General features: G+C 40.3%; 8 protein-coding genes across 13 annotated transcripts; 4 read left to right on the plus strand and 4 right to left on the minus strand.

Moving 5' to 3' along the window:
- Positions 1 to 7,911: 7,911 nt before the first annotated feature.
- Positions 7,912 to 13,416, minus strand: slc25a47 (solute carrier family 25 member 47). Its single transcript, XM_004083774.4, has 6 exons — positions 13,045 to 13,416; positions 12,672 to 12,715; positions 12,527 to 12,598; positions 10,064 to 10,243; positions 9,156 to 9,420; positions 7,912 to 8,729 (listed from the first exon to the last, which is right to left on the minus strand). The coding sequence occupies exons 1-6, from the start codon at positions 13,079 to 13,081 to the stop codon at positions 8,416 to 8,418; spliced, it is 912 nt and encodes a 303-aa protein (XP_004083822.1). The 5' UTR covers positions 13,082 to 13,416; the 3' UTR covers positions 7,912 to 8,415.
- A 2,264-nt stretch (positions 13,417 to 15,680) lies between these two features.
- Positions 15,681 to 21,511, plus strand: LOC101155318 (mitochondrial basic amino acids transporter). 3 transcript variants are annotated; one of them, XM_004083876.4, is made up of 4 exons: positions 15,681 to 15,984; positions 18,304 to 18,347; positions 18,474 to 18,557; positions 19,711 to 21,511. In XM_004083876.4, the coding sequence occupies exons 1-4, from the start codon at positions 15,957 to 15,959 to the stop codon at positions 20,431 to 20,433; spliced, it is 879 nt and encodes a 292-aa protein (XP_004083924.1). In that variant the 5' UTR covers positions 15,681 to 15,956; the 3' UTR covers positions 20,434 to 21,511. The 3 variants fall into 3 exon arrangements, with proteins under 3 accessions (XP_004083924.1, XP_023808899.1, XP_023808900.1); XM_023953131.1 differs by having other exon boundaries at positions 15,879 to 15,988; XM_023953132.1 differs by lacking the exon at positions 15,681 to 15,984 and adding an exon at positions 17,511 to 17,547.
- An 8,853-nt stretch (positions 21,512 to 30,364) lies between these two features.
- vrtn (vertebrae development associated) lies at positions 30,365 to 34,616 on the plus strand. Of its 2 annotated transcripts, none has more exons than XM_011491967.3 (3): positions 30,365 to 30,504; positions 31,074 to 31,417; positions 31,889 to 34,616. In XM_011491967.3, exons 1-3 carry the CDS (start codon positions 30,483 to 30,485, stop codon positions 33,638 to 33,640), a joined length of 2,118 nt encoding a protein of 705 aa, XP_011490269.1. In that variant the 5' UTR covers positions 30,365 to 30,482; the 3' UTR covers positions 33,641 to 34,616. The 2 variants fall into 2 exon arrangements, with proteins under 2 accessions (XP_011490269.1, XP_011490270.1); XM_011491968.3 differs by having other exon boundaries at positions 31,077 to 31,417.
- Positions 34,617 to 36,400: 1,784 nt separating this feature from the next.
- gnpat (glyceronephosphate O-acyltransferase) lies at positions 36,401 to 47,973 on the minus strand. The gene is made up of 17 exons (XM_023952767.1): positions 47,789 to 47,973; positions 46,477 to 46,668; positions 44,814 to 44,990; positions 44,611 to 44,740; positions 44,411 to 44,538; positions 44,256 to 44,331; positions 42,099 to 42,250; positions 41,878 to 42,008; positions 41,568 to 41,806; positions 40,964 to 41,062; positions 40,658 to 40,810; positions 40,493 to 40,572; positions 40,280 to 40,420; positions 39,266 to 39,365; positions 39,102 to 39,195; positions 37,706 to 37,770; positions 36,401 to 37,431 (listed from the first exon to the last, which is right to left on the minus strand). The coding sequence occupies exons 1-17, from the start codon at positions 47,810 to 47,812 to the stop codon at positions 37,388 to 37,390; spliced, it is 2,025 nt and encodes a 674-aa protein (XP_023808535.1). The 5' UTR covers positions 47,813 to 47,973; the 3' UTR covers positions 36,401 to 37,387.
- A 7-nt stretch (positions 47,974 to 47,980) lies between these two features.
- Positions 47,981 to 52,311, plus strand: c24h1orf131 (chromosome 24 C1orf131 homolog). Of its 2 annotated transcripts, none has more exons than XM_020714443.2 (9): positions 47,981 to 48,160; positions 49,811 to 49,963; positions 50,043 to 50,143; positions 51,216 to 51,278; positions 51,357 to 51,452; positions 51,531 to 51,617; positions 51,686 to 51,717; positions 51,791 to 51,930; positions 52,013 to 52,311. In XM_020714443.2, the coding sequence occupies exons 1-8, from the start codon at positions 48,082 to 48,084 to the stop codon at positions 51,918 to 51,920; spliced, it is 741 nt and encodes a 246-aa protein (XP_020570102.2). In that variant the 5' UTR covers positions 47,981 to 48,081; the 3' UTR covers positions 51,921 to 51,930; positions 52,013 to 52,311. The 2 variants fall into 2 exon arrangements, with proteins under 2 accessions (XP_020570102.2, XP_020570103.2); XM_020714444.2 differs by having other exon boundaries at positions 51,222 to 51,278.
- trim67 (tripartite motif containing 67) lies at positions 52,089 to 99,400 on the minus strand. Of its 2 annotated transcripts, XM_023952765.1 has the most exons (12): positions 98,518 to 99,400; positions 74,723 to 74,818; positions 72,902 to 73,024; positions 71,278 to 71,388; positions 69,038 to 69,191; positions 65,913 to 65,993; positions 63,530 to 63,693; positions 61,912 to 62,050; positions 58,445 to 58,569; positions 58,156 to 58,331; positions 56,852 to 57,014; positions 52,089 to 56,075 (listed from the first exon to the last, which is right to left on the minus strand). In XM_023952765.1, exons 1-12 carry the CDS (start codon positions 99,322 to 99,324, stop codon positions 56,028 to 56,030), a joined length of 2,187 nt encoding a protein of 728 aa, XP_023808533.1. In that variant the 5' UTR covers positions 99,325 to 99,400; the 3' UTR covers positions 52,089 to 56,027. The 2 variants fall into 2 exon arrangements, with proteins under 2 accessions (XP_023808533.1, XP_023808534.1); XM_023952766.1 differs by lacking the exon at positions 65,913 to 65,993.
- A 2,274-nt stretch (positions 99,401 to 101,674) lies between these two features.
- On the minus strand, positions 101,675 to 107,889 carry exoc8 (exocyst complex component 8). Its single transcript, XM_004083776.4, has 4 exons — positions 106,613 to 107,889; positions 104,336 to 104,589; positions 103,696 to 103,944; positions 101,675 to 102,865 (listed from the first exon to the last, which is right to left on the minus strand). The coding sequence occupies exons 1-4, from the start codon at positions 107,760 to 107,762 to the stop codon at positions 102,461 to 102,463; spliced, it is 2,058 nt and encodes a 685-aa protein (XP_004083824.1). The 5' UTR covers positions 107,763 to 107,889; the 3' UTR covers positions 101,675 to 102,460.
- A 724-nt stretch (positions 107,890 to 108,613) lies between these two features.
- On the plus strand, positions 108,614 to 115,640 carry sprtn (SprT-like N-terminal domain). Its single transcript, XM_004083879.4, has 5 exons — positions 108,614 to 109,155; positions 109,597 to 109,696; positions 112,306 to 112,434; positions 112,514 to 112,784; positions 114,386 to 115,640. The coding sequence occupies exons 1-5, from the start codon at positions 108,836 to 108,838 to the stop codon at positions 115,213 to 115,215; spliced, it is 1,650 nt and encodes a 549-aa protein (XP_004083927.1). The 5' UTR covers positions 108,614 to 108,835; the 3' UTR covers positions 115,216 to 115,640.
- Positions 115,641 to 121,896: the final 6,256 nt, after the last annotated feature.

The raw sequence follows: 121,896 nt of genomic DNA on the forward strand, positions 1-121,896 counted from the left end.
GCTTCTTACTGTGGGCATTCATTTGGTCTGAAAAAAGGTTGCTTTCACATTGCATCTGAACTGAGTGACATCTTGTTTTGAGTTAAGCTAAATTTTGGACAAACGGCACCAATGTTGTGGACCAAACGACCCCAGCTTAAATCTATTTCCCTCTGGTTTCACTTTATCATCGGGGTTCACCATCTTGACATGGATACACAAAGCAACTTCTGCATAAACATTTGCTTTTTGTTAGGAAAGTGCACAACAGCCTATTGGCAGAACAACAACCCCAATACAGAAGGCCAAACTGACTAATCTCATTGTGCGTGCAGCTTTGTGCTTTTTTTGACAAATGGTAATTGGGTAAAAATTCCCTTCGATGTCATTTTCTTTTGGAAAAAAATGTTTGCACGGGTGGTCTCCAAATGTAATAAGAAAAAAAAACTTAGAGTCATGTTGTTGCAATACAAAGCATTGCATGTGAAAATGGAGCAGCCAGATAAACAGAGCATTTCTGCTGAGGTTATATGGGGTCATGGAGACGAAGCTTCATTGAGCGAGTCTAATGCAAAGTGGGGCTGACCCCTAAAACAAATTAATTCAGTCAGAGTCAATTAGCGTTAATATTTGTGTTTAGCAATCCCAACACGAAATGACGACAACAATTAGGAATAATAATGGCCCCACTTTTGTTCTCACATTCCTATAAATGGAAGGACAGAAGGAAACTAGAATGTATTTTTTCAGGAAACAAAAGCAGCTGAGCCCAAAGCGTCATTGGAGTGGGACTTGAAAGCCTTAACTGGGACAGAGGAGAGTTTGGGGCAATTCTAGCTTGTTGCTGACATCCAAAAAGCAGCATCTTGTGACGACAGTGAGTTTTGGTTTAGTACAACTATGTCAGAATGGAAATCAAACAGTTAAAGGTCATAAAGGTCATCTTCTAGAATCTAGAGTTTCCCAAACGGTCCAAAACCCAGAGTTTGTGGAGAAATCGGCATTTTGTTTTATTTGTTTCTGTTTCTTTTGTGGAAAAAAAAAACAACTAAGCTTTTGGAAGCAGAGGACAAATTTTGAAAGTTTTCAGCAGACAAACGACTGATCAAGTAAAAAAAAAAGGACTCCTGAAAACGTTGTTGGGGAGCAGCGGTCTGACTAACAAACCAACCTCTGTCTTCCTCTGCTGACAGCAGCGCTGAGCTTCTGCTCTACCTGTTCTGGTCTGCCGGCCCACTTCTACCTGACGGTTCTGGAGTTCGTCCTGCCCATGCTAGCCGTGGGCTTCACCGTCCGCCTCACCTTTCCTGTGACAGGTGCTGGTCTACTTCCAGGCAGTGGGGGGCAGTGGCGTGGGGTGGAGCCGGTGCTGCTCGCTGGGGGAGTTAGATATGCATTGTGCAATGAGTTATATCTATACAGGAGACATCACGTGGTTCTTCATGGAAAGAGAGCACCGCCATCTTCGTGAGGTCAAGTCACTGCTGCAGTGCATGCATGTGAACACATTTTTTGCAAAATGCCAGTTCATAGTGCCTGTTTCAACTGCCAAAATTGGATAAATGAGTCCATGAAGGAGGAAGGCATAACATTTCACAGGTAGGTACTATAATTCTATTGTTTTAAAGCTGCAGGGGCTTCATTAATAGTACACATGTGACATGTATGATGCTGCAGTGCTATTATCAACATGCTGCATGATGTACGTATAATTTGCTGTCGACATAAATGTAAACTTTATTTTGTTAAACCTATATACAGTATACTATGACTAGGCTATTATAGTAATAAAGATTTATAAATTTCTGACTCAGTGACTGAACTTTTCTTGCAGGTTTCAAATGGATTCAGACTTCAGGAAAAAGTGGGCCTTAGCAATAAAAAGAGTTAACCCAGATGGATCACTGTGGTTACCAACTAACAATACAGTCTGGCTATGTTCAAAACATGATGTGGAAACAGATTTTGATAAGAGGCCAGATTGTTCGCTTGAAACCCGGCACCATACCATCTGTGTTACACAAATTGATCAATCACATGAATCGGTAAATCTATTGTTTTTCTTTGTTTTTTTCAGGTCTAAATCTATTGTTGACTTTTGGACTTTCTGTTGACTTATTATTAATTTATTTATTATTATTTATTTATTTATTTACTATTACTATTTATTGACTTATAATCGATTTATTATTAGTATTTATTATTATTATTATTATTGACTTGTTGTTGGGCTTTTCTCAATAATTTCAATTACATGTCAAAGAGGTCTGAAACTTCTAAATGTTTAGAAATTATTTTTTAAAATGCCAGCCGTCGTCTAGCTTCAAGGGCATGGTGTAACTGAAGGTAATTACTTTGGTCTTACTTTGACAGGCACCGGTACTCGCTCTGATCCACCGGTGAACGTTTTGGTCATCTTAGACCTGAGTAGTCAATTGGAGACAAAGGCATTGCAATGAATGATGGCAATTACGGCGTTCAGCAACACAAGACAGGTCTTGTCTTCTTGGGGTCTGCAGGACACGGGATGCATGTGGTGCTGCAGGAAGGCGGAGATTGTAAATGCATGAAAGAAGCAAGGATGAGTTGGTTGTTCTTTATAAACAACAACATGTTTATTTATTTAACATCTCTAATCTGTACTGCAGTAAATAAGGAATTGAAAAAACCCACCAAACGTTTGCTCTGTCAATTTCCATCACGTGTGACCGGAGTTCATCATCAAGGACTCTCTTGATGTGTCCATTTCGGACCTAGCAACACACGAAAATGAATGAAACTGCGATAATGTTTACAGGAAGCCGCTATGAATCTATCCCCACATTAAAATTGTCGCAGAACAAAAACTTTTAAGAAGATTGAACCTTTTTATCATTAGATCTACAGAGAATATTTATATTATATCTATTACGAAACCAAATGTTTCATTAACCCTTGTGCTATCTTAGTTGACCCCACCCTTATATTGACGTGTTCTCCCTACCATGACAAAGGTGGATAAAGGTGGAAAGATTTCATGTAATCCATGGACACCAGTGAAGATCACAAATCATTGAAGAAAAAAGGTTTAAAGTAGAAAAACGAATAATAGGCAGAATTACACCAAACTGATTACTCACATTAACCCTTGTGCTATCCTAGGCACTTTAACATAGGGAGTTGGGTCATCTAGACCCCACTAGACAGTGCTCTGAACCTTTTTTCTTCAATGATTTGTGATCTTCACTGGTGTCCATGGATTACATGAAATCTTTCCACCTTTATCCACCTTTGTCATGGTAGGGAGAACACGTCAATGCAAGGGTGGGGTCAACTATGATGGCACAAGGGTTAAATCTTAATATATACAATTCTTCATAGAATTTTAACATGTTTTGTAATTTCTGTGGGGTCAGTCCAAATACCATTATCAATTTTCAACTTGGTAATTGAATTTCTTTTATAAATTCATTTTTCTAAAGCAAACGAGTAGCTAGTATTTTTTCAACATTTTCAAGCCATTTTGTTGTAGATCGCATGACGGCGCCCTATGCAGCATTTTTTTTTCTTTTTTTTGAGTTTTACTACATTTAGTTGCTATCAATCTAACTTTAAATTTTTTAAAAATTCCCATTCCTGCGTAGCACTCATCTTTTTATTTCCAAATGTGTCTTGCTTCTTGTCCAAGTGAATTTTCAAAAGGTTCATCTTCAAGTAATTTATTATTCAATTTCAGATATCCTCTTAATTTGATGTTAGTTTTGTGTTTTAAACCATTTAGTTGAATAGATATCATTTTGTGATCAGAAAAGGGGGCATAACCATGTGAAATATTAGTTAAATATTGTAGACAATTACAGGATGTTAACCATAAATCTACTCTTGATTGTAGAGTTTTATGAGAGTTACTCCAGGTAAACTCTTTGCTATGCGGATTGAAAAAACGCAATTGTTCAATAAGGGAAAGTAATTAATTAAGAAAGCAGACGATTTAAAATGTGAGTTTTGAGCTCTTTCTGGAAACCTGTCCACACGATTATTTTGACCGTTATTAAAATCTCCCCCAATAATCAAATATGCATGTTTCCTTTTTTTTATGAAAACCTGCATAGTGCTGTAAATATCTGCAGCTAATTGCTTTGCTTGTTCTATAATATTCTGACCATATTAAAGATCATAAAAATTGAATCATCCAGCTTTACAATACTATTCATCTAGCATCTTCAGAGCTTTTTTTTCTAAGATTTGTTAAAGGGAACTGAAGCACCTGCAGAATGATGAGACTTCAACTTCTCCCTCGTACTCAGCACGCCATGCTTTATTTCTTATTAAAACAGGTTTGTAAAAAATTTGACATTAATTACCCTGTTTTTATCAAAGACCTAAATTTACATTTTCTGTCCCTGTGAACAATTGCTAATTCATTTAACGTCGGTTTCTTTACATTACCTTTTCTTCCTTACCCCTTTTATTCTTTTTTTTTCTTTTCAGATTGATGTTATCTGAGGCTGCAGGCCCAGGCTGCCGGAGCTGCAGATTTACCCAGCAGCACACGTCAGCAACAGGGGAGTGCAGAGCTCCTGAAATAGCCCAAATGACAGTTGGTAAGAGGATCTCAGTGGTTGTTACCAAGCACCGCTTTTCGACAACAAAATGAAGCTTTCCAGAGGTTTTGGGAAACAGTCAGTGTTTTATGATTCACAAACTGAACAGTGAGGATTCTTTCAAAATTTGTATTTTTTTTAATGTGCGTTTCAAATTAAACACTTAAAGCAAATGTTGTCATTCTACATAAGACTGAACACCTCTTTCAAAATTCAAAAATCCCATATCAACCACAGCATATAGTACATTTAGAACTGAAGAATGTATTTCTACCACATTTTTATGATGCTTCGTCAAACTACATTTCACGATTTTCCATAGCAACTAGTAACTGCACAGTGTTTTTGGTGTTTTCATTCAGTATCAAACAGTTTAAATGAGGAATGCAAGACTTAGAATCAGTTTTCTAAAAGTAAACGTTCTGTCATTGATCCAAACTCTTTTGTTGAGCTGCAGGTGGTTGAACCCCTAACACTACCACAGCTGTTGCTCATGAACTAGATGTCCATAACTCTACCACAAGCTGTCTCCAGAGGCGTTTTGGAGGATTTGGCAGCACATCTATCCAGCCTCACAGACCATGTGTAACCACACCGGCCCAGGACCTCCACGTCCAGCAGGGTCACCTCTAAGATGATCTGAGAAACTATCCATTTGCATAACAAAGAATTTCTGCACAAACTGTCAGAAACCGTCTCAGAGAAGCTCATCTGCATGCACGTTGTCCTCTTCGGGGTATTGACCAGATTTCCCTTCGTCGATGGCGTCTGGCACGTTGGAGAGGTGTTCTCCTCACAGGGGAATCCGGGTTTACACCGTTCAGGGCTGATGGCAGACAGCATGTTGGTTTTCAGATGTTGTAGATGTGCATGGTGGTGGTGGGATTATGATATGGGCAGTTCATCCAGAGGAGTGGTTCAGGGAGAGCAAATTTCACACTCAGGTGTTAATCAACTACTAGGACTTTAACTATTTTTTGCAACAACAATTAAAAAAAAAATGTTGCTAAAGTCGAAAACCTAAAGGCAAACTTCAAATCTTTCTAAGTTCATCCAAAACCTTTGTTTCATTCTGTCCCAAGCTTGTGTTCTCAGGGGGACAAAACCAAAACCGCCAACTGCTGAAACAACCAGATCCTAAAAGCTTTTTCAGGAAAAGATGTGAAGAACCACCAAGCAGCTCACAGATTTTCCAACAGCAGGACGCCTCTGCATTCGGGAACTCTGTGAGTGAACCGAATCCACATCAAATATGTGTCGAGGTTGTAATAATTACATCTGTCGTACATGTGTAATTGGCTCAAGATTATTCCCGCTGTGAAAGCAATAAAGATCTTTTATAAACAACTCAGCTGAAATGATTTAATTTAAGGCAGGATTTAGTGAGCGTCTGAGGTGAGGTCATGTTCGATGAGACCCCATGGGTGCGAAGCCTTTGGAGTAAGCGTTGTAAACAAGAACAACAAAAAAACAGCAGTGTTTTTAGACATAGTTCTGGTTTGTTGTTGTGCATCTGCGAATCCACTCTCACACGTGCACAGCTCATTAGACTGGATGTTGCAGTTAATTAAAAGTGATCCAACAGAGCAATTATGAGAAGTTATGTGGAGTTCACAGCATTCAAGCTGCACGGGTTAACAGTTTGGCCAAACATAGAGCGGAGTGGAGTTTGCCAAGCCTTTTAATGCAGTTCCAAGCCGGCACTGAGGTTGATGAATTGAGCTCCTCCACAATGGCATACTTGCTAAAATTCTAGGAATTGTGCCGCACGCTGGGAAACAACACCACCATTGAATGTTGCCTTTGTTCACTGCTTTTAATTAAAGCCCCATATCTGTTCCCCGTTATTCAACAACAAGTCACAATTTTGTAGCCATTGACGTCACCAGATCCCATGCCACTATAAAAAAAACTGTCATATTTTCAGATATTTACACAGGAGTTAGCTTGAAACTTTACCGGAGGGTTTGTGTAATTTTACATCACATTCAACCGTTTACTACGACAGACTGGTTCCTTGCGATTTAGTTTAATGGACATTATGATTCATAATTACAATAAACACAATTATAATGCAATAGAAGAGATTTGGGACGGCTTTTGTTGCATGAGGTTACCACACAGCCAGGACTAATATTTCCAGCAGGTGAAGAAAGCATTTTTTTTTCATCTCAGAGGAATAAACAGCTTTAAATCAACAAAAATCCCTGTGAATTTTGCATATTTCATTTTTGAGGTTTACATTTTTTCTTATCTTCAGTAACCCTCTTTTGTGCGAATTTAAACCAAGATTTTTTTAGCTGTTTTAGCTATATTTGGTTTTGAATGTTTAGTTTTTGACATCTTAATTTTTACAGTTTTTAAATGAAAAATATATATTTTTTGGATATGTGCCATAAATATCCCACAATAGGTGAAATCTGTGAAGTAGAATTACAGATGTTTTAACCCGTTAAAACCCTTCACTACACACTTTATACATTTTAAACCCTGAAAATTCCAACATTTGTAGAAAAATTTGTCCATATTAAGGAATGAGATCAAAGATCTGATTGTGATCTAAGATTTGTCTAAATTCGGTAAACTGAACACATTCTGAAAGCAACAGAAGACATGGCTTGGAGGAGATTGATTGAAAAAGTCAACTTGTTTTCCAGAAATCCTTCCTCTACCTGCTGTTGAAAACCTGGATCAGGTGTGGTCACTGAGTCGGGATCTAGAATCACCTGAACCATCCAATCCGCAGGACAAAGTTTCTCTTGAAAAAAGCACAGGTGGTAAATCTCAAGGAGCTGGTTGGGCGTAGACAAACCGAAGTCTGATGGGTGATTTCCTGTGACGCTGCTTTTTGAAAGTGGTTTCACACTAAGCTGTTCGGTAATCTGTTTGATTCTGACAGGTGTTAAAGCTTACCTGATCCTTTCTCCAGAAAACAATAGTCTCAGTTTTTCTTTGGTGCTAGATTCAGGCAGTTGAGAAATGTGTTAAGAATTCCTGCCAAATCAAAATTGAGTCAAAAATGTAAAAAAGAAAAAAACACCCTGAGGTTATAAACTGTTGACCTCTTGCTATCTAGTTGTTTAAGATTAAAAAAAAGTGCATGTTTAACTAATTTTTTGTTCATCTCTTGACACCTGAATGAAATAAAATAAAAATCACATATATTGCTTTCAAGTAGATGCTACAGTAAATTAAGCTAATTTTGGAGCTGGGGCAGTTTAAAGCATCCATTGGCCTGAACGGGTTAAAGTTTTTCTCCCCCACACCAGTAAATTATGCTTTAATATTTTAAATGTCCTAAAACTCATCTGCTTCTTCCTCTTTCTCTTTCACTCCATTAAAATAACTATTTAAAAAACAAAACTTTTATTTTGGAAGGCACAACAGAGATTTCAAGCTAAATCCTTTTTAAAATAAATTACACAAAAAATGACATTCAGACACACAGTATACACAAAAATTCTGAATCCAGAGTTTTCTATTTTCCTAAAGCCTTTGAAAGCAAACCCAGGACAGCAGAATCAGTCCACAGACAGCAAATACATAAACTCTTATTTTGATAATCTTTTTCTCCTTAATGTAACTCCTGTTTTTAATGCAACACTATGTTTGCATCAAACTGGCCATAACATTCATCCATTGGGACACATAAACTGTAGAATTTTTGTGTCTTTAGAAAATGTACTTTAAAGGTTGGTCAGGTCTGCCACCTAGTGGTCAGATTGATCCTCATACAGTCTGGTAACGCCAGAGCTCAAATTTCTCCTGAATGATTATGTCACATCTCTTATAACATTTGTGCAAACAAACATGTCAGAAGTCCTTGCAGAGTGAAGAAGACTCCCTGCTGGTATTATTCTAACCCCAAAGGAGGCGAGCCCACGTTTTCAGAAGGAGACGTGAGGAACCCGGTCAGAACCTCGTAGGTGAAGAACACCACCATGTTGACAGGAAAGGCGCGCAGACAGTTGATGCCTAAGCTTCTGAAGAAGACTCCAGCTCCCTCGGTTCTCAGGGTCTCGGTGATGCAGTGGACAAAGCCTTTGTAGCGCTGCGTCCCATGCATGCCGTCAATCTGCAGGCGAGCTTTGACCACATCCATCGGCGTTGCCACAGTCCAACCCGCCATTCCTGCTATCCCACCGGCCAGCATCACACCTGTCCAGTCTGGAAGCGAGAACATGGCAAAAATAAGACGTGGACATTGATCATCACCACCTGCTGCATATGCTTTAGTCGTATACACCCATAAGGACACTGAGCCGTACAGGTGCGGTAGGTTTTTGGGTTGACCCGGCCCGTGGAGGATCGCAGAGAGGAGTGGCTGGACCTTAAGAGGAGTGCAGGTCTGTCTTGGGCACTCCCCACTCCCTAACTACTAAAAAACTATAATGTGCGGGACTATGCAATCTTCATATTTTGTGTGGCCCACCCGTGTCCCCCGTACAGGTTTGCCCACGTATCTACCTGTAAGGGCAGCTGTGACTAAGGCAGAAGACTTGGAGGTCTGAATCCTCTGAAATGTCTGCTTCAGGTTTGCAGCTGATGATGGAGCGTCTTTACTGAAAAGGAGGATGCTGGTTCTCCACTCACGTGGTTTTTTCTTGCTGCTGCCTGACAGCCAGTCGTAGAGGGTGGTGTAAGTCAAAAAGTAGGTGGCGTAGGAAGGACCGTCTCTCAGCGTGAGTGGCAGGGCTCCTCTGTAGAGCCCCCTGAGGCCGTCCTCTCTGATGATGTGCAGAAGACAGTGCACTGGACCCAGGTACTTTGGACCAGGCTTTTGGAGTCCTCGCTGCCTGGACTCTGTTTGACACTGCAGGCGCACTTTGACGATGTCCCCAGGTGACATGACTGACACCTGAGAGGGAGGAAGAAAGATTATGTGCACACCTTTCTATGATGGGGCCATTGACCGTGAGAGAAATGAACTGAGTGGGTGTGACGTCATCCATTGAAGATGATTTACTTCTGGCTCCAACGAAATTAGGTACATTCAGTTTCTATTTTTTCACAACACGGAAATCGCCATGTTGGAGCCAGACGACGCCAGTAAGCAGTAAATGGTCCAAAATTTGTATTAACTATTCTTTTAATGACAACCACTGTCATCAATCAGGAGGAAGCTTGTTGGAAGTCCACACCCCTACCAGTTGAAGGAGACTCTGTCAATCAAAAGTTTTAAATATCTGATGTGGAGGCTAGTGGTCACCACCTACGTTTATTGAAGAATCCAATTGGTCAGTTTAAAACTTGAGTAACTTGCACTACAGAAAATCATTTTAAAAACGAGGATTATCAAGAAGAAGTAACTGTATCAGATCAAGAATGGTTATTCTGATGGAGTATTTGCTGTTTAGTTCTCTTTAGAAGTCTATGGGATTTTGGCTTCTTGGAGCCAGCAGGTACTTCCTGTTTGGAATGCCAGTGGATGTGGTTGCTCAGTCCAGTTATCATATACAGTCAACAGTTGGGGGTTTGAGGGGAACAGCACATACTCTTACCTGAGCCACGCCCCCTGCCAGTCCAGACAGGAAGACCTCCCTTTTTGTGTTTGTGCCCCTGTTGCCCCCGCGGGCCTGTCTCAGGCACTGCAGGCAGTTCCTGTATGTGCCGAAGACCACCGAGGAGGTCATGGAGACTGTAGTCATGGGGAGAAGCATCCCCTTGAAGAAGCCATGGACCTGAAATTAAACAAAAGGCAAAATTAATAATAATAAGGCACCAAAAAAACAAGTAAAATTAAAAAAAAAAAAAAAATAGCTTAAATTTAAAGAAATTGCACATGATGTTAAGTTTAACAAAAGTACATGCAATCCTTTACTAAGTAAAGACAAAAAAAACAAAGCCTTTAATGTCCAACTTTTAGAAATAGTGACATCATTTCTGTTCCGAAAATATGAGGAAGTGATCGTGTTAGTGTTTGATTACTATGTACAGAAAAGTTTTGTTGTAAATATTTTACTAAATTTGAACTATTCACGTTTTTATTATAGTTTATTAGCATCACAATTTACATCAAAATTTCACAATTTTACAGAATTTGTTGGAAAAACTTACAAGGAAAACTTTAAGACTCAGAAAGGGTTTTATTTTCCTGTAACATTTTGTGATTAAAAAATCTGTCACAGACACTAAAGGAATAAATAAAAAATAAAAAAGTGATCATGTTAGCACCTAAAGCAATCAATAAAGTTAGCATTTTAGAGATTTTAACCCTAGTTTTAACCACCAATATACATTTTTTTAGAACATTCTTCCTCTTTATTTTTTCCACGTAGATGTATTAGCTGTTTAGCTAGCATGTAACCTCTACTGACCTTATAGCAGCGCCTTCTGGGAAAGTTTTCTTCTTAAATTGAGTTAAATGTGTTGACAGACATGAAGGAAATTCCCTTTGAGCTTTAGACACTTATTTTTTAAGACCTCATTTGGTTCAAATACATTTAGGCATTTTTAGCTTTACTTTAAGGATTTGCAACTACAGATACATTTGGTGTGAAGAGGCTGGTCTGAACCAAACACTGTTCTAGATGAACTGATCATGTGATGTTGTCTGCTTTACATTGGTTACCTGTCAAATTTCTACTTTTAGTTTATAGAGCCTTGCATGGTCAAGCTCCCACGTACCTATCTGACCTTTTAACCCCATACTCTTCGGGCCTCTTTTAAGCACTCCAAAAACCCGTTTTAAGACCAGAGGAGATCTGTCATTTCAAGCCGTTGCTCCTCGTCTTTGGAACTCCCTCCCATTGTCGTTGCGTCAGATTGACTCCGTGTGAGTGTTTTAAATCTCAGGTCAAGACGTTTTTATTTAGAAGAGCTTTTAGTTGATTTAGTCCTAGTTTTGCCATGTTTTACTGTGTTTTGTTTTACTATTATTATTATTGTATTTTATTGCGTTTTTTCGTGTGTTGATTTGATTTTATGCTCTTTGTAAAGCACTTTGTGACTCGCTCTGGGAAAAGTGCTATAGAAATAAAGATATTCTATTCTATTCTATTCTATTCTATTCTATTCTATTCTATTCTATTCTATTCTATTCTATCCATTCATCTGGTGAAATCAGCCCCTGGTTTGTATTGAGCTGGTTTGCATTCGTCTTTATGAGCTCTAAAGTTGCCAAATATCTTTTCTTCTTATTGTGTTCCAAACAGGAAGTCCCTGCTGGTCCCAAAAAACAAAAATCCCATAGACTTCTATTGAGAAATAAACAGCGAACACTCAGTTATATTTGTCAGAATTAAACGCGTTCAGTCGCAGCATATATTGTAAGTAGAGCTGAAAAACTAAAAACTTGGGTAGTAACACGTGAACGTTGAACCCAGAAGCCCAAAACGAGTATTTTGTGCGTTTACATAGGCTTTTTATTGAAAGCGGTCCGAGCCCGGTGTGGACGTAGCATTCTGTGCTTAGTGCTAAGGGTCGCTTTATGCAAAATACGAGTATAAATCTGTACAACAGCTTGTTAAATCCACTTTTTGAGCCCATTTCTGCGTTTTTGTGTAAAAAATAGGCCATGATGATTTTATTTTCTGTTAAAATCTATTCAGAAATGCCAATTGGAAAATCATCCGAGCAACGTAACTACAAAAAAAAAAAATTTGTAACGTACATATTGTTCTTTTTTTGCTGTTATGTTGTTTATGTTGTCGCTGCAAAGAATTGTGGGATTAAACCATCTTCTTTAGCATTTCAAAAGGTAGTTGTGGGTTTATTTCTGTTAAAAAAGATAAAATAGAAAGAATTTTTAGTCTCTTTCTATTTCCATAAGAATCTTTCATTTAAATAAAAAAAGGATATTGGTAGAGAACTGATTGTTGTGCATGTTGTAAATCCACAGCATACTCCCTGGAACAGTTTGTTCTTGTCCTTCAAACAAAGTTTTGACTCCACGCTATAGTGCTCCCCAAACTGATTCCCCAAAATAACTTGGTGCAGCACAGTAGGTCTATAGATCTCCATACCCCTTCCTTTGACAGTGTCTCCACTATACAGTGATAGAATCCCGTGAACTGCTTCTGGGTTTGGATCCGGACCTGAGGGGAGGAAAGGCATCATGTTAGGGAATATACTTCAGTGCTGGCCTGTGCAGACAGAACAGATCTGAACCTTTACAGTGTCCAGAGGGTAGCCCACGGCAACGCCACATGCTCCTGCAGGAGAGAACAGAGAAGAGCATCAGCCAGGACAGCAAAACAGACTGAAAAATATAATCATTTAAAGGCAAGACTGGAGGTTTTTATTTAACTGAGTTTCTAAATTGAAAGAAAGTTTTACACTAAAATAATCTGAATAAACTACATAGAAAATGATTCAATTTAAATCTTTTTATTGTATAATTCTATGAGTCAAATCCGTGCTGGTGTATGGCTGTGAGTACCGCGAGTGCTTATCTGACCTCTTCTGTCATAAGCAGCTGGCAGTTTTGCGACAGAACCAGACCAGTTTTCGGCTGAAGGAAAGAATGCCAGGAGTCTTTTACCTGCTACCGACCCAGACAAGAAATCCGCAATGTGCATGCTGTCCGCCGGCCAGATTCCACGCGAGGTGCGCCGTGTAGTGAACACACGGCGTTGGCGTTTGATAACCTTCAATGCATCGCTGTTACGTGACAGTGTAGTGAAGCGTCACAGAAAACCGACCGCGTCAACGGTGGCTCCGGATAAACCCGAACTTCGAAGTTGGCCGAACGACAGCCGAAGAAGAAGCCGAGTGCTGCACGCGACTGTTTTATATACTTCTCTAAATAAAAAAATAAAGAGTTCATAAACTTTGAATAACAATCTTTACATCAATTGTCCAAAGTCATTCTTAGCCTTTTTTTTAATCAACTTGCATCTTGACGTCACGTTCTTTTAAATGCGGTCGACCAATAAGCGACGTTTACTTTGTGCTTCCTTAAAAGAAATGTAAAATGCTGTGCTTCCTGGGCTGCATTTTTTTAAAGAAAATTGGATAACATTATTAATCGCACAATAAAGAAATTTACATGATTAGCAGCCCAAAAAAAAGAAAAAATGCTTAAAACACAAAAAAATGTTTAAACGTTTTTTTAGAGTTGGCTAATGTCTATATTAAGATACACTCTGATGAAAATGGTGTTTTGGACCTTTTTTCATGGAGAACATGTATAAAGAAAATTAAGCTTAAAATTGTATTTTGAATATTTCTTTATACAAATCATTGTGAATCAGTAGCAGATGAAAAAAATGCCGTCTGAAAAAACCTGTACCCCTGTGACGCAGGAGCTACAGTCGGCCGGTCACAAGCTCCCTGCTCCGCTCCATTCCGATGCACTCACTGTCAGACCAATAGATCCGCGTGCGTCTTTGTATTCCTGGTCTGAGCTGGAATCTGGATCAAAACTCTACGGCTGGATAGCTCCATCATTGCTCACCATTTTTGTTGCACCAGTAATGTTAGATTGGGGTATGAGAGGCTGTAAGGTAGCAGGAGAGAATGTAAACAGAGAGCTCTCAGCATCGGGGAGAGGAAAGTGTGTGTGTGTGTGGGGGGGGGGGGGGGGGGGGTCATCAAAAGATGATCAGAGTATGTCTTTAACGCACTCTGAGCCCTTTACAGCCATAGTGATCATCAAGCTTCCAACACTTCTTTTTGTCTCTCAGCTTCAGTAAAACTCCACGAATAGACGTTTTAATTTAATGTTCGAAGTAGGTAAGTAGCTACTACGAATAACTATAACCTTGGGGGTAGTTCAGGTGGTTTTAAAATCACAAATTTAAACAAATTTCCCAAAAATATTGTCATAAATTTAATTTAATATTCTTATTTTTTGTTATTATGTCATGCCTTGTGTGCAGGTTATCTTCTGTTGAGTTTCTGTTGTGTTTGCCCTCCAGTCACATCAGGTTTCCATGGTAATCATCCATAATTGTTTCAGTTTTAGTTAGTTAGTGAGTTATGACTTATTGTAGTTAAATGAATGGTTTTCCTTAGTTGGTACCAGATCGTCTTGTCTTTAGCTCTTTGGAACATTGTAATATCAGTTTTTCACAGAATTTTTAGTTTTTGATTACCAGTGGTTTTTGTTCTTGTTTATTTATTAAATGGCATCTATTCCATCAAGATAGTTTAATGCATTTGGCTCCTCTAAAAATTACCATTTGTTGGAACGGTTCTCTATTCAAAAACTCAAAAAAAATATAGTTTTATAAACATGTATTTATTATGCCAAAATAATGAAAGTCTTGGAACCTAAACAATGAAATCATATTTTTTTAATCATTTTGATACATGGTAGTCTTTTATTTTTATTTTTACTTAAAAAAATGCTGCTATGTTTTTTTAACAAATGCTTTGTTTTCTTTTCTTTAAAAAGCTATCTTTTACTGATGACTACTTCTTTTGAAAAAGACTACAAACCAATGGTGTTTGGGTTTTTTTACGTTTTAAATTTTGTAGGGAAAAAATAATGACCTGAAAATTTGTAATAATAATTCAAAATAATTTTTTATTCAATTAAAAAAAACATTGGGAGTAACAGGCAATAACCCGGAACAATATCAAAGTGAATAAATTATAATAAGTTCACAAGAATAACTGCACAATAACTTCTTTTTTTCTAACCATAGTTCACCTTTCTGACATATCTTTGTAAGAGGTTAAGGGTTATTGACTTTCTACTAAAATGTGATTAAAATCAGTTTAAACTTCAAATCAAATTATCAGAATTTTGTAACCAAATCTTGCTTTACAATCATCAATACTCACAACTTCAGTCCAAAAACTTCAACAATGTGAAACAGTCTCAAACTGATGGGTAAATATTTCTGCAGATCATTTTTGCTCTTTTTTGCATTTTGATTTTCATGCCTGCAGCTTGGTCTTTTTTCCAGTATTTAATTTTTAGAGATTATAGTTGTTTTATAGTTTGTGACCATATGTTTTCTGACTTTGAACAAGTACATTGAAAAAATGTAATATAATATAATATAATATAATATAATATAATATAATATAATATAATATAATATAATATAATATAATATAATATAATATAACATAATATAATAGACGTTTCTTTGTTTACGTCTTTCTGCCACTAGGTGGCGGTACTGCTTCTGAAACACGCTTCCAAAATTAGTTAACCGAGGAAGAAGAAACGTCCAAAACACAGGGGTGTCTGCCTCGACTGTCATCCCATCGGCGGTTCTGGCAGCCTTGAAGGTTAGCGGAAGAGCGCACCGACAAACGGAGGATAAACAACACACTCTACTCTGTTAATGACAGGGGGGAAATCACAGCGTTTTAGTCCGACACAACTGAGGTGGTCGGGTTGAAGTAAGAGTCGTAGTGCTACGGCGGGAAACGAAAACTCGGGTCTGCCGGTTGTGTTATACTCGACTCGCCCGCTAGAGGCGCTCGACCGCGAGGATGGACTTCTTGGCTGGATGCTTTGGAGGTAGGTAGGTTTCATCCACTGACGGCAAAAGAGAACTTCAATGGTTTCATCCACTCTTTCCTTTCATTCACTAACCTTAAGAAATTCCTGTTAGTGATACAAAAAATAAAACTCAGACTCAGCCGCCTGAGAGAGACGGTGAGAAACAGCAACAGTATATTATGAAATATTATTACTTTCAGCATTATGGAGAGGAAAGTTGTCGGATGTCTGTGTTTAAACTATTACCATTTGTATTAAATTTGATTCAGGTTGACTATGCAGTAAATTGTGCCAAAATAAATAGTATCCAGTGTTTTATTGCTTAGATGTCTCCTTGTCTATGATAAAGTGAATAAACTCATGTAAACAATAATTTATTTACATAAAAAATGACAATTTCACCTTTACAGGTCTAATAGCAGAGTAGTTATCTATTAGTACTTTTTTTTAAAGTGTACTAAATTTCTCTATTGTTTAAAGGACAAAAAAAGCAGAGCGTGTTTTTTCTACTGTCCTTTTCTGACTTTGAGCCCCTCCCCCTCTAAAACCCAGTTTCCCTGTCGTTCACTCATTTATTGTTGCAGGTAAGTTTGCCAGTGAGGAGTTTGTATCATCATCAAATGTGATGTTTTTCACCACTAAGAAGCGCAGGGTTGGTTACGACATTTTATGAAGTAAATGTTTGGGGCATTGACTGTAAGAGAACTGGACTGAGCGATGCCTTCCCTCGTGTTTCAAACAGGAAGTACCTGCTGGCTCCAAGAAGCCAAAATCCCGTAGACTTCTATAGAGAAATAAACAGCTGTTACTCATTCTATTTGTCAGAATAACCATTCTTGCTCTGATACATTTTATTAACACGTTCCCGATAATCTAAATATTTTTGACGATATTATTTCTCTATTGAAGTTATTCAAGTTAAAAACTGGCCATTAGATGCTTCAATAACAGCATGTGGTGCCCGCTGGCCCCCCCACCTTAAACATTTGAGATGTTTGATTGACAGATTCTCCTCAGCTAGATGTAGTGACTGATCTTTATTAATAAAACATAAAATTGGTTTTACTTTGATTGACATTTTGGTGTCTAGTAATCCTTATTGCCTTACCAATGACTGGATTTAAACCAGAAGTTTGTGGGAATTTCACTATTTGCTTTGTTTTTTTTTTGAGGATTTAAAGCTAGTTATTGTTTATTTTATTTTATTTTTAACTTAAAGTGTTGTTTTCAGCAAAATAAAGTTTCATAACTTGACCTAACTAGTCTTTGATGAAACCCACTCCTTCAAAACTGAATACTTGACTGAATACCTGTCAATCAAAAGACCCCACCCCTTTGAGAAAACGCTTAGGATGTCAAATATGAAAAAAAGAAAAGAAAAAAAACTTAAAGCTTCTCCTAAAATGTAACTCAAATTAAAAAAAAATTAAACAACTGCAAAAAAATGTTTTATAAACTGAGTGTCTTCTCTTAGTGTGAATGGAAACTCCTGTTTGAAGCAAGTTTGAAAATGAAACTGAAGCTGTCGGTTCGTGGGGGTCCTGGTTGCAGGAGGGGGCGTGATCTTCTGGTTGCCCGCAGGTGATGAACAGGTCTATCTCATTTTTAGAATAATTGTCAAAATAAAACTTTTGGATTTTCGTGACAGTGGAGGTTTTTTGTCAACTGTGCCCAGACTCTTAAAATGTTCATATTATGTCACCTGGTTGTGTTCAGCTTGAGCCAGGAAGGTATGTATTGAATTTTAACAATATTCCGATTAAAAAAATATCTGCACAACAAGGAAAAGCTTAATTTGCAAGCTCGCCACGCTGACACGGTTCAAAATCTACAACTTCTCAAACCAACATCTTTTCCTCGGTAGAGGATGCTGAAGGAGTTAGGAGGAGATGGGTTTGTAACAGCTGGTACTAGAGACGCTTTTTTTTGTTGAAAATCCAAGATGGTGGCCTCTTCCCAAGGTCAAAGATCAACAAAACATTGCCTGTTGCTATAGGCTTAACATGGTGGTGTGTGGGTGAAATCTTGTGAAGCTCAAACAAAACGTTTCTTTTCCCAAATTGTGTGAAAATCTGAAGATGGACAAATTTCACACTTTACAACTAAATGGCTGCCAACCCGTATGTCATGTGACCATCCCAAAAAGAAGAATTCCAAAAGGTCCCTAAAGTCCAGGACTGCAGAGGGACATGACAGAAAAGAAGGGGGCTCACATAGGACACGTTTGCATAACAGCAATCGAGGACGTGCTCTTAAAGTTTGATGGCGTCGGCGTGGAGTTGGCTTTGGATGTGGCAGAGACAATTAATATCAGACCCTGATTCCTCTGGTCATCAGGTGCTGCTGGCGTTTTAGTCGGACACCCGTTCGACACAGTGAAGGTGAGCAGGAACTTCTTACCTGTTTATTTCTTCACCTTGACTGTCATTGTGCTGCTAACCTTCTTACCAACCCATGAAGCTGCTGGCTGAGTCCTCCGGCTGAAAAGTGTGTTTGCTTGGCTCCAGGTGAGACTGCAGGTCCAGCCTGTTGATAAGCCGCTGTACCGGGGGACCTACCACTGCTTCCAGAGCATCATCAGACAGGAGTCGGTATGCAGCTTTTTTTCCCTAATTAACCAAAAACGATTGTTTTCTAATCATTTTCTAATTATTTTAACATTTCTAATCCAAGTCATTTAGATTTATTACATTTCAATATTTATCGACATTTGTACGTTGATAAAGCTTTACCTCTTGCCCATATTTAACGTTTTTATGTCTTCTCTAGCTTTTAGGTCTCATTTTCTTCACAGGACATTACTGACTTATAAAAAATCCTATTGTAAGTTAACTTCAGCATAAACACGTCACACTGACTGTCATGTGAATAAAAAACTCTTTAATAGTAGTTTTATTTTGGTAAAAAATGTTGTTTAATTAGCCTTCTCTCCGCCATGTTTGTTATTTTTAGTCACACTCAGAAATGTAGCAGCCAGACGACAGGAAAACTTCCACAAAGATGAAAGGATTGTGGTCTCCTAGCAACACAGTCAAGTTTAGCAGGGTTTTAGCAAAGCTGACCTTCTTTTTCTCACGCTGTGAATTAATAAAGGCTAGTTTTTTTTCATGTAGAGCATTGACTGTATCGGGGAACTTGACTGAGTGAGTTTGATGTCACTCATAGAAAACGACTCACTTCCTGTTCCAACCACATGAAGTCAATTCAGTCGTCATTTTACCACGATATGTCCATTGCCATGTTGGACCAGAGGTTCTCCGTGTTGGTCTGAGGCTACGTTGCTATGGCAACCACTCTCAATTTAGGAGTGATCATAGTAGAAGGCCACGTCCCTTTCAATAGAAGTGGGCTGGAGAGAATCTGTTAAACTCTTCGAATGTTCGATGCGAGGCTACCTACTCTTATTGAGGCACCTGATTGGTCAGTTTGTAGCTTGAATAACTTGCACCACAGCAAAAAACATCATGAAAAGATATTAGGGTTATCAGAAACAAGTTAAAAAGATCACCAGGAATGGTTGTTCTGACAAATAGAATACTGTTAACTTCTTTTTTTATTGCTTCTCATCTGCTTCTCAATAGACTTTTTGGCTTTTTGGAGCCAGCAGGTACTTTCTGTTTGGAACGCCATGGGTAGGGATCACTCAGTCCAGTCCTCACATACAGTCAATGCCGCAGACAGGTGGAGGTAGGGCCTAGGCGGGGACACGTGTGGTTTTGTTAGTGACGCCATGTTTCACTGCAGGTTCTGGGTTTGTATAAGGGCATCGGATCTCCTATGATGGGGCTCACCGTCATCAACGCCATAGTGTTTGGCGTGCACGGGAACACCATGCGCTTCCTCGAAGAGGACACGCCCACAAACCAGTTCTTTGCCGGGGCAGCAGCGGGGGCCATCCAGTGCGTGGTGTGCTGCCCTGTGGAACTAGCCAAAACCCGCATGCAGATGCAGGGCATAGGGGAGAAGAAGGCCTCCAGGAAGACCTACAGGAGCTCGCTGGACTGTCTGGTGCACATCTACAGACAGGAGGGTGTGCGGGGGGTCAACAGGGGCATGGTCACCACACTGATCCGGGAGACCCCCGGCTTCGGGGCGTATTTCTGGTCGTACGACGTGCTGACTCGCAGCTTGGGCTGTGAGCCCGATAGCCGCTTCATCATCCCCAAACTGCTTTTCGCCGGCGGTATGGCCGGCATCGCCTCCTGGATCGTCACCTACCCCGCAGACGTCATCAAATCACGGCTGCAGATGGACGGGGCAGGCGGGGTCCAGCGCTACAGCAGCATCATGGACTGCGTACGACAAAGCATCGGGAAAGAGGGCTACATGGTGTTTACGCGGGGGCTCACCTCCACCCTGCTGAGGGCTTTTCCAGTCAACGCCACCACCTTCGCCACCGTCACACTCTTCCTCATGTACGTGCGGGGGGCAGAGGAGGCGCCTCAGAACCAGCAGTCCGGACTGTGAAGGCACAGGAAGAACCCAGAACCAGCACTCCAAAATGTAACGGCAGCTGAAACCTTTTGCACTTTAGACCTGCATGACCCGTCTGTGTTCTGCTGACCAGTCCAGCTGGGAAGCAGCAAACGTCTCATTCCTTACTTTGTCTTTAAGTAACAATTAAAGTTATAAGTTTCCAAGTATTAAATGTTTTTGAAGGCGTGGAACCTTAAGGCTATAGTTAACCCTTTATTGTGTATCGACGCTGGAAAGTATTCTCTTCCATACCCTTTCGACTGTATACCCTAAAGAAGAAAAGTGTGCAATATGTCTCCATAAAATGACCAATCTAAGTAACATACCTGTTCTTTATAATTCCATTTTGGTGTGAAGAAGATGAAGTGATGTGTTAGCAGAGGAAAAATGCCAAATCTCCAATCAAAACATGTAGCTCTTCATCACTGAGGAGTGAGCGAGCTCCGCCCACACAGAACTTCAGCTTCTCCACCTTTGCTGTATTGCATTTTAGGAATAAGAAGATTGTTGTGGTTCTGATTTTCCAACCAGACTAACGGTTATTTTACTGTTTTTTGTGTTTGGGGATATCTGGTTAAAAGTTGTAAAGTATAACATTTAAGGTTATTTAAGTGTTTTTAGACTTCAATAAGGTCAAAGATTGAAGATATTTATGAAATGGAACGGTCCATTGTTGTGTATTGATGCACTGTTTCTAAATGATTTTCCACTTAACTTTAATTTAAAAATCTTCTTTAGTTCATACCTAAAGGAACTGATGTTATTTACAAGTGTCATTGTCTGAAGTCCAACCAGCTACTTTGAATGTAAGCGGTTCTGAAAGCCCAAAGACCTGTTTAGTTCTGCTGGATCTCTGTCTCAACACTGGCTGGTATCCCCAGTTAAGAAGCAGAGTTCATTATGAAAGATGCAATTTGTACAGGAGTGAACAGAACATATAATTTCTATATTTAAAGACCATATTTTTCATTGAACTGTAATTGTTAAAAAGCTATTCCATTAAAGTCTATATATCTGAAAATCTTTCTCTATTAATCTGTTGAAAATAAACAAAAAATTGAATTCTTGAGCAGATTGTGATTTTAAAAAAAGGACTATTGATTGTTTTTATAATGCATTTGCATATAAATATTTGGATGAAAGAATGTCGGGAAATATCCCACATTCACGTGTTTGCATTCACATTGCACCCGTAAGACTGGACCCACAATGAAAGTGGACCAAATCATCAGGTCTGTGGGGTTTTTAGAAAAACAGATCTGTCTGCAGTTTTAGAGGATTATATATAAACTATGCAGTTTTGGAAAAGTTATCACACAAGGATTTTAGAAACCAATGCCAACATTTTCAAGGTCTTTTTGGCAGCCGTCTTGGTTCCCAAATGTGGCACATTTTGACATTCCTATTTCTCACTGAGAATACACTCACTTGATTTAATTCAATTGAAATTCTGATTTAAGTGAGTGAATACACTTTGATTTATAATTAGAATTTCCTGGTCAGTGGTGGAAAATCCAAATCTCAAATGAGTTAAAATCACACGAAATACTTGTAAAGCTGAAAGTTCTGTCTAGATGTTAAGTACTAGTATGTTCAGAAGAAACCGGTGGATTCTTCTTTTTTTTGGTATTGCCAAAGTCCGCTGGTGCTTCAAACGACATTCTGAAAGCGCGCATGAGATTTCTGAGTCCTGTCAACTGACTGAAGAGCAGAAGTCCACTTTGGAAAGATTTGTTTGTACTGCCTAAAAATCAAAGAAGATGGAAATTCCAATGTCATTCCCAAACTCTTCTGGCACATCATGATAACGTCTTCCTGAGGAACTTTTTGATTGAAAAAACCAGAGCTGAAAAAGAATCCATCAGTATCTGCAGTGAAAAGTTATTTTGATACGTTTTTTTTACACTTAATAGGTTTTTCAATATGCAGATTTTTATTGAATTTTGTTGTATTAATATAAGCTTTTTTTTCTTTAAATTTATTTAGTTTAGGGTTTGATACTTTCTTGGTCGTCAGTCAATAAGCCAATGACTTCCTGTTTGAAGCCTGTTAAAAAAACAAATATAGCTGGTGTCATGTCAGTTTACCTGATAATCACTAGGTGGTTTGCTACATAAGTCAGCCCCTATTCACTTCAATATAAAACAGTCTGACATCACAAGTACATAATCTGATACTTTTCATATTTGTTGTTAGATTTAATATCCACAGTAACTTTGTTGTAAACTGTTATTTAGTGAACTACTCATTTTTATTGCACACAAATCTGGGCGTGGTCATTTGATTGCCTGGTTATATGATGGAATAAAAAGAAATGGAGCTGCACAAGTGTAGAATTGAACCCACAGCCTAACTCTGTCCATTTCTATGAAAGTGTGTCAATTAATTCTATAAAAAATGAATCTCTTGTTATGATCTAGTCACGTCATTCACTGAGGTTGGTTTCACATTAGGATAGTTCTGCAGACTACGTGGTGCTAAACTCCATATGGTTTAGTTTGCTTCCACAGATTAGACTCTCATGAGTGAACCAAATAGATTAACAGACCAAACTAACTAGAAAATCCTGCAGTTACAACAACTGCTCACCAGGGGACAGCACTGCTCATCAAAAAGGAAGAAAGGAGAAGCTTAGAGACCCACTCCAAAAAAAATCATGGGTATGTCCGAATTCCCACCCTAACTCCTGTATAGTGCACTATGTAGTGCGTTCATCATTTTGTATTGCTGTCTGAATCTACAATTCCAAAATCGAGTGCCCTGGAAATTTCCCAGAAGTCTCTGCCTCACTTGATCGGCAAAAATAGACCACAATGCATTGCACGATACATATTTAACCACAAAAAATTTGTTTAAAAGTATTTTTTTGATAAACCATCAACGTTTTTATCTTCAGAAGACAGTGGACTCATAAATAATTGTCGTAAAACGCTCATATTAATTAGATTTTAACTTTGTGAAATCAATGACGTCATATCCACCGTTAAAATAAAAAAGTGGTGAGCATGATGTCCGAATTGCTTTTAAAAGTCACGGCACTACATATTGCCACACATTATACTACAGTTTTTATTAGTTAGGGGTTAGGGTGGGAATTCGGACACAACCCATGTTTCTAATATGTTCTTGTAGCCTTTTTCTCATGATGGAGGACAATTGTAAATTAATTTAGGCTTAAAATTGCACCACTGAATATTTCTTTATTATATCGAGATGGATCAGGAGCAGATGAAAAAATGTGGTTAGAAAAATCTCTGCTTTGTGACGCAGTAATTCAAATAGAAGAGCCAAAGCCTCCTTGCTCTGCTTCCTTTTGATGCATCCACTTGCAGACAAATAGATCCATATATGTCTTTTTTTCCTCGTCTGAACTGGCATCTGGATCTGAACTGCACGTCTGGATAACTCTGATATTGCTCACCATTTTTGTTGCTCTGGTAATGTTAACGTGGGGTTGTGAGGGGCTGTAAGCTAGCCGGAGAGAGTGTAAACAAAGGGATGATGGGAAATCAGCTAGGTATCACCCATAACTCAGAGGTGGATTTCTAATGAACTACTGCTGCTCTGCAGAAAATATGTCCTAGAAAACGACACAGGCTTTTGGATATTGTCTATATTTGTTTACATTTTGGTTTCAGGCATAATCTTAAATAAAATACCACCAAAATACCCCCAGTCCCCTGACAGTTGTGTATTTCTATCACTTGCACTTCCTCAATTCAACACACCTTCAAACTTCTGTGTTGTGTACAGTACACACTTTCAGATTTACACCATCTACTCTTCGCATAAAAAGTTTCAAATAAAACGTTTCTGCTGCAGGCAGATTGTTTCTGTGGGAGACGTTTTATCAGAGGGGCACTTCATATCCAAACTGAGATCAGGTGAATATTCACACAGATTTTATAGGAACAAGGTAAACATCACCTAGGAGATGGACTCCTGAACTGTGAAATGATTTCATTTCTTTGTTGTTAGATGCCTTACTGCATTTTGTTTTTGTTCACCTTTCGGCATATCCCGTCAGGGATCGCCACAGTGATACAATACAAATGGTTGATAAAGCGATGATGCACACTTATCTTACACCTAGTAGATTAAATCAAATATTACCTGATATTCTAGACATAGGGAACTTTAATGCATTGCTTATGGGAATGTGGAAAAATACTAATACTTGAGACTGGACTAAAACTCCTATAATATTTAGTTAACTATAACTAGACTAAGACTAAATATTTCAGATTGTCAAAATTAGGCTAAATGGTGTTATTTAAAAGATAAAGACCTAATCCGAATTTGCTGATTACATTTCTGATGCTTTTATATGATTAATGGAAAGCATTACACACGCATTTAATTCTAACTCTTAAAAAAAAAACAAGTACACATCAAAACCATCACATGCAAGATTCTGCCATCAAAAACATGCTCTTTGTGCAGCAGAAGACACTTTTCTGGGGGACAAACCCAACCTTCTGTGTGTGAAGGAAGCTGAAACATCATTGTTTCCCTCCAGCAGCGCTCCTACGCACACACACATGTGCAAACACACACGCAGCAGCAGCAGCAGGTAACAGACAGCCGGAGCCGGTGCCAGTGTTGACCTATTTGCATTTAAAATGCTTACAGGAGGCCCACTACTGTGTTCACATTGCAGTGCAGCACAGCTAATCTACACACCTTAGGTGTGTAGATTAGCTGAAGACAAGAGTCTGTGGGGGTTGAGAAAATGGGAAAGCTGCAAACATTGCTGCTGCAGGTGTTGAACTGTCTGATGCTGGTGGTTGGGGTGGTCCTCAACAGTCTCAACGGTGGGGAGAATTTGGAAAATAGAAGAAGAAAAAGAAAGTACAACCATGTCAGAATGGAAATCAAACAGTTAAAGGTCATAAAGTTAATGTTCTTGAATCTAAAGTTTCCCAAACTGGACCAAAAAGCAGAGTTTGTGGGGAAATCTGCTTTTTTCCCCCATTTGTTTCTGTTTCTTTTCAAGAAAAACAGCTTTTGGAAGCAGAGGATGATCTAACTTTATTTTAAAAGTTTTCAGCATTAGTGTCGTAAAAATTCAATATGCTGCTCCCTGGCCCAAGCTGAACAAAATGATACATGACAGGTTATGACAATGTTAAAACCAGCAGGGGTCTTGGTGTGGGGATGGCTAGACACTCTCCCTCCTTCTTTTCACATTCCATCATCCATTTCAGAAGAACATAAACACTCACTTGAGCACAGGTGTTAGCTCACCTTTGCACAAATACTTTGTGTGATTGAATGAAATGTTTCACACTAATTTGAATGCATAATCATGCGTGTGAGAACAATATTTGTATTGTGTACATGTTGACATGTGAACATTTTTGGAGTCAACAGGTATGTTTGTAACAGTTGAGTGTGTGTGTAGACAGGCCCCGCCCCTTCTAGATTTGTATTACATCTGAACCGTACCGTAATGATAAACATTCAGCAACTTTTTGTTTTATGCTGCTTCATGGTTTAACACCCCCCCCCCCCCCCCCGTATAATCACCTTCCTACCCCCCCCCCCCCTCTCTAACATCCCTCTCTTTTCTTCCCTCATTTCCTTTTCCGTCCAGTCCAACACAAAAGATCTTCAAATATGATTAAAATGGATAAATTTTGGCCTCGATTACAAAAGGGGTTTATTCAGACATACCTCTGTTGCTAAGGACATCCAAAAGTTACTTTTGCCGATTCTTCTGAAACTTTTGTCGATCTGTTAGGTACCCCTAGGCGACCGAAACATAAAATAGTTGCTATGGAGATAAAACGAACAGAAAAGCCGCCATTTTGAAAAATGTTTTTTTTTTACACCAATTAGTCACATGCAGCTTTGACTGGCTTCGATCAAAGGTGGACGTTGAGGATAGAGTGGCGGATAGAGGCGGGCAGATAGAGGCGGGCGACGTCGGCGGGTAGCGCTCCCGTCTTTAGTTGGAACCTTTCTTACTTATTTCCTAATAATTCAAAACCATAAGCAGCAAAGCATCTTTTAAAAAGAGCAAGTATGAGCTTGAATGGCTGCATTTGGTTTGGGATGCAGGAATATTAAAGATAAGAAGAATTAATGATGGTTAAAAGAAAACAGAGAGCTTTAGGCGCTTCATGAAGAAAACATCAACCCAATAAAAAAAACGGAACATTATTACATGTATTTGATCCAGGTCATTTCAATGCTTTTGTCCAATTCCTATCAAGTTGGAGTCTCAATAAACATCCTCCTTCCCTCTGGCCATCACTTCCAGATCTTTCTAGGAGGACATTTAGGAATTCCCAGGCTAACAGAGATTTAATCTCTCCAGCTTCTCCTGGGTTTGCTGTGGGGCGTCCTCTGAGCTGGACATGCCTGAAACATCTCACACAAAGGCTGAGGGACAGTCCAAATGAAGGGGTGTTCACACAACTAGAAAAATTGAAATGCTGAAAAAATTTCATGAATTCAGAGAGGGAGGGTCTAAGTGCAGGGATGTCCAGTTTAGCCTAGTCTGTTTAGGTCAGTTTAGCCGTTACCTATGACTTCATGCTCTTTATGATTTCAGGTTTATTACACAATTGTTGCCCATTCAGACACCCGTTGTTGTAATATTTTATTTTATATAAATAAAATTGAATTGAATTCAGTGACCCTTGCTTTTCAGGTGTAAGGAGAACAGTGTTGGACCGTGCATTACACACCTGGACCTTCAGTTCTTTGTCTGAATCCCTCAACCCCTCATTGAGCATTTTACGATGCAGAAACCAGCTTTGAATTGCAGATTGGAAATTCCTGTAGCCACAATAAATGTCGCTAAATCAACTCAACAAACAAAACAGTAAACAAATCTTTTCATGCAACAACAGCCAGCAAAAAATATTGAAAATAACCACATACATTTATTTGGAATATTATTTATTGTGATATCTATCATTTCACTCACCTTCACAGCTGTGCAGCATTACTCGCATCTGTTGTCTCATCACCATCACAGAGACAAACTGTGCTTCTATTAATTCAGCAATTGCACTGATCAGTTTGTTTTGTATTTTACCTGAAGTCCCACTAAACACTTTATTAGTAGACGGGCCGTAATGCAAATCCCTGTTGCTCTCAACAATGAGAGAAAGGAGCTCCAAGTAGTTTCCTATCTTGCTGGATCCAGCCCTTTCATCGTGTCCCCGAAATGAAAGTTCTAGCTTCAGTCTTTTTAAGATTTCTCTGTTTTTCTTCACCTTTTTTGTTATGGAGCTTGTTTCCCTGCCCACCTGCTCGTTCAGCTGTAGATCCACTCTGCTTTCCCCAAAAGTTTTTGAGAGCACGTCCCATCAGAAGGGTCTGAATACTTAACGTTGCCGAAGCCTGTTAAGAGGGCCCTGCTGACACCAACTCAAAATCTGGAAATGAATGTCCAACATTGATTTCGCATTAGAGGGCCTTCAGAATTGACAGTGAAGGCTTCTTTAACTCTGACTCTGTCTAGCAACAAAGGACAGCTGAAATGCGATTGGTTAAATGCTCCAATGTGAAACTACCTCTGTCTGGAAGCAGCATAACCATCATAAACACAATAAAATGGAATGGACAGACCATTTGGAATGATTTCATGAGTATGCATGGACACAATATAATGAACATATGATTCATATGTCTTTTAGGCCTTCAGAGAAGGCCTTGGAGGCCCTGACGGCTCACCACAGGAAAGAGATGGGAGTTACAATTTAAGAAATCAGCTGAACTTCAAAAAGCAACTATATATTTATTCATTTTCAATATGAAAAGCTGAAATATCTCCTGCAGCACTTACAGTGAAACAGGAATAACGTGAAGAGAAAACCAGTTTTAGGTCACAGAGGACAGAAAATAGACAAAAACACACAAACGTCTGCTTTAAGACCAAGGAACACACTCATCAACCCCACTCACAATCTTAACTTTAAGTTTTCAAGCCAATATTAAAAGACAACAAAAGAAATTAAGGAAACAAACATAGGATCCAACTTTTTCTACGTATCTAAGTAAATATATCGAGGCTAACACGCCATATTTGTTTCAAGAAGATGTTTTTTCAAGAAATGTTTAGCTACTCTGGTGTTTTTGACAAGATCTTCCACCATTTTTCTGATGATGGATGAAGATGAAGATAACTTAAGCTCAAAAATGAATTTCTGAGAATGTATTCATTCAAATAATGTGTAAAAAGGTGTAAAAAGGAGCAAAGAAATGCCGTTGGAAACAGCTTGCAGTTGTGACATTGAAGCTACTCCCTGATCTGCCCCACTCTCCATCCACTCTCAGACAAATAGATCCGTGCACGTCCTCATCTGAGCTGGCATCTGGCTCAAAACAGCTGGATAGCTCCAATATTGTGCAACATTTTTATTGCACTGCTAATGTTAGGTTGGGGGTGTGAGGGGCTGTAGGCTGTAGAGAGCTCTCAGTTATGGATGTCAACTTACTTAGTGGGAACAGTCCACAAGTCAGAGGCAAATGTCTAATGATCTGCAGAAACTGTCCTTCTTTCACTTCTGGCTTCTCCCATCAAGGGTCGCCACAGCGACACAACCCTCCCTTGAGGATGAGTCACATGGTTAACTTGGCAATGTTTTACGCCGGATGCCCTTCCTGACACAACCCTCTCAATCCAACTGGGCTTGGGACTGGCACAGCAGCAGAGAAGGGAATAGGGAGCGGCCCGGAATCGAACCCTAGTTTCAAGGACGGAAAGCGCTGCAAACCAGCACGAGCTAAACCGGCCCCGCAGAAACTGTCCTACAGAATTAAATGTTAAAATTTCTTTTTAGCCAAATCCTCACAGTCTAAACATAGTTAAAAGACCATTGGGAATGCTTGAAAATACTGTAGATCCAAATGTGATCAGAGGGGGTCTTTTAACCCTTGTGCTATCATAGGCACTTTAACGTTGGGAGTTGGGTCATCTAGACCCACTAGACAGTGCACTGAACCTTTTTTCTTCAATGATTTGTGATCTTCACTGGTGTCCATGGATTACATGAAATCTTTCCACCTTTATCCACCTTTGTCATGGTAGGGAGAACACGTCAAAGTAAGGGTGGAGTTATCTAAGATAGCACAAGGGTTAAGGTGTTCACCTAACAATTCATGATAAAATTGTTGAAGTTTTGAAAATAAAAAAACAGTTCTAATTAGGAACAAACTGACTTCATGAGATAAAGGAAGAAAAAAAAGAGCCTCGTCATGTTTGTGTTATGGATCTGTTTTTACTTGAACTCCAGTGAACTCAGGCACCAGATTGTCTGCAGAGTGTTTGCAGAGCAGTCATCACCGGGGGCCAAATGCTGCCGTCCTCAGTGTGTGAATGTGTGTCAGGGGTCCATGCTACAGCCATGCTGTGGGGGGTTGGAGGACACTCATTGAGGGGGGGGGGGGGTGCTGTTGTGCATGCTCAGAACAAAAGGCCTTGATTACTGAAATCCTGCAAAAGGTAGAGAAGGAGGTGTCAAAAGGGGGATACAATGCAGAGCTGCAGCTCAGGGGCCCTTCATCTGGTCTCATGAAGCTCATGTCCACACCCTGTCTGAACACATCGCCCCCAATCCACAAACTCCAGAGAGCCCGGGAGCTCCGCTCTACATGAACCGTGGCCTTTCTGTGCACATTGATCTCCATGTTCAATCCTTCAGAGGTTTATTTTAAAACAACAAAATCATTCATAACATTGACAGTGAACTGCTGCACACAAAAAGCTCAGCAGCCCCCCCCCCCCCCCCCCCCCCCCCCCCCCCCAATGTGGCTCCGTGGCCCCTGACTGGTTAACTTTTGTTAACACTTCACATTGAAATTGACCCTGGCTGTTTGAAGGAAGAGGAGGGTTCAAGATGGAGGTGTTTCTCAAACTGAGGGATGAGGGGGGTGGAGGGGGGGCAAACCCACGCAGCGGATCACCGATTTCCTTATGGGAGGCGCCGCTCATCTTCCCCAAACCTGCCGCGCGCCGCGGAGGACGACACAACCCGGACAGCAGCCGGGAGAGACCGTGCCGGTGAAAGCTTCCGCCGACGCCCATGTTTACCTGCGGACGCCCAGGTAAGACGCGCGTGCCCCCCAAAACAGCCCCGCCGCGACTCGTTTCATTTAAAGACATTTTTTTTGTCCTTTTCTTACATTTAAGCGGATGCTTTTGGGATGTTTGACTTCATTTTATAAATTTGGTCTAAGAAAAGTAGACTGTATTCCTCCGCGCAGTCACATTGCTGCATACCTGTACACAAAACAAAATTACCGTTTATATATATGTATAAATATATATTTTTAAAATTGTATTAGTTTATGTAGTTAGGGTGAGTGGACTGTTCGAAATTGAAGCCTTGTGGTCACAGTTGCCCTGCTTTGGGGCCTGTAAAGGTGTGCAGGCCAAAGGGCCCGGGGTCCCTCAGCCTGAAAGGGCCCTCATTTAACAAAAGAGGATAGTTTTATTTCACTGATGTTAATAGCTGATGTTCAAGTTCCTCATTAACATTTGATGTGAAAAAAAGTGTCACTTTTATTCTCTGTTTTGATGCTAAATGGTATTCTGCTAAAATCCTTTTTTTATTATATATATATTTTTTACAGATCTTATGAGTCTTTGTTTCATGTTGTTTTGTTTGTACCAGCAGTGCCCAAAGGTCTGACCAGACCTGCAGGAATGGTCCAGAGGAACGATGTGGTGCTGTCCGTCCTGCTGCAGCTCCAGGAGGCCACAGAGAGCTCCGGCCTGGATGCCGTGACCGGACTCGCTCTGGAGGTCCAGCAACTCCTTGCTCCCTTCCAGCTCCCAGCAGCCCCCTGTCAGGAGCTGCCAGAGTGGGTCAGCGTGGACGAAAAGGCCCAGGGGTTGTACCCTGCTGATGCACCCAAGGGTCTCCTGCCGCTGAATTGCAATGGGGAAGGCAACTTGCTGTTTGATGCTGTGAGCATGTTGCTTGTGGGTTCCACTGCACTAAGCTTGGAGCTACAGGTAAGCAGAAAGTGATTCACACTTAGACATAATTCAACCTTTAAACAGTTCATCTGATGGATGTATTTATTATTTTTCTGTAATGTGCAACATTATATTTACATTTTCCCCTTTTTCTTAATATGTATTTGGGTCAGAATTGACTCAGCCGTTCTTTAAATCAATCCACATGTTTTGCTACAGTTTTTCAGTTTTTTTTTAAATCAAACGGTGGCATCTGGCATTTTTTCTTTAAGTTCAAAACACAACACAAACAGATTCAGTATGGGAAAGCATGAATTATTTGGGAAATCGTAGAAGATAAATTATGTAAATGTTAAAAAATAAAGTTATTCTAACACTGAGCCTTATGGTTCTCCCAAAAATATTATCTTTTTCGGTTTTGTGATCCTTCTGAACATTTTTTTGTCCCAAATTATGTCTTTAAAGGTGTTTTCAGCTCTGGAATATGTTGGGTTTTTTTTTTGCCAGGTGCGGACCGTGGTGGAAATGGTGCTTTGGAAGAGTTACTACTTGTCTGGGATGATCGATTCAAAGATGATGCTCCAGGCTGTTCGCTTCAGTTTAAGTGCAGAAGAGTCTGAAGACATGGTCAACTTGCCGGCGGCCGTCCTGGAGGCCATCTTTGACGCGGATGTCAAGGCCTCCTGCTTCCCTGGCTCTTATGCTAACATGTGGCACGTGTACGCCCTGTCGTCGGTTCTTCAGTTCAACATCTACTCCATCTACCCTATGTTCAACCTCAAGATCAGACCCTATTTCAACAGACTCATACGCCCTAGAGCCAGACCTGAACGCTCGGAACCTCAAACCATACATGTCATGTGGTCCGGCGAGCTGCAGGCAGAGTCATTGTTCCGGCCAAATTACTTTGTGGCTTTAGTTCAGCTGAGTTCCCACATGTCTGTCACCCTTGACCTACAACACAGGGCGACTCAGATTAACAGCAAGGAGCAGGCGAGCCGTGACCAGCCGCTGTCCTACCCGAACCTCAAGGACAAGTATAACATCACCAAGAGGACCTTTTACCGCTGGAAGAGGCAGACGCAGGAACACTGTAAGAAGTCAGCAGCCCGGTACGAGGCAAAGTACTTTCTACAGGCTTGTTACTTGGAGGGCAAATTCATTCCTTTGCACCAGTTTAAGAAGTTTTTCCCAGAGATTTCCAGGTCATCTTACTATAACTGGAAGCAAGAGCTGCTGAAAACCGGAGGGAACTTCACGTCTTCTTCAGCTGGAGAGATCAGCCCCGGAGAGAGCACGGAGCAGGAGGCCTGGTCATCGCCCGAAGCCAACCAGGACGAAGCCGAGCACCACGACAACGTTGCCAGGATGTTCGGCCTCAACCTCGGCAAGCTGGACGTAGAGCGAGCTCACAATGTGGCGCACATGCAGGAAGCCAAGCGCTGCTTGCAGAACTACATCACCATGAACACCTCCTTCCCTTTCCGAATATTCAAGAGAAACTTTCCAGGAATCTCCAGGTCAACCTACTACAACTGGAGAAGAGAAGCCATGCTTTTCAACAAGGGCTACAAAGGAACTGTTGGCAGCAGCGAGGACAGCTCGGACGCCGACAAAAGCGAGAGTCCTAAAAGCGGGGCAACAGCAATATCCAGCGAGACCCAGACCCTTGTGCCCAAAGCTCGGATTTTCAGGAGAAAACACAGGAGCTTCAGGTTGGCGTACCTGAGCAAAAAGCAGCTCCGAGAATTGGCAAAGTTACACGTTCAGAAGTCCAAATGGTCTCTGACAAAGTTCAAGCTCAAGTTCCCGTCCATGTCCTCTTGTTTCTATTGGCTTTGGCGCAGCAGCGAAAACCACAAGGCCAAAGGGAGGATTGGCCAAAGTGTGGAGACCAGTGCTCCAGAGAGTCTGGAGAGCTCGTCCAAGGAAAATCTCATATTGGAGAATCCCGTTCATCTCCCAGTCGCCATGGCCCACAAACACCCGGAGACTTCTTCGCTCCCCTCTTTTGATGTTGCGCATTCAAAGCAAATCTTTCAAAGAAATGCACCAGTGGATGAGCATGTGTATGGCATGGATGTTGTGGCGCTGGCCAACTTCAAGGCCAAGGCGAAGCTCTTCCTGCAGCAACGCTTCGAGGAGAAGTCCTTCCCCACCTTTAAGGAATTCCGTTCATACTTCCCGTTCACTGCACGCTCCACCTACTACATGTGGAAGCGAGCGCTGCACCACGGCGTGTCACTGGTCCATGGGTGAGCCAAGCTTCTGGTGCACTAGAAACCTGCCCCAGCCAGGTGTAATTGTAATAATTTGCCCCAATATTGAAAAAAACTACCTACTAGCCCATGAAAAACAGCAGCAATGTGTCCCCCTCCTCTACCCCCTCCACCCCAGACCATTCCTCCCTCCTGAACATTTGCACGTGTTTGAAAAGACGCTGAGTCGGGGCCATTGAAACCCTGCATGCTGCCCCCCCCAAGGCGAAAAGCAGTTCAAAGCAGTCTTTTAAAGAGGGGGGGGGGGTTAGTCTGAAGCTGCTTCTCCGTTCTTTCAGTCCAGGCCTTTCTCGTTCATTGGAATTCCTTTTTACAGTATATCATCCCCAACTGGAACAAACCAGTTTCACCCCAGACCAAGCAGGGTTTCCATCACTTTGTAGGTTCTTCATCTCGGGGATCTTCTGGTTTAAAGAGCAGGTTTTATCCGATGCAAACGCTGATGGACGTGTTTCCAAGCTCCTGTCCAACTGAATGTAGATCAGATTTATTTTTTGTACCCTCTTTCATTTAATTTCCAAACTACCTATTCTAGCTTTGAGCTGCTTTTGTTTCACATGTATTTATTCTTTTAACCGCAGGTTGTAAATGGGCGCTGCTAACACTTGATCGTCTCAACGACATTTGGTATTTAGTCCCTAGAGACCCGAGGGATCTTCTGAGTTATGAAAAATGAAACTGATTTGTTTGGAACAGGTCAAACTCGCCAGGGGAATGAAAGAACAGCGCTTTTTTTTCCAGCTATTGTGCTCATGCTAATGATCAAGAGGGGGGAAGGGGTAATTTTATGTATGCAAGGGAACAGAGGTGAGATAAGGACAGGAACACTCAGGAGTATGGAGGGTGGGGGGTTCTGGTCTTCACAGTCTGGAGACGATCAATCATAACCCTTTTCCTTTGAACAAATGAGTTTCTGTAAACTGCTGAATGTACAAATAAAGGAAACCAAAAACAGAGGCTCGTCTTTGTTTCATTTGGTTTGCAGTGTTTAGAAAAAGTTCTGCGTTCTTCAGAAGTTTAGCTTGTGATGATTTAAAATAATGAAAATGCAGCAAAGTAAGTGGAACCTCTTGAGGAAAAACTCATCTTAAATTTTCATGAAAAATGAAATTATACATTTGTAAAATAATTACATTCCTCCAATTGTTTTGCTAAACATTTATGTAACCCTTGTGCTATCCTGGATACTTTAACATTGGGAGTTGGGCCATCTAGACCCACTAGACAGTGCTCTGAACCTTTTTTCTTCAATGATTTGTGATCTTCACTGGTGTCCATGGATTACATGAAATCTTTCCACCTTTATCCACCTTTGTCACGGTAGGGAGAACACGTCAATGTAAGGGTGGGGTCATCTAAGATAGCACAAGGGTTAAAACTGATGCTTTGCATGACAAGGTGAAGTGCTCCATATTAGAAGTGTACTTTGCCTCTACTAAAGGGGCCCAGTATACTTGAAGCTCATGAATACTGAAACTTAAAATGAGAAATCTCAACTATTTAGTTAGTAAATGTACTTCACTACACATCCATGGTCTATAAACGGTATACTTGTCATAGTCTACTTGTTCTCTACATAATAAAATAAACTACATGTATATCCCTTTTTACTAAAGGAGTAGACAAACACTTCCTTCTGAAAGACTCACTCAAATGAAAATTGGGTTTTTGATGTTTTTAAAGTGTTTTTGTGGCATTTTTCTCACGATGGAGGAAATGTATAAAATAATTGAAGATTACAACAGCATTTCTGAGTATTTCTTTATTCAAACCGGGATAATTCAGGAGCAGATGGAAAAAATGCTGTTGGAAAAAGTTCACTTGTGATGCGGCGACTGAAGTGAGCGAGCCAAAGTCTTGTTGCTCCTCCATTCTGATTCACTGCTTTCAGACAAATAGATCCATGCACATTTTTGTTTTCCTCATCTGAGCTGGAATTTGGATCCAAATACGGCTGGATAGCTCAGAATTGCTTGCCATTTTTGTTGCACCGGTAATGTTAAGTATGGGTTGTAAAGGGCTGGATACAAGCAAGAGAGTCTGTAAACAAAGAGATAATGGGATATCAGCTGAGCAGCTGCATCCAAGCCACACATCACTGAGAGCAATGCAAAGCGTCGGATGTAGTGGTGTAAAGCACGCCGCCACTGGACTCTAGACTAGTGGAGACTCCCTCTCTGGAGTGATGAATCACACCTTTTGGGGATACCAAATACCTTTTTTCCACCATAATTTCTAAATAAATTCTTAAAAAATCAGACAATGTAATTTTCTGGATTTTTTTTCTTTTCATTTTGTCTCTCATAATTAAGGTAAACCTGTGATAAAAATTACAGGCCTCTCTAGTCTTTTTAAGTGGGAGAACTTGCCCAATCGGTGGATGAATACTTTTTTGTTTGTTGAAAATAAGAAAAAATACAAAACAGTAAACAGAAAATAGATCATTATTATTTCCCCAACAAAGAAATTCAGCTTACGTTCCCATAGGATAAGTAAAAAAAAAGAAATTGACAAATGTACATTTTAAGACTGTTTTACAACCCCTGCACCTTGAAATACGAGGTACCAATTTATGTTTGGTAATTTCTTTTTTTATGTCCTTTGCAAAAACCATGCTTTTTTTCTCCTTTGTGTATGTTTCAATGAAGAAATGTCAAAGAAGTTGTCATTGCTATTTAGAAAAAAAAAAATCAATTATGGTATTCTGTGGAAGAAAGAAGAAATTTCTGGCACTTGAAAAATTATTGCAAACCATTTTTATTAACACACATTTGCTTTTCTCCAAATTAAACATAAAAAGGCCTCAGAACCTGAACAATTAAAGGCACACATTCACACACAAAAACAAGTCAAAGCAAACCTGAACACTGGCCATGCGTTCACCAGTAGATCTGTGCATTCTGGAACATTTAATACCGCTTTCTTTACAAATATCTCCATCGGAATTTATGAGGTTTTAGTTCATTTTCAATGATCAGGAATCAAAATCAGATGTGATATTCAGCCCATATTTATGCAAATAAAGTACCATGAAGGGAACCTGTTCCGTCTCCTACGTCTGAATAAATGTTAAGAAACATTATAAAGTCATCAACATAAAGTTGAATAGGTTTACATTTTTTGGGATTCATAAAAATTGCTTTTTGCAGGAATTTCTTTGGAAAAATTGTTCTTTCTCCAAGCCATTTGCTTCAGAACACTTCCATCTGTTCAGTTAACAGCAAAAATCCTCAGAAAAATAACCTCCATTTACACGTTTTAAACAAATTCTGGAAACTTCACTGAGAAAACCTGAGTGTTAAAATCCCTCATTCAGAGACATTTGATCAGTCACAGAAATGCTGCACAATATACTTCCTGTGAGTACAAAATAAGTATAAACAATATCAATGTTAACTTCTTACAATATGAGAAACAGATTTGCAAAGAAATATATCAGTTTGGCATTTAGGCGGTAACTGTTCCTCCAGTGTATTCCATTCATCTGCAGTTTGTTGGCAACAGACCTCAATTATTTGCCTCAAACCGAGAAACAAGCAGCGAGTTAAAAGAATAAAGTGCAAAAAACCACAAACCAAAGTCAGACAGAGAAGTAAAAGAGTAAACCAGCATTTCTGAAGAAAGCTCTTAGTTTTAGAAAATTCTGCTTTAGGTTAAAAAAAGTATTTGAAAAAAAGGGAAGAAGCAAAGATTTGAGTGGCGTTCTCCTCGGCCTGTGAGGTGGCAGCTACAGGTGAGCTCGCAGAGCCTTCTGCGTGGAGAGTCTTCCTCCTGAGAAGACAAAAGTGACATTTGTTAGAAAACTGCAGCTGGCCTCCCGGGGGTCGACGTTGCATTCACAGCAGGGGTTAAGGGGCTCACTTGGGTGGGTTTAATTTATTTTATCATTGTTATTTTATTTTATTTTTTTATTATTATATTATTATTATTTTTCTTATTTATTTATTTATTTATTTTTTAATTTATTTTTTTTTTATTATTTAAAAAAAAAAAGAAAAAGAAAACTGCAGCTGAAGATGATGCTTATGGGCATCTCATTTCATACCCAGAGTGTCCTCCAGGGAGTTCAGCATTATGCGGTTGACCTTCAGAGTGCCAGACTCCTCCCCCCTGTAAAGACAAATAAACTGATAAAAAATATTTTATTTTCAGAGTTAAACTGGACAATCCCACCAAAGGAAAGACAGACGGGCCTCATTCATAAAGTCTGGATGGATTTTGAGCTGAAAAATGACGTTTGTCCAAATCTGAAGATATTCAAATGCAAGAAAATGTTCAAAATTTCCAAAAGCTTTCATGCACAAACAGCAACCTGGAGTCTGCTGTGCACCTGAAATCATGTCCCCCCCCCAAACCCCGCCCCTCAATCATCCAGAAGGTCTACGTGAAAGAGAAATGACTAACCAAACGTTCACAACCAGCTCGGGAAGACGACAGTTGAGAAACTAAATTCTTTGTTAGGGAGCTTCAGCTCAGCAACAACCACTAACAACAGCTGCAGAAAGAAGAGTCAAACCGCTCCGACTGGACAGACAAGACAATAGACGGTTTCTGCAGCGTCTTTCAGCACCGAGGGGACTGTGGAGGTGAGGGGTCTCAGTGAAACTGAGTCGATTCGAACCATCAGGGTTAAAAGCAGCAAACAGGAGGACACAAAGGTTTCAGGTGGGAAATATTAAAGAAATTTGAAACGGAAATCATTCACAGCAGACACCACCTTCAGATGTGATCAATGACTGTACATGAGAACTGGACTGAGTGACCCCTCCCCCCCTAACGTGCAAACAGGAAGTATCTGCTGGCTCCAAGGAGCCAAAATCCCATAGCCTTATATAGAGAAATAAACAGCTGTTACTCAGTCATTCTATTGGTCAGAAAAATCCTCATTTCTTTCTTCTGCAAGTTATTCAAAATATAAACTGACCAGCCAGGTGCCTGTTTTCAAGTGGTGGGGGTGTGGACTTCTAACAGGATCCCTCCAAGAGTGGTCACCATAGAAACCATGAATCAATGTTTACTGATGACGTCTGGATCCAACATGGCGACGTCCATATTGTGAAAAAATGGTTACTGAATACACTTGGAACCAGATGTAATCCATTTTCTATGAGTGATGTCACACTTGCTCAGTCCACCTCTCTTCTACAGTCAATGGATGGGATGAATTAAAGCTTTATAACTGACAGAGTTTGTAGTTTCTCATTCCATCAGTCCAAAAGTTAAAATATTCAGTGGTAAACATCACAGAGGGGGGGGGGGGCAGTTTTCATTTCCTAAAAACAATTTGCGTTACAGCATTTTCACCTAGATTCTTTCTAATTCAGTTATTTAGAAAGAGAAAAAAACCATCTGTGAGCAGAGAAGCCATCTTTTTTCCCCAAAGAAAGTCAACGCATCCATATTTAAAAATCAAACACACAGGTGAAGGGAAAAAAACGCACCCTTGAACTTTTTGCACCGCTCCAAGTCTCAGCAAAGCTGCCAGAGCGTTCCTCTGCAGGTCTGACGATAACACCTCAGGGTACCTCAGTCTGCCTGAAGACACTAAGGATTAACTTTCAAAAACACACAAAGACTCACAATGACAAAAAGAAAAGTAAAAAACCTTTGAGAAGATGTTTGATGATAAACGCCTGGACAGCTGGAACAAACCGTCTTTCAGTCAGAGCTTGTGTGGCGTCTTCACACAGGAAGCTGCAGACCATCTGAGACCACAAACACCAGCAGCACAAACCACAATCAACTAACAACTTTTAAAAACATTGAGGTCAAAACTTTTATTTAGAACTTAAAAGGGGGAAATTTAAGGTAAAAAATTTACCCATTTGGATTTTTTGAATAAACGGCAACACTTTATAAGAAAAGTGCACTTCATTATTTCTTTGTTAAGCATCAAGTAATGTAATAATAACTTTATATAGAACAATAATGCAAAGTAATGCATACAAGTGTCGGATACTTTTTAAAAAAGCATCTACAAAAAACAGAGATTATAAAAATGCTTTTTTTTTTAAAGGTTTTGCTTTAGTCAAAAATACTGAATTTAATATAAAATTAAATAAAATACTATCAAAGATATATCTAAAGATAAAACAAGAAAGTTAGAGGGAAAAAACACCCTAAAAACTACAGCGGTGTTGTTTAAAACCTCATTTTGATGATGCTTAAACACACTGAGCTTAATGCTTAACTAATGTTAGACAACAGCTAACATGATAATCATAAATACTTTTATTTAAAAAAAAAAGTTAAATTTGAAAAAAGCTGAACCATTATATCAATAAATAAGGATGTGCTAAAAAGACTTAAATGTTATGATGAATAAACACTCTGCTTCTAAACAAGCTAAAGAATATTTAATAATAGGAAATTCCTTTAGAGATGATCCAACAGAAAATCTGAGAAAAAATCTACTAAAATGAGGAGATTTTGTAAGAACCAAAAACTTCTAAATGGATCAAAAATTCAAATGTGATTCTGGACCCGAGAAGAAAAACATTTTTGTAGGATTTAAGTTTTCAAAATGGAAAATTAAAGCGTTAAAACTCAGAGCCTTAACTTCCTGAACTAAGTGATCGTTTCGAAACTGAATTTGTTTAAATGGTGCGTTGATCCGGACCTGGTACCCCTGCAGAAATGGATCCAAAATGCTGGTGAGGAAGGCCAGGGTTCTGTGTCCTCTCTCCGCCGTCAGAACCTTGTGCTGGTTTATGTGAAGAGCGCCGACTTTGGTCAGAAGGTAACACGCCTCCTCAAAGTCCTGAAACATGTGAACGGCTTCAGATGAAAGCGGCTCTTTAGCTCCTCTTTTAAGCTCCTCCCACCACCTCACCTGCACTGCGGCACCGGGACAGAGGATGAACTCGTTGGAGAACATGTTTCTCAGAAACAGGAAGCTGCTGTAGACCTCCTCTGGAAACACAAATGCTCGTGAGCAAACGGCTTTCCCTGAAGTGGCGAACACGCCGATGGGCGGAGCAGCAAGGCGGGGACCTACGTTTCTGCGAGGAAGACGCCGTGTGGATGGCTGCCGCCAGCAGCGCCGGTCGCAAGAAAACGTGCAGCACCTGGTTCCTGTAGGAGGCGCAGGAGAGCACCACTACTGCCTGGCTCAAGAGCTCCTCCTCCGCTGTGAGGCTGCAGTGAGGTTCTGCAAGATTCACATCAGGGCTTCTGCTTCACTTCTACTCCAGAACTTAGTTTAGAGGCCGTTTGAAAACAAAAATCTCCATTATTGAATGAAAAAAGGAAACAAAGGTGATGTGTAGGTGTAGCACTGATCTAGACCAAGACCTAAACAAACCTTGTTCCAAAGCCAGGTAGACTCTGTCCTCAGAGACCCTCACAAGACCCCCATGGAGGGAAAGACTGGAGGAGACCACCTCAGAGGAAGGAATGTGGTCTAAAGGAAGACCAAAAAAAAAACTAAGATTAACTTTGTTAGTTTGTTTTTACTGGTTCAGATGTATTCCAGTTGACCAAAGAGCAGGAAAAGATCAAACGTAGGAAACAATTGAATTACTGTGAGGTTTGAGGAACACAAAAAAAAAAACTCAAAGGAAACAGAACAAGTCAAAAAAGTCAAATGAGGTTTTTAACATTATTTAACTTATTTGCTTATTTTCTGTTTCTTTTAAAAAATGTATTTTTCAATCTTATTAATTTTAATAAAAACGTTCCCTAAGTCTTATTTTTTTAACAAACTGTAGTTGTTTTTGTGCTAATCTAAAAAGCTCTGAGTGGGATTTTAAAAGTGTAGCAGACAGATCCCAGCACTCACATCCTGACCTCCAGAACCGTCTGTTTGATGCTCTAACCAGACTAAAAGAATCAGATTAGGGGGCGGTGGTGGTCTAAGCAGGATCCTACAGCAGGGACTTGAACCCGGCTCTCTATATGTGCCATACCTGGCCAGTGTAGGAAGGCTCCAAACTGCCGACACAGATCCCGGAGCCACACAGCTTGTTGGATCAGCTCGTCCAGAGGAACCCCCCGGTTCTGCCCCGCAGCCTGGTTCTGGAGCAGCAGGGAGGCCAGGAGGACCCAGGGCTTCAGGACCATGTTCTCCTCCTGCGCTCGAACCAGCCTGTAGGCGGCATCGTTGACAAAGCTGTGAACGTCCTCACTGGGCCTCCGGGGGATGTGCCTGGAGACACAGAACTGGCGTCAACATTCTGCAGACGGGTTCTTTGGGTTCCCGGTTGAAGTGAGCTGCACCTCGGGGTCAGGCTGAACTGACTGCGGTTCACTCGGCCCTCGGCCAGAGACCGGACGGACACAGGCGGGCCGAAGTAGACGTGGATGCTGCCGTAGTCCTCGCTGAGGACTCTCCTGGCTTTGAACAGACCCTGGAGAAGGAAACGAGGATCCTTCATGTTAGCTTCACCAAAAACACAAACATGTTTTGTTCTGCAGCTTATCACTGATAAAAGGCTCACTGAGGTGGACTCTTTGGGTTTGGGGACACCCAGCAGCTCTCTGGCGTACAGCGTCTCCTCCAGGACCCTCTCATAGCTGATGCTGACAGGAACCAGGCTCACGTCGAACACTTCGCCCTTCAGAAATGGATCCATGGCTATATTCAACAGGCCTGGAGGGAACAGACGATGAAAGGGAAACGGGTCGTCCGTTTTCACCGCGACAAAAACACACAGCGCTGTGGGAGAGCGGATGCTGGTCTGCGATCTCCAGGTAAAGGTCTGGAGGCATCAAGCCGGGAGCTGGAGGTTAAACGTTAATAACAGACGTATCTGTGTTTCAAAAATGGTATCTAGCCATATAGCGCTGTTCTTTATACCTGCAGTAGAATATACTAAAAATTAGAGATGTAATGATTTGTTTCAACAACGATTTGATTCATATCTTAATTTGTGGTTAAAAGTGGATCCAGGACATCTTTAGCCAAAACTTACACCAGAGAAATTCCTGCTACTGAACAGTGAAGTTTTCTAGATTCGTTGTTTTTCTTCAAGATAATCAAGTTTAAATTAGTTATGTGGGCGGCCGTGGTGCAGCGGTAGGGCGGTCGTCCCATGATCGTAAGGTTGCAGGTTCGATTCCCGCCTTGCACGCCCATGAGTCGAAGTGTCCTTGGGCAAGACACTGAACCCCACCTTGCCTCTGGTGGTAGGCGGGCGCCTGTGTTTGGCAGCGGAGCGACCACCAGTGTGTGACTGTGTGAGTGACTGGGTGAATGGGTCTGTGACTGTAAAGCGCTTTGTCCTTGTAGGAAGAAAGGCGCTATATAAGTATACGCCATGTGTCCAAACAAACAAGTAAACTAGATTGAATGTCAAATCCATTCACATTTTAGTTTCCTAAAGTTCAGTCCACTGTTGTTTTTTCACATCCAAAGAATCCAAAGGGAGCATGGTAGACACTGTATGGTCACATGACTTTACTAAACTCAAAGTGTTTCCACACATTAGACTGGAATGACGGTTGATCAGTTTTGATGACATCACATGTATGTTCGTTGTCCGCTGTGATGCACTTTTTGGTTTTTATGGTATGACAAAATAAACCTACTGTGTCTCAGTCCAATGGGATTTTCCATTATCATTAATTATGGATTTATTTAATTTAGAAACTTTTTTTTTTTAAGTGGTATAGGTGAATTTGATTTGATTTAATTAAAAATTACTTGCAGACAGTTAAATCTGGTTGGATTAATCCCTTTATCAATTCATCGTCACAGCCCTACCACAAATGCACTTTATGTAGTAAATTGCTCTAAAATTGCAGAATACAGTGGTGCCTTGCTGTATCACGGCTCACCTTCTGCAGCATCACAGATTTTTTTCCGTGAAATTTTGCATGTTTAGGTTTTTCCACTAAAAGTGAAAAAAGTCTGTTTATAAATGTCGTCTGTTGGAAACACCGTCGTCAGTTTAGATTAAAGGACTGAGAGTTCTCTAGTTAACTTTGAGGACGGAAAAACTGTGGAGAACATTTTCAGGATTTGTTGTTCCATGATAGAAAACATCAGCGATGTTTATGGTTTGTTCACTGCTGAAGTTAACCAGGAAGTTGACAGAATGTTTTTTTAAATGGGACATTGCGATAAATATCATTTTATTGTTTCTAAATCTTTGGGTCTTTTATCTGTTATGTTTGGCTGATTTTGATCTAATGTTTTAAATAAAAAAGGTATAAATGATGGTGATTAAATACATAATATTTACATTTTCAAACATCCAGTAAAGACACACATAGCAACCATTCAACAATATATTAAAAAGTAAGAATCACAGTTTGATCTGTGAATCATTGATCTGGATTTGTGAATTGGATCACCACCTGATCAATGATCGACAGTCCTAGCTATCGTGAGGAATAAAAAGGTGCAAACTTTCGGCCATGCAGAAATAACTGTTTTTAAGTAAAAACAGTTGCAGAAAAATTCCTGAAATCATGTTCTTAAAGCAGCTTTTACGTTTCGGAAAAATGATGAGGTGTTTTTTAAGAGACCGTGTAGTCTGAGCAGCACCCAACAACAGAACTGGATTTCTGTGGATGTCTCTGAGTCCGCAGACGCTCGCTTCTTCATATCAGACCAGGAGATGGAACAAAAACAGGAATTTCCCAGCTCTTACCCAACTTTGGAGTCAAAGACTTTGACGTTCGGCTTCTGGTTCCCTCCAGAAAAAACTCTAGTGGTGCAAATCCGTTCTAGAGCAGCAGAAGTGGAAGTGAATAAACGCCCGTGGGGGGAAGACGGGACACAGACGGGGACGTGTGAGATCTTTACCCTCAGCATGGTTTTGACATACTCGCTGAAGACGGCCCAGTAGAGCTTATCCCCGCCGAATGAGCGGCGAATGAAGAAGGCTCCGGACATTCGCAGCATCTCGCCAACGACCTTCATCCCCATGAAGTCTGGAGGAGAGGAAACGCATGACAGCTGCTGGCGGGAACACCTCAAAGTTTCTCAGAGAGAAGGTTTCTCACCCATGCCAGCAGCAATGGCTGGCAGAGGCAGGTCGTAGGTGTACATGAGGTACGACATCAACAGGAAGTCCATGTAGCTGCGGTGACTCGGCAACAGAACCACCGGGTGTTCCTGTACGACCTGTTGAAGCTAAACGCAACACGAAGATAGATCAGAAAGCGCACCTTCTAGACTGTGAGCGTGTGACATGGTGGCAGCTCACCCTCTGCACGCCCTCCTCGTTGACGCAGATGCTCCTGAATATCGCCTTGAAGACTTTACTGAGGGTGAAGGCGAAGAAGCGGACGGTGCTGAGCTGCAGGCGGTGGGCCATCTCCTCCAGGATGACCGATGCCTCCGCCTGGACGTCATCCAGAGGAACGCCCGACTCTCTGGAAACCTGGACGAGAAGTGCCCAGTGTTTTGGAACAATAAAGTTACTTTGGAAAAAAAAAAAGGAAGGATGTGTTGAAACTCAGTTACAAATCCATAAATCCATTTGTTGTGCATTAAGTCAAATGTTTGTTGGTTTCTAAAATATGACGTTATTTTAGATAAGAGCCACCTTTGTTTAAATTATTGATTATTTAAAAACATTTCCATAATCAAACTACAACTAGTTTTGAAAAGAAAATTTGACTAATAATGATTTTTAGTCAACTGTATTAAAAAAATCAAATCCAATAGCCTCAAATCCTTGGCAGTAATTAAATACTAAAAATGTAATTTCATTAAAGAGCCTTTTTAGGCACCAAGAGACACTTCAGGTTAGGATTTCAAAGAATAAATGCTTCATATAAAAAAAAAAAGAAGAAAAGTCGACTTGATTATGCAACAAGCCGCACAGTAGTTCGCTGTGGAAATCAAAAGGCTCCGATTATTTATCAAACCAGCCTTAGAGTCGCTGAAAAGCTTCATTCAGTCGGGTCAAACGCATGAAAAGCAGCACATCTTAAAATGAGGGTTCAGTCTTTGTAACATCGTTTCATTTTCTTCATCATCCACTTCAAATTCATGTTTCTCTGTCATGGAAAGGTGATTTATTGCTGGATTTTTTTTGGGGGGGGGGGGGGGGGAACACATGTAAAATACAAAGAAAAACCCCAAAATACTACAAACAGTGAATTATATGAATGTTACATATGTTACATATTTTGCAAATGATCTTGTAAATCAGAGGAAATGGATGGAAAGTTAAAAGCAGACCTTGAAGCACTATTGATGCAGTTCCTGAAATGACCACAGGAGGCTGGTTTGAAAATGACCCAATTTTTCATCATTTCCATGTTAAAGGGTCGAAGTTAAACACTGTTAGTAAATTGCTTCAGAATGGGGACAACCCCCCTTTTCCCATCACCCATTGCTGAGAGCTCTCTGTTTTTACTCTCTCCCACTAGCCTACAGCCCCTCACACACAAACCTAACATTAACAGTGCAACAAAAATGGTGAGCAATCATGGAGCCATCCAGTCGTACAGTTTTGACGAAAACCAAGATGTACATGTCTACAAGAGGATCCATCAGAATGGAGCAGAGCAGGGAGCTTGTGGTCCACCAAAAACACAATTTTCATCGGAAAATCTCATGTTGTTTTTTCCCGTTGCTAAGTTTAGCTAAGAAAACATGGCTGTACCACTTCTGGCTTCATTTTCTCTGTCCACAATCAAATGTGTGACGTTAGAGATGATTTGTCGAATTCATATTAACGTATGCGATTATTCAAACTTTGCTTTTTATGTTTTTTCTGCCAATTTATACTAAAAGAAAATCTGACATGGTGGAAAGGTAAACACTAGACATTCCCCACTTTGTTTGCACATCTGAACCCAATTTTCAGTAAATACATACATGCCTTCAAGTCATTAATTAGGTGAAACAAAATGTACCTGATTGACAACATAATGCAGCTGATCGGACTGCAGCACCATCGTCTTCAGCTCACTGGCTTTGCTGGTAGTCGGTCCTTTGTACAGAACCGGGGAGTAACATCTGAGGGCATATCTCAGGTCGCTGGAACGCCTCCTTTCCTCCAAAACGTCCACAAAGTCGTCTCGTTTCTTCAGCATGGGATCTCTGGGCTGCTCAGGAAAAAACAACAGTGAAGTCAACGACTGCATGTTTCTGTAGTTTCATCTAAAACAACCTTTGCTGTCTGGGATCACAGCGTAAAGATAATGATTTATGCTTTCTGACGTTAAATTGTAATTTTAGGTTAAGAGCTTCGGTTTCCTAACATCTAAAATGACATGAGGACTCAATCTGGACCTCCCTAAAATCTGCAAAGATCTGGGGAAAAAAACTGTAAAAATGATCAAATCCAGCAGCTAATACCACGTCATATAGTATGACTTAATCACAAATTAACCCCGATAACAGCCAGTCAAACTTTATTCATAAAATTCCAACCCAAATCGTTAACAATTAAAAATAGAATCAGACAATAAATAAATCAATAAAAAAAGAGAGAAATCCAGTCCAGCCTTTCCCCCTCCATTAACACACACAATCAATGATTACTTATAGACGTAGCTTCTAAATGAAACTTAAGGCTCTCTGCTGTCAGGAAACTGTATTTAGGGAATATCTTCCTACCAGGAACCAGCTCGGCCAAAGCAACATCCCCACATGACAGAGCCCACCCAGACCGGGACAGCAATGGGGGTCTACTCCACAGCCGTGAGGCTGCAAAGCCGGACCCCAACCACCCCCACAAAGGGCAACAACCCCAGACGGAAGCGACAACCCCTGGCACAAAGGATCCCCAGAAGAAAACCTGCAACAGCCTTTACACCAGCAGTTACACTTAAGTGAAAATTAAAGTAAAAGCACGTTTGAATAAAAAAAAACTATACTTGTGTAATCCAGTTCTACCTGACAACAAATCTTCCTTGATAATAACACAGGAGTTCTGAAAGTGCACTGTAAATAGATCCAATCAGATATAGGAGCCAGAAAAGCTGAAATCATTAACTATTCGAGAAAAACTTAAGCTGTTGATTGAAACTAGTTACGCTGATTTAGTTGCTTTAACGGCCAGTTTGAAACAAAACGACCCTTAACAGCAGTTCAGACTAAATACAAACTATCACGTACAAAAAAAGATAATGTAATACTTAGTATCAATGAAACGTCAATTATTGATCGTCAGAGGGAGGGAAGCTAGCTAAAGCTAGTAGCAAGACAGCACAACACACTCACCGAATAAACAACTTTTGACGCCATTCTGTGTCACACTAAAGCGCTAAAATTTAGCATCCAGTGAGGTTTAACGCCCACCGACAATTCCTCAGTTTCAAGTTGGTGACTTGGTTGCTAAATGAGCTTTGATAACTTTTCACAAACCCGAGTGCAAACCTAATAAGTGACATCTCCTTCTACGGTCGCCGAAGAGGGTCAAAAATACATATCACACAGACTCCCTCGCGTGCGCCCATGCATCACAACAAGAACACATTTTTTTCTGTAAAACAATTGACTTTGTGCTCGTAGAAATGAGCTCGGGTTCAGGGGAAAGAGGGGACCCGCATTCGTGGTGTCTTGAACGTCTGCTGGATGCTGTTTACGACTTCGGTAAGCGACTTTAGCTAGTTAATCGATGTTAGCTCAGCTAGTCAGCTAGTAGATGATGTAGATGATGGGCGTTTGTGTTTTGTTTTTAACAATGTTGACAGTAAAAACTGTGATAATAGCCTAATAAATTGTTCTTAATCAGCTAATAAAGTAAATTCTTTAAAATATGTATAATAAACACAGGCAAATCTTTTTAGATAGTTTGTTTTTAGTTTTACTACGCTCTCTGAGGAAATATGAACTATTTTTGAAACGCAAATATTAAAATGTATTTAAATGACGAGTTCTTCAAATAAAACGTTTTCAAGACATCAGTCTATTAAGAAAAGAGTCTATATAAATAAGTTTGACATTTTAAATCAAACGCTTGTGTACGTGGCGCCCCCTAGTGTTATAACTAGGAACTGTAGGAATGACTCCAACATTCAGGGAACTGTTATTAATTCGATAACAGCAATAATTAGATCCATTAATAAATCTGAGCATCAAAAATCACCACTTTTTAGTCTATTTCTAGATTCGTTTCAGGGTTTGTTTGTACTTTTTTTGTCTTTTTCCTTCACAGCAGATCTTGTTGTGTTAACACTAACTAGGAGCATTTGCTGTGATCACTTTAAAACATTTTCAGATGTAAAAAAACAAAGTAAATCAGAGAAATTGAAAGATATGCAGGAAAAATAATTTAATTATATTGGATACATCTGGGTTTAGGAATCAGATTTTTCTAAGTGAGATGAATGAAACTATCTTAATGTTTTTCAGATGCTCATCTTTATCAGTTAAACTGTCTGATTATTTAAGATATCTGAAAGTGATCAGATTGTTGTTGTACAATATTAGTGTAGCTGTAAAATGTGCGTCATTTTAAAAAAATATATAAATAGTAAAATTGACTGAAATGGTCCTTATTAGGACATGTTAGTTAATGGTATACTGAAGTTCATGAGCAATATTATTTTTTGTTGTTGTTATTTACAAAATTTGTGCTCTTGCTAAATAATTCTGTACTTTTGTGAAATCTGCTCGGTGCAGTGGTTAGCCCTCATGCCTCATAGCAAGAAGGCCCCGGTTCAAGTCCCGGCTGGGGGACCTGAAACAGAACACTGATGGGGGACCTTTCTGTGTGGAGTTTGCATGTTCTCCCCGTATATGTGTGGGGTTTCTTTCTGTAGAGTTTCTTGATTTGTTAGACGGGTAACAGATATCACCTGGTGGGGGGGAAAAGAAACATGAGCCGCTAGTGTTGAACTAACGATGGAGCTCAGAGATTTGTTTACTAACCAGAAAAGTGAAGGGGGCCCAGGACACAACCCAGGGGAACACCAGTGGATTGGCAGTGAGAGCTGGTTTTGTTGCTGGTCCGCATAATTTAAAAGTTTAGCTAAATATTATTGATGTTTATAAAAACATTTTACTCCAGCATACAGCTCCAGTTGCAAAGACTTTCCCTGATTTTAGGCTAATTTATTGCTAGTTGCTAACGTTATCTTGAAAAGTTGGTGTTTTTATGTGTTTTTTTTTCTGGTTAAATAAAATTTAGATTGGATCAACTTTAGGGTTTAATGTGAAATAATTTAACACAAAAGCCAATGATTTTATTTTGAAGTAGATCACAGATTGTATATGTGATCTTGTTGTTTTATCATGCAGGGCCAGCTGAGAAAAAGAAACCCAAGAAGAAGAAGAAACGAAAAAGGTGTGAAGAAGAAGAGGAGGAGGAGTTAACAGGATTGCAGGAGAATTTAAATAAGTGCACAGAAATTGGAGCAGAAGATGGACAGAAACACAAAATGAATGAACCAGGTAGTGAATGTCAGAGTCTGCAGGTTGATCTGAAGGACTGTCTCATCGCTCAGATCTTCCTCTTCTGTCAAATCTTCAGGTCCAAACGTCCAGCAGGAGAAGCAGGTGGAGGTGGTGACCTTCCAGGACCCAACGAAGAAACGGAAGAGCCGTCAGGCTCTCGCTCAGGGAAAACCAGCAGTAAGCAGCTTTAGCTCTGCTAACACTCACTGTTTTCACCCGAACAGGAGCAGCTGAGGGATTCAGACGAGAGATGCAGATGAAAATGTTTAAACGTGAACAGTTAATTAGACATTTTAAACTATAAAATACATTTGTTGAAGGTAAATTGCATTTTGGAATAAATGTTTGAATAAAGAAAATTTGTAGGAAAATAATTTAAGACATCTGAATTACAGTACAGACCAAAAGTTTGGACACAGACACCACAAAAGAACTTCAGTTGCTTTGAGTGATGATAAATATGGTAGTCTTTTAGGTGTCCGCCAGATGGCGCCACTTCCCAAATTTTACTTCTGCTGCAAAATTCGACACAAACATTGGCAGCTTTGGAGACCAAAGCAGCTGAGGGGGAGGAGTTTTACTTGCCAATAAGTAACCTGTTACTAAATAATAACTTAACTGCCATTAGACAAGCATTTTAATGTCTTTTAAGGCAAAGTAATTATGGCTGAAGCCTGAAAGGTGTTGCAGAAATCTGCGCCATCACGCTAGAACGCAATGACATCACATGGGGGCGGTGCTTCAGCCCTGCTGTTCATAATTGAAATAGTTTTACCGCAGCTGTCTTAAAAATGAAGCACTTCTACGCACATTTTAAGAAATAATTTTATTCCATGGAGTACAGTTAGTAGAATTTCTGAAACTGCATCCACTGTTGCCTGTTGTTCGGGGACCATAAATGACTTAAAGAACCTTGATGAATCCTAGAATGCAGCGTTTCTTCCTCTAAGCAGCACAGCAGACGCACTTTGGATTTTCACCAAGTTAAAGCTGGGTCATCACCCTGCAGCCTAATGTCTCACCTCCATCTGTGGTTTGCTTCACCCTCAAGTCTGACATTTCCTGACATTAAGGGTTCCGAATGGCTTTTAGAATGAGTCCCAACGAGGAACGGGTTCAAAAACAAGCTCAGGTGTTTTCAGAGAATTAAGCTACAAAAAAAGATGGTAAAAGATAAAGGGATCAGATATTTAGAAGTGGATCTGTTGTGAACGTGTCCTCTGGTTTTCTTCTGATTCTATCTTGTTAGCTTCAGGCTCCTCAGGTCGTAGAGAAGAGAGAATCGTCACCCGTGGAGCTCAGCTTGGAAAAGGTCTACCATCTCCCAGTCTTCACGGTTCCTCTCGGTGTGCAGGAACCGTGGGTTTGATCCCTGTCCTTGTGTCTGCAGGCTCGCCTGGAGGTCCACCGCTTCGGAATCACGGGCTACAAGAAGGAGCAGCAGCGGGTTTTCGAGCAGGACCGGGCGGTGATGCTGGGAGCCAAGGTGAGGACACTCGCTCCACCTGCATCTCAACCGAATGTGTCTGACCCCGCCCCCCACCAATAACTGATGTTGAACCAGCCTCCAAAGAGGGAATACGTGAACTACAAAACCCTGCAGCAGCAAATCCAGGAGAAGAAGCAGAAGGCAAAGGAGGAGCCTCAGCCGGTAAGTGCTGGATTCACAGACCCTTCTAGAAAAAAACAGACTTCTTACCGTTTTCTTCTGATGTGAAGGACACCAAGAAAAAGAAAAAGCTAAGTCAAAGGTGGGTAAGGCCCCATTTAAGTCTCTAAAAACAGATCTTTGTAGGGATCCTAAACTCTGACCGCTTCTTTCAGAGATAACAAGAAGAAGAAAAAAGGAGCCGCTGGTTCTGCTGCTTCAGCATCGGGTCAGGTCGGCCGCTTCAAGAACGGCATGTTGATCCTGAGCTCCAAGGAGATCCAGAAAATCAAAGGCCGGAGATAAAGGAAAAGAGGTGCATTCCAGAGCCTTTAGACATTATTTTGTAAACTTAAATTGAAAAAATAGAAACTGTTTTTTTTTTGTTTTGTTTGTAGGTTAGAGGATTAATCCAGTAAAACTGCAGCTGCATTCGCACCAACAACCCGAAATGGAACCCAAGACTTTTTCATGTTTTTCTCCAAATGGACCCTGAATGCAACGCTCCACAAAAAAACAACATTTTTAATTTTATCACAGTTAATTTATTGGCTTCATTATAAATGACAAAAAAAGACATTTTTGTTTTGACACTCGTTTTTTTCCTGCATTCTTGATGTACAAACCATGTATTTATACAAAACTTCTACATCAGGGGATTGAAATGAATAAAGGTTTTTATGTAAAAGACTTTAAAGGGAAACATTTGTGGATTTGATAAAGGTTTTCTGCAGTTTTCTTTACCCAAAACAGGAAGTTAAACTTACAAAACAAAGAGAAAACAGTTTTTCTTCAATGTCTTTAGGTAAATATCTTTTTTTCTAAAGAAAAAGGCAATGACATACATGCTTTAAATCAGCACCATATTTTGGAGATGGATCAGGAAAATGTCACATTCATGTACTCGTATGTCAGGAAGAAGTGGGCGTGTCTTATAACCACGAATAGAGCCATATTAATCCTAAAATAAGTCAATTTTCTACTGTGCTTTTTTGACCATCCACACACACAAGTTTGGATGGAGGTTTGACCTGTTTGACTAATGTCAGGTCACATTGGGGTCAACGACAGCAAGGACGTGACCATAAGAACGCCACAGGAGGAAATGCCCCCCGATTCATCTTTAGGGTCAAGATGGACCTCCTTCCTGACTCCTGCTTTAATATAAGGGTTGTGTCACATGTTAAACATGCATGAAGAGGGAAAAAAAAGGGAATGAAAACCGCAAATGTTGAAAAAAAAAGGGCGTCTACTGCTCGAGAGAAACCTGCAGGTTCTCCTTTTGACCACCTGAGGGCAGCAAAACATTTCCCCTCAACCTTGAATTCTTTTAATTTCATTTTTCCATATATGTACATTTTATTACTGTACAAATTAAGAGATGCCAAAATAAAAAGTTACATTTCAAACATGCAATAAATATTTTTTATAATAAATTATATATACATTAATAACTGAACAAATACATAAACTTGTTATATCTATGAAGTTCACATTTGTTTCGGTTTTATTTTCTCAGCTTTTAGAAGTTTCAGCAGGAAATGTGAACAAAAATAAAAAAATAATCAAATGTTTTGTAAGAAAATACCTGGAATATGATTTGAGTTAAAACAGTAAGAAATCGAAAGAAAACATTGGATTTTCGCCTAATTCCACATTCAAAACACAACTTTATTACACAAGAACAATTTTTTCCTCCTTTAGCCATCTTTAAAAATGTTCAGTATTTGTTCTTTCCATGCAGGGGTGGGCAGCTCCAGACCCTGAGGGAACCACCACCCCTATTTTTGCTGCTTCAGGTAACCAGCAGAGTGAAGAGGAGGGGAGAGGAACCAAACACTAACTAAAATAACCACTCAACTACGTAGTTACAGGTTAGAGGTAGAATCAAATCTTCTAGAACCTCATATTTGTAAAAACACATTTAGAAAATTGTCTTTTTCAAATCAATAATCAAAAATGTGGAAATAATAATAATAAAAAAGTCGTTAATAAATTTGACGTCAGCTGCATTCATTATTTTTTCAGAGCTTGTCAGAATTCCTGGAGAATAAATGATCATTCAATTTGATCACTTTTTTTTCACTTTAAATACAATCAAAGCAGCAAAAGACCCTTATTGGAGTTAAAAAGGCCAAAAATAAAACTTTTTTTTCCAGTTTATTCCTATTCTTTATTACCAATAAATGTATTCAAGAATTATTTGATCCATGGGGGAAAGTCCTTAGCAGATTACTGTACATAAATATATACATTTATGAGTCAAAGTATTAAAAGAAGCTTTCAATACTTCTGGGGAATGAAGGGAATGCTGTGTGATGTTTTACAGAACTGATACTTTTTACTCTGACTGTAGAAAATATCTAGAAAAATAGGAGAGGAGTCCTCAAGGTCTGAAGCTAAACCCTTAATTTAGGGACTTTTATTTTGAAAAAACCCTGGAACTTGTAGAAGTAATCAATACTTTTCATGTTTCCCTTCTATGTTTTGTTCAAAATTCCTAAAATCAAGATTTAAAAACTAAAATAATAATAATAATAATAACTTTATTTTCCTGATTATAAGTTTAGAAATTGGGTTATTGGCATCATTTAAAAAAATATTCCATAGAAAACCAATTACTAAACGGTTGCAATTTTCCTTTTTATATCAGGTTTGGTAAATCTGTCAAAATCCATGGCTGAACAGCAGGGAGAGCTAATCTCTCTTGTTCACATCACTTATTAGAAAAACAGTCAATATTTAAAACACAAACAGTTTGTAAACTCTTTTCTATGCCTAGTCCATGCGTAACATTTGACATCATGATCCACATGTCAGTATTTACACCACACTCACACTCATGCTTTGTGCGGGACAGAAACACATCACAGACCACCTTCAGCAAAACTCATTAAGTCTAAACATTTCTGTCTTTGCCTCATGAAAGCGAGACAGGACGTACTTTATATAAACGGTGTGTTTCTAATGGCCTTGCAGTCACAGTGTTGTGGTTGTTAGCCCCTCCCACCCGTAGCAGCAGTTTAACCTGATGAGGCCTCCAGAAATCTTCGTTTCAGCTCGTCAAAGGTGCCAAAACTGTGAGATGTTTCAGAGAAATGAACACAGTTTTCATTCATTTGGATGCATCACTGTAGCTGTCAGTCTCTCAAAGAACATAAAAAAAGGCCAGTATTTGATTTTCCAGAATCCTGCAGAGCAAAAAAAACCTAACAATTATTTCTATTTGTTCCCTAAAAAGATCAAACTTTGCTTTTTACATTTACATTTAAAAAAAAAAAACTGGCGAGGTTAAACGCAGTGAAACTGTAGGAAATATAAAGTCTATGTATTCACTGAATTTGAGTCGTGTTGCCATGGTAATCAAAAATTGAGAAAATCTTTATTTCTTCTTTTACTTGTCCTGTGTGCTCACAAAGAGGAATTTATCGTTAATACTTTGCCATCACATAAACATTGTTGGTTTGGCTAACCTTTCCGTTGGAATGTGACATTTTCCTACATCTTGGAGAATTTTGGGGAACCTTTAAGAAAAAGAATCAGATGTTCTGCAGGAGCTCAATTCCCAGGTTTTGTAGGTTTGTCAAAGTGATAAAAAAGAATTCAGCTCCAACGTTCTCTGAAGATTTTTGACAAGAACAGCAAGCGGTCTTCATACTTGACTTTTTGTTGTACGGAGGAAGCTTTGGATGGCAACAAGATTCCAATGAAAAGCAGAGAGAATTCCATTCATTGTGCTTAAACAAACCCGACAATGACACACAACCAGAACCAATGTTGTCGAATCATTTCTCTAACTGCAAAAACTGTTGTGTCACGTTACTGCACAGTGAGCATGTCTGCTGTCAGTTTGGTCTCAGACATTCTTCTACAAGAACCGGAATGTCACAAGCTGGAAAAATAGGAAAACCAGCACTCATCCAGGAGCTGTTGGGGCAAAAATCTTACAAATTCCCCAAATTATGTCACTTATCTGTGCGGACATGTTCACCAAATAAAAACCTCAGCGCACACCCAAATATTTAGGATTCATAAAATTAAATTCCTCATTTTGCTAGCTCCTGGGTTTTATTCTAGTGGTAACTTATCACATGACCAAGAAGAGCGCCAACAGTAACATAGACCGATGGAACAGAGGATCGGGCAATTTTTCAAAATAAAACATCTTTCAGGTTCCAAAATAAATAAAACTGAAGTAATGTAGGTTATTTATTCTTTCTGTACGGCCCAGTACCAATTGACTCACAGACCGGTACCGGTCCCCGGCACGGGGGTTGGGGACCGCTGTTCTAGATGACATAAGATGCAGCCCATCGTTCTGGGAAAAGCCCCATGTGGGGCTGAACCGAGGCTAAACTTGATGGTTGGTGTCAAAGGGTCACCTGGGGGGGGGGGGGGGGGGGGGGGGGGCTTTCACTGGTTGAGATTCTTTGGTACCTCAAGGCCCGTCACAAGGGTGACCTGGAGAAAGGGAAGAGAACATATGTTTGCTTATTGAAGACCCATTCCAATCATATTTTAGACTAGATTTCAAAGCGTCGTCTTTTAATTATGATTCTACAGTTCTTAGGCCAAATCAAAAGCCTGTCATTTTCTTGGACATAGTTTCTGAAGAGCGGCAGGAGTTCATTAGAAATTTGTCTCTGAGTTGTGGGCGGGACACCCTTTTCCCTTCCTTTCTCGCTACATTTAGCGACTTTTCAAAGTTTCTGCAACAACTTTAAAAAAAAAAAACACCTAGTGACAAATTTTGATTGTACTTAGTGACTCAAATTTGAAACTTGTGTTGTTCAGCCATTTCTGTTCTTACTGTGCAGGAGCTACCATGAGGCTCCACCCACTCGCAGATGCTCGGTGTGACAGTAGCTGGGGTATAGCTGAGCGAGTGTCATACCTCTTTTACATTTTACCTTCAAATGTATAAGCACGCACAGTGTTGCAGTCCTTCCTGCTTTTGAAATGCATCATGGGATGGGTCTACACCACATTCTCAGTCTGAACTGTCGAGAGAATTTTTTTGCATAGATTTTAAAAAGTCCAGTAAAACATTACATGTCCATCCTTGCATTCATCTTCCAAACGCGCTAAATCCTTTTGGAGGTCATGGGGTTGCTGGAGCCTATCCCAGCTACTGTTGGCGGAAGGCAGAGTACAGCCTGGACAGGTTGCCAGTCTGTCGCAGGGCCACACCAAACTTGACAGGTTAAATTTGGTCTCTCCTACTCAGTATTACAGACCTGCACGTTCCTGTTGAGGCTGACTGCCGGCACGAAGACGCCGTCCAGGCTATCGAAGGCGGTCGGTCCGTGCTGCTTCTGGTTGATGTAGAACGTTAGCGTGCGTTTGACCAGATCCAGCAAGATTCCCACCGTCGAGCCCTTGTTGATGCCTCCCTCTGCCCTGAACGCAAAGGCAGACAGTTTGTGAGGAAACATTCAAAACATCAAACCAGAAGTTTGGACAGATGGTTTATGACCACAAAGAAATGTGTTTTTTGTGTTTTTCGGCCCCAATCAGACTTTTCTTCTGCAACGATAGCTCTATCCGTCATTTTTGACATTCTTCATACATAAAAGCTCAATGATATGTCCCATATATGCTGATGTGGGTTTAATGCCTCGTGGAGTCGACCTCTGCTGCTCTCTGGGGCTCGGTGTGTTTGAACACACAGGTCCTAGTGTCATCCATGTCAGGAGATTCTTCTGTGATTTAGATTGAATCCAAAAGCCACAAAGATGGATGGAGAAACACACAGTCGCTTGTTTCTGGCAGGTTTAAGGAAAAAAGCAGCCTAAAAAAACCTATACAAAATGTAGTTTCTATCATGGAAAATACACTTCAAAAGTTCTATGTTGTGGGTTTTAAAAATGTTAAAAATGTTTCTTGAAGAGAAATTAAACAATGATGGAAGATTTTTAAAATGCTACAAACTTGCCATGCGTGTGGACAGTGTATCGTGAAGTTAACGCAAACGAATATCGCACTTATGGCACACAGGTGACGCTGTCGTACGGTGCCCTTACCCACAAGCCGGTCGTTGGTAAAATATTAGCCCTCACTGCTAGATACAGGCTGTCAGTGGGATAAAAAACCTGTATAGTCTACCCAAAGAGCCCCCACTTATCACATGAACAGCGCAGTGCGCAGTATTTGGTGGGGGCTGACAAAAGGACAAATTTGAACGACACGCCTGTGTCTCACCTGCTTCACCCTTACCTACCCCTGTGCGTTAAGTGTTAGGTATGACTTGTTGTCCGCAGCATGCCCATAGTAAAAGTTGGCATAAATATTTTGGACAAAAACCTTGATATTTCCTGCGGGCCACCTGTGTGGTACAGGTTTGACCATTTTATAACTGCAGACGACCTGTATCCACCCATGAGGGCAGCTGTGACTCAGGCTTAACCGTGTGTTTTATTATTTAAAATAAATGCCACAGACTTATTCCCTACTTGGGTTTTAATCAACAACAAGATATGGCAGCACACTAAAGAAGTCTGTTTACCGGAGTGGACTCTTTAATGGCCTCTCAAAGACCTACCTGTTGGTGTGGGAGTTGTGCATGAACCAGGAGCGGTTGTTGTCCACATACATGGCCCAAGCTTTATCGTCCTTCCCCAGCATCATGTCTTTCATGGTGTTGATCCTCGCCACCCCAAAGGCGGGATCTGGGTGGTTGTCATAGCGATCGATCCTGACCTCCCAGTAGTGAACACCCTGAGATGAAAGAGAACATTGGCTATCTTAACTCAAACTCAAACTGAGTGAGTCACTTTTATACAAAACGAGCCATTTAACCCAGTTTAAGTCGTACAAAACAGACGGGTAACCTTGGAAAAGGCGGCGGTGCCCAACACCACGCGGTCATCGTAGCTGTTACAGGAGACTGTCAGGTTTTCATTGGACAGAACAATGTCCCTGTGAGCGGAGGAGGGGTCAAAGGTGAACCACGCCACTGCAAAATAAAAACACCCGTCAGCATTTTGTAAGAAAGAAAAACATATATTAAGCAAACTTCTCTCATTAATTGTTATTTGTTTTTTGATTTACGTATTCTTTTTCATGCTCTCTAAATGTACAAGCTGAATTATTATTATTAGTTGTTTTTTAAATATATATATTTAAATATATTTATTTTTTAAATATATATATATATATATATATATGTATATATATAAATATACTTCTCTTTTTAAAAATTATGTTTGATTTTCAGTAAAACAAAATTTTAAAGTTTTATTACAATAAGAATTTTTTTTTAAAAAAATGTTATTCTAATTCTTAAGATCATTTTTTTACAGGGAGTCAAGCTGGTCATCCCTTTCTGTAGTCATACCACCAAACACTAGATGGCAGTATTTTTTCTGTGTGTAAAGGCCCGTACACACCGGGACGAATTTCGCCTGCGATTTTCGCCGACGTTTAACGCCTCGTGACTAAACAAAGGGCACCAACGTGAGTGTGTACGGAGCCCGTGTCCTGACATTAAGATATAAAAATATATCTTGTTCCCACAGATTAATATCTTGTTCCCACAGATTATTATCTCGTTCACATGAAATACTATTCCGTTCCCACAAGATACAATTGCGTTCCCTCAAAATACTATTCCGTTCCCTCGAAATGATTAACTCGTGCGAACGCAATAATTATGTCGTTCGAACGCAATGATTAATCCGTTCGAACGCAATAATTATTCATTCAATCATTGGTCTTGTTGTTTAACCTTGGTCACAGGGACACGGTGATTGGCCAATGATTGGCACCAAAGGATGCTGGGAAACGTGACGTACTGCTATTGTTGTTATGCTACGAGCTAAAGGTAAGTGCTTTTTAGGCGAAGCAGCCAGCTTAATATGATATTTTTCCGATTTTCATCGAGACAATAACAGATCGACCATTCTTGCTTTTATTTTTACCCCTATTGAATGCTCACAGAGACACGGAAGTAGCGGCAGGAAGCGGCTTTTGCAGCAAGATGACCGGAGGGCGTACCAGATCATCATCATGTGAATGAACGTGAATACGATGGATGCTTTTGTGCTTTTGAAAATAAATAAATCTGTTCTCTTAACATCTTCCGTGTCTTCAATGCAATGTAATGAGACACACACAGACAGAAATGTGAAGGTATCTGCTGTAAATCTATGACGTAAATTAATAACAGGATATGATCGGCTAGTCAGTTAGCATGTAGCCTAATAGCCTTCGAATGTAAAGCGACTGACTGCTAAAGTTAATAAAAGACAAGTCCTGAATATTAATATTCCTATTCGACCCTAAACTACAATATCAGCTGTCTGTCAACAGACCAGCCAGTTGCCCAAATGCCGGCATACATCAAAGAGCTCTGCGGCGGCACTAGTAGTAGCCTAGCAGGAGCTATCGTATGACAAAGCAGCCTAGTTATCATAAATCTTTTGATATTTTTCTTATATTCATTGAGACAGTAATAAAGTGATCATTTTTGTTTTTCATGTTCCTTTTTTGAACGAATATGGGTCACAGAGACACGGAAGTTACCGCTGAAAGCGGCTTAGATTTGCCGGCGTACAGAGAGCATATCTGCCTGAATGACTTATGACGTGAATAATTATTGCGTTCGAACGACATAATTATTGCGTTCGCACGAGTTAATCATTTCGAGGGAACGGAATAGTATTTTGAGGGAACGCAATAGTATCTTGTGGGAACGCAATAGTATCTGGTGGGAACGGAATAGTATTTCGTGTGAACGAGATAATAATCTGTGGGAACAAGATATTAATCTGTGGGTACAAGATATATTTTTATATCTTAATGTCAGGACACGGGCTCCGTAAGTGTGCACACCGACGCGAAAAAACGCCACGCGCCACTATACGACAAATGAGAATGGCGCTTTTGCACACGTGTCTGGAGCTTCTGGAGTTACAGTCAAACACAACTTGGGGGCGCTCAAACACAAAACTGTCTTTCTGAGCACATATACCAGCGAAGAAGATAGACGCCAAGTAGCGTCTACACTGCTGCGAAGAAATAATGACGGAAATTCTCAAATATACCCCGAACCAAGCACTAGTTGGAGCAACTGGTGCTTGAAATATTCATGTTTTCTTTGTTTGATTCTGACAAGCGTGTAAATACTTTCTCTCTCCTTCTGAGTGAAAAGCGACTTTAAGAAGCGTAAAGTTGCGCAGCGCCACCTTGTGTACAGGAGCATTTCTGTTTTACATCTAATGTAAGGGAATGAAATTGCATGTTCGGTCGGCTCATCGTCAGCGAAAATCGCCTGGGTGTCAACACAAAAAACGTGGCGAATAACGCCTGGCGAATATTCGTCCCGGTGTGTACGGGCCTTAAATCAAATAAAATAGTCCACTGGTTTAAAAGCTAGCATGAACATTTTTGACCTTTCAACAGTAATAAGCATTAACAACAAAACCGTACTACTGTCACTGTGACTGAAAATACAGAACAAGCTATACCGCAAAAAGTACAAACACATTTACTATTTTTCACTAAAATGTATTTGCAGGCTAAGTCTTTTTCGTTTGAATACATTTTTCTCAAATATGAGGCAAACCAGGAAGTTCTAAATGTTGCAGTTCCTCAAAAGGCCACTAGAGGCTGGTTGAAGACTGGAGAGAGAAGTCAATGGAAAACCTCAGATTGACTTCTATGCTTCTGTGCTAAGATGTCTGATTGTACACCAAAGATAAACATACTGGTTTCAAAAATTGAATCTTTTTTTCCTTCTTTTATTCTTGATCATTGTAGGGGAGGTCAACAGCTTTTTTTTTTTTTTTTAAATTACCTGTTTAGACTTTATCAAAGCTCCAGTCTGTTCATTATTCTGGGTGTGAATATTGACACAAAACTCTTCCCACTGAACTCTGTCCCGCCCACTAGCCTGTTTGTCAAATTAGACAAAGTAAACTACAGTCAATAAGCCGGGCACTGTTCACTATCCTGTGTATAATGTTTGGACACATTAATACACGTCTGTAGGTTTACCAAGTTATCTCACTGAACTATTTCAATACCAATCATGAAATGGTATTCCCATTTTAAAAGGCAGAAATACAAATATTGCCCCATTTGTAGTCCCAAAAGTTTTTTAAAAAGGGCTCATCTGGACTTAGTTTTTGGCGTTTTCCCTCTTTTACAAGAGACTGTCAGTTTCTGAATTAAAACTTACGACCAGATGAACATTTTCAAAACTTTATATGATAAGGAACCATCCTGGATGAATGACAGTCGTCACAGATATATTGTCTCCTTTGGTTCAGTAAAAGCTTCCTTTGCACCAACTTACCATCCGACGTCTTGAGAACTACCGTCTTGCTGTATGGACCCACACCAATGGTATTGTAGGCTTTCACTCTGGCATTGTAGGAGCTGTTAAAATGCAACCCATCAACTGTGCACACCGTCTCCCTTCCAACATACACCTCCTGGAGGAGAAGATTAAAGTATTATTACAAATAAAATAAAACTTAACACTATTTTCTTTTAATGAGAAATTACAACTCTTGCACACCTTACGACGGACAGACCTAATCCAGATAGTTAGCAATATGTCCGCCAACAATACACTATATTACCAGAAGTATTGGCTCATCTGCTTGAATCACATATGAACTGAAGTGCCATCCCATTCTTAACCCATAGAGTTCAATATGATGTTGGTCCACCTTTTGCTGCTACAGCTTCAACTCTTCTGGGAAGGCTGTCCATAAGGTTGAGGAATGTGTTTCTAGGAAATTTTTACCATTCTCCCAAAAGTGTATTTGTGAGGTCACACACTGATGTTGGTGAAAGGCCTGGCTCTCAGTCTCTGCTCTAATTCATCCCAAAGGTGTTCTATGGGGTTCAGGTCAGGACTCTGTGCAGACCAGAAGTCCATCCATACCAGACTCTGTCATCCATGTCTTTATGGTTCTTGCTTTGTGCTCTGGTGCACAGTCATGTTGAAAGAGGAAGGGACCGTTCTAAACTGTTTCCTCAAGGTTGGGAGGTTGGAATTGTCCAAAATGTTTTGAAGCATTCAGAGTTCCTTTCACTGGAACTAAGGGGTCAAGCCAAAGTCCAGAAAAACAAACCCACACCATAATTCCTCCTCCACCAACTTTCACACCCGGACAATGCAGTCCCAAAAGTACCGTTGTTCCGGCAACCTCCAAACCCAGACTCATCCATAAGATTTCCAGATGGAAAAGTGTGATTCATCACTCCAGAGAAGGCGTCTCCAGTGCTCTAGAGTTCAGTGGCGGTGGGCTTTCCACCACTGCATCGACGCTTTGCATTGCACTTGGTGATGTGTGGCTTGGATGCAGATGCTCGGCCATGGAAACTCATTCCATGAAGCTCTCTGCGTTCTGTACTTGAGCTAATCTGAAGGTCACATGATGTTTGGAGCTCTGTAGCAAGTGACTGTGCAGAAAGTCTTTGACCTCTTTACACTATGTGCTTCAGCATCCGCTGACCTTTCTGTCAGTTTACATGGTCTACCACTTCATGGCTGAGTTGCTGTTGTTGCCAAACTCCTCTATTTTGTTCTGATAGAGTTGACAGTTGACTGTGGAATATTTAGGATGAGGACATTTCAACACTGGATTTGTTGCACAGGTGGCGTCCTATGACAGTTCCACACTGGAATTCACTGAACTTCTGAGAGCGACCCATTCATTCATGAATGTTAGTGAAAAATTCTGCATGACTGAGGGCTTGATTTTATAAATCTGTGGCCAGACCAAGTGATTAGAACACCTGATTCTGATCATTTGGATGGGTGAGCCAATACTGTTGGTAATATAGTGCATCTAAAAACCATTCAGGACAAAAACCATGTGGAGGTCTGAAGTTCCCCAACAACACGGGTCTAGATGGATGAAACGATGAAACTCAAGTAAAGATGATGCACTTCCACCAACCCTGTATTGTCCTCCATTGCCATCGTCCAGTTCCAGGATGTATCCATCAATAGGGTTGCTGGTCGGCACAGTAACCCTCCAAGCCAGTGTGGCACTATTGTTTCTGGTGCAGCACTTTTCCAGCTGAAGAAGGGGAGCTGCCGGCACTGAAGGTCCGGGCTCCACTGTGCAGACAGAGGTTTGATGGAAATGTTACAAAGCACAGAAGAATGGCAATGAACATAAAGACGAGGAAGGGGCTAGTAAACACTGGATGTGGAGAAAGGAAGGACAAACATGGATGCCGTCATTTCCTTGGGGACTTTACAGTTCAAGGGATAGAAATAGAAGCTGCAATGACAATCTACTGGGAGATTTAAAAAAAGCACAAGAGCAAATAACTCCAGGTTCAATTTGAGGGCAACAGCTGGGAATTAGAGGAAGGCTTAAACATGACTACGTGAGGATGTGCAATGCTCTGCTGGGTGGAGGTGCAGAAGGTGCACGGGGCTAGACGGATATGACCTTTGCCGACTGACTTTTAGCTGAAATCATTGAGTTCTCCGAAGGCCAGGTTCATTACAAATACTGTCAGAAGCAGCATATCTGTCTAACCCTGTGGTGTGAGATGAATGAATTTCTCTGCTCAATAGACACATGAATAGAGGGCAAACACAAACACCAGGTTCGTTTCTATCAGAGACTTTTCTGATTCTTAGAAGAAAAACACGCTCATGTGGAGAAGTTCAAGTCAGTACAAACATCAAAACTAAAATGTAGTCAATCTGGAACTTTTACATTAAACTGTCAAACTATTTTTATACAATTTTGTCAATGCTAATAGTCCCATTCTGATCTCTCCACTAGCAGACAAATAAATACATTAATGTCTTTCTTATCCTCGTCTGAGCTGGAATCTGGCTCAAAACTGTATGGCTGGATAGCTCTGATGTTGCTCGCCGTTTTTGTTGCACCCCAAATTTTATGTTTGGGGTGTAAGCTAGTGGGAGAGCATGTAAAAAAAGGGATGATGGGAAATGAAGGAAGGCTCACTCTGTGCCAACAGTCACACCCACCACTAAGAGGTGAATTTCCAAAGAACTCCTGCTGCTCTGCAGAAACTACCGGTATGTACTAGACAACGACACAGCTTTTCCGATTCAGGCTAAAAATGGCATAATCATAATTAAAAGACTACTAGGGACACTTTAAAAATAGATAACTATGATTGGAGTGAGACTTCATCTTAGGTCATGTGAAACTTTAGGAACTGCACATGTAATTTAGCTGAAAAAATTTAACCCTTTAACACCAAAGCTTTAGTTCCAATGTTCCTGTTCTTTGAACTAATCTTTTACATAATTGACGTAATTCCAGCAAGCAGAAAAAAGCAGCTTAGCGCTGATGTGCAACACTTTCCACCAGTGACGTCTCTACGCAATCGACGTAAATCAACTGATTCTGACCCAGAGAAAAGCGGCTTTGGACCGATATGCAACACTTCACTTGCAAATCATACTAAGCCGCTTTTCTCTGTATCAGAACCCTTTAGATTTACAATAATTGCTAAAAAAAGGTTGAAAAGAGTAGTTCAAAAAGAGTGCGTTATTTTGCCGTCGCCCACATTAGCTGTGGTGTTAAAAACCTTTAGAGTTAAGTCAAAGATAATTAAATAGTAGGCAATACAAACTACTGTTTTTTGTTTATTCACATTTAATTATAATTTGTTCATTTTTTTATCTTTTAAAAAGTTATGTTTGCTGTTGAACGATAACACCACGACGTCTGAAGATCAAACAGTAAATCACAGTAAAAACACAAAAAAACCCTCATCACTAAATATGATGGGTCACTTTTTTCACCTCATTTCGGAAAACTTTAATAAAAAACAACTTAAACAAAACAACACAGACTATTTCTGCTGTTGCCTTTAAAGAAAAACACATTGTTTTATTTTTAGCACCAAAAAAGTTATTAGATGCTATCATAGCAATAATTTTATACACTTTAGATTAGATCAAGTTTAGGCAGAAATAAACACTTTTATGTAAGAAAACAAACGTTAATTTTCTTGTGATAATTCTAGATTATGTAGAAATCATAAAAAATATATACATAATTAGTACAGAAGTACTAATTTGAATATAAGCGTTGTCTATAAGAATGCATGAAACATGGTGACCACAGAAGAAATGGAAACAAATACCTCAGGAAGGGAAAAATAGTCATTCTGCTTTGGGGTCATTTATTGAGGTAAATACAAAGCATAACCATGCAGAGGAAACCACAGACTCTTAGAACAAAAGGACCACTGAGTTTTAGGCTAGAATGACTGTGAGGCTTTTTAGGAGTGGGGGAGTGAGGGGGTGGGGGTGGGACAAAAGGCATTCAAGGAAGGGAATACCTCCTGGGCTCTCAGTCTCCATCTCAGCCTCATAACTGTCTGCCGCCTGCATTTGTTTCAATAATGGCTTCTCTTGCACATCTGAAAGCATGATTGAGTTTGAATGTTTTAATACACATGGATGGCGGCACAGAGCGACTGACAAGGAGCTTCAGGTTTAACACACAAAGGACTTCCTGTGTCCACATTTTCATCACTTTGGATCAAGCAGTAGGTTAGTTTGGACTAACTTTTACCCATGAGATGAGATTTTCCTTAAAGTCATGACTTATATTGAAACTGCTTTGCTGTTTTTTTTTTGATGGATGTTATAATAAAACATTCATTCTGTAAAACAAATTTTCCTCTCCAAGCTTTCTTTTTCTTCCTGTCCTTTAGAGCTCTACATCAAAATTAAAACTTCGCATAAGTTTGATTCCCAAACTTTCCATTCCTGCAGGGATACTGGTGAGCTCCTTTTTAGATTTGACATAATTCTATTTTCAAACATAAAATGAAATAGTCAAATAAACATGACAAACACTAAGTGAGAAAATTATTGAAAAAGGAGAAGAAAAATCAAAATAATTCACCCCCCCCCCCAATATTATTGTGACTAATACATACATTTTTACACCTTTCACAAACAATCATTTTTTATATAAACTCAAAAGCATTAAATAAAACATGTAAAATATAAAATACCAAATAGCATTAAGGTACCAAAACAACTTCACAAGTTGTGATTGTCCATACATCGTCCTGTTTGGTTTATCATTTTATAATGTATAGTTTGATTTGTTTTAAATTGTGTAACATTTTTACTTCTTTTGATACTTTCCTCCATATTATTCCACAACCTCACCCCACAGACATCTCTCCTTTAAAGATTTCCATCACCACTTTTGCAAAATAGACTATGGGATTATCTTTACCTTCTCAAAACCACAGTGACTATTCTTGTTTAGTTTACATTTTCACAAGAAGCAACACTCATGTAGATCATCCAAAAAAAGGTCATTTTCTCTAAAGGCCGTGTCACTCTGCCACCATGTACAATTTGCACACATTGCACGATAAAAAAAATGGTCATTCGTGAATTTATCTGGAAAAAGTGAGAAAAGTTGTCTTCTTTACATGAAATTTTGATAGATGTATCACAAATGAACCACGCCAATCACGTATATTAAATTTCTCCACCTTGACATTCTGAGCTGAGAGCAGAGATCACATAGCATCAGCACCATGGTCAGCGCCCGCTGCCAAGACTTTGTTTTAATTAAACAGCTGGATTCCCCTGATCCCCACCAGTTCTGAGGCAGCTGCTAGGCGTTAGCTGATGGGGGGGGTCCAGAGTTGCATCCGCACCCGTCGTACTTGGCTAACTCCAGCGACCTGACTTCTTGGTGGCTTACATATTTAAGCCTTGTGCTATCTTAGATGACCCCACCCTTACATTGACGTGTTATTTCTACCATGACAAAGGTGGATAAAGGTGGAAAGATTTCATGTAATCCATGGACACCAGTGAAGATCACAAATCATTGAAGAAAAAAGGTTCAGAGCACTGTCTAGTGGGTCTAGATGACCCAACTCCCAATGTTAAAGTGCCTAGGATAGCACAAGGGATAAAGAACATAGTTTCAATATTGCTCGCTATTTTCCTTGTACCATTAACATTAGGTTGGGGTATGTGAGGGTCTGTAAGAGAGCAAGAGACAATGTAAACAAAGAAGTCTCAGTTATGGGGGCCGGGAAGGGGGGCAAGGTTGCTCAATGCCAACGGTCCAGCCCACAACTCGAGAGGCAAATTACTACTGCAGCTCTGCTGTGACTATGTTTGCTATACAAATAAACTTGCCTTGCCTTGCCTATGTCCAAGAAAACAACACAGGTTTTTTGGATTTTGTCTAAAAACAGCATAATCATGATAAGAGACCACTGCAAACACTTTGAAAATAGATCACAGGATCATCAGAGTGGGGCTTTAAAGCACATAACTACATTTCACATATAGATATTTGTCCTATAATTATATTCATGTTTATATTGTTTATGCGTTGTCGTGTTTATATATGATAATAAAAGGAGACAAAGTAGGAGAATGCCATGATAATAGAATATCATGTTTACCTTTATTGAATATTTAATTCACGTAAATCTGCTCATATTTGACAGAGGCTGCATTTTATTTTGAAAGGAACTTGCATATGCCGTCAAAAGTAAAAAAAAGTTAATGTAGAAAATTATTATAGAAAATTATAAAACTGTTACATTTCAATTACTATAAAGCTAAATTTAATAAATGAATAGCTAAATGACCAGAAAAACAAAAATAAAATCTAATTTTTTAAGTGGGAATTTGCGGCTCTCGCTGGGTTTTGGTCAGTATGAAATTAGACCAATAGGCTCTTTTGGCGTTAAAGGTTACAGACCTCTGAACTAGACTGAATCCCTCAGACAACATACTGAAGCTGAGCATTGTGCCCATTTTTATGACAAATCTCCGTTTCATTGGACCAGACTGCCTGCTGCATCATGGTGCTGCTCAGGATGCAAAACAGTAAATCAGCAGAGACGCCGTTAGCCTTTCAACTCTGTTGCTTTGTTCTGTGGGATGTGAGAGGTGAGGAAATGAGTTTCATGTCACCAGCCTGGGTGAACAAAGGCCGGATGATCAAAGCCACATTTCTTCCTTACAAAGCTGACTGCAACTCAGATTACAGAGAGGCTCACTGAAGTGCATGCTGACCTGACAGACGGCCAGCAGGTGTTCTTGCCTCACAGCCACATGTCCTCAGGGCTGAAGAATTCTACTTCCTGTTATTTCAAACATACTATATGTTTTCTTTTCTGTAATTAGATCTGGTAATCAATTTGACACACAAATAAAGAGATCATTAGAGAGCTCTGCTGACTGCTCATCTACAAGAAAAACAACCTCTTTCTGCTGCTGGAGCAGCATGAAATGCATGAAATATGCATCATGTTGATTACACATCAAAACAAACATGGATTCATGAGCGTAACACTGGGACTGCAGCAGAAGGAGTTTTTTTTTAATGTTGCATGAGCAGAACATGAGAAGCAAAGGAGATGCTTGAAAGTGAAAGTCAGGACGCTTTGGTTGTTGCGATGGAGCTCACCTTTGCCGTGGCAGAAGTCCAGCTGCAGGATGGTTTGGAGGAGCGAGTCCGTGTTGAGGACAAGGTCAAAGTCAGAGCTGACCTTGGGCTCCAGCGCCCCCTTGACCCACTGGTCCTGTGAGGACGTGACACGCTTGATCAGGGCATCTGAGATCTGTGGACACACAAAGCCGAAGGAGGTGAAGCTCCGCCCCCCTCATCCTCTACATAACTGAACTTACTGATACGAAAGAGCCTGACTCTGGAAATGCTGTTATAACTTTATAATATGAGCAATATCCATTTTTATAATAATTCCATATACAGGTAACAGGATAGCCGATATTGCATACTTTTGCATCATTTCTTTAATTAAATGCAATTACACAGGTTACACTCTTGGCGGTGCTGATGAGAATGGAAGACAAACCATTTAACCAGCCATCACCAACTTATGAAATATTCAAATTTGAAGCTACTATTTCTGCTAATATTTTTTCAACTCATTTTCTCGAGATGACAACTTAATATCTTTGTTCTCTCAAAAAAACCTAAATGTTTTCTTGAGATAATAGATCTCAATCATCGCTTTTTTTCTCAAGAAGATCACTTAATATCTCCTTATCTTGAGAAAATTGTATTTCAGTCAGACAACTCTTGCAGTAGTAATATTAATTTTCTCATCTTTTAGTTTTGCTTTCACATTCCTTTAACTTTGCATTTCACATTCCTCGAGTTGGCATTTCACATTCCTTTAACTTTGAGTTTCACATTCCTCTAGTCAGTATTTCACATTCCTTTAGTTTGGCATAAGACTCCGTGCAATTCCATGAGAAAAGTTTCCATAAATTTTTGGGTAATAACTACTCTAACGGAGCTCACAGGTGGAAGCCGGGTGGGAGGGTGGGGCGACAAATGTAGGCGCTTCAGTAAAGAAGGATGAACAGCTTACACACCTGGACTTAAATAGGACGCTGCACAGGTGAGTTGATTAACTGAACCGCCCTGGCGGAGTAACCGAAGTAAAACCTGCCAGAGTTGCCTGCCCCGAAATGCTCCCAAGGTCGCATATTTCTTGTGATAACGGAATAAAATCATCACGTGTTTTCTCAGGATAATGACATATTATTTTGTTATTTTAAGAAAACCAATCTTTTCTTCAGATAATGAAATAAAGTTTTTTTTCTAGATAACCACTTAAGATCTTATTATCTGAGGGAAAGGAATTTTGTTTTCTTGAGAAAACGAGCTGAAGAAAGTATTTTTCCATATGGATATTCTTGTCTTTCATAGCTGCATATAAAACAAGTTGAAAATCATTCTAGAAAATTAGTTTTTTAAAAAAGCTTTAAAAAACGTGTAAATAATTTAGAGTCACAAAAATTTAGCGTCACTGGCTCAAGCGGTTAAGCAGGTCGTCCAATGATGGGTCAGCGGTTCGATCCCCGCTCCGGCCCCAGTCAACTGTTGTTGTATCCAGTGGTCCACTGGTGTGTGAATGTGTATGAATGTCCCGGTGATGGTGAGAGGAGCCGTAGGCGCGAACTGGCAGCCACGCCTCTGTCAGTCTGCCCCAGGGCAGCTGAGGCTGCATCAGTAGTTACCATCACCAAGTATGAATGAGGAGTGAATGAATAAAGGACACATTGTACGCGCTTTTAGTGTCTGGAAAAGCGCAGATAAATCTAATCCATTATTATTATTATTTTTGTCTGCGACAGACTGGCGACCGGTCCTTTGCCCACGATTGGCCGAGATAGGCTCCGGCGGCCCCGAGACCCCGAAAGGGACAAATCGGGTTTAGAAGATGAATGAATGAATGAAATACTTTGGTCATAACAGTTAAATTATTAATGATTTATATATTTATTTAGTGGTGTAATGTCATCCTGGACACTAAGGTCTTATTTAAGTTTTAGCAGAGATGTATTGTACTTTAGAAACAAGTCTAATAAATTTCTAAACTGTTTCCACGGAGGGAATTCCATTAGCGCTATATAAATTGTCCGAAAAGAAGTCCAATACAAAAGTGAACCACAAGTTTTTTTTAAATGAAAAGAGTTTTTGGGAAAAAAAGCTTTTACAAATAAAACCACACCAAAGCCTGAACATTTTCTGCCAAAGGTAGTGCAACACAAAATGTTCAAATGTTTAGGCAAGATCCATTCATTGTTGTATTCGCTTGACGGGACGTGTGTGAAAATGCTGAACATATTCTGTGAACGTGTGCTCCTTTAAGTGGGCTATAGTGGGTCATAAACCTGCAGATATCCACTGGGATCGTTCTCCTTAAGGACCTCTAAGCAGTACTCCATCATGCCGGTGGTCTGCCGCAGCTTCATGGTACAGTGTGTGATCTGATCACGCACCACCTGTAGAAGACACAAACCACATGTTGAGGTTGTTGACTGATTTCAAATGAACGTCATCTATTAATAAGTAGATCAAAATAAACAGTTAAAAAAACAGGCTCAGACGATGTCTAATGTCTCAAATAGAGCCTAATAGAGACTGTTAGTTGATGGTTACAGTCCAACATTTTGCATTTTAGAGCACAAAATTGAAACAAACCTTTTTAGAAGCAGAAAACGTAGAAAAAATGTTTGACTAAAAGGTTTTCTAAATTCAGTGAATCTTAGATACATTTCCCAGGAGGCAGGGGTTTTAATGAATCTGAGAGATAATTAACCACAGTTTTTGGTGATTACCATCCTTTTCTGATTAGATTACAATCAAATATTCACCTGACAAGTGCTGCCTAAACTAAAACTGAAGACCATGAAGCGTTTGCTGAATCCCTGTCTAACCATGAAACGACCATGGAGGAAATTAATTAAAAACACTTTCATTATTTGCTGATGGAAAATTTCTTGCAGATCACGTTATACCTACCCCCCCCCCCCCCCTCCATCCCACCACCCTGTGTAAACATAATGACATACGAGGAGAAGCCGTTTAGTAAATCTTGCATTTATTTTCTGTTCTCCTGACATTTGCGGAGCTCATTTATGCACATTGAAAAACTTGCTCCACATGTCTGTGAAAAAGACGCTGGTCCCCCTTACCAAACAGCCGCCATCTCTATAACAACCTGAGCCAGATTCTTCCTTGTTTTCATGGATACATATGTTTGTAATTTTGAAACAAATTATCATGAAAAAGGAAACGTGCAAATAAAAAACAGAAAGACAGACCACAAAAAAACTTGTTTTTCTAACTTAACTTAAAAAATGTTGTTTCATAGTTTAATTAAAAAGTATTTGAACTTTCCTCCTAATAATTCATTTTAGTTTCCCTACTATTATTTTCCCACATCACTTTCATTGTTAGTCACTTTCAAAGTTTACACCCACACAGGTTTTTCACATCTATTTGATTATAATTTGCCTCTCTAGCATGTTAGGAAGGTTATGGTTAAGTATAACACCATTAATCTAAATAAAAAAAGCCTTTGTTAACCTGTTGAAACTCTAAATTTCTGCTAATAGCTATAAAAAGGATCACTGTTCAAAAATAAAAAAAATAAAAAAGATTTTTGATCTAAACTATCAAAACAAAAGAGAGAAATGGAAAAGAAGTTGGGCTACCAATAAATGCTTCACATAGGCTACTAAATTACTAAATGAAACCATCATTGTAGAAATTATGCTAAAATAGGTCAAGCAGAACTAAACTTAACTTTGACATAAATTATAAGCTTTTTCTAGATGGTAATATGGTGTTTAATAAAAACAAACACTTTGCATTTTCTCTTTTTTTGCATTTTAGTCAACATTACAAATATAACAAAGATGACCTTGTTAGATTGTGTTAGATGTGTTAGATTAGATGGTGAAGCGTAATTCAGTTTCTAAAACTCCGTGGACAAACATCTCACAATCGTACCTTCAGTTTGTACTCCTTCTCCTTTGTGACTTTGGTGAGGAGTTTAGCCTTCTGTCTGGTCAGCGCCTCAATCAGAGAATCGCACTGTGCCACAAAGCAAGCTTCAAACTCCACTCCATTCTCCTACGAAGAAAAACAACACCGTTGATGTGAATATCAACATGACACTAAAAATGTTTTTGTTTCAGCATATCCCATCATGAGTCGCCTCAACAAATCAGTTTTCACTGATTCACAGGTGGTTTAGCAGAGATTGTTACACCACATGCCCTTCCTGACACAACCCTGTATTTTATCTGGGCTGGGGACCGGCACAGGAAGAAATGGGCCCCCTTGTGGCTACATAGGTGAGCAGTGGCGTGGAGGGTCTTGCCCAAGGACTCACACTGGATAGTTCTCACCCTGGGAATCAGACCCTTATTTCCTGCGTGCCAGTGCCGCACTTAACCAACTGTGACGTCTAGAGTTGTTTTTGTTGGTGTGTCACAATCTAAAAAAAGCAGCATGTTAACTTTAACACAAGAATGTTACTTTATTTAAGTTTTTTTTTAAAGAAGTTCCATGCTTACTTTAGGATTACAGTCCTTTTTTTTATATTTACAAATATTTTAACAGAGCTAACAAGCTAAATTTACCATTAGCAAACTTACTTTATTGGGATATTTCAAAGTAGTAGACCAACCTATATCATGCTATTCTGAAGCCTTTCAGAGTAAATCTACGTTTATGATAATATATTACCTTTGCCACACCGCTCTGTGGAGAAAACATGTGTGTTAGCCTGGGGGCGGAGCTGGCAGTGCAGACTCTTCCTGGAAGGGGCTGTTCTCACGTATCTACGTCACAATGTGAGGACCCGAACGTTTTAATGGGTTGGGAGGGGCTGCTGCTCAGAGAGCAGGTTTTTAGAGGAAGACTCAGAAATGTGTGAATGGATTAAAATTCTGCTTTAGAGTTGTTTTTTGTAAGGAATCAACATTATAATACACTTAAAAGATCACAATGTTGATTTTTCATGGCCCCATAACTTTGCCACTAATTTTGCAATACTTGCTAAATATGGCATTTCAATACTTCTGGGTGCTAACGTTGCATCAACATGTGCCATCAACCCCCAACATTTAAAAATAATTGGCACACAATATTTTCAATAAGAAAGAGATACTTTTTATAATAAAAAAAAGTATTATTTTCTTGCTAACTTTGGTTCTATGCAACTTAATTTAATTGGTGAAAATTCTGAAGCTGTTAAACTTTATTCACGTGCTAGTTTGTTTATCACTGAGTGTGTTTGCGAGTGTTTGTGTGTAATAAATTTATTTAGTTTTGACCACATCATTATACCATTTAGATCACAAAAGATCTAATTTCTTTATTCACAGACAGCATTCAGGTTTATTTTGGATTGTTTTTGTGGCAATAAAGTAGAATTTTTAGGCAGACTGCACAGAGGACCAAGTGTTAGATTGAGAGGTTTGTAGTCTTTCCTCGTCCCCTCAGGGAAACTGCAAATCTTTCCCCGACTCTGCTCTCATTTTTTTCTCTTTATCCATCAATCTCCCCAGCTGTCAGACAGAGTAAGGCTCCATTTTTGTTAAAGAGCCTTTATCCCTCAACAGTCTGCACGTGCTGCTGAAAAATAAATCAATCTTCCAAACAGACTTTAATCTGTACTTCAGCAAAGACTACAGGGAAAAAATACACACAAGGGCATCAGAATGTGGAGTTTTTGTTGACTTATCCTCCTGATCCCAAGTGTAAAGGCCAGTTTTGCTTTGTTTGATATATATATAAATATAACATGGTGAGTAGACTTCATACCTGTATCTGCTGAAGCATGTTCTTGAGCTGAACCAGGAACTCCTTGGCATCTTTAGCTTTGTCTGAGACCCCATTCAGAGCCTGGGAAAGCTGGCACTGCAACACCCAAAGAGAAGCAGGCTATAAATATAAATTCAATTGAAATGTATTATTTAGATTCTGTTTAACAAGAAGACCTGCAAGAGATCAGTCACCACAACATGATCTTTCAGAGTTACAGTGCTTACTTAGTTTAGTTCTAAAGCTCTCGAACTGAGAAAGAAGAAGATTAAAACTAATGCATCCAGCACATCCATTGAGGCACGGAAGCTTTCCTAAAGAGGATGCTTATGTAATCTGACCGTTCTCCATGCTCCGATTGCTTCTCATCCTGCCTGAAGCAACCTAGATGGGAACCAGCTCTAAAAGCCAAAATTCTGGATAGCTTTTTTTATTTTTTTTTATTTTAAAAAGGATCAGTTTTGCCATCTCTATCACAGTGTTTTTTAACCTTTTTTGAGCCACGGCACACTTTAACCTTGATAAAAATCCTGCGGCACACCAGCACAGAAACATAAAATAAAAAAATAATAAACAGAAATTCATAGTCTGTATTGATCTACAGTCCCTCCACAATCTCACATGCATTTGATAATTGTGGCAGAAAAAGCTGGAAACTGCAGCTGTTTTTTCTAAAAGATGTAATAAAAGTTCAGTTAGAAGATTTAAAAACTGCTTGATGTGTGTTCGTTGTGGTTTCAAGATTTCAAAGGAAGAGTCATTGTGTGCTGAGATGCTGTCACTTTAACCCAATGCATCATGCAAACCGCCGCCGAACGCCAGGCAGACTCGGGTCTCTGAGCTTCATTGTTTTGTTCACTTGTTCCACGGTCTGACACCTGATCCCACGCAAAGCTTCACTGCTAAAGACGAGCTTTAGCTGGTCTTTATGTTGGAACTAAGCAACTTTAGGAGCAGAATCGAAACAAGGAAGTGAAGACTTTGACCACTTCTGATTGGTCAGACTGATGATATGTGATTAAGCATCCAAGAATGATTGGTGGAGACAGTTAAAGGGGCGGGACCTTTACAAAAACAGCTGACGCTACGGCTAAATCACGGTACCGTCTTTCTTATCAAAATTTAATCAAATAAACACAAAGAAAAAAATATTTTTTGATCTTTCATATTTCTAACTACCCAGTGTTTTATCAGGGCCTGTTTGGATGAACAAAGAGCTGGTATCCTGGAGATGGGAAATGTTTTTAGATCAGTTAATGAGGGCAATTTCCCACGGCACGCTTGGCCATCTCCCACGGCACACTAGTGTTCCACGGCACACTGCTCTATCAGATATCAAATGAGATTATAAAAGAGAAAATTAATAAAACGGCATTTGCCATTTTATTTTGAAAATCACCAATGCATTGATACAAATGTAGGTAAATACAACTACAACAGAACAGATCTGGTTACAACAGCTTCCATAACTGCAGTCTTAGATCAAATTAGCTTTAGGTGTTTAACCATCATAATAGGTAAACATTTATGAACAATTTGTACTTTTTTCTAAAATATTAAATTTGCGTTTCAACGGATGACTTTACACAAGGCCAAATATTAATCCTTGTGCAAACATCCAAAGAATAAAAAGCTGTAAAGTCAATTTGTATTTTAAAATTTAAGATATATTTATATATTAAATATTACTTTATCTTTTGCTGAAAAATGGTAAAAGCAGTAATTGGACTTCATGATATCTAGATCTTGCAGCTACTATCCCAGATAAAATATTCATGGCACCACTTACAGCATCTGAGCTGCATAGCTCATAAATATGCCTCAGCTTTATGCATTTCTCCCCTGCTGTTGCTACGTTTTTGCTTTATTTAGGACCTAAAGGTCCTATAAACGGCTCATAAATAAATGATAAATGATAAAAAGATTGTCCTTCCTTAAATTTATAGCTCATAAAGTACTTGAAAGATTACTCTCCTTTAATTTAGCAATAACTTTTGATATTATTTTTTTAAAGGCACCGTTTTTGTTTGAATTTTTATTTTTGAAGACCTACTCTGATGAAAATGGTATTTTTGGTGTTTTTAACATGTTCTTGTGGCATTTTTCACAAAATGGAGGACATATATTAAGAAAATTAAGCTCAAAGTTGACAGGAATGCTCTTTGAATATTTATCAATCCAGTGATTAAATGTGTAAATTATTTGGAATTTAATGAAATGAACATGCCAATAAAAAATTATGTTTTCCTCAAATTTAAAGAAATATTAGAAAATCTTGTTTAAATATTCAAAATGTATGCCCAACATTTTTTTAATTAATCTTTTCTTTCCATTCTGTGTACTTCTAAGAAATTGGACATTTTAAAAACATGAAAAGTCAATGAGATCTGCCGTCAGATTAATTTCTAAGCCAGATTTTAATAATTTCCCTAACCTAAAAGCAACATTTTAACACAAAAGTCTTCAGATGTTAAACAAATTTTGAAATATAAATACAAACAAAAGGAACTGAGTGTAAGAAGGAGGTACTGTTTACATATGCAGGCTCATCCATCACGGTTAAATTAGGAAAGACAGGACAAAGAAGGCACGCTGAAACACAAGCTGTGATGAGTCGGCTCCTTTGGCGCCACACCCACCTGCCTTTTCTTTACTGGAGAGACATGTCATGAACATCCTAGAGTAAAAAAGAATGTGATACAAAGGGAGTAACCTCCGAATCTACGAACTTTAAGTAACTTAAGAAAGGAGGTTACTTAAAACCACAGTTCTGCTTTTTCTCCAACCGGAGAAGTCAAACATTTGTCTGACATCCGATGTGAAATCTGCCCCTGCACCCACAGTCACACCACCCCCACACCACACATGGTGATCTCATCCCCGTCCAGCCCCTCTGTGATCCATGTGCTGCATCAGGTCAAAAGGGACGGACATCGTAATTCACAAACCAAGCCGGCCCCACTTCGCTCTGCTCCTGCAAGAGGCCATCTGGCCCAGCAAGCTGTCCGGCTTGTGTTTGGATGTGTGCGTGTGTGTGTGGTGGTGGTGTGGTGGTGTGGTGGTGTGCGAAGATGCTAACGAGGGGGATGACGGATGTCCCGAGTGAGGGCCCGTCTGCTTCACCCCTTCCTCTTTTTTACATCCATCCTGATTCTTGGTTTGTTTCGCTGCAGATGTAGGTCAAAGTTCTGATTTACTTCCATCAACCAGCCTGTCGACTCCCTGCATCCAATTCCGAGTGGATGTTTTATTCATTCATTGATTTTCCTTGCTCGTTACAAAAATGCAGATTGAATCGTAGCTTTCACTGTGAGGGTCCAGGAGGACACAAAGAACACGAGGCTGAGAGGGGACTGGTTTTGGGTGAGGGTTCTGTTTCAAGACATGGCGTGCTCACAAGACGCCATTCATTTTGTGTCTTATACTGTAAACCCTTTTTTTTTAATACACAGAATCAGTTAAACACACCTGCTTTCCTTTTTGGGAACAGAAAAATACAGTACAGACCAAGGTTTGGACACACCTTCTCATTCAAAGGGGTTTTCTTTCTTTTCATGACCATGAAAATTGTAGATTCACACTGAAGGCATGAAAACTGTTAAAATAACACATGTGGAATTATATACATAACAAAAAAGTGTGAAACAACTGAAAATATGTCATATTGTTCTTCATAGTAGCCACCTTTTGCTTTGATTACTGCTTTGCACACTCTTGGCATTGACTTGATGAGCTTCCAGAGGTAGTCACCTGAAATGGTCTTCCAACAGTCTTGAAGGATTTCCCAGAATGCTTAGCACTTGTTGGCCCTTTTGCCTTCACTCTGCGGTCCAGCTCACCCCAAACCATCTCCATTGGGTTCAGGTCAGGTGACTGTGGAGGCCAGGTCCTCTGGCGCAGCCCCCCATCACTCTACTTCTTGGTCAAATAGCCCTTATACAGCCTGGAGGTGTGTTTGGGGTCATTGTCCTACGGTGGCCCAGAAGGGTCACAACACAACACATTAACTTTATACACAACACACTAACTTTACACACAACACATTAACTATATACACAACACACTAACTTTACACACAACACACTAACTTTACACACAACACATTAACTTTACACACAACACATTAACTTTACACACAACACATTAACTTAACACACAACACATTAACTCACAACACAACACAATAGCTCACAACACAACACATTAACTCACAACACAACACATTAACTCACAACACAACACAATAACTCACAACACAACACATTAACTCACAACACAACACAATAACTCACAACACAACACATTAACTCACAACACAACACATTAACTCATGGCCCAGAAGGGTCACAACACAACACATTAACTTACCTCACAACACATTAACTCACAACGGAAGTAAAGCAGCAATTGAAGTGCTTTTATTCTGAAATTTCTACTGGGCTGAGCAGCTAACTACCTAACAGAAAGTAATGTCACAGTGAGCTGTGGAGGGAGCATGTTATTGCTACAAGAGAAGCTAGCAGCAGTGTTGCCAGAAACTTTGTCTTTACTACGGTTCTCCTTCCTCTAAACACACACAATATGAACACACACTCCTCCCTCCGCTCTGACACCCCCCTCTGTCGCTGCACGCGCGCTCCTCTCCTCTCCTTTTTTCCGCTCCGTCCTGTGTGTCCGTGTGTGTTGGGGACTGCACGTGCCTGTGTGAGAGGACGGAGCGGAAAAAAGGAGAGGAGAGGAGCGCACGTCCAGCTCCCTCCACAGCTCACTGTGACATTACTTTCTGTTAGGTAGTTAGCTGCTCAGCCCAGTAGAAATTTCAGAATAAAAGCACTTCAATTGCTGCTTTACTTCCGTTGTGAGTTAATGTGTTGTGTTGTGAGTTAATGTGTTGTGTTGTGACCCTTCTGGGCCATGAGTTAATGTGTTGTGTTGTGAGTTATTGTGTTGTGTTGTGAGTTATTGTGTTGTGTTGTGAGTTAATGTGTTGTGTTGTGAGTTATTGTGTTGTGTTGTGAGTTATTGTGTTGTTTTGTGAGTTAATGTGTTGTGTGTTAAGTTAATGTGTTGTGTGTAAAGTTAATGTGTTGTGTGTAAAGTTAATCTGTTGTGTGTAAAGTTAGTGTGTTGTGTGTAAAGTTAGTGTGTTGTGTGTAAAGTTAGTGTGTTGTGTGTAAAGTTAATGTGTTGTGTGTAAAGTTAGTGTGTTGTGTATAAAGTTAATGTGTTGTGTTGTGACCCTTCTGGGCCACCGTATTGTCCTGTTGAAAAAGAAATGATGGTCCAACTAAACCGAAACTGGATGGAATAACATGCCACTGCAAGATGCTGTGGTAGCCATGCTGGTTCAGAATGCCTTCAATTTGGAATAAATCCCCAACAGAGTCACCAGCAAAGCACCCCCACACCATCACACCTCCTCCTCCATGCTTCACGGTGGGAACCATGTATCTAGAGTCCATCCGTTCACCTTTTCTGTGTCGCGCAAAGACACAGTGGTTGGAACCAAAAATCTCCAATTTGGACTCATCAGACCAAAGCACAGATTTCCACTGGTCTAATGTCCATTCCTTGTGTGTCTCTTCTGCTTGTTGCCTTTCTTTAGCAGTGGTTTCCTAGCAGATATTCTACCATGAAGGCCTGATTCTCAGTCTCCTTTGAACAGTTGTTGTAGAGATGTGTCTGCTGCTAGAACTCTCTCCTGCTCTCTAATCTGAGCTGCTGTTAACCTGCCATTTCTGAGGCTGCTGACTCTGATGAACTTATCCTCCACAGCAGAGGTGACTTTTGGTCTTCCTTTCCTGGGGCGGTCCACATGTGAGCCAGTTTCTTTGCAGTGCTTGATGGTTTTTGTGACACTTGGGGACACTTTCAAAGTTTTCCCAATTTTTCAGACTGACTGACCTTCATTTCTTAAAGTAATGATGGCCACTCGTTTTTCTGTACTTAGCTGTTTTTTTCTTGCCACAATACAAATTCCAACAGTCTATTCAGTAGGACTATCAGCTGTGTATCCACCTGACTTCTCCACAACACAACTGATGGTCCCAACCACATTTATAAGGCAAGAAATCATACTTATTAAACCTGACAGGGCACACCTGTGAAGTGACAAACATTTCAGGGTCTCTGGAAGCTCATCAAGAGAATGCCAAGAGTGTGCAAAGTAGTAATCTTATCAAAAGGTGGCTACTATGAAAAATCTACAATATGACATATTTTCAGTTGTTTCACACTTTTATGTTATGTATATAATTCCACATGTGTTATTTTAACAGTTTTCATGCCTTCAGTATGACTCTACAATTTTCATAGTCATGAAAATAAAGAAAACCCATTTGAATGAGAAGGTGTGTCCAAACCTTTGGTCTGTACTGTATGTTCTGGTCCCAAAAAAGGAAAGCAGGTGTGTTTAACTGATTCTGTCTGGTAAAAAAAAGGGTTTACAGTATAAGACACAAACTGAATGGCGTTTTGAAAACCTTTTGAATGAGAAGGTGTGTCCAAACTTTGGTCTGTACTGTAAGTCAGAACCAAACAGGGAAGCATTTGTGTCTTTACTAAACCACAGTCCGCTCTCACACTGGTCTGTTGGTCCACTTGTGTTTTGTTTTTCCCAGAAGCTTTGCTTTAGCAAGGAGTCACCACAACCGGAGAAACAAATGAGCTTTGGCCCAGCAGCAGCTGAGGGCTTGGTTCTGGCGCACAAACTTGGCACTAGGTTTTTTTTTTTTTTAACTGACAGCAGGGAAAACATGAAAAGGGGAAATGATTGTAAAATGTCACATAGGTGACTTCCACAAGGATGTGAAAGTTGTTTGTTCCTTTCTAGTTAGCTCTTGTTTGAGGGACAATAGTGGTCCCTCGTTTATCGTGGGAGTTGTAAAAATAACTCTCAAAAGGCAGTGAAGTAGTCAACTTTAATTTTTACAATAACTAGAGATGTCAATGCAGGGTTTTTCAAATTCATAGAGTTCTTAAATCATTAATTTTAGAAGAAAACATCCAACCACAGCTTTAAAAACACTTTTGAAACCAAACTATATTGGCTATTTCTGTTGTGAGGTTAAGTCATTTATATTGGAGTGAACAGGTTTATGTAAAAAAAAAAAATCCAGATATTTTGTTTTTAATGCACTTTCAAAAGCATCAAAGGTCCCCTTTAGAGAATTGATTTTGGAAACACTCAAATTTGACTTTAAAAACTCCAAAACTGAATTTTCAGAAGTAGATACTAACAATCTTTTCTTGATTATTTTTGACAGATTACACATTTTTAAACATATTTTTAATTTTACTGGTGCAGGAAATCAACTCAATATTTTTATCCTAACCCCAACTCAACATTGTTTTTCATAACTTAACTTAAGCTGGAAATATTTCTTATTAAAATTACTTGTGAGCATGTGGAAAGAACTCACGGTGTGTTTCAAGTTTTCTCACCATGGTCAGCCACAGGCTTGGCTGCTGACTTAAGGGATAAACTTGTGACCAGCAGGTCAGCAGGAGGGGGGAGGAAGGGGGGTTGAAAGAATAAATAGTTGAGCTGGCAGTAGGTAGATAAAATAAGCTCTGGCTCAAGCTCTCTGTTCATTCAGACCACTTCAATATGGTTCAGTGGGTCATAGATGTAATTGGGTTTGTGGTGTCATTGTTCCATTAACAAAAGTCAGTGGCGGCCCTCCCTCATCGCAGGATCCAGGAAGAAACTTGGCTTTGGTCCTAATGTGTCAGTCCACAGCAGACACCAGAGAAAAATGCTGGTGTTGAAATGTGACATTTCCCCTTCAGCAGTAAGGGAGCTGCAGCCCGTTGAGGAGTTTCAGAACAAAAGAGAAACACAGAAATCCTGGAGGCTTGTGTAGGAGACGGAAATAAAAAACACACAAAAAAAGATTGATCTCAAATGCAATGAAGCTCTTGCTGTGCTGTCTTGTTTCCTTTTCCATTGTCCTCATTCTTTTGACCTTTCTTTCATCTTTTATGACTCCTTCAATAAAGAATCTAATTGTTCTTTCTCTGCTGTCAGCACCTCTGAACTTCGCTCTGAATAGCAAGTGCCATTATCTTATTACGCCATAATGCATCCAACACAGGACTATTCATTTACTCTGTGACATTCACAGAAAGCAGTGACATTCATGGAAGCACCAAGCTGATTTCCTCCTGCTCAGTAAACAGCAGCAACTAAGCCCTGGTGCAAACATGGCTGCTAACAGAAATGCTTTTGGGGAGCAAAGTCTGAATAACATATTTACCGGTACTCCAGAAATATAATTTTAGGTACAGTTAAAGCTCTGAAATCCTGTTCTTGACATACTGTAAGGAGGAAACAGAAAATAACAACTAGCTGAGCCTCTACCATTATGTCAAGGCTTTTCTGTTCATCTTTTAAGAGTTAAAATAGAAAATTTCATACTTATGTTAACAAAATTATCAAAAATGTAACCACTGTTCTTTTGCAGCTGCAGGAAATACACCATTAAAGCCATTGATGGATATTATTTAATAAAGAGTTGAATAAGCACTCAACGTAATCAAATGTTATGTCACAACTTCAATCAAAATGGCAGCCTTCACAAAGTTGATAGGCCATGGCAACCATTAGATCTTTTTGCATGACTGATTCAAAAATATGTTTGCCAATTTTTGTGTCTCCCACTTAACATTTTACCGTCCATTTTCTTTACAACCATAGACTCCAACTGCAAAGCCAAAATCCTAAATGCTAAATAACAAAAAGATAACAATAGATCTGGATGTGATAAAGAATTTTGATCAAACAAATATAAAATGTTCCAAGCTTCGTGTTTATGTAATTTAATGACACAATTTTAGATTCGATTGTTGCAACGTCCAAAAAAATCCAATAAAGCAGAAGCTTTTGATGGTTTGTGCGACCGCTGGGAGAACAACACACAGCAGAACAATGGGCAGCTCGTGTGTGTTCAGCCTGTCAGCTGTTTGATTCCAGTGTTGACCTTGTCAAAAATAGCACCCCAGGGACATGCAGAGGGGGAGGGGCCAAACACCTTCAGTTACCTTCCATTATCTCTTTCATTTCCTCTCAAATTCAGATTTAAACCTGCACAGCTTTTTCAGTTTGCCAATCCATTCATGAGGACGGTGACCTATTTTCCAACAAGTATGTTTTAAATGTTGGACATCAATTTTAAACAATATCAGATGACAGATGGGTCACAGGTGGACCATGTAAATGACGGCTATTGTTAGAATATAGAAGATAAGCATTTCCAACACTGTGTTGGATTAAAAAAAAGCATGTAAAGCCAAACAGAAAGCCAGGACCCAGCAGGGTGAGTCTGTCTGCAGCCCACATTCAAGCAGGAGGAAGCAGCCGCCTCTACTCTGTGCGTCACGGTTTTCCCACACAGGAACCTATGCAGAATCTCTGTCAATCACACCACATAACAAGCAGACGTCACTATGTGTGATTTTAGATCTACTTCGAACAAATGTGATTTTTTTAAGGAATGAAACCTCTCCCTCTCTGTGGAAGTCAAGAAGAGCCATGTCAGCTAACAAATTTTTCAGCTTCTCAAGACAACAAAATAAAATGATTGCTTGTTATGTCATGATATTAACTTAGAAATTCATTATCACAAGATAATAACAACTGTTTTCTTGAGATACTAAAATAATAAAAGTGTAGTGCCAATTGTCCTGTGTCCGTATCACTTCTTTTTTTAAGACAACAGAATAAAAGTACAGCTCATTTTCTCAAGATTTAACATCTTGTTTTCTCTAGATAACAGAGCAGAGTTATTGCTTGTTCTCCAAGGATTTCCACTGAAGAACTCATCATAACAATTATAACAACATTATAAAAAGATATCAACAACTCTTTTCTCAAGATCAAAGAGTAAAGGTACAGCTCATTTTTGTGAGATGCCAACTTATCAAATCGGTTTTGTAGGAATACAGAAAATCTGGAGATCACTGAATATTGCTAATTTTCTCTCAAATGACTTAATTTGAAAGTTTCTGACTGACAACATTAGCACAACTTGGTCTCCCCCAGAAGACTCTTTATGAAGCCTTAGTCACAAATGCCCTTACGGGTGGATACAGGCTGTTTGCATGTAAAAAATGGGCAAACCTGTACGGCCCATGCAGGTAACCCCCTCAAAATATCAAGGTTGTAGACCACTCAATGAGCCTGTTCATGTACATTTTTTCATGATGTGAGCGACAGATCGTAGCGAACACTCGTACAACACGTTATGGTCATAGCGGAACCGGTCAGGTTGATCTCTCGGACACATCGTGCATTTTGTGGTACAAGCACCAAATTTGGCACGGATGTAGCTTAGGATCCCCTCTTTCAGAAAAGCATATTAGCCATGAAAAAAATCCAAAATGGTGGCAATTTGTAAAGATGGCTGCCGTCTATTAATGCAAAATTTGGTGCTTGTACCACAAAATGCACAATTTTTTGCATTTTGGATCTTTCCTTTTTTATCAATCCGTCTTCTTCCATTCATCCAGGACCGGCTCGGAGGGGCAGCATTCTAAACAAAGATGCACAGACTTCCCTCTCCCCAGCAACTTCCTCCAGCTCCTCTGGGGGGACCCCAGGCTGTTTCCAGGCCAGACGAGAGACATAGTCTCTCCAAGAGACATGGTCCCTCCCCAGGGACGTGTCCCCCAAATTCTGTGCACTGCGAAAGGAGCCCGTTATTGATGTTCAAGTAAAAAGTTCGTTCTCCTTGCGCGCTCCTTTTACGAAGCCTGACTGTATCACTATGGGGCCGCTATGGTGCAGAGGTAGAGCAGTCGATATCTGAATGATCGCAGGTTTGGTTCCTGTTTTGAGCGTCCTTGTGTCGAAGTGTCTTTTAGCAGGAAACTGAGCCCCACATTGCTTTTAGCGGTTATAGGTTAGCTCCACTGTTTGGCAGCGGAGCCACAATCAGTGTGTGAATGAGTGCATGGATGAATGGGACTGTGACTGTAAAGTGCTTTGGGCCTTCTATCTAAGTACGCACCATTTACCATCTATCTGCGCATTCTGTTCATGCGGCATTTGTGCACAGTCAATAAAGAGCCTGTACTTGCATCGCACTAATGACTAGTGTTGGTGTAAGGGCAGCGTATAGCAGCATCAGTAGTCCATCATATTTGCTGTAACTTCCATTATTCTTACGAATACTTCCCAAAACACTTATCACAGGCATGCCATATTCAAGATGTCCCTTAAGGTAGCCTTAAGGGACATCTTAAGGCTACCTCCTTCGAGGTATGAACCTCGAGGGAACTGCAAGACACAAATGTGACTCGCGCAGCAGAGGCCAGTTTTAATATTAAGTCAAGGGTATAGACGCGATCTGAGGTCCTACGGCGTGATTTGAGCAGCTGTCATACAGACAACTCTGGGAGCAGGAGTAAAGCTTCCTGTACCAGGAACATTTCACACTGATCTCATGACCAGACATGGAGAAATGATTACCGATGTTTTTGTAGAACTCTTCATGATAAATAAACCTGATCTTTCAGCATTATCTGTGTCTTTCATGTATTATAAATGGCATAATCACAGACACCCCTGTGATTGTAGCGATCAGGCTAAAAATATTAGCTGGTAGCTCCTCCCACACGTGGTTGGGGCATCAAGCTATGAACAGATTTTTGGACAGGCAGCGTGTAGGGAATTTACTACATGGTGAAAGAGAGGCAGCCGACACGAATTTGACGCTGTGAACGCAGCATTACACCTGTTCTGCAGGCTGCCAATCACCAACCGTATTCAGTACACAATATTACTTTTCACCCACAAGGTCGTTCACAAAGTGACCCCCTTGTACCTCACCAAACTTCTTCCGAATTCTGTACCAGCTTGAATTCCCAGGTCTTTTTATCTGTCTTGTTTCCGTCTCATCTGTTCGACTCACTTCAATTCCCCTTACTTTTGATTTCACTGCCCCCCTTCATTTTGACTCTTTTAAACTAACCATTAAAAACTCAGTTCGGGCTCTTAACTCCTATTGAGACTCATTTTGATTTAACATTTTTTTTATGTGGTTTTGCACTGTGTGCTTTTCCTTTTCTGTACTTTAACCATTTTCATTAATTTCAGTAACTTTTTGGGATTCAAATGTTGCATTGGTTTGTGGGCTTTAAATAGAAAAAGAGAAATATTCTGCCTCAAAGAGCTAAAATAAATGCTGATACTGTTTCAATCACTTTGGTTTTTCTTTTTTTCTTTTTTGTTTATTTTGTGGCTCATAGAGAACCATGTTGATAAATGGTTATATTGCAATGTGAGTCCCCATCCTCACCCCCGTACATCCTTTAGTTTAACCCCAAACAGGAAAACGAAGTCATCCCAATGAAGTTCAGCAATCCTGAAGAAAAAAAACACAGCAAACCTTTCCTTTAAGACAATATTACTTTTTAAATATAATATTAGCCCCAAATTGGTTCTGCCCCAGGTGAAATATGTAGAGCACAATTTCAAATGAACTCCTGCTGCTCTGCAGAAATTATGTCCTAGAAAACAACACAGTTTTGTTTGTTTTTTGGCTAAAAATGGCATAATCATAGTTATAAGACCACTGGGAAAACTTTTACAACAGATCAAAAGATGACTGGAGTGGGATTTTACAGAGCAGCTGCAGCTCTTCGAGCGTGAACTTTTTTCCTAAATGTTACAGTAAGCAGTCTGACTGAGTCAAAAAATGGATACAAACTGACTTGAAAAGGAAAATGCCAGTTCTCCAACAAAACAGACCAAAGAGGAACATTGGGGAGTAAAAAAGGAGGTTGATGGTCGCTTTTAAACACCCCGCCCCTCAAGACAGTTTGCCTATAAAGGAGGAGAGCAGTAATCCATAGCAGAATGAAGACCCTTCTTTTAAACCAATGATAATTTTCAAATGTCAGGTAATGAAGACGTAACCGTCGTTTTTTTACATAAGATAACATTGTTTATGTAAATGTAGTAATGTAGGCTTCTGGGTATTAATAGTCAAAAAAGACTCAACTCTTAATTTGATTGCCCGTTCAGAGGGGGAGCTGATGGTAGTAACCATGGTAACAGTGTTCGATGCAGGATATCCACACGCTCCTCAGAAGTCTGGCATCAGCCCTCGCGCCATTACCCGAAATAGATCGGGGGCGCATGCACACATGTACGCCGGCGTCTCTCCAGAGGACGCTTTAGCAGAAAGGAGTGGAAGCGCAGCAAAGAGTGCATTAACCTACATTCACTGCTGAAGTCCTGCTGCACAAACGCTGCTGTGGTGCGTGGCATGCCCCTGACATCTTGGGAACTTTTATCTGTTAGTCATATTATAAGGACTAAACCTCCATATGGAAATAAAACTTCAGTAACTGGAAGACTGAGTGACAGTTAAGAAAAACTCTGTAAATTAAGCATTAAATCCATTTAAACCTTCTTTTTTTTCCTTTTTTCTTTTAAGAAGTGAAGCAAAATTTCAAGAGCATAGGCATCATTTATTCTTCTGAGTCACTGCCTTCTCCCCAATAAAGATGAACCATCCTGTTTGGTTATTATCATTACTGCCTACACAGATCTGCTGCAGCCCCCTCATGTTTGATATTTCTGCTGTTGCTAATAATAAAGTGATTGTATGCATGCTCTGTGCAGACATCAGCTGATGGATGCAGCATCCAACCTTTAGGAGCTCCATCATTTAATGAACCATCGACAGTGGAAATCCAAATGAACTGCCTTTCACTTTCACATTATAAGAGACGGATAGTGGGAAAAGAAAGAAATATTAGAAAATATTTAAAAATATGTATTTTTACATTTGTTTTGTTTCTCTTTTATCTATTTTTTGCAACTCAACCTCAAAGTTTGATTTGACTTATTTGGTTTACAGCAGTGAGTCTCTATTCTTTTTCTGCTATGGACGAGGATGAAGTTGGCTTCTGATTTTTTTGGGGGGGAGGGTCCAGTTTCCTATATCTCTTAAGGGAAAAATCATCTTCATCCTCTGTAAAATATCTCCAGCTGTTTTAAACTTTCTTTAGTCTCTTCATTTTGTGTAGAACCCATTAACTTTACCCTTAACTGTCAAAATTGAAGCAACAAAGCGGACGTCAACTTCATCCTTGTCTGAAATAAAAACAAAAAATTCAGTGTTCTCTTGTCCATTGCAGGAGTTGCGTTCTAAAAATAACCTGCGATAACCAAAAGCCACAAAGTAGTCATTATTATTTAAAACAGTTATTACAGATGTCTAAGGTTGTTAAATCCACCAGTACACACTTGATACGCTTTTCTCAGACATGAACATTTTCACACTTCTCTCTTGTTTCAACTCTGAAAGTTCAAACCTTTGTAGAAAAATAAGTCTAATAGTATAGAATGAGAACAAATATGTGATTGCGATAAAAGATTAATGTAGATTTATCAACCCACAAAGTCACTTAAATGAATGAAAATTGTGAAAATACAGAAAAGAAAAAGCACACAACACAGAACCACATCAAAACAAGGAGACACGATGCAGATGCTCAGTAAATAAAAATCCCTGACATGTGTGTCTTCTTTTTTTAAAGGTACTCTGGCTCTATTCATTGTTTGAACAGCATCACCCGCTGTGATGTCATCACTTTGTGTGTGTGTGTGGTGGTGGGGGGGGGGTCAATATGCCCAAAATTGTGACGAGGGCTAATTTTTCACTCACAGTCGCAGTAAGAAGGAAGAATTGAGAAAGCAACATAGTCCTTGCGGGACAGACTTAGGTTGATATAATAATTAGAATTACAATAACTTTAAAAACAGCATGATAGCTCTTTTAAATCTCAGGGTTTGCTCAGATTGGACACATTTTTTCCGCTTAAAGTGAACCAAAGTTTCCCTTGATAATCCAGAACACATTTCAGTCAGAATACACCCAAGCGGACCCTGTTCCGTGACCAGGAACCACTCTGACCCATCTTCTGAGGTGGTCTCGGTTCATTCACTCAGCTTTGGTTCACTTCGTTCTCAAAGCGGGACAACTGGATCAGACGACTATAGCTGGCCATTACGGGACGTACGTAAACAGAGTAGGAAACATAAGCCGCGGGCGGACAAAGCAACGAGGAAACACAGCAACTCATTATCCGCATATCTTCATAGCTGCTGCCTCCTCAGTAACCACCATTCAGCATGCCTCCACCGTACCAAAATAGAAAATAAAGTGTTGAACCTGACGCTGATACAGAATTGGTTGGTGAAATATAAAGTTTGAATAAGTGACCTATGTCAACAAGGACTGCAAAGTGTAGGACTTCCATTATTCTTTCTCTCGTTGCTATGCCCTGTACTGGTAATTCCTGTCCAATGACCAAAGAGATTTTTACTCACATTGTTTTGTTTACAAGCTTTGGTTCAAAACAGAAATGTCTTGTTGAAAGGCAGTCTGAGGACAGACCAAATGTAAAGTTCAGGACTGGATCCAGACCAGGTTAAGTGGACTCGATCAGGACCAACAAACTTTTCCAGTCTGAAAACACCCTCATACTGTATAGTATGGAGACCACAATATCAGGGTTTTTGCAATAATTTAAGGAGCTTTCACACAGTACTGCATGCTCACTACCACAGTTCCCACTGTGTTCTTGTCGCCTGAGGTGAGAGATGACTGAGGCCGAACTAATAAGCATCTACAGTCTGGAATGAGGTTCGTCAGGCACAGGCGCTCGGCACAGATCTGTTCTCAACTCAACTGCCCTTCCTGCTGTCTGCAATGTGCCACCACAGTGACTTTTCCTGAGACAAGTGAAGAGATTTCTTCATGTTTTCATCTAAAAGCAAACGTCCGCAGACGTTTGTCAAAGAAGTGGGGACGCATCTGTTAGAGATGCTACAGAATTCTGTTCTCTGATGCATGAAATGGCACATATTTCACAGGGCTGCTGTGGCTGCAGGTTGTGGCAGCCTCACAAAATGCATCATATATTAAGCAAACAGGCAGCACGAAGCTCAGATGTCAAAATGTTTTGTCAGGATGTTAGCGAAATAAAACTAGGTGACAAAAATGCTAACTGAGAGCTCTAAATGACGCTTTTCTGCGTTGGAATATGATCCACACAGATGGCATACCGTCTGCATTAGCCTTCGTCTTCCATTTCCTCTCCCACATGTGACAGATTTGTGTCACACGTCCACGCTGAATGAGCTGACTGTAAAACACTTGTTCAACACGAGTCGCCAAAATGTTGATTTATGAACAAACAGCATCTCATTTGTGTTTGACCTGACAAACATTTACTCAAAATGCCAGCTGTGTCGATGTCAGTCAGGACTGGTGGTGCAGCGACAAAATAAACTGTTCCACTCAGGCGCACACTCGCGGGGGAAAACCAAAATGATATGGACATGAGGGGTGTTCTGCATAAGGGCTACCATGGTTTAGTGAGCTGAACTTTTGCTCAAAGTCTTGATTTTCTGTCCAATTCTTGTTTATCTTATGTAATTTTGATGCTACATGTAACATAAATTGATCTACCTGTAGTTTATGGTCCTGATTCAGCAAATCCACAGAAAATCAAACTGGTTTGATTTTTATTAAGATGTCTTAAGGTTGTAAAGTTTTTTTCTACATCCATATGTGGTGTCTGCAGGTATTAAAGGTAAGTAAGCTTATCCTCCTTAAGCTTTAAAAAGGATTTCTTTCAAACTTTTAAACCAAAGTCATTTCTTATCAGTTTTTTTGTTTTTGCCTTTTTTCTCGATGATTTAGCACATCAAAAACCAGTTTGAAGGGTCCCATTTAAGACTTAAGATGACAACCTGGACAGTGGAACACTCAGCAGGAAAAGCTGAAACTCTGCATTTCTGTTTTTTTTATTTAACTCTGCCTCTGGAAATGCTCTGCACTGATAGCTCATGCATATCTGCAGTGTGTGCTTCATGTTTTCTGCTTGACTGATGCAGGAAAGTGGATCAGTGTGTCTCTCCTTAGCACTCCTTACGCCTCACTTTTGCATTTTCATGCCCTCTGAGGGAGTCCGTGGAGAGTAGTGCCAGAAAACTCTTACATAAGCAATTTGGTCTGGTTTTTTTATTTGAGATTTTCAAACAAACTCATTTAGATCAACATCAGATTAGCAGGAATGCAAGAAGCACATTTAGTTTTTGTGCATTTGCAAAAAGCATTGTATGAAAACAGTGGATAAGACTAAGAGTTGCAATCGAGATGGAGCACTGGATGCTTCTGCACTAAAAATAATTATGCAGACATTCCATCAGACAAGCTAAATCTTGATATTGGTGGCGTGAAACAACAACATAATTCATTGACTGCATAAAAAGCATTGAAAAAAACAAACACAGACAGTCTTGCATTCTTGATAACAGCATACAATTGACAGTATTTACAAAGTATGTATGGATTTTCTATTTTGTTAAACAAAAGTTTGACTGGCTACTACCAAACAGAGCATAATAAATGCAATTAATCAGCCCACCATTTTGCTGACGGCAAACACACTTGACAACATTCACTGTGATCCACCGCCATTAAAGCGTTATGTTTGTCAAAAAAGGAGAGGAAATGAAGACAATGGAGAAGAGGGAACAAGACAAAGTTGTACACGCTGTAATGCAGCATATAGGAAGGAGGAATTTGGAAAAGTGTTCAAATATGCAAGACTGCTTTTCAGAGCTGTTCAAAGATGTGTGCAAAACATAATACCAGCAGGACCACAAGGGACTCTGGGAGAAATACTGCCGTGCCTTGTCTATAGAATGATTTTGACCAACTATTGAACCAGAAAGAAGCTAACACTGAAATTAAGCCCTCAACAGACTATAAAGGCTTCTCTGTATAGACAAAAAAGTGAGTCAAAAAGTTTAAATCTGTCATATTTAAACTAAAACAACAGAGGAGAACTAATGAAGTTTATCAAAAGATAAATAATACGCTGATGACACTGTGCTTTACAGGATATTCTGTACACAGATAAATCTTCATAGAAAGCTTTATCTGGGGGGTCGGCACGTTTCGGGGGATGGGGCCCACGGGACTGAGGAGAGCAGGGCCCGATGCTGGGTGGAGGCTGTTTCACCACCGGGGGACAGTCTACCAGCTGTTGCCAACCTACCTTATATACCTGCCTACCTTATATAATCACTTGGTAGGGTGATGGGGGGAGGGGGGTCAGCCTGCAACGCACCTTGGGGGGATGAGCTACTTGGCCGCGGTCCCCCTCCCATGGTTGCCGTATGGAAACAGGTCCTCCCACTCTTGGTTTTAATTGCACCTTAGACATGTGAGCAATCAGGAGATGTCCTCTCAATGCCTGCCAATTTTAACTGCACCTCAACAATATATATATTTTTACTGTTATTTATCCCATAATGGGGAAATTTTTCTCTGCAGTTTGACCCATCCCGTAGTGGGAGTGGTGAGCTGTAGACTGGCCACGCTTGGGGGGCAACAGCTGGCTGGGGAGAGCGGGGATCGATCTGCCAACCCTTCGGTTGATGGACGACCTGCTCTACCACCTGAGCTAAACTCCCACCCTAAATATACACTCCAACACACATACACACACTCACAAACATACATACATTATACAAGGAAGGTGAGGCCTCTGACCATCTGTACCCTACCCCATCCCTGGCAGGAGGTACCAGGCCCTTGGCAATGGCAGCCGAGTCCCTTGGGTGCTGGCTCCCTGCCGGCACCCTCTCTCCACGCAGGGAGAGGGATCCCTGAGTTCCCTGGCAAGACCAGGAGCCAGTGATCACATCACATCTGAGCCTGGGGGTGTCCTGGTCCCTGTGGTGTGGGCCCTTGCCCTCGAGCAGCGGCGTTCTCCAAAATTCCAATTGTGGGTGAGCCTGGTCGGGCCACGGTTACAACACTCCTTGTGGACCCCCAGCTCTCTTAGGCATCTTCCTCCTGAGCAGGGGTAGCTGGCCCCTGGCTCGCTCTCTCCTGGACAAACCGTGGGATGGGTGGATGGCTGCCTGGAGTGTGGGGCGGGTCTCCCTTGGGGGGCCTTGGCCCATGCCTAGGGGTCGCAGAGGGGGGATGCTCAGAACTCCTGGGTAATGGTGGGCTGCTCGTCTGGGGCTGGGGGTGCTCTCTTGGGGCGGGGCCCCGCGTTGGGCCCTCCCGATGCGGCGCGGGGGCTGCTCTTCTGGTTGGGCTGGGGCTTGCACTCTCTGTCCCCCCATGCCTCCCTGCTCTCAGGCTTTGGGGCCCCTGTGGCGATCCTGCTGGCCCTGGCCTTGGTGGCGGATGTGGGTGTTGGGGAGTACTAGCTCCCGCTGCTGATGTGTCGGGGGTCTTGGTGTGGGGATGACTGGGCACTCTCTCTCCTTCCATTTACATTCCATCCTCCACCCCAGAAGAATATAAACACTCACTCGAGCACAGGTGCTTTCTCACCTCTGAACAAATAGTTTGCGTGACTGAATGAAATGTTTCACGTTTTGGTCTGAAGGCATAAGTATGCGTGTGGGAAAATTATTAGTATTGTGTACATGTTGACACGTTTGTATGTGAACATTTTTGGAGCCAACAGGTATGTTTGTAACATTTGAGTGTGTGTGGGCAGGCCCCGCCCCCTTTTTTTTAGATTTGTATTATTTCTAAACCTAACCGCAATGCTTATAAACTTCCAGCAACTTGTTGCTTTATGCTGCTTCATGGACTTACCCCCCCCTTTTATAATCCCCCCCCCCCAACATCCCTCTCTCTTCTTCCCTCCTTTTCTTTTCCATCAGTTCAAACAAAAAATTGTTACAAATATAAGTACGATGAATATATTTTTGCCTAAATTACAAAAGGGGTTAAATCAAATGTGAACCTACTGTGACAGATTCATAAACCCTGTTGCAACAGTAAAATATGTCCAACACAAGAGGCCTTTCAGCTCTCATCTGTTTGCTCAGCTGTTGGACAGGACAAAAAAAAAAAAAAAGAATAGGAGATGTTCTTAGGAGACAAATAATGGTGAATCCAAACAAATCCTTTAAATGTCAATTATACCATGACTTTAATTGAAAAGTGAAGTATAAAATAACTGAGACACCTGTCACATCAGGTGCTCAACTATGGAAATTCATAAAATGGCCAGTGATCCCCAAAATTAAAGAAATGCAGTTCAAAATTATAAACAATTACTACCCATCGGCAGAGACGTTGAGGAGTAGATTTGGCTTTGAGGTTGATCCGTGTGATTTCTGTCATACAGCCCCAGAAACAACCCAACATTTGTCTTTTCATGTCCAGTGATCCAAAGATTCTGGCAAGATTTTCATAATTGGCTTAGTCAAAGACATACCCTCATACATACCCTCATGAAAGTTTTTTATATTTTTATATATGTATACTTTTTTTTCTGTTCTTTGTTTTGTGAAGAGCTGTGCATCGCATCGTTGTGTGGTTGTGTCTTAAAGAGTTTTTCAATGATTATATTTCAATAAAAAAAATAATGGCGAATCCACACAAGTCAAGTTGAAACGGCTAATGGAGATTCGTGAGGGGATGAATGATAGCTAGAATGGCTTGCGTAAAAAAGACAGACAGAGAGATTAGTCACAATGACCCAGATAGTAAAAGGCAGGCAGAAAAGGCTTTTTCATTCACACACACACGATAACAGCCGCACGTTGGCCGGATGATCTTATGAAAAACAAAGAGGAACAAAATCAGAGGAAGCCAACACAAGACGGACAAACGTCTCTTTGGACAATCGTTAGGGAGCTTTCACACTGCACTGTTTGGTGCACACAACACTGTGATTCCTCTGATGTCGCGTTCATGCCAGGCTCAGAAACACAAGTTCAAGTGACCGCTTTCAATGAAAAGCCTATGTAAACGCACGTTTCGGGCTCCTAGGTTCAACTCTCACATTTGTGCATCGCTTTGCTCATTTTTAAGTCTGTTTTCAGGCTTTATTTACAAAACATGCGGCACACAACACTTTGATTCCTCTGCTATGCATCCCTTTAGCTATATATTTATTCTCTCACACAAGTTTTGCCAATTTACAACATTTTTCGTTTTTGCTCTTTTTTCAAATACAAGTTTTGTCATGTGGGGAGGGCTGTGGCAGCGTGAAGGACCCAAAATGCAGAGGAACACGGTTCAAGGGCAAGGGGATTTAATCACAAACAAAAAGCGCTGCAGAGCAGGATAACAAAACTAAAACTAAACTTACTGTGAGCAAAACATGAAACATGGCATGAAGGGAGTCAGGGACGAGACGTTAGCAACGTTAATGGACCAGCACAAGAGGAAGGCAGAGACAAGACTTATATACAGGCTGGGCAGACAAGACACAGGTGAACACGATCAGGGCAGATGGGGACCAAAGGAAGTACAACTCAAGACATGACAAGACAAGAACCCCTTTCAAAATAAAACAGGAAACAGAACCAAACAAGACAGAACAAGAACTAAGACAAAAACCAAGACAAAACAAACTCAAACCATGACAAGTTTAAAAAAATACAGGAGTTCAGTTCAATTAAATGTATGAAGGTAAGGTACTGTCAAATGTGTAATAGATTAAAATGTAAAACTTTTACATTGATTCTTTATTTAAGCACATATTTAGGTGTACTTCCTCAAATTTGAATCTGCCTGAAGTTCCTACCTTCAGGCAACTAAATCATGTGTTCATCTTTTCTTATTTCCCAGAAAATATTTTTTTTGTGTATTTAATTTTGAATTTTGGCTACCAAAGCACAGTGGTTTTTTATTTTTTAATTTTTGCTAATATTTTGCTTCATGTGGACAAACCCAAACAGTTTTTTGATGTTAACGCAATTTTTATGCAAAACAGGTAAGAAACATGGAGCAAAATAATTGGTTGAGAACAATAACTTGAGTAAGGTTATAATAAATATTCTCCAAAAAATATCAACCTTTAATATTACTGTTTAACTGTAAAGTGATGTCCCAGAAATTACACTAAAAGTGTCCTATAAAAAACATGTTAGTTATTTCTTCTCTGCATTTTCTCCAACAGGAAGACTTAATACCAAAAACATTGTATCTTTTCAAAATAAAAGCTTCTTCCTGAATATTTTTCTAGGGTTAGGGTTCATAATAATGAAGCTTTATTTGTTGCATGCAGAATCAACACAAGGTCAATAAGTCCATGAAATGTTTGGGAGGATAAGAACCATTTTACTTGCCAAAAAAAATAGAGAGGTACTCATGGAATGCAGTTTAGTAGTACCTTGGAAACATAAAAATATAATAATAATAATAATAATAATAATAATATAGAATACAAGGAATGGATGCAAGACGCAATACAATCAAAAAGGCAGTAGAACAGTTGTTGAGCTGTTCATTTATTTGTTGTTAATCAGAAAATTCCAAAAACTCTTTCTTTGTGTTTTCTGGTAAATTCAGCAACACAAAAACTGGTATCTCTTTGAGCGCATAGTAAACACTATCCTAGTGTATTATGAAAAAACATCCCAAAAACATTTCAGGTCAATTATAAAGAAAACTGTGGATTTTCTATACTATCATCAAAGAGACTTGAAAATATTTTTAAATCCTAATTTTAACACAGTAAAAATGAAATCTTTCCAAATATTTTAACAGTAGTCATTGTGAGTGTTTTTTTTTACTTAAAATGGACAAAAAATTGATACATTCTTACACAAATCTTGTGATTTTTTATATACTAAAGGAAAATGCTATTTTAATATTTTTGATTTGTTTTTAATCACATTTACTGTAATTCTATAAAAAAAATATGCTGCTTTTTCACTCATCTTCACTCTATTTTATCATAAAATGTTAGAATAGAAAAACATGAAACTATTAAATTAAACTTTTCAAAACCCAATTCCAATAAAAATTTATGTTTGGTGTATTTTATATGATCTATTTTTTTATAGTGGAGGACAAGTACAAAGAAAATTAAGCTAAAAATATGATTTTTGGTTATTTCTTTATTAAAATTATTGTGAATAAGAGTCAGGTGAAAAACACACATTAGAAAAAGGTCATATTTGTTACATAGAAGCAGCAATTGGCAGGCCACAAGCTCCCTGCTCCGCTCCATTCTGATGCATTCACTTGCAGACAAATAGATCCATGTACATCTTTGCTTTCCTCATCTGAGCTGGAATCTGGATCTAAACTGTACGGCTGGATAGCTACGATATTGTTCACCATCATAATTAAGAGAGCACTGGAAACACTTTAATATAAATAAATAAAATTATAAGAGAGGAAATTTAAGCTTTGTTTGTGTGACATTTCTTATCAAAGGAAGGCTTGTTTTAAAAAAGAGTTGAAGTCCTGATGAGGCAAAACAATAAACCACATTATCATCAGCAAAGAGTTGAACAGTGGGTCCTTAAATTTTGATCTGAATCACTTTAAATTATTACAAAAGTGGGAGGGTCCCTCCTGCTGTCCTTTTCACTTCTACTAAAAACTGGATTTCCCTCAGTATAAAAAAATGAAATTTAACTGCCAGAGATTGAACTTGATTTATATAGATTTAGTCAAAACATAACTGTAGAAAAGAGGAACTTCCTCTGACTTCAGCACTAAAGCAGGATCATCTTATATTTTATAACAAAAAAGGAAAAAAAGTGGATAATAAATCACTTTAATCCTTCTTTAATTAAAACAGGAGGTGATTTATTGATGTCATCTGGCAGACAAAGCTAGTCAGCGAAGATATTTGGATGGAAATCAGCAGGAATTTGCCAAATGCTGTGGAGCAGATCAAGCAGAGGATGCATCACAGCTGGGATCCAAAATAATAAGGACATGTGTTCACTATTGTAATTATAGATATATTCGTGTGGGGGGTCCACTCACTTTGTGCTGCTTCCACATCACGGCCAGCGGTCTCACGTCGTGCTTTCCGTGCTTCCCCTCCTCCAGACACTTGGTGCAGACCGGAGCCCTGCAGCTGCAGCAGTACATGCTGAAGTTCTCCGCCTCGTGATCCACGCACGTCGCCGGCTTCCGCGCGGCCACGGGCGGCTGCTGACCGCCGCCCGGTGCCATCGCCGCGCCGCCCGCCGCTGCCTGCCTCGGCGGCGGCACCAGGCGGTGTTTGGCGAGGGGCCCGCGGGACGGGTGGCACCGCTGCTGGCACGCACCGCAGTAATACACGTCGCACTGCTCGCACATCACCGTGGCGTCCACGGGGTTCCGGTCGCACAGCTGACACTTGGGCGCTCCAGATGAAGAGGAGGAGGAAGAGGAGGCGCGATTCTGCTGACAACGCGCCACGATGGACTCCAGCAGCCGGTTCCGTGGGAAACCCCGCAGCCCGCGCTCGTCCAGAGAGACGCTCCGGTGGCACAGCGGGCAGGTGAGGGAGCAGTGCCGCTGGGGGAGGACTGGCGGGAAGACCCGCACGCCGTTCGGGGACTTGAGCTGGCACGGCGTGAAGGAGCCGTAGCCGCTGTCCGTCTCGCTGTACAGACTCATCTTGTCCATGTCCAGGTAGTCGTAGTCCGAGCTGCCCGAGGCTCGGCTCTGCGCCGGCGTCTCTCCGTCCGGCGTCTGCACGGTGATGTTCCGCGCACACATGAGGCAGACGTTGTGGGAGCATGGCAGCAGGATGGGCTCCTTGAAGAGGGAACCGCAAACGGGACATTTCAACTCTTCATCCATCGCTCCGACCGTGTTGGTGGTTCGAGAGAAACCGCTTCACATCAGCACCTACTGGCGCGGACAGCTCCCCGCAATGATCTGCGCATGCGCCTTAGAGGGTCTGTGGTTTTGACCTGTGAGCATAATAGAATGGATCACGTGACCCCTTGGTTTACATTGGCTGTCTTGTTTGATATGACGTCTCTACTTACTGTCCGCAATTGGGTGTAAAACAGTTGGAATCTATCCTGTTAATTATTGCTAAAAATTAGCCACGCCTCCTTTCCCATGTGTAATTTTAAGGTTACATTTTAAAGTAAAAAACTGATAAGCATTTAAATCAGTGTAAAATGAGTAAGACAGCTCATTAATAAATTAATTTGCAAAAATATTGAGCAATATCATAAAAAGAAGGTGAATTGTCAAGACTGTCAAATTCCACAAAAAAAGCTAAACACCCGCATAGGTTAAAAACTTAGAAATTCAAACTGAGACATAAGTGGCAAGTTATCTAAGCTAAGTTAGTGAATTAACAGTTTGCTGCAGAAAAGCTGTACTGTTTACATTAAAATTACTAAATGAATGATTTAAAATGTTCATTTAACCCTTGTGCTATCCTATGGGGTCAAGATGACCATCGACGTGTTCTCCCTACCATGACAAAGGTGGAGAGGATATCATGTAATCCGGAGACCAGTGAAGATCACAAATCATTGAAGAAAAAAGGTTCAGAGCACTGTCTAGTGGGTCTAGATGACCCAACTCCCAACGTTAAAGTGCCAAGGATAGCACAAGGGTTTAAAGATGGCTGACATGGAGTGGAATTAACAATATCAGAAACAGTATGTTAAATACTAAAAGAAAACATTAGTTTAAGTGAAACTATAACTGCACGATTTGAGACCCTTTTAATAATGTACCTATGTTTTAACATATTTTAGTCCACCTTTTTCAGAGCTCTTTCTGACTTAATTTGGGTTCAAATGTATTTTTGTGTGTGTGTGACATTTTCCAGGTTATTTAATTTTGTTTTGTGTACATTTATAAAGCTTCTAAGAGTTTTTTTTTTTTTTGAACAAAAAAGGTTCCTGTTCAAACACAACTTTCCCATTTCAATAAATGTCTTTGCTAAATGTCAGTCGACTTCTATGTTTAGATCTTTAACTGACGTACTTACTGTATGACTGCAGTTTTGCATTTGTTATTGCCTGCCAGGCAGTGACAAAGAAGGCCTGATTGTATCAGTAAAAACTCGTTGTGCTGGAGACAACAAATCACATGGATCCTGGCCGAGGTTTCTTTTGTGTGTGTGTGTGCAAAAAATAAAAATCTGGGACCATTTGAAGCTCATTTAATCCTGTAACCTTAAACTGAGCAGACAGCAGCTGTGACTTCAGTCCCTCAGGGGCCTTCACTAACCTCTGTTTCTATTCATTAACCCAGTTTGGTTTCCATTCCTTGACCCTCAGATCTGTTTGGCTGTGAAACTCAACTGACTTCTCATGAATGTTAACAAAACAAGAGCTAATTTGAATCTTTGTTGGGGACTACATGTGAAAGACAAGAATTTTCCTCATCATCATCCATAGATCCATCGCCATCCATTTATAGGGGTGGCTGTGGGGCAGTGGAAGGGCGGTCAACCTCGAATTGGAATATTGAAGGTTCAATTCCTGCCTTGCCCTCCCACGTGTCGTGTCCCTGGGCAAGACAGTAAATTTGCCTCTGGTGGAAGGTTGGCGCCAGTGTCTGGCAGCAGAGCCACCATCAGTGTGTGAATGTAAAGCGCCTTGGGCCCTCGAGAAAGGTAGAAAAGCGCTGTACAATTATACGCCATTTACCATAGATTTTAAAGGGCCTCTATCATGCTTGTCGTAAGCCTTTCAGAATAAACTATTTCCATATATATATATGTCCATATATTTCCATATATATAATATATGATAATATATTACCTCCACGGAAAAAGAGAGGGTGTGTGTGTCCGTTAGCCTGGCACTGGCAGCGCAGACTATTCCTGGAGGAGGCTGTTCTCATGTTGTGACATCAAAATGTGAGGACCCACTCGTTTTGGTGGGTTGGGAGGGGCTGGTGCTCAGAGCACAGGTTTTTAGAGGAATAGTCCGAACCACTTTAGAGTTTCTTTTTGTGAGTAATTATGGTTATAATTATTGCTTATATGTCTGTCAATCACTGACTGACATATATGCAATGGGGGCGTGGCTAGCATAAAACCTCCATTGCTAAGGAAATCCAAAAGTTCCATTTTGCTGATTCATCTAAAACTTACATTGATCTGTTTATTATCCCCAAGCGACCAAAACATAAAATGGTTGCCATGGAGATGAACACAACAGAATAGCCGTCATTTAGGGAAAAAAAAACATTTATTTCATCAACTTTTCAGCTGCAGCTCTTATCATTATTGGCATCTTAATCAATGTGTTTTTCCGTATAATGAGTGCTTATAGCATTCAATCATTAAAATAGGTTTTGTAGCAAGACACTTCACTGTAGAAACATTAGTGTATTTTTCCAGAATTGCCACAAGAGGGCGACAAAACCACAAATGAGTGGTAACATTTGTAATTTGAAGAAATTGATTTTGATGTACATTTTTTAATTTTTGTGTTCTTTTAGGTCCTAAAACAGTTACATCAAGTTTTTGTCAAGAACATAGATATTAATAACGAATTTTAAGTTGAAATAAAATTGAACCATTTCCACGTGTGAATCTACAGAAACCACTCATTTGAGCAAAATAACCATGAATCTAACCATTCTGTCAAATATTTCAGTACATATTTTTATTTGAATGCTTTAGATAAGTTCATATACTGCGGTATTTAAGTAGTTGTTGCATTATGAATAGGATTTGTGGAATAAACAACAATAAAGTGTCAAATAGCAAAAACGTCAATGTATGAAATCAATAACAGGTGCTTGCAAACATCTTTAATCACAAGAAAGGTTTTTACAGCAAAGTGAAAAGAGTTTACACTCTTTCCTGCTAGCATTTGTGCAAAGTGAAATGAGTGTAACCACATGTGAGTCTTGAGTGTTACGTGTCTGGTGTTCTGTGGACTTTTCTCCGTCCTGCAGCATCACATCAGTAAGTGTTGTGGTAAGAACTGAGCTGAAGAGGCTCCTCCAGGTGTCAGACCAAAGATGTGGTGCTGTCCGGGTTGACCCGCACCTGTCTTGTGCTCTTCCTCAGGTCTTGCAGCTGCTTGGCTGGCTTGCCAACGCTCTCCTCGAAACGGCGCTCAACCACCGGCAGCACGGTGTCGTGGAGAAAGGTGACGTTCTGCAAGATGAAGGACTTCTTCTCTGGGTCCTGCTCACAGCGGAGGCTGTAGTCCACGTGCTGCACGGCCACCAGGATGATCTCCCTCAGACTCTCCAGCAGCACCATGTGCAGCTCGGGAAAGTACAGCTTAAGGCCTTCCTCCAGGAAGCTCATCATCTGCTTGGTGAAGGCCACCATGGTGTAGCTCAGGTTCACCCAGCAGCCGTCTCCTGTGTACTGCTGGAAGCTTATGCCACAGCTGTGCATCTCCTCCTGCAGGAAGAGAGACACATGAACAGCACTGTTTGAAAACGTTCTTTAAATGAAACTTTGTTAAGACCCACTCCGAGGAAAATGGTGTTTTTATCCTGTTCTTGTGGCATTTTTCAGATGATGGAGGACAAATGCAATTTGAAAATATGCCGGGCGGGTCCCTGCTCCCTGCTCCGAGCAGGACCACTGGAAACACTGGAAAATTCGTACATTTTTCTTTAATAAGTTTTCCCAAATCAGAAACTTTGTTTCATTGAATTTTCAGAGATCTGCAGCCACTTTCAACTTATATCGTACACTACATTTTATGTATGACCCATTAAAATGTCATATAGATAGATTTCCCCTTAACTTGAAGGTTCCCCCAGAATCACAAAACAAATAAAATGGAAATAATGTGAGTTTTTATTTCTGTGGCCAGTACCATGTGATCCAGTACCAGTCTGTATCAGTCAGACCAGCAATATAGACAACTGTGGAGTGAACCAGACTTGAATGCAGTAGTTTCTGCTTTAGCAGGATGCTAAACTCTTATAATCAAAAAACAGAATGAACATTAGAAAGATTTCAATGTGTATAAAATATTTATTTTCAAGGACAATTTATATATAAACTTTCTTTTGACTCTTCTATTCCTCCTGTCTCCATATTCTAACAACCTCATGTCCTCCTTTCACGACATTCATATAGTTCTGCCTCCTGACCATCAGCCCTGACTTTAAAATATTACCTATTGTACCTCTCCAGGTGTGCAAATCTCAATCTCAATATATTTTAACCTGTGTTATTATCAGCCTCGTTTACTGCATAGAAGAGCGACAGAAACATACCATGAGCTTGGCCAAAGCCTCGGGGGTCATCAGGTTCATTCTCCTCCACATCTCCTCGGAGTTGCGGTGCTTGGTGGCCTCGATGATAATGTCCTTTTGACTCTGCAGGGCAGCCCTGATATCTTTGACCAGCAGCGACTGCAGCATGAAGGTCAGGTCCAGGCCGATCTCCGTCAGCTGCTGGCAGTGCTCTTTGGCCACTTTGACACATTCTGCGGCCGTGGAGAGGCTCTCCTTACTGTCAAACACCTGGAAGAAAGGCGGCAACAGATGTGATTAACATGATTAACATTCTCGTTGAAATAAGTAAACACCCACTACAATGAAAATGATGTTTTTTGACATGTTCTTGTAGCATTTTTCTGATGTTGGATGGCATTTATAAAGAAAAAATTAAGAGTAATATATCAAAAGATGATCTAAGTGAAAATTTAAGCTTTGTTTGTGTGATAATTCTTATCAAAGTTAGGTTTGTTTTAAAAAAATCTGAAGTCGTGATGAGGCAGAAGGACAAAACAATAAACCACACTATCATCAGCCAAGAGTTGAACTTGTCTTTTGACATAAAGGCTGTTAAAATAGAAAACAAAAAAGGAGTAGATCAGAAAACGATCAACATTCTTGGTAACATGTTGTCTACCTGTTTGCTGAAAGCGTCAACAAACATCTTCATGGCAGATCTGGACCAGACGACAAAGGCAGAGTAGCAACCCGTGTTCCCAGCAAAGTCCATCTCAAACTCTTTGGCGGTTTCCAGCAAACTGGTGAAGAAGATGTTGCAGAGTTTGTGGATGTAGAGCAACGTTGCTCCCTCGATGCGAAGCTGCCGGATGGCCGTCTGGACTGCCGCGGCTCGGTTTTTCAGAAACAGTTCGCAGGCTTTGGTGGACTGGCCTGTAATAGGCATAAATCGATTCCTATTTTAGTGACTCAAAATCCACTTTTCTTTAGGTTACATCAATAGTTATGTAAAAAAAGTAATAACCATAAAAATCGGGTTTCAATAGACTTGAAAAATAGATATCTACTCAAAATGGAGTCCATGTTTTTGCAGTAATACACACAGGTGGTAAAGCCTTGGACACAACTGCCCTGTGGTAGAAAAATAGGCAAACCTGTGTGGGGCTGTACAGCCAAGTGCTCTTGCACATTTTGTCTTTGGGAATGCTGCAGGCAACAGGTGGTAATGAATACTTATACAACATAAGGGAAAGGAAGGGTGAAGTAGGTGAGACGCAGCCATGTTCTACGTATTTTATAGTTTTCTTTACCCCCCCAAATCCTGCGCACGGTGCTGTTCAAGTGATAAGTGCGCACTCCTTCTGTGTAGCCTGACTGTTATGCTAACTCCACACTGGGCATGCATGGCGCTGAACGCGGGTTCTTGAACGCACTTTCAGCATACGTGCTCATACTGGACTGTCGCTACCCGATAGTAGCGCACAGTTATAAGATGCTTCCTGCGAAATGTTGAAGCGGTGCCAATCTTGCTCCAGGCTTTTTCTTTCACAGCTCTATTTTGATAAAGGAAGGCCTTGGTGTCATAGAATTTTGGCCGGGCACAAACCGCAATTAGTATTTCACCTCCAAGATTCAGTGTTTTGAAAAGGATGCTACTCATACCTCACTACCAAATCAGAGTCCTTGATTGGTCAAAGTACAACTAGTTAAACTTTCAGCACACGTTCGATTGCGTGTTTTGTACGTAGAGCCTGAAAACTGACCTAAAAACCTGCGTAGAGACGCGTCAACGAGAGAGCTTTGAACGCGGAGGCCCAAAACGGGCTTTTACGTGAGCACTTACATAGAATTTTCATTGAAAGTGGTCACTCAAACACGCATTTCCAAGCCTGGTGTTAACGTAGCATTAGAAATTTGATGATAATGGTGTAGTTTGTGTGAGTGTCCTGTCCTACGGACACTTACATGTCAGCATTTGCTTGGAGTCAGTAAGGAACCAGTACTCACTCATTAACCCTTGTGCTGTCTTAGATGACCCCACCCTTACATTGACATGTTCTCCCTACCATGACAAAGGTGGATAAAGGTGGAAAGATTTCATGTAATCCATGGACACCAGTGAAGATCACAAATCATTGAAGAAAAAAGGTTCAGCGAACTGTCTAGTGGGTCTAGATGACCCAACTCCCAATGTTAAAGTGCCTTGGATAGCACAAGGGTTAATAACGACTACAGTGTGGCAGTTTGGGCGGTGTTCGGCAACATCACCCGTATGTTATCAGTGCGTGTAACTTATGTTAGCCTTACAAATACTTCACAATATGCTTACCATACACAATGGTAGGTTCCATTTTCAAGGGAACTGCAAGACACACCTGTGCTCCTGTTAAGATGCGCCTTAAACTGGCCGGTCTACTTTCTACTCCCCTCCACAGACCTGGACAACCCAAAAACCCAGGGCACCTGTACAGGTCAGCCCCCGTACAGGTCCATGTGGCTAAAGCTTTAGTGACTCTGAATTGACCTTTAGGTGTGAATGTGTGAACTTGTTTGTCTCTGTGTGGCCCTGTGATGGAAGGCGAACTGTCCAGGGCGAACCCCGCCTTCACTGAAGAGTTGTTGGTTTAGCTCCAGTGACCCCATTACCCCAAACAGGAGTAAAGCAGGATTACACTGGTTGGTCCCTTAAAATGTTGACCTTCAAAACCTAAAATTAAATTAAAAGAAACTTTTTTTCAACATCACTTCCCCGCCTGACAGATCCAGAAGAGTGGGCTTTGAACACTTTTTTTTTTTTTTGCAAAACAAACGACATTGATGCTCCTAAATAAAAGTTTGAATTAAAAATGTTGCCTTTTTTTTGGCTTTAACGGACTAAAGAAAATGTTTTGGAAGTTAGTCAAACATCATCTCTTCTCTGTTTCTCTGGAAATTAAGAAAAGAACCAAACCAGGACCTAGTCTGATGAGCTGGGACACGGCACGTCGGGTCGCTTTAGGTCCACCACGGAGTGACCGATCCGGAGACAGCTCGAACACCAGCACCTCAGTCAGCTGTCGCACCCGCTCGTCCACCTTGGACCTCAACTCCTTGACCTTCTGAGTGGAGGGCTGGTCCTTCAGGTACTCGTTCAGTTTGTCCAGCAGGTCCACGGCTCCCTCAAAGTCCCTCTGGGCAATGCACACGTCCAGGTCCTCGGGGAGCTCCTGAATCCACTCGATACCAAGTTCTGCGCTTTCCTCTGCATCTGCTGGGTCCTCGTCCTCCAGGTCGAAAGGGTTGGTGGACACCTCAGATCTGATGGGGGACGTGGGAGCCTCCTCTTCCTTCTTGTGTCTGTCCTTAGACACCTTGTTCTTTTTGGTTTCATCAAGGATCTCCAGCCACTCCTTCTTGACCTTGCTGTTCTCTGCCTGGAAGATGCGGCTGTCCGGGAACATGAGGATCTTGAACATGTCCTTCATGGGGGGATTGTCCTTGACGTTGACCACGGCGAAGCTCTCCAGGTCGTACAGGTCGCTGTATTTGTACTTCACGGTGCCTCTGCGGTTGGGCAGCCAGGTGGCGATCAGCAGACAGTCGTTCATGAGGAAAGCATGGACCTTCTGGATGGGGGACATGTTGTCCACGTCAAACTCAAAAAGGTCTCCGTTGTAGACTAGGTGCCTCCCCGGGATGTCCATGATGTTCTTGGCTCCTTCGACTTTCTCCAGCAGAGAGGTGAGCGCCCTCTGCTTCACCTCCTCCGTCTCTTTGGGGAAAGCAGCCTGCATCTCCTTGGAGGTCTCATCCTTGTCTGTGGACAGCAAGGCCTGGGTGATGCTCTCCATGATGCTCTTCTGCTCCGTCAGGATGTGGCTCAGCTGGTACATCTCGCTCTCCAGGTAGGAAATCTCTTTGGCGGTTTCAATGAACTGCCTGTAGTTCTTATAGACATTTTTCTTCAAATTCTGGGCCGTTTCGTCGGCCAGGTTTTGGATTTTTTGCCGATGCTCCTGCAGATCCCTGTCGCCGTCGGACTGCTGTGACAGCTGTTTGACGTACGTTTGCGGATCGAAATTGGGAGATTCGAGAAGTTTCCGCAGCCGGTTCCCTGTTTCCGACATCTTTAGCTGTGTTTGCAATTATTTACGAACGCGAAATATTAGTAAAATGGCTATGAAATGTACGAACAAGACGAGTGCATCGAAGCTCCTTTTACATCCGCTTTCACTCCAACAGGAAGCTGTAAGCAGCAACACCCGAACGTCACGTGATCAGAAAAAGTTTAAAAATAAAATCGTAAAAAAATTATTTGATTATCTTTAGGCATAAGATAATATAAATTTTTGATTATGATTCGTAAACTTTATTCAATTGTAACAATTGAATAATTTAATTTAAATATCAGATATATGTTTACTAAAGTTCCCAGAACCCATCGCTAATATTTGTGCTAGCGATGCTTGCAATCTTTACCGGAAGTGGTAACCAAAGCATACAAAATAATTACATTGAATTATAAAAAAAAGATCACCGTCAAAGCTACCCAAATTAAACTATTGAATTTTTCTTTTTACTATATATATTGATATACTGAGCATAAAAAAGTGCCCATGTTATATATATATCACAGTGTTTTAGTTTAGACAATTAATTTTAAAACATATCATTATAATAGACAAAAATGATTAAGTAACCATATTTGGGACCAAAACGCCTTTAATAACTCATTTTTTTAATTTGAAAAACAATCACGTACGGGACTTCGCGGAACTTGACAGCAGGTTAGACCAAAAGACAGAGTAAAATTGCATTGATGCAAAAACAATTTCCTTAAAAGCTACGCGGCTTTCAATTTCAATTAATAATATACTAAGAAAACACATACGTGCCTACGTTTAGATATTCAAAATACTTTGAACAAAAACTTTAATATGTTTTATTGTGAAAAAAATAAAATAAAACATTACCGGAAGGTTTGTGGAAGATGACAGGAAGTTGTTGGCTCCAGCTTCTTACTCTTTTTTATTAAATTGTTTCCGTTTTTATGTTTAAGCGTCCGTTTTGCGAAAAAATGATGACATAAATTCGTTTTTTTCTTTATGAGTTTACACTGCTAAATGTAGTACAACTGGCGCACTGATTGGTTTTTAGAAGTTCGGGTTAGCCAAAGCTAAATGGCAAAATAGCAGCAGTGATGGACGAGGACTTTCTGCTCGCCGTTCAGCTACAGGAGCAGTTTGACCATGAATATGAATCTTCACTGGTTTCATCTCTAAGTTTTAACGAAGGGGAGTTCGGAAACAACAGCAAAAAGCGGAAAGTGGAGCTTGCCGGTGGGGCCAGGGATAGAAAGCCAACTTCCGGCGTTGAGCGGCCGCTAAGCATCGTGGATGATTCCTGGGAGATGCTGGATCCCAGCCCTGATGTTAGAGCCATGTTTTTGGAGTTCAATGACATGTTCTTCTGGGGCAAACTCAGCGGAGTGGAGGTCAAGTGGAGTCCCAGGATGACCCTGTGAGTCTATTCTGACTTTGGACATTTGGTTTAAGCTGTTTCGGAGCCTAAACTGACCTCACCGATTTAGATCAAAACTAAAACACAATGGATTTTTAATGGAAACGTTGAAACAGGGAAATAAAAGCTTTAGAGAAAGCAAAAAATTTTTTTTTCTCAAATAAAGTGGACAGATTTTGAAGAAAAAGCTCAATAAGTCAAAGTCAGCTTTATTGTCAAGTATGCAGCATACATACAGATTAACAGCACAGATTAAATTACTTTCCTCTCGCCCCACAGTGCAAGCAGCTTATAAAATAATAAAATAAAATAGAATAAATGCAAATAGATACATAAATTTAAGGTTATATTGAAGATTTTGGGTGTAAGTAATGTCATTGGATCAGTGATGGCAATTATGTCTAAAAAAATGCTTCTACTCTCTTTGGTTTCCTCTTGCAGGTGTGCTGGCGTTTGCTCCTATGAAGGTCGAGGTGGACTGTGTTCCATCAGACTCAGTGAACCTCTGCTGAAGCTCAGACCCAGGAAAGACCTAGTGGAGGTGGATGGGATTTTACAATATGTTTTTACTAATAAATCAGTCATTTTTTAAAGATCCAAGTTAGAACAGTGCTTGTCGCAGAGAGCTGCTCCGAAGTTGCCTCTTTAGGGAGGCTTCCTGGCTGAACTGGCCTCTTTTGGTGTGGAGGACCAGCTCTTTTCCTCACTCCATCACCTCGTGGAGGAAACTCGCTGATGTTTTCCAGATCTTTTCCATCCGATCATGACTCATAGCTCATGATCTTTGGTGTAAAATTACCAGTAAACTGAGAGCTTTACCTTTTGGCACAGCTCAGCCAATCCCTGGCTAGAAATTCTGTTAATTAAAACCCTAATCAATGTCCCAGCATGCACTGGGAAGGACTTACTTTCATCAATGGGAACTAAATTCCTAGAAGAATCCTGCAATTGAGCTAAATTATTCAAAACTGTGATAATTCCATATTATTCAGATCCAGATTATTCCCATGAAGTCAACTGGATTGAACTGGAATATAAAAAACCATCAAATCTGTGGCGATGTCCAATTCCACCCGACAAAATGGCGTTCTATCTAGTGCACTAAATACGGAGAAAATTCAGTCACAACTTAAAAACTAGATAATAACTAGATCTGGTCTCCTCACTTCTGTTTAAATCACTGACATATTCACATTCTTTTCAAAACAAAAATCTTAATCTATTTTAGTTACAATGATTTATAAAGTACTGATGTTTATGTGTTACTTCCAACAAGAATAGACAGTATGGTTCTAATTTAGTGATCAAACATCTAAAACAGGTGTTTTTTAATGTAGTTTTGTATTTGAATTCATATTTAGTAAGTCAAGTGGGCAGCGCAATGTTTTTCTTGCTTTGTGTCCAAATGGTTTCTCAGTTCTTAAAGCTCACCTGAACCCAGATGTGAACTTGAAGACCCACTCTGATCATCTTTTGATCTATTCTAAAAATGTTCCCAGTGGTCTTTCAGTTATGATTATACAGTTTTCAAGCAAAATCTAACCTGTGTCATTTTCTAGGACACAGTTTCTGCAGAGCGGCGGGAGTTCATTAGAAATTCCCCTCAGAGTCGTGGGGCGGGTCTGTCGGTGCAGAGTTAGCCGGTCTCCCTTTTCCCGTCATAGATAACTGAGAGCTCTGCTGCTACTTTACATTCCCTCATAACCCCAACCTAACATTATGCAACCAAAATGGCGAGCAATATTGGAGCTGTACAGCTGTAAAGACGTGCATGGATCTATTTGCCTGACAGTGGATGAATCAGAATGGAACGGAGCAGGGAACTTGTGACCTGCCGGTTGTTGCTTCTACGTCAAGCTTTATCCCCACAGCGTTTTGTTCTTCTGCTCTTGATTGACAACAAATTGAATAAAGAAATACTCAGAAATGCGATTTTAAGCTTAATTTAATTAATAAATGTCCTCCATTATCATAAAAATGCTAAACCAAAAACACAATTTTCCCTATAGTGGGTCTTATAAACGTCAGGTCCTCTGAAAAGGATGGTTGTACTGCAGTTGCTATTGAAATATGTTCAAGTGACGTTAAAGACAATGGACGTCCCGGGAAAAAACAAAAAGATAAAAAGCTTAAACACAATCGTAAAGAAAGTCACAGAAAGTCTGGAACGTTCTAGAGAAGGAAATGAAAGGACTCTTGTAGTGTGTGTGACGGGCCGGCAGGGGGAAATGGAGCATTTTAGCAACCATTGACTGTACATGGGAACTGGACTAAGTGGCCCCTCCCCCTGGCGTTCCAGGCAGGAAGTACCTGCTGGCTCCAAGGAGACAAAATCCCAGTCATTCCATTGGTCAGAATAACCTTTCATGATAGGATTCCTTTTTTAACATTATCTTCATAACCCCTTTTTTCTGTTTTTTAGTGCAAATAATTACAATTATAAACTGGTGCCAAAATAAAATGGTCATGTGTCGTACGTTTGAAACATTTGATTGACAGGTTTTGTGTAGCCGGCTTTCAAGCAGTAGGGGTGTGGAGCTTCAGCAACCTCACTCCTGATTGGCCAGAGCAACTGCCATGGAGACGTCAACTCAGACCAACTTGAACCAATCACTGCTTACTGATGTCGTCTGGCTCCAACATGGCGGCGCAAAAATATGGCGACTGAATTGACTCCATTTGGTTGGAGCTGGAAGTAAACCATGAGTGACGTCACACTCAGTCAGTCCAGTTCTGAAAAGTATATATACACAATATTACAAAAGGAGGAATAAAAACGTAAATACAGAGTTTTTTTGTGCAACAGACTAACATTTGGCTGAAAATTAAAAGTATTTAGCCACGGCAAAACCATCAACCACTAAAAAACTGTTTGGTTTGTGGATGAAAAGGAAAAATGATGTTTCTGTGGTTTGAGAAAAGACTCCACTCTGGACCCTGTTATCGAATTTTTTAACCAGGCTAAAAAACCTTTTCTGTGCAAACAAAAGCTTTAACCCAGTTAATTATTTTCTTTTAATTCGAAAACCATTCTTTGTGCATATTTGAACTCAAGATCCAAAAGCTGATTTTTTTTATTCAGATTAGTTACTTGCTGCACTGAGCTGACCCTGTTTGCTGTGTTTGCACTAAAGATGCTTGTTTCTGCAGACTCTCCTCCATGAAATGATTCACGCCCTCCTGTTTGTGACCCAAAACAACCGAGACCGAGACGGCCACGGGCCAGAGTTCTGTAAACACATGAATCGTATCAACCAGGCCAGTGGGACCAAGATTACGGTGAGTTTTCCAGCACTTTCAATAGGCTCTGAATGCTCTCTAGAGAATGTTAGGAAATGTCTGCTCTGCTCCCCTTCAGGTCTACCACAGCTTCCACGACGAGGTCGACGTGTACCGGCAGCACTGGTGGCGATGTGACGGACCGTGTCAGAACCGCAGGCCCTACTTCGGCTACGTAAAGAGAGCCATGAACCGAGCTCCTTCCTCCCTGGACCCTTGGTGGGAGGATCACCGGAGGACGTGTGGGGGGACGTACACCAAAATCAAAGAACCCGATGGCTATGGCAAAAAGGGCAAGAAGGACGGGAAGAAGTCTTTAGGAACTAGTAAAACCTCAAACACGGCTAAAGGTAAAGAAACGTGTTTTAACGTATTAAACAGAAGCAGCTTTCTCCTGTTGTTTAGACCTTTATCACTGGAGCTGTCGCCGGTGACTCCTAAATAACAAACGCTCCATGAGATACCGGAACCGTTTGACCGGTTAAGCAATCAACTGGAGTCAGCGGATTCTTGCAGCTTTTCCTATCGTAAAGTGTTGCATTGCAGCACAAAGCCTCATCCTCAAGCCTGACTCAATCAGAGGGAATTATGTTTACTACGTCAACAGAAGTTTGAAGAGCGTGTTTTATCTTCTGTCACCGACAACAGCTCTGGTATGAACCCTTCAAAGACCCACTCTGATGAAAATTGTGGGCTTTTTTTTGTGGGCGGCCGTGGTGCAGCGGTAGGGCGGTCAACCCATGATCGTAAGATTGCAGGCCTTGAACACCCATGTGTCGAAGCGTCCTTGGGCAAGACACTAAATCCCACCATGCCTCTGGTGGGAGGTTGGCGCCAGTGTTCAGCAGCGGAGCCACTATCAGTGTGTGAATGTGTGTGTGACTGTAAAGCGCTTTGGGCCTTCGAAAGAGGATAGAAAGCGCTATAAGTATACGCCATTGACCATGTTTTTAACATAAAAAGCTACCTGCTCTGCTCCATTCTGATGCATCCACTGTCAGACAAATAGATCCATGGACGTCTTTGTTTTGATCATCCGAACTGGAATCTGAATCCAAACTGTACGTCTGCATAGCTCTGATATTGCTCGCCATTTTTGTTGCACCGCTAATGTTAGGTTGGGATTGTGAGAGGCTGTAAGCTAGCAGTTGAGCATGTGATGGGAACTAGGGACAGGTTTACTGCTGCTGCTCTGGAGAAATTGTCCTAGAAAACAACACCCTTATTTTGATTTTGGCTAAAAAACTGCATAATTATTATCAAAAGACCACTTTTAGAATAGATCAAACGATAATCAGAGTGGGAATCTAAGCTGTGCAATGTGGATTTTCAAAGATTTTCAAAAAAAATTTCCCTCCATCTTCAGAATCCGCTGAATCCCTTTGTGTGTCACGAGGTTGCTGGAGCCTACTCTGCTACAGTCGGGCAAAGGCAGGGAACACCCTGAGCCGGTCACCGGTCTGTCGCAGGGCCGCACAGTCACACCTAGGGACAATGTAGTCACTAATGAAGCTATTGAGCCTGTTTTTGGATTGTAGAGAAAGCCGGAGTGTCCAGAGAAAACCCATGCATGCACAGAGAGAACATGCAAACTCCACACAGAAAGGAAGCAGCTGGGATTCAAACCAGGGCCTTTCTGCTGTGAGGCGACAGCGCCACAGTGCAAGCTTTAAAATGTCCATTCAAAAAGAAAAATTGTTTCTGCATTTATTTAGATTTTAAGCAAACAAAGGTGGAGGTTTTACTTCATTTAAGTTCATTTTTTCATTTAAATACTTAAAAAAACATTTTCTTAGTTTAGAAAAAATCTAGAATTTGTTTTCAGATGAACTTGGGTTTTTCCCGTTTTTTTGCCTGACTTTACATCTCGTAAAAAAGCGAGGCACGAAGTCTGACCTGAATTTATAGTAGCTTCTTTGTAAACCTTAACGCTCTCTGCTTTCTTTCTCAGGTTCGGGATCGCAGGATATCAGGAACATCATCCCGTTTAGTGGAAAAGGCATCCTCTTAGGAGGGAATTCTCAAAATTCCCCATCTTCCTCTGCGCCTCCCAATGCAGCAACAGCTTTTACGAAAACACCTTTATCAATTCCTGTCTCCTCCCCTCAAAAATTACTGACCCCTACATCTCCAGTCAACACTCTCGGCTCTCCGAAAACCCAGAGACCCTTCATCAATTCCTCCGGGAAAAATCCCCCTGTGAGGTCTGTCGGGAACACCAAAGCTTTCATCAACATTAACGGCTCACCGGTGAAAATCCCTAAAGTCAGGATCAGCAGTGGTGACCAAGGGGCTGATGGAAAGAAACAGAAGTCCATACAGGAACTTTTCAAGAACTCAACCCTCCGGAATTCTGATAGTCAGAGCGCTAAACCCGAAAATAAAGCAACAGACAGGCTGTCAACTTCTTCCAGCATCACTGAAAAGCCCAAAAACCGAGGCGTCTCTGAAGGCACCAGGTCTCTACCCGACAGTATCCGAGCATCAGGAGCTGCAGGTGGAAGCCAAACTACCAGGAAGAGGTCGCGGGACGACCAAAGCGGCTCAGCCGGCATCTTCGATTTTTTCCAAAAGATTTCAGCAGCTTCGGCTGTGCCGGTCAGGACAACACTACCCGCTGCTTCAAACTGTGCCTCACCTTTGACCTGCCCATCTCAGACCTCTGAGAGACCAGGCAGCAGCTCCGCCTCATCCTCCATCTTGATGGTCAGCTGTCCAGTGTGCCAAGCCAAAGTGCAGGAGCCAAAGATCAACCAGCATCTGGATTCCTGCCTCTCCTAAAGGAATTTGGGGAGTTTGAACCTTTATTGGGCAATTTTACATCTTTGATAGTTTGTTAAATCTCTTGTGTGGAAAACTGGTTGGTGTTTTAACTAACATTCGTTGCAAAGTTACTGAATTTAGGAGAATTCTCAGGAAAAAAGCTCTGCTTGTACAGATAACTCAGTAAAAGTAAAAGTTTTCTTTCATGTTTTGACCAAATTACTATCAGGGAAGTAGTAAATTTATGACATACACTTTTAAAAAAATGTTATGTGTGCTTTAGCTAAAGTTAAATAGTAGGATAACATTGCCTTTCATACGGACCTTTTTTAATTGATTTTAGAAACTTCCTTTTCAATTTGTGGGGCCTTTTCTGAGCTTGAAAGTAAATTACATTAATACTGAGTTCTTTCTGTCCAATAAAACAGTTTTAATACTCTGACTATTTGAGTTATGACTTACAGTTACTTTTTTAAAGACTAAAAAGCACTTTGATATCAAAGTTTGGTTTGCTTTGCTTTCACACTGCACTCTTGAGAGCAGATCAAGCTGCCTGGACAACAGCTGCTTGTTGAAAGGCGGCCAAAACAGACAGGAGGAAGACAATAGATATGATTTGATGATCATTCATTTAGCAGTTTAGTTTCTTGCATAACCATACATAGATTTGATCCACACATTTCAGAGACCCCCCTCTCATTGGCATGACCCTTAAAACCCCATTGGATATAACTAGGTCCATGTTTTCTGCCCTGTAATTCATCATTCCACTGGGGACAGTAGAAGTTTAGCTATTTTTCAAAACTTTATAGGGAGAATAATTCATCTGTTGTTCATTTTTTACAAGACTACTTGCTGTATTACCAGAATGTAAAAGTGTTGATAATTGGTTATAATCCAGTTACACCATGTTAGGAAATGTCTGCTCTGCTCCCCATCAGATCTACCACAGCTTCCATAGGTCGACGTGTACCGGCAGCACTGGTGGTGATGCGACGGACCGTGTCAGAACCGCAGGCCCTACTTCGGCCTGTGTGGATCAAATTTGAGACAGTGGGTAAATAAGGGATCATTTCCCTGATAGTTGGTCAGTATTGGTCCGAGTCAGTGTTTCTATAGCAAACACTCTCACTAATCAGGAGAGAGCTTGTTCAAAGTTCATCTTTAACTTGAAAAAATACAAAAAACTTCTCGACTGGTCCTGTCATTTTCATCATTGAGCCTCCGCCCCTCCCCCTGTTCCTCAAAGCCCCCCTGTTCTAAGTAAAACATCACGTCATTGAAGGCAGCTGTTCCCACTAGTTAATTTTTCTTTCCTGACCTGCTCTTCAACTGACTCACTATAGGACGTTTAAACCACACACAACACCCCCCGGTTTCCTCTCAGACCTATTGTCTTTCTCTGACGGTGATGCAGTCCAGATGGGCTTCACGCTCTGTGCAGAGCTGCAGTGTCAGCTGCTGCAGCTGCAGCTAAATGACACCAGCACACACTCAGGGTCACATCTCGAGCAGGACAAGCACATTTTCTCTGCAGTCACATGTTCCGAGTCTTTGTAATTCAAAGTCTATTCTTTTATGACATTGTGGGATCTTATCTAGCACACAATCCCATTTCCAAAAACCAAATAAGCAAAATAAAACAACATTTCCAGACATTTTTTTTAGTTAAAAGGTATGAGATTGAAGTTTTCCGCTACATTCACACCGGCCTCTACAACATGTGGTCAAGCATTGAAAAATTGCTGAACAATCTATGTAATACGCAGAATTGCGTGTTTTCAGGCTCTACGTACAAAACGTGTAACTAATGCACGCGTATTGAAAGTTACATCAGTTGAACTTTGACTAATCAGAGACTCAGATTTGCCCAAAGATGCCCCCTTTGATTAACAGAAATACCAACCGTCTAAAATTTGAATACAAGGGAGAAATTAATAATTGCCGTTTGTGCCTTGCCGGAATTCTATGACACCAAGTATTTCATATTTTTTGTAATAGAGCTCATTCTTTCATCAGTCATCTTCTTCCATTTGTCCCTTTCGGGGTCACGGGGTTGCTGGAGTCTATCCCAGCCACTTATGGGTGAAGGCAGGGAACACCCTGGACAGGTCGCCAGTCTGTCGCAGGGTCACAATCACACACCCATTCACACTCACATCTATGGACAAGTTAGAGTTGCCAATTAATTAAGTTTTTGGACGGTGAGAACCCACGCATGCACAGGGAGAACATGCAAACTCCACACAGAAAGGTCCCCCGTCGATGTTCTATTTCAGGTCCCCCAGCCAGGACTTGAACTGGGGGCCTTCTTGCTGTGAGGCACGAGCGCTAACCACTGCTCCACCGTGCAGCCTGCAATAGACCTTTTTCGCAAAAACCGGAAGTACGTCATCAACGTGTAAACCTAGTTCCGGTTTGTGCTTCGCTGGCGGAGGAATGGCAGAGCCTAGAGTGTTTTCGAAGAGCCTGAGTTGTGTTCCGAAGTTCACCAGCACCGATGTGATGAAGAGTGTGAAGATGCAATCGTCCACTAAAGGAAACAAATTGGACATGGGATATAAATTCGTCCACGAAGAGTTTATCCACCATTACCAAGGTAAGCTTCAGCTAGCTTTAGCCATAGCCGCATCACCGGTAACTCTGTGTGTTTACGTCAACTGTAAATCCTGGTGTTATTAATTTGTAATATAAGGCATCGCAGTGAATATGTTGTGTGTATGTTTAAGTGAAAAGGCATGAGATTAAAATAACACCCAAAAATTTGGTGAAGCTGTAAATAAGAAATGTTAAGTTGCCCGTATGCGTGTTCATTTTGCTGCGGTTGCGGCACTTTCTTCACTTACTAGTATTATTTTTCTGAAAGTATGGTGAGCAGAAGTCCTCTTTTCCTGGACATGTCCTCTCTTTTGATACTTATATAATAAAATAACATTGAACATAGATGAAATGTAATTATATTTGCTTCATGTATGCAGCTCTGAACACCAATTACTCTCGATGAAATATCTCACAAACTCACTTCACTCCTCTTTTTTACAAACTCAAATCTGGTCACCCTATTGACAGTTATAGTTTCATGTCATTCTGAACATTGATGTAGCAACATAAGTATGTCCTAATTTTAACCTATATAATTTATTGTGTCTAGATATCACTGGACGCAGAAAGTGCCAACCTGAAAGCTTTCGTCTGCAGTTGTGTGGCTGCTAAAGGATTTTGCAATCACATAGTTGCCATCCTGTTCCAGACCGCACATTATTCACAGCTGGGTCTGCAGGCTGCTCCACCCCCCCTGGCCTGCACGAGTGGCTTGCAAAGATGGCACAGGTGGGTTTGTGATCATATTGTCATTATTTTTTAAGAACGTATGTGTATCCATAACAACTCTAAATTATTATAAAAACACCCCAAGTAGTTACTACAGACTTTAATTGCTTTCTGCCTTTTACTTATAAGGGAATCCATCCTGAACCGGTTAGTGAGCTGATGGTGCAAAAACCCAAAACAGTTGGCAGGGACGGTCAGAGGTCCACACTGTACAAGGCATACAGGTGATTAACTTTTTGTTGCTTTGTGAGCAAGTTAAGTTTTTTTTTTTTTAATCTTATGACTAACCAAATTATGGTTACAGCAGATATAATGAATTAAATTGAAATGTAGTTATGCACTTATGTCTAACTTTTGTGTGTTGTGTTTCTCTTGTGTAGGACCACAGCCAGATCCATATGATGGCATCTGGAAGCAGATTATGCCAGGTGCAGCCCCAACCTCTCATGGCTGGGTTGGATGGGTTTCTGAGATGGAATGAAAGAGAACTTGGATATATATTGTGGCAAATGCATGAATGCATACCTTAAATTACACTTATCTTGTCTTTAACAATCAGTTCAGCCTTCTGTCTTACTGTTGATCTGTAATGTTATTTTTTATTGTAAATGTTTGATGTTATTTGCATACCAAAAAATTAAATGAGGCACAATTTTGACCAAAATTGTTTTATTTGTTCATCTAATTTTTTTGTGTAGTCAGTCACATTTCAACAGAAAAATATTACGAATATAACAATTATATTTAGATTTTAAGAATATGTGGAAACACTAAATTTTTCCATACTATTTGCACATTATACATTATTTACATACCAAACATTAATTCACTCTTCAAAACAAAAAAGTCCATGATAATTTGCCAAAACACGGCGGTTAAGCCAGATCTGATTCACACTGCCCATCAGTGTGAGCGGCACAGAGAGTTCCTGATGTGAAAGGACTTTATCCTACTGATCACTCTTTCCACCATAATTCTGAGGCGGGTGATGGCTGCGGTTTGTTCTGTTTCCTCCTTGCTGAATTGAGCTGAAAGCTTAAAAGGTGGAATGATGATCTTAGATCCAATGTCAGTTAGGAGGTCTTGAACGAGGAACTTTTGTCCGCCATGACATCGTCTCCTGGCTCCAGCAAAGGAACTTGGCTTCTAAGTCATGGATGTAATCCAAAGCCTCATCCAGAGCACCTGTGAAGATAAAGAAATTAAAAATCAGTCTTAATATATTAATGCTACCTTTCAACACAACACAGTAATCATGTTTTGAAAAGTATGTTAAGTATTTAATTACAAATACATTTCATTTATTTTTGTTAAGGAAATTACAAAATGACAAAATACTCAATATTAATTAAATACATGTAATTAAAATAGGTGAGAGCATGAACATCTTTTATTATAAATATTAATTTGTTCAGGTAGAAATGCATTTATCCAATAACGGTACACATAGTTGACTAACGTTAACCAAACACATTATGAACAACCTTACCTGCAGGTGGGTGTGTCACGTAGTCGTGATCCATCTTTACTGTCTTAGCGTAGCCACCATGTCGCTAGTATCTTCACAGCTTAGCTGCATAGCCTGACGTTTGAGGTTCTGTCATATACTGACTCCCTTCTCAAAGGATCAGTAAAGTTGTTCCAAGGGAAAATACTCGGGGCAACACCACTCTTCAGGCGACGAACGACGCAGCCGCACCACAATCCCGGAGCGAAGTTAGTAAGTGCCGGCAGCAGAGGTTGCTACCTGTGTTTACATTAAAACTATGCCCTTCATCTCTTCGGATCGCCTATATCCATTTGGGTTTCAGGTTTGGATCCACAGGAAAATAATGAAATGAAAGGTAAGGCTGTTTTTGGTTGGAAGACGAACAGCCTGGAACGCAACAGAGACTGCAACTCTTCGACTCTGCCATTCTTCATATCTGCTGCTACGCTAACAGGAAGTTGTTTTACACGTCATTGACGTATTTCCGGTCGAAAAATGCGGAAGTGTGAAAAAGGTCTATAGACCTACGAAAGAAAAATCCTAGATCAAGAATCACAAGATTTAGACTTCTTTGACCTTTAGTACCAAGCCTCTTCCAACTGTAAGTGGCGCACATGCTGTAGAAAACAGTAGAAAAAGGGAAAGAAGAACAAGAAGCCCCTCCCTGCTTGTCCAGTGTGAACCCATAAGCTAAACATACAAGTTTAGCTCGTTTTAAAACGCGTTTCAAATGCCCGGTGTGAACGTAGCTTCAGAAATGTTAGTTCATATCTCAATTTTAAAACAGAATTGTTCAGGGCTTTTTCTGGAAAAAAAACAACAACAAAAAATGTATTTGGTCATTTCAAATAAAATGTATGCACAGAGTAGTTGTGGAAGGTCCTTGAGGTGTTTTTGTTCTTTGATGGCACCTCTTTGGGCTTCACCCTATATTCTGTTGCTCTAATAGAAGATTGTTGCTCTTTAGAAGATTTTTCAAGACTTGAAAAGTGAAATTTAATCCAGTAAATTTCAGGAAATGTGGTTTCATCTGTGTGTGTTTGCATGTGGTGCGGTGTATAGAAAGGACATTTGTGGTGGCTCTTTGTTGGTTTCAAGGCTCTTGTTGTGTCATTGTTTTAAATGATGCTGCAAACTGTGTGTACGGCACGTGTGTGTAGGAGGGGTAAAGTCTACCATCTGTCTTTTGTACTCAGACTATTGTCTATTGAAGACGCACTTCTGTCATGGCCTCAGGTTTATATTATTTATAATTGTATGCTTTTTTTTAATTTCAAAAAGGTTCATGCTTAAAATTAGAATCAGTACATATTACAAATACAAGTGTGTTCTAATATGGGGGACATTTTGAAATCTGATTTATTTAGAATTCTCCTAAAATTAATAACTTGTTAGTTTTTTAAACTTTAAATAAAGTTTAAAAAATACAAAGCATAAAAAACCGATAGTTTCCCACAGTTTGAACAGTTTAATGTTTGCTGGGAACGCCCAGCTGTTACTGTGTTAAACGGCCGGGAAGGAGATTTTACTACTCAACACAAATCACTCCTTTTTTTTGTGAAAAACCAACAAAATAACAGAGAACGTGGAATCTCGGAAATTTCAAAGTAAAAGCCTTCCGTTTTTTATTATATCAATTATCAGTTTTGACCTCAGTAAATTAAAAGGAACGTTTGATTTATTTTTCAAGCTCAAGAAATTGTTTCATTTAATAGATCTAAAATTAACTTAACTCACTATTAAATCTTTTAATTTTTTTGTCGATCCATGTTTTGCCCTGTGTTGATAGCTTCCCATTTACATTTCTTTCTGCCTTGTACTTTACATTTAAAATAAGATAAATATAAAACATGAATAAAAACAAAAATACTCTCTTTTTA

The sequence above is a fragment of the Oryzias latipes genome, chromosome 24 (genome assembly GCF_002234675.1).
Source record: "Oryzias latipes chromosome 24, ASM223467v1".
In the NCBI taxonomy this organism is placed as follows: Eukaryota; Metazoa; Chordata; class Actinopteri; order Beloniformes; family Adrianichthyidae; genus Oryzias; species Oryzias latipes.

Bases quoted from the DNA above. Each gene is read 5' to 3' on its own strand.
- exoc8 (XM_004083776.4), bottom strand. From the start codon at position 107,762: ATGTCGGAAACAGGGAACCGGCTGCGGAAACTTCTCGAATCTCCCAAT. The intron at 104,590-106,612 runs GTCCTGGTTTGG...TGCCTATTACAG, and splicing joins GTCCCAGCTCATCAGACTAG to GCCAGTCCACCAAAGCCTGC. The intron at 103,945-104,335 runs GTAGACAACATG...CCTTTCTTCCAG, and splicing joins TTGACGCTTTCAGCAAACAG to GTGTTTGACAGTAAGGAGAG.
- gnpat (XM_023952767.1), bottom strand. From the start codon at position 47,812: ATGGCGTCAAAAGTTGTTTATTCG. The intron at 44,332-44,410 runs GTAAAGATCTCA...CTGCTGCTCTAG, and splicing joins ATGTCAAAACCATGCTGAGG to AACGGATTTGCACCACTAGA. The intron at 37,432-37,705 runs GTATGAAATGAG...TTGTCTTCTCAG, and splicing joins CTCCCTGGAGGACACTCTGG to GAGGAAGACTCTCCACGCAG.
- sprtn (XM_004083879.4), top strand. From the start codon at position 108,836: ATGGACGAGGACTTTCTGCTCGCCGTTCAGCTACAGGAGCAGTTTGAC. The intron at 109,156-109,596 runs GTGAGTCTATTC...TTCCTCTTGCAG, and splicing joins TGGAGTCCCAGGATGACCCT to GTGTGCTGGCGTTTGCTCCT. The intron at 112,435-112,513 runs GTGAGTTTTCCA...GCTCCCCTTCAG, and splicing joins CCAGTGGGACCAAGATTACG to GTCTACCACAGCTTCCACGA.
- trim67 (XM_023952765.1), bottom strand. From the start codon at position 99,324: ATGGATGAAGAGTTGAAATGTCCCGTTTGCGGTTCCCTCTTCAAGGAG. The intron at 73,025-74,722 runs GTATGAAGTCTA...TTTTCTTCGTAG, and splicing joins ACATGCTTCAGCAGATACAG to GAGAATGGAGTGGAGTTTGA. The intron at 56,076-56,851 runs GTCTGTAATACT...CCCTTTCTCCAG, and splicing joins GCCTCAACAGGAACGTGCAG to GTCACCCTTGTGACGGGCCT.
- vrtn (XM_011491967.3), top strand. From the start codon at position 30,483: ATGTTTACCTGCGGACGCCCAG. The intron at 30,505-31,073 runs GTAAGACGCGCG...TGTTTGTACCAG, and splicing joins GTTTACCTGCGGACGCCCAG to CAGTGCCCAAAGGTCTGACC. The intron at 31,418-31,888 runs GTAAGCAGAAAG...TTTTTTTGCCAG, and splicing joins CACTAAGCTTGGAGCTACAG to GTGCGGACCGTGGTGGAAAT.
- LOC101155318 (XM_004083876.4), top strand. From the start codon at position 15,957: ATGGACTTCTTGGCTGGATGCTTTGGAG. The intron at 15,985-18,303 runs GTAGGTAGGTTT...TCTGGTCATCAG, and splicing joins CTTGGCTGGATGCTTTGGAG to GTGCTGCTGGCGTTTTAGTC. The intron at 18,348-18,473 runs GTGAGCAGGAAC...GCTTGGCTCCAG, and splicing joins ACCCGTTCGACACAGTGAAG to GTGAGACTGCAGGTCCAGCC.
- slc25a47 (XM_004083774.4), bottom strand. From the start codon at position 13,081: ATGCACATTGCGGATTTCTTGTCTGGGTCGGTAGCAG. The intron at 10,244-12,526 runs GTATGGAGATCT...GTTTAATTTCAG, and splicing joins AGACACTGTCAAAGGAAGGG to GTCCATGGCTTCTTCAAGGG. The intron at 8,730-9,155 runs GTGAGTGGAGAA...TCTCGCTTCCAG, and splicing joins CAGCAGCAAGAAAAAACCAC to ACTGGACAGGTGTGATGCTG.
- c24h1orf131 (XM_020714443.2), top strand. From the start codon at position 48,082: ATGAGCTCGGGTTCAGGGGAAAGAGGGGACCCGCATTCGTGGTGTCTT. The intron at 49,964-50,042 runs GTAGTGAATGTC...TCAAATCTTCAG, and splicing joins ACACAAAATGAATGAACCAG to GTCCAAACGTCCAGCAGGAG. The intron at 51,618-51,685 runs GTAAGTGCTGGA...TCTGATGTGAAG, and splicing joins CAAAGGAGGAGCCTCAGCCG to GACACCAAGAAAAAGAAAAA.